Below are 144,179 nucleotides of genomic sequence, written 5' to 3' on the forward strand. Positions count from 1 at the left end.
GGACTTGGTTCTTTTTCTCCACCACATGGTTCAGGGGATCAAACTTGGGTCATTGAGATAGATATTGAGTGCCTTTACCAACTTGAACTATCTTGCCAGCCCTACTTAGGATTTTCTAAAAACTCCAGAAACAGTGAATGAAGCCACTCTACCTTTTACCATCTTGCTGACCTCTGATCTCCTTCTGGACTGCATCATAAGTTCCCAGAGGAAAGCGTTCAGGACCATCCACACCCAAGGAAGTAAGAGACTCCAGGGTCAGAAGGCCAAAGCCACACCATAAGTGCCATACATTAAGCAGCCAAACATGCTTGACTTGTTCTAATTACCCAGAAGACTGGCAGTCTGAAGGCTGCAGGCAGTGTGGTGGGGTTACGGTGTGAGTCCAGCTCGTTATAGGATCTCTGAGAAGTGATAAGTGAACTGTTGCTTCTCCCAAACACCATCTAGATAAAGTTCAGGGTTAGACCACCCAGAAGGTGTCTGTGTCTCGCCACACTCCACAAAACACATTCACCATGTGTTATTCCCAGCCTGTGATGAAGTGCTGACTCATCACATGACAGAGAACATGCCCACGACTGTGGTGTAGACAGAGAAGCTGGTATCAAGCCTTAGGCTCTCAGGGGTTGGATGGCCATTGCTCTCAAGGGCTCAGGTTTCTTGTTCTCTACAACGTAGACCTAGAGTGAGATGCCCAGAACAAGAAGAAGATCCTCAAGTCTTCTGGCTGCTACTGAAGTGGTTTCCAAGGCTTCCCATTCCCACCTGTAAGCCCCACCCCACTAGAGCTGGCTTTATCAGACTTTTTACAATTTTACCAAGTTAATGAGTATGAAATGATATGTTGATGAGATTTTAATTTGCATTTTTGTCCTTTTCAGCAGGGAAGTAAAGCATTTTCTCATGCCTATATTTAAAAGGTCTAGTCCTTAGATAGCTCCCCTGGTAAGACTGGATTCAACGGAAGAGCAGAAGAGCTTGGAATTGAGTTGCGGCTCTCAGTAACTCCTGTAACTATCCTGACCCATGAGAAAGAAACTCAGTTACCTGAACTATCTCTGCCAGTTGACTTTGTGGAGGTTGAAGGTTAAAAGGGAAGGGTCTAGTTCCACCCCACTCCACTTGGATGGCTGGAGGCAGACAGTGCCCCTGGTGGTAAACTCTGGTATGGCAAAAGTAAGAAAATTCAGGGCTAGAGAAATAAAATGGCTCAGTGGTTAAAAGCACTAGCTGCTCTTACAAAGGACCTGGGTTCAAGTCCCATGAACAAAAGGGGTGGCTTAAAACAGTCTGTAACTCTAATAACAGAGGATTCAACACCTTCTTCTGGCCTCTGGGGGTACCAGGAATAAATGTACACAGACATATATGCAAGCAAAAAACCCATACACATATAATAATAATGATGATGATAATAATAATAGGAGGAGGAGGAGGAAGAAAATTCATCTTATCCAGGCTCAGTGACACACAGCTATAATCTCAAGAATTTGGGAGGCTGAGGCAGGAGAATTACAAATTCAAAGCCAGCCTGCTCTACATAAAGAAACTCTGAAAAGAGACAGAGACAGAGGAAGGGATGGAGGGAGAGAGAGAATGAGAGGGACAGGGAGAGGGGAAGAGAAGGAAAGAATATCTTGGCTTCAATATTTTCTAAAAAAAAAATTTATTTATCTTATGTATGTGAGTACATTGTAGCTGTCTTCAGACAACAAAACGGCATCAGACCCCATTACAGATGGTTGTGAGCCACCATGTGGCTGCTGGGAATTGAACTTAAGACTTGTAGCTCTTAACCACTGAGCCATCTCTCCAGCCCCTGGTTTCCGTATTTTAACTTATCTCCTGCTAAAGGCTGGCACAGCCCTTGACTGCCAACCCTTCCCAAGCTGGCTTTACCTAGAGAAGCACAGAGTGAAACCTAAACCCAGCATGGCCTTGGAACAGCAGGCTGCTCCCAACCCCACAGCTCTCTCCTCAGCCAACCTGAGCTTCACATCAGGCTCCTATCTTTGAGGCTGACATACCAAGTGGTATTTAAAAAAAAAAAAAAAAAAAAAAAAAATCTTGTAAATCCTCATTTACTAGAAGCAGGAGCCAGAGCAATGTGGTTAGCAGGGATCACTCAACCTTGAGAAAGGCAATTGCATTGCTCCCCATGACTTGCAGGTCAGAGCTCCAGGAACTGGATCTGGGCCCGCAGGAGTGTCCACTCGCTGGAGGGCAAGCGGCACCTTCTTGGTGGCCCTCTCCATGCTTAGGGCATTGCTAGAAGACAGAATGGAGTCTCTTCTTCCTGCAGGCACACAGCACTCTGTCACTGCCAAGGCCGCCCCTCATCAGCTGTGCTCAGGCCAGAACAGAATTTGGCTTTGAGCAAGCCCTAAGAAGAGAGCCAAAGCAAACAACGACCGGACCCCTGCCCCCACCCATGCCCTCACCTCAGTACCTGATGACTCCGACCTCCCCTGGGAGCTGTCTTTGCAGGAAATGGCCTCAGAGCACAAAGGAAGAGCTGTGTGTGGATGAGTCTCAGGAAGGCCCTGGTCTCCAGGAAGGAAAAACAGAGACTGGATTTAAATCACAACATTTGACAACAGGGAGTCGCCATGGCACCAGGTACCTGGTGAGTGACATGCAGGAAGCATGGAGGGGAGGGAGCATGTGCTTGGCTGGATCTAGTCCATGGTTCCCTGGCCATGCTGGGTGGGACACTTTCTCCAGTCCGGTGTCAGGAACAAAGACAGAATTGGACCCAAGGGTCCTGTCTTCTTCTACAAAACAAGATCGTGTGGCTAATTCACCTTCTCTCAAGCACGCCACCCCAGGCTCAGGACAGAATTCCTTCAATACCACTGCCCAAGGCTAGCTTTTCAAAACTTTTTTATATATGTATGCTATGTTTTCATTATTTCTCCCCACTTCCCTCCAGTCCCTCTCATGTCTCCCCTTCTTCTCTTTCGTGGCCCCTTTCTCTTCAACTCTCATTGTTACATATATAAACAAATAAATATGTGAATGCAACCTGCTGAGTCCATTTGGTGTTGCTTTAGTGTATATGGTTTTTAGGGCTGACTGCTTGGACAATGAGGATAATGGATGGGGGAGCATCTCTGGAGACGACTGACTGTTCGTTCCTCTCTCACCAGTCAGTATTTGCCTACTTTACTTAGGGGTGGGGCCCCAAAGCTAGCGTCTTTTTGGTCTTTTAACCTTTTATTGGTTCTTTTGTGAATTTCACATCACCCTCCCCAATCCCACTCGCCTTCCCCTCCCCAGTACCCACCCTCTGCTCTTGCAAACCCCTCCCCATAGGAAAAAAAAAATCTAACTGTGGAAGCTGCAGTGTGTCACAGTGTGTCCCACGGTACACTCTTTTGTCCACACTTTTTGTTCGCAGATGTACATTTCAATGAGTCTCTATCTCCAAGACCATGGTGACGGTACTGTGTAAGGAAGTTTCTAGAAAAGTGAGGAGGATGAGCAGAGGGGAGAGGTATAGAGTTCAGACCAAGTATGCAGCCCTGGTAGTTTTCCTGGGAAAGAGGAGCTCTATTCACGTGACCAAAGAGAGATAATCTGAGGCTTCGGTGGGCCCTGGTGCCTCTTACTCATCAGGGCAGAGCCAATGTGAGGAGCAAGCAAGGCTCCCAGAACCAGCCCCTCCCTCTATGCCCTCTGCCCCACCCCACCGGGAAACTCTTGCTTAGCCAAGACCCCATCTCCCACCCATTTAGGATCCACCCTGCCCCCTTTCCCACCCCACGGAGACCAGCCTCAAGGGTTCTCTGCCTCTCCTCCAGCCTTGGCAGTCTCAAGGTCTGAATGCACTTTAAATCCAACTCTGCTCCTCAACCCTGTACTCGGGTCAATCCCACTGTTGGGGAAAGGCAATGGCTTTGCTCTGCTCCAGTGGGGCTAATGGAGGAGGGGACACAGGGCTGGCCCTCTTATTTTTGCTACCACCTCCATCAGCTGTGTGACCCTCTTCTTCCTGCCTACACAGAAGAAAAGGACCGGATTCACCTTAGCCCAGGACTTCCCCTCAGCACCCACCAAGGAGCTAACAGGGTGGAGAAGACCACAAGAGGTCCAAAAGCCAGGAACTTCCACAGGAGCACCTCAGTCCTGTTTAGGGATACCAGAGCTACACTGCACACACCACCCAGAACAGTGTTCTCTATAGCTCCAAGTCCTCTTTTGACAGAAAAAATATAAAATGCATGGGCATATGACTCTGTATCATGTTGATATAAACTCTCTAGGAAGCCAGATTCCGTCTCCCCCATTTTCACTCTATTATCGGGGGTCTCACACATACACACTGGGGTCTTCAGAGCAAAAGAGAGGCTGGGATTGTCAGCCCCCCTGCTCAGGAGCTGACTGTGGAGGAGCTGAGCGTAGCTGGGGTGCACAGGCCTGCCCTGACGTGCCATGTCAGATTGATTAACTTCATCATGGTCCTGAGCTCCCTAATGTTTTTTTCTCTGAAATGTCTCAGCTCTAAACGATCGTGACCCAAGGCAATTTACGGTTACTTCCATTTTTTTTAATGAAGTCTGATTTAATAGTCGGAATGGTTAATGGCCTCGTCTGTCACACATAATAAAACAGAGCCTAATTGTGTTTTAAAAAGGCCCTTTTGGTATGAACAGAAGCAACTTGATTGAATTGTGAGAGGGCTTCGGCGTGCACTAAGATGGCTTCCCAAGGGTTCCAGGCAAGCTCATGCCAGGTTGCCATTCCGTTCCCCCCTCACCCACCATCATCTTTTCTTCAACAGGAATTTCCAAACTCCCCAAACCAGTTCCAAGCCATGCTGTCTGCTGGCTTCCTCAGGATGCCCCATCCCGGTGCTCACAGGGGTTAGCTCAGCCTCTTCTAATTATAGTCCTTCAGACCCTCCCACGGCAGCAAATGGCCTTGTACCCATTTCATAGCTGGGAAAAACAAGCCTGGCTTGTGACCAAGTCTCCATGCTGGTGGTGAGTCAGGGCCTCGGCAGTTGGCCCTCCTGCCCAGCCAGATCCAAAAAGCCTTCTTCCCCTGTGGCTGGAGGAGGCTCATGACCAGGCAGGTGTTGACATGTGTCTTGCCCTCTCAGAATCTCTGTGGTGAGCCACAGACTCTAAAATGTGTGGGGAGACAGTAGCAAAGAGAAACCACTCACTCACTCCAGAACTCAGAGCTCATTTAAAGGGGCCTGAAATTTGTTTTGAGATTTTTGAACGAATTGGCTTCTACAAAGTACACGTGGTGCCTCCAATAAGAGAGACTAGAGAGTCACGGAGGCAGGATAGGGCTGCCTCTCTACCCTGCTCCTGCTCCTGCTCCTGATATCCAAGCACCTACTGTGTGAACCTAGCCTAGAACTTTGGCCAGGCACAGTGGTTTGTGAAGGCCAGTGGCTCAAGAGAGGTCTTGCTGAGATGGCTCTCCCTGGATAAGCACACGGTGCTCCCAGTGAAAAGTGCACAGGGTTCAGGATCCTAGGACAGGAATGGTTCCAGGTTGTTTCTTTCACCAGGCTGTCATGTGTCCTCTGGTGGTCCCTTCTCAGAGGACCACCCCTGTCTGTAAACACACCCTGATCCTTTTTGCATCAGGGGACTTCGTAAGAGTTAGAAGACCATGGGAGTATTAAATAGCATTTGTAAGTTAGGATAGCCCCTCCTCAGCCAATAGCTGTGGAGTTACCTCAGACATACCTCCAACTTCAGTGAAAATCTGACCTAGGGTGAACCAGGGGCTGGGCATTCACAGACCCAGCATGGGGCTCTATTCTACAATATCTGAAGGACAAAGGAACATGGAGGCCTTTGGCTAGAGGGGCTGGTGGCTGAGAGGGGCAACCAGGAATGACAGCAAATGCCCTCTGCACCGGGCTGGGCCAGAGACAGTCTACATCTGGGCAAGACCCCCTGGCTTCTCTAATGTGGTGATAAGTGTTGGGCAGCGGGGAGCCTTGTGGTGCCAGGCAGCAACAAGATATAGGTGTAGAGTAAGAGTGAAGCTGCATCCGTCAGAGTGGGGCTGTAGTCAGTCAGAGTGGGGCTGCAGTCAGTCAGAGTGGGGCTGCAGTCAGAGTGGGGCTGCAGTCAGTCAGAGTGGGGCTGCAGTCAGTCAGGGTGGGGCTGCAGTCAGTCAGAGTGGGGCTGCAGTCAATCAGAGTGGGGCTGTAGTCAGAGTGGGGCTGTAGTCAGTCAGAGTGGGGCTACAGTCAGAGTGGGGCTGCAGTCAGAGTGGGGCTACAGTCAGAGTGGGGCTGCAGTCAGAGTGGGGCTGCAGTCAGGGGCTGTAGAGAGAATAGGACTGTAGACAGAGTAGAGCTGTAGTCAGACATAGTAGGGCTGTAGACAGTAGGACTGCAGACAGAGTGGACAACGCAGCTTCCACGATGTGAGTAGATCCCTGTTTCTATCTGGCTGGAAGGTGTGTGACCCTATAGGATGATCTCCACCCAAGAATGTGGGTGCTGTGTAAAATCCAACAGCAAGCAGGGGCATTATTCCGCACCCCCTCCCTCTATCTCCAAGACACTTTGGGTAGCTGGAACAGAGGCTCTGCTGTAAGGATAACTACCCAGAGGCCTGGCAGGGCTCAGGCCATGGCTCAGTTGAGTAAGAGTGTGAGGGCCTGAGTCTGACTCCCTAGCTGTACAGGAGCCGTCAGGGGAGTGAGCTCCCATTATCCCGGCACTAAGGAGGCAGAGAATCACTGGTGCTTGCTGCTAACCGGCCTAGCCTAGGCTCACTGAGAGACTCTGGGAGGCCCTCAAAGGAATAAGGGGGAGAAGAATAGATCAGATCACTCAGCAGAATCCTCCAGTCTCTGCACATGCATGCCTGTGCATCATGAGACACGCATGCATGCACACATGCACACACATGCACACACATGCACACACATACACACACATGCACACACACACGCACACACATACACACACATGTACACAAACATGCACACACTCATGCACACACACTGGAGGGGAAGCTATGTCCTAGTTAGGCACAATTGTGTGTGCCTGTAGTCTCAGCTACTCAGAAAGCTGAGGCAGGAGGACTATTTGAATCTAGAAGTCCAGGACCAACCAGAGACATCACTTCAAGGCTCCAACACAAAAATAAAACAAAAACTTTTTAAAAAGAAGCCTGAAGCTTTGCCTTTTGATGCTAAAAGTTCTGACTGGACACAAGAACACATTCTCCTTGAGGACATGAGCAGGGAAATGTTTTGTTTCTGCTTGTCTCTGGCACCATCTTGTAAACGTAAAAGACTGTCTCTCAAGGTGAACCTAATATTTCACTTGCTTTCTGTCCCCTTGCTAGCTTCTGGTAAACATGCCCTTGATGTCAGTGTCCTGTTCCCCCTATCCCCTGGAACCCCCCACTGTCGTATATTACAAGGGGCCCACCACCACCATACTGTATACTCACAGAGAAAGATGGCTGAAAGACTTCCAGACAGGTGATCTTTGAAGTCAGCATTGAGCCAACAGCTCCAGAGCTTAGAGCTGGTCCACCCCTGAGCATAAAACTGTAGCTCACACAGAATGGAGAGGGGACATGGAAATCTTGAGCAGAGGCTTCTCTGGGGAGAAAACATGGCAATGTCATCGTCTCATTGTCTTCCAAGTTTTGACTGAGATCTTATTTTTGTGCAAGTCTGGCATTCAGAGTTGATGTCATTGGGCAGGTAACATAGTTTTTCCTGAGAAGGACTGCAGAATATTTTCACCCAAGAGTTGGACTCTGGAGGTGCCAGAGACATTCTCCACTTGTCTAGTCTGCTCGGTTCCCTTGCACTTCCATTGCTGTTGTGTCACACACACACACACACACACACACACACACACACACACTCTAGCCAGTTAGTGAGTCTTTTTACCCAGACTTAATAGACGTTGTCTGCACTCAGCAGCGGTTCCCCCAGGCAGCCACACACTGCTGTTCTGCTCACACTGGGACCTCATGCTCCACGATTCTCTTGCCCTTACTCCCCAGGTCAGCCTCCTGTTACCCAGCATGGCAGGCACACACCTCTGCTTTCCATGCTTTGCTGAGCCCTCTGAGAACCAGATGTGTTTCCTCAACGCCCATCTCCAGAAACCATCCCCGGTCCACCTCGTTACGCTGTACTTACTATTGCCAAAACTCCTTGGAAGTTGTTTATATCTGTCTCAGTTAGGGGTACTAGTGCTGTGACGAAACACCATGACCAAAGCAACTTGCAGGGAGAAAGGGTCTTTAATCCACATCACTTCTTATCACTGAAATGAGTCAGGGCAGCAACCCGGAGGCAGGAGCTGGTGCAGAGGCCACGGAGGGGTACTGCTTACTGGCTTACTCATCATGGCTTGCTCAGTCTGCTTTTATGCAGAACACAGACCATTAGCCCAAGGATGGTACTACCCATAACAGGCTGGGTCCTCCTCAATCAGTCACTGAGTTAGAAAAATGCCCTACAGTCTTGCCTGTAGCCCAATCTCATGGAGGCATTTTCTCAATTGAGGCTCCCCACTCTCTGATGACGTTAGCTTGTGTAAAGTTGGCATAGAACTAGCCAGCACAGTATCTGTTTTAAAACTTTTTATTGATTCTCTGAACTTCACATCATGCACCCCACCTCCACGAACACCCTCTGCCCTTGCAACCTCCCCCTCAAACAAAACAAGCAAACAAAAACATCGAAAATAATAATAAAATAAAAAAAAACAAAAGTAAAAACAAACCATCTCGCCAGGGAAGCTGCAGTGTGCCATAGTGTGTGTGTCACACGGTATACTCTTTGCCCAAACAGCTATACTTGCAAAAGTTCATTGCAATGAGACATTCATCTGGTTCAAGGTCTCTGACTTCTGCTACATGGTCAATATTAAATCCTCACCCTCACCGAGACTTCTCTTGGATATCCTGTTGTTTGCCCGGTGTCATGGAAATCCGGCAGCTTTGGGTCCGCAGGCCCCGCCCCTTCACAAGCTCCAGCAGTTCATAGGTAGGGTAGATGTTGGGGCGAGCCAACACAAAGCCTGGGTGGTAGCTGTGTTAGTCAGTCCCCCCAGCTTTCCCCCATTATGTCGCCAGGGAGAGCTCTCCCGCACTGCCCAGGAAAAGTGCAGGGCTGTTCACCCTGTGCTGTAGCCAGCTAGGGGTAGGTCCAGCTCTCTACCTCCCCAAGCTGCCCAGGCAAGGGGTGGGGCCAGATTTCACCATCTACTGAAGGCTGTGAGGGATGGGTGGGACAGGGAGGTGGGGGTCTGGGGGTGGAGGAGTAATCCCTCCCCTGCCCATCCCCCTCACAGCAGACTAGAGGATAGGGCCAGCTCTCCCACGCTCATGCCCACCGGCAGGCTCACCCCATACTCCTGCCACCGGGGCCACACTGTGCTGCCCTGGCCAGGTGCAGGGCCTGCGCTCCTAAGTGCTCCATCAGTCAAGGGTCAGGGCCAGCTCTGCGCAGCCCTCAGACATCAACATGGTTCTAGGCAGGATTCTAGACCAGGGACATCCCCATGCTCCCTAGTGATAACATGGGCCGCAGACATCAGCTCGGATCCCCACTCCTGCAGGGCCATGGACCCACCAGACATGGTCCTTGGCTGGCAGAACCATGGGCCGGGACCTCTCCATGGCCTCAGCACTGGCTGATCACATCAGGCTGTTCCTCACCACCCTCGTGTCTCCAATTCTGCCTCTCTTCATTGTGCACACACCTTTCCATTTCTCCTTCTCTTCCATCTCTCCACCACTGACTTGCTCATTTTATTCGGGCGAGGGGCTCTGAGTGTCCTCCGCCCCACCTACATCCCGGCACAATATCTTTGTTTGTTTTTGTTTTGGGTTGGGGTTTTTGAAAGAGGATTTCTCCATGTAGCCTTGGCTGTCCTGGAACTCTCTGTAGACCAGCCTGGCCTCAGAGATCCACCTGCCCCTGCCTCCCGAGTTCTGGGATTAAAGGTGAGTGTCGCTGCTGCTGCTGCTGCTGCTGCTGCGGCCACCACCACACCCAGCACAATATCTTCTTTGTGGACATTTTATTGCATATCCTACATCTTCCAAGTTTTGACTGAGATCTTATAGTCTCCATATGTCTTCATTAATCAGTTATTCCTGTTGGCTCCTCAAAACAGTGATCAAGCTGGGTATGGTGGTGCACACCTTTAATCCCAGTATTCTGAAGTCAAAAGCATGCAGATCTCTGTAAGTTTGAAGACAGTCTGGTCCACATAGTGAGTTCCAGGACAGCTAGGGCTATATAGAAAGATTCTGTTTCAAAAAGCAAGCAAGCAAACAAAAACAGTGATCAAAATTATCTTTATGTTCTTTTCTGTTAATTCTGCTATTTTAAGACTTTTGCTTGTTACCTTTTTTTCCTTTTTCTTTGCATTTCTTGTGACTTTAGATTGTACATTATGGAGGTTTTATTGCAGAGATTCTGGATTCTGTTTTCTTCTTCCGAGGAGGGTTGTTTTAGTAAACCATTAAACACCAGCAGGTCATGTTGGTCCTCTGATGGTTCGACTTTGTATTCAATGATGGCAAGTCATTTCCAATTTGGTCTTAGCTCATAGACAGGGGCGTATCCTTCAACTCTTCAGGTATGGGCTTTCTGCCATGTCAGTAGCGTCTGGGGTCCTTCCCAACCTTAGTTACAGTGGAAAGATGAAATCTTGCTCGTTTTCCTAGGTGTCACTTCCCCCAGGAAGCCTTGAGGTTTTGAGTCCTCCACTTCATATGTATCTGCACGTTAAGGAGCCAGATGAGAGTGTGGAAGAAACTCACGCTCTCGGAATCCTTCTTTCCTCATTGGGCTCCATCTTCTCTAGAAGCTTCTGTATAAGACTGCCACTTTCTGACCGAGTTTTATTCATCCACCATGCACTGCAAGGGCCAGAGGGTACTCTGGGTAGAGGAAGTTAAAGGCTCTGTCTACAAAGCTCTACCTAGTGTGGTCCCTTTCTCTCAACAGTTGATCTCCTTCAGCACATATGCTAGAAGTCACTCCATCAAGCCCCTGGAGTTCATACAGTCAGTATTAGCAGAAGGGTTAGTCTGCTGTGAGATGCTCTGTGATTACCAGAACATAGGGTTTAATCATTTGTTTTTAGATACTACTTATACTTTGACAAGTCCCCAATTTATATGCACAGTCCCAGATTCCCTCAATACACAGACTTGAATATCCAGCAGCTCCTGGAGTTTTGGGTAAGCATGGCAAACTTGGGTACGGACAGATGTGACTTACTCTGTCATCAGTTCTATGAGATTGTTCCACTTAAAGTCTCCTCCATCTGAGAAATCCGTACTGCCAATCTTTCACAGTACATTTTAAGGACGTCCTCCGCTCCTCCCTTGGAGCCTACATCCAATCTATCAGCATATTCTGAAAGCATCAGTCAGAATGCAGGGGCACATCTGAGATCTGCATGAACATTAAATGGCAGGAGAAAATGGATAGGAATAGACACAAAACAGTATGTCTGGAGCTGGCCACCATTACAGCCACACAGTGACTCCATGGCTGTGTTAGACCATTTTATCTTTATTCTTTAAATCATTTATATGTGTCCCCTATTCGTATGCTTTCGTATGTATATCAGGTCATTTCTCTCCATGCTGGTCCAAGTCAGCCATCTTGCCTGAATCATTTCAGTAGTCTCCTAACAGGATACACGGCGTCTTCATTGTCTTCCTTATATAGGTTATTCTCCAACCAGCCACCAGGTCACAGTGATCATTTTAAAATGAAGTCATATTATGTCACTCTCATCTATGAACCAACTGGTGACTTTCTAGTTTATTTTATAGTATTTCCAATTTATATAGGGGAAGCAGGAAGCTTGGTATGGTGGCTATAAAACCCTCATCCTAGCTGCCCAGAAACCTGTATTCTGCTAGCAGCCTTCAGATGAAGATGTAGAACTCTCAGCTCCTCCTGCACCATGCCTGCCTGGATGCTGCCATGCTCCCACCTTGATGATAATGGACTGACCCTCTGAACCTGTAAGCCAGCCCCAATTAAATGTTGTCCTTCTAAGAGTTGCCTTGGTCATGGTGTCTGCTCACAGCAGTAAACCCTAACTAAGACAGGCCTAGCACACCATGGGTGGTACCATCTGAGCAGGTGGTCCCTAGTTGTATAAGCAGGCTGAGTAAGCCATAAGGATCAAGTCAGTAAGCAGCACCCCTCCATGGCCTCTACACTTGTCACTTGTCCTGCCTCCAGGTTCCTGACCTGCTTGAGTTCCTGCCTTGGCTTCCCACAGTGATGAACTGTGATCGGGACACGTAAGACAAAATAAACTCCTTTCTCCCCGAATTGCCTGTGGTCATGATGTTTTATCACAGCAATGGAAACCTAAGACACTGAGCATAGTGACATAACTCTCTGTTTTTAAAAGTCAAAGAGGCAAATAACGACAAAATACCCACTACTTTTATAATAGTTTCTAAAGTTGATTGTTGCTCTTTTGCTTACAATTATTTCACAGTCTTTCAGATTTTAAGATTTGTTTTAATGTCCCACCATGCTTATAGTGGGGTTCTGTGTTTTGAAGAAGAGTCACTGAAGTGGCATCCCTTTCATACCTCATAGCAGATGGTCATACTGATTACTGCACATTGGATTGCCATATCCTTTTATGGTAAGTCTATTTCCTCCTTCTAATTCACAAATTATTTTTTCCGTTAGATAGATCCCCAACCATGTCTTCCCTACTGGTTTCGGTATTTATTCACTGATGGTTCCAGCCTGAATCAGTTCTCACAATGGCGGCTAAGTCATGATGACTCCCACATATTTATTGGCAGGCATCCTTTGTGAGAACACGCTCTTTTCTCCTGGTGGAGACCATTCTAGGGTTTAATGTTAGCTTCAACTGCTCTGCCGTCTGAAGGTACAGATTTTGGATAGAGACATTTTGGATACAATATGGGAGACACTAAGCTCAAATCTGATGATTGGAGGGACCCGGTAAATCCGAAACGAAGATGGGACAAAGTTGGAGCATTCAAGGGCAAACAAGAAAGTCAGGGAAGCTGGAACACAGCAATGCATCCAAGAGGGACTATAAGGGGGCAAGGTCAGGGAAGCAGCGTGTCTAGGTCGTGGGGAGCTTGTGGGCCAGGCTGAGGCCACTGGCTTCAACCTTAGAGCAACAGGAAAAGAATGAAGGGCATGAGATCATCTATTTTGCTTCTTTGAAAGGTTACACTTTCTCTTCCTAGGAGGAGACAACTTGGTTGAAGTAGTTTTCTAATGCCTTGGGTTAAAGAGGGCATGCTCCCTTAATCATGGCTCGTGGTAGCACACAATGACATGGCTTTTTGAAAGGCAATTCTGTAGTAACTCAAAATTGCAGACAATTTGGTCCAGCAATTCTACACGGAGAATTTCTTATTTGCATATGCAAAACGGCACAAGTACAATGTCACTCAATGAAACATAATTTATAATAGTAAAACACTGGCGACAATATGTGTTCGACAGCAGGGGACTAATTGACTATGTGATAATGCATCCATACAGTGGAGTATTATGCAGTTGGCAAAAGAAATGAGTGCGTTCTTCGCCCACTAACATAGAATAATTTCTGAGAAATAATAAATGACACAGGCTACAGAACAATCAGAGCATTTAGGGAGGGATGACTCATACAGTGGCTTCTTTGGTCACGAGCCACATCTTGGGAGGAGATGATATAAACTGATAATGCTGATTGTCTCTGAGGAGGAGTAAGAAAGACTAATGGCTACTCTCCTGCAGACTGCTCCCATTTTGTTTTCTCTAAGTTTATTCCTATTAAAAAGTAGGATGAACGTTAGAAGGTCGTCTGTCACGCAGGTGGAAAGCAGTAAAAACCAGAGATTGTTTGAGGTCCATGTCACCTGGCACAGCTGATGGAGGCAGAAGGATAAGTCTCCTGTCCTCTATGGACATCGGGGTCCCAAAGAAGCCGTCTCAATCAAATTGCCTTGGGATCCCTAAGTTTGTCAAGCCCACGGGTGGGTAGGCAGTGATGAGTGGGTGGGCAGGAAGCCTTTAGCCTCTGAGTGCCAGCCTGGTGCTGACCCAGTCCTCATTGTTATCGTTGAATCAAATCCACCCGCCTCAAATTCTCAGACCCTTTTCTGTGCTCCTGGGTTTGCAGTCTAGAATCTTCGCCCTCTGGTCCCCCTTCTTGCCTGCTGCCCAGCTTTGCCTTAGAAACAAGTTGTTCCACCCATCCACTCTCTGATCTCAATACACACACACACACACACACACACACACACACACACACACACTCACACACACACACACACACGGCAGCTCAGTTATCTCATGGAGTACCACTATAGTGTCTCTCTCATCCCAAATGACCTCCCAGGGTGACCCTAGTGATCCCCATGAACATGATCTCCCATTCACCAGCCTCAAAATGTATCTATCCCATGTCCCCATTCCTAACCCCATTGATAAGCACTCTAATTATTAAGAATAATTCTACTTCCCATCTGTGGAAGAATGTTCCTATCATCTTTGACCTGGGTAGGTAGGTAAAAGAGCTGGCGTCTCAAGCCACCCCCTTTGGGTGCTGAGTGTGGGTACTCATAACCACACTCTACCACCGTCCCTCTGGATGCTCAGATCAGGGTTCACATCCTCTGCACCGCATGCTGGTCATGTTTCCTTCTTCTCATGCCTCCTCTCACACTCGAGTGAGGAACTCAGTGAGTCCTAACCCCATGGATATCTGCAGGGAACCAGCCTTTGGGAGGCGCCAATAAGAATCATCACTATGGGATGGCTGTTTTGAAGTAGGGCACACGGGGATGTTTCTGGGACAGGCTGCCACTTAGTTTCAGTTCTGAATTCAACATGTCTCCACACTGCAAAGGAAAGTTGCAGGCCTTTGGGGCTCAAATGCAAGTTTATACCTTGGGAGACTTTCTGTGTAGAACTGGGCATGCCCCTACACTGATGCATTGACCCTGACAGTTCCCTTACACTTATGAAGTAAAACAGAGTGGACTGGATCACTGTGAGCAAGCTAGAAACCACAGACCTCGAGGTGAAAGTTACTTCCCACGTCCCCACAGGGGCATGGGCTCTCTCATATGCTGCCTTCCCTTGCCTAGTATTCTACAGAGGGCCCCACAAAGCCACGTAGGAAAGATGTATAATAAATGCCTTATTGATAACTGAATGCAAATGTTCAATGCAACTTTACAGTATGTTCACTGTGTTATTCTTCATCAAACTGCAGCTCACTGCTCTGTGCGAAGTCACATACCAAACATTACTCTGACAATATTTCCACCCAATCCTGTGTGATGCCTTGCCTCAGATAGCATACATCTTTGATTTATACTAAATAAGCCTTCTCTATAGCAAATCCTAGAAGACTCACTCTCAGGGCTCAGTCTACAAAAAACAAAAGGATTATCCACGCTTAATTTTTTTTTTTTAAAGGCAGACTCTCTTTAAGTAGTCTTGGCTGAACTAGATCATGCTATGTAGACAATGCTGGCCTTGAAGTCCCAGAGATCCTCTTACCTCCTCCCCTACCCTCCAGAACTGAGATTAAAGGCGTTTGCCACCACGCCCAGCTCATTATCCAGAATTTATAACTTTACTCCACTCACCAGCTTATGAAGCCCCTTGGAATAATTATGTGTTGCTCCTGGTCCTTCTTGCTAAGCACCTGGAGCCCAGGAAGAGGCCAAAATGACTTCAGACAGTCTCCTGGAGACGTTAAGCAATCCTAAAAGGCTAGAAGCCCTACTGACTGACGTTGCCTCTTGTTCCTTTGCACAGGATTATGAGCAGCCTCCATCTTTCACACCATTTCTTAGGTCAGAGAAGCCACCTAACTTATGAAGGCCATAGGAACTTAGCTTGAATAACTCCATGTTGGTTTGGTTTAGTGAGGTCTGAGGTCTAACTCAGTCCAAAGCAGTGGATTTTATCTGTCAGTTCTTAAAATGGTACCCAGAACATGAGCTCCACCCACATCCCACACATGCATCTAGACTTCTCTGTACAAACTGATATGAGGGTTTATTTATGAGCTGAAAAAAAAAAAAAAAAAAAAAGACGCCGTCTCATTACCTTATTTCCACTTTTATTGCCAACACCAAATGACACCTTATATGGCAACCGAGACATTTGTGACATTTGTAGCTCTTCCAGCAGTGTGCCCGTTGGCCTGGTGAAGAACACAAGGCAATACCTCACCACTCAGCAACAGCCTTACCACCATCAGGCTTGACCAGCAGGATGCCCTGCACCTGCACCATCCTGGTGAGGATCTTGGTGCTACTATGGAAACAAGCAGTCTCTGAACTTGGTAGTTTCTCTAGTTTCTCCTCCTTACTCAGTTGCTTAAAGCCTATAGCAGATGTCAGTTGGTGGAAAAATAAAAGCTATCTGTTTTCCAGGCCAGAGGCCAGCATGGGGAGGTGGAAGTTGGCTGGCTTTCTTTATTCCTTCTGTGTAGAAGCTGTGCAAAGTGGAAGGAAGTTAAGGAAACCCACGGGGGTGGAGGGGCTGCAGAGCTGCAGAGTAGCCAGACTCTATGTGCACAAGAACTCAGCAGGCAGGTCTCCCTGCCTGACCTGCACCCTCTCCCAGCACCCAGGGACCCAGAATCAGAAAGACCATTAAGCTCTCAACCCTCCCTCTCTCCCTCCCTCCCTGCCTCCCTGCCACCCCCTCCTGTGCCAGGTCTCTCAGATTCTTTCCCTCCAGGTCAGAACCTGAGACAAGAGCAGTAGCTCATCTTTGAAGAGCTTATTTGGTTGAGGCCAACATTTGCATGTGTGTAATCCTCTTTACACTGCGCTCTGCTCCACACCCTCCCACACACACCCCACACCCCTCCCCCCACCCACCCCGCTTTCCCAATTGCTGAGTGTCATCACCTCTCCTTGCCTGATGAGTAAGTTTGTAGGGACCTGCCATGATTTCTTGTCATGTATCTGTTCCTAAAGTTATTTTATAATCCCCAAGCCGAGGGGAGTCAGCTATGACTTCTTCTGACTTAGATACACTCAGATATGGAGTCCAGAGGGCTCAATGAGGAAGCTTCTCAGAGACACCTAGTTGATCCCAAAGACTATGTTCTCACAACGGCTACTGATTATACAGTCAAAACACATTTCTTTTCAGACATAAAGTCAGAGGGCTGCCCACACCATCTCAGCTGAGTGCTGTCATGGAACACCGGAGCCCAGATAAACAGGTTTCACTTTCTGGAAATTACCTTACTAGAAATGTCAAAAACAAACAAAAACAACAACAGAACCAAAACAGTGAGATTTCAAATTGCATACACAAGAGAATACCCCCCCCCCCAACAAAGCCATTTCTTTGTTCTAGAATCTTCTGAGGTTCCCCTTGCTCTAACCCTCACTGTTTTACCCCATTCCTGTCGTCCCAGTTCACCAGGGCCAGAGCCTGTGCTTCTGTGTAAGTGGGACTCTCAGTGACCCCTCCCACTATGAAAATTTTGACTGCTCTCTTGTGACCTCTGTGTTTGCAGGTCCCCCACTCTGTCTTAAAATTTGCTCTGGTAACACCAATGACAGCAGCCAAGGCTCTCCCATTGGGGAGAGTATTTCTCCCACTGGGGTCGGAGACTTACCATTCCTGAAAATGGTTAGCTGATCAACTGATCAACTAAAACATTTGATTTAAACTGAAATTAAAATATACTCATGTATCAGCGAAAGCCTTGAGTGAGCCCTCATACCTTATTATATTTGAAAATGTTTGTGTGCACATCATGTATGGGTGTGGGGGTCAGAGAAACATTTGCAGGCGCAGGTTCTCTCCTACCATTCTCGTCCTGGAGATTGAACTCCAGGGTCGCTTCCCAAGTAGGTACCTTTCGTTACCCACTGAGCCATCACACCACACCCACTTGCCACCTTGACCCGCCAGACTCTCGCACCATCTTCTAAACTTGGCATCATCTCCTTCCTATAGCATGTGTTGCAAAGCATGGTTCTCATGCCAAAACAAAGCCTATTCCAGGCTTGATTTTCTTTTTCTTTTTTTAAGGAAAACACTTTGCAGTCCGGGTTCTTTATTTCTCTTTTGTACACTAGGCCATGAATTCGTGTGGAATGGGCTCCAGCAGCTCGGGCTCTTCCATCAGTCTCACAAAGTGTGCTTCTCTGGGTGGTGCAGGCTGGCCCTTCAGCTGAACCCAGGTGCCTTCTCTTTGGCTTCCTTTTTTTTTTTTTTTTTTTTTTTTTTCCCTAATCATTCTCCTTCCCCCCGCTTCAGGAAGCTGTCTCTGCTCTTCCAGTGCTTGACGTGCTCAATCCGCACACTGATGCTCTTGGTCAGAATCTTGCCTTTAACTTGCTTGTTTACAATGATGCCCACGGCATGCTGGGTAACATTGTAGACTTCCGGTTTTGCCGAGGTAACACGGGGCATTCCTTTTGAACAGTGCCCATTCCTTTGATGTCTACAATATCACCCTTCTTGTAGACTCGCATGTATGTGGCCAAAGGAACAGCTCCATGATTCCTAAAAGGCCTGGAGAACATATACCGAGTGCCTCTCCTCTTTCCCTTTGTGTTCGTCATTTTGGCGAGTTACTGAAAGATGGCTGCCGCAGCCGAAAACCCAGTCTTGATTTTCTAAAGATAGTGATTACTAACTTCTACGTTTCTGTTGTAGTGCACACGTCCATACCCCAAGTTGTAGAGAAACATAAGGTGCTGTTAGGACTACGGTACAGGCTGGGGTGTGGCTCAATGGGAGAGTGATTGTTTAGCAGGCACAGGCTTTCATTTGTATCCCTAGCATGAGATAAAATAAACAAACAAACAAACAAACAACCGAGGGCACACGAACAAAGAAAGAGGACCAAACCGCAGTAGTTGCAGTTTTAACTGAGACCCATGTGGCCTCAGCTGCCGCTGCCAGATGTGCACTAAGACAAGATGCTGTCCCCTGGTTTTCAGGGTCAGGTTGAATACCTCCCCCCACACTAGGCTCTTCCCACTCAATGCTAATGCTGCTATAAAATAGGCTACCCATGTCTCCCCACCCCACCTCTGCTCCACACACACAGGTATTTCCCAGCTCCATAGAACCTGGAAGGGTCACTGATCAACATGGACCCTGTGGACAGAAATAAAGGAGGAGCAGGGAGACAGCCTAGCAAGCTCTGTGAGGAAAACGATGAGGACAAATGAGCTCTCTGGAAGAAAGGCATCCTGAGATAAACCAGCCGGGTCAGGTCTTCCGAGCACCCATCTGCTAGCCTATGTGGCCTTTCCCCTGCTCTGTACAAGATACACACAAGTGGATGGGGTTACAATTTAATGGTAGAGTACACGGCTCAATCTCTTTCTCTCCCCCCTCTCTCCCTCCTCACACACAAATAAATTAAGGGAAAAAAAATGAATCTAGTATCTAACCCCAAGGTTTAATGACTCAGGTAATGCTAACTAAATCTAAAGAACCCCTCCTGAGCCTCCTCTATTTCGAAACCTGCTTTGTAACATATGACAACATTCACTCTGTTGTTTCCTTTAACATATCCATCACCGCCCCTCCCCCAGGACCCACTTGGTATTATTGTGCATGCGTTCCTGCATCCCTCGAACACCCAAGCGCTATTGTCAGCTATTGCTATCAGAGGGGGCATCATTTTCAACAGAGGTGGTTATGGAAGACTTCACGTAGGAGCTGAATTTAAATTGGGTCTTAAAGATGTGAGTGAATTTGAAATGCAAAGTAAGGCCAGAAAGCTTTCCAAAGCAGAAAGCCACTTTCAAGTTAGCAATGTGGCCAGGGAGTGTCGTTATTGTGCGTGGTCACTGGCATGAACAAAAAGCCAAAGCAGGGCTGAGAAGGAGTCACAGGATCTGGGGATGATAGGAAAGGGTCATGATAGAGGTGGCATCTGAACTTTTTTTGTTTTTTTGGACAGGGTTTCCCTAAGTAGTAGCCTTGACTGTTGTGGAACTCATTCTGTGAACAAGGCTGGCCTTGAACTCCCATGCGCTGGGATTAAAGGAGTGCACCACCACCACCCAGCTATCTGAACCATCTTTGAAGAGAACAGTGTCATTTTTCCTACATCAGGAAAAAGACATTCAAGGTCCTTAAGATCCAAATAAGCAAAACCACTAGAGCCAGAAGCAAACCTAGGGGGGCCAGCACTAATGACTTTAGCATCTTTTCTTGCCTTTATCTATTCCTCACCGCACATGGCGGACATGGGAGTGCTTATCACACAACAGAGCTTTGTCATTCCCAGAGAATTTGTCTTACCACTCTGTCTTCTCTGGAATGTACTGGTGGTAGTGAGGTGCTAGGGATAGAATCCAGGGCCTTGCACATGCTACGCTAATGCTCCACCAATGAACCATTACTGACTAAATCTGACAGTTTCATAGTGTGTACAGCACACTGCTCCCATGCCTGCCCCTCCTCTCCTTTCCCACTCAGGCAGCCCCTCCCTCACCACGTCATGTTCACACATTCATATCTTCCTGCTTTATTTATAAGTCACTGATTTTAACCAGGACTATCTGTAAACACAGCTCAGGAACTAGCCACTGGAATCTGGTAGGCTCACTGTTGACCATGCAATAAAATACAACAGTCTCTTCTCTTTGGAGACAGTAGCCAATAGTTAGCAGAGAAGGGTCCAGCTCCATGAACCCTGTTCCCAATCCATGACTAGTCGTTTACAGGCTCAGGCTGGTAGAGCCTAGATGCCGGCACTATAGCTGGTATGTAGGTTGCTATGGATACCATTTGAAGCTCTTCTTCCTCTCCTCTTTACCACGTTCCCGGAGTCTTAGGGTGGTGTAAATGTCCTATGGAGGTCTAAGCACACCACCCTTCTCATCATCCCAGGCAGCAGTAAGTTTCTTCACTCAGTGCTTTTTGGTGCCTGCATCCACACAGTGTTCAAAGGCAAGCTTTGTTAAGAAAAGGGAGCCCTACACTTTAAGAAATGCATTCATACAGCAAAAACAACCTTGGCAGACTAAGCATGAGAAGAAACCTGGATAAGATATAAGGAGGCCTTTAATCCTAGCACTTGGGAGGCAGAGGCAGGCGGATTTCTGAGTTCGAGGCCAGCCTGGTCTGCAGAGCAAGTTCCAGGACAGCCAGGGCTACACAGAGAAACCCTGTCTCAAAAAACCAGAAAAAAAAAAAAAAAAAAAAAAAAAAAAAAGATATAAGGAGGCCTCTGGTTGGAGAAAAGGGGATCACTCTAAGCTAGAGAGAAAGGCTCAGAAGGGGAAAGCAGGATTAAACAAGACCACCATGATGTGTGTCCCTTCCCTCACAGTCAAGCACCCAAGGATAACTGTGGAAAATGAAGAGGTGACAGCAGTCAGAAGGGTGTCTCAGAACATAGACACAATTGGCACAAACTGGTCTCCACGGCCTTGGCTGTGAACAGCAGAGATGGGCATAGCAAAGCTGTCTGAACTTTTCCCATCTACAGCTCCAGAACCTGCATGAACCGTAGGAAATGGAGGTGGAGACCTGGAAAAGGCAAAGTGATGACTGGAATCCTACAGAAACCATGCAGAGCCAAGGGCTCAGAGCAGATCTCAGCAAACATGTCACTTGACCTCTGCTGAGCTACAGAAGAGTGTCAGGGGCTTGAAGATGGGGTTTTAGTCACAGTGTTGTCACCTTTGGAACGGTGAAGGCACACCTCAGCTATGGCCTCATGGGCCTAGATGCCAGTCAGTTTCTGTTGAGAATGTTAGCAACCACTGAGGAAACAGGAAGGACAGTGTAATGCCAAGATGAAAGGGAAATCTTAACTGTACTCACTACTCTCGTTATGAAATTTAAAAATTAGCTTTCAATTTTTTATGTGTTTGCATAGATATATTGTGTATGCTTTGGTTACTGCTCTGTTGCTGTGAAGATCCACCATGACCAAGGAAACTCTTGTGAAGAGAAAGCATTTAACTGGGAGCTTGCTTACAATCTTGGAGTCAGTCCATGATCATGGTGGGAAGCACACAGGCATGGCAGTAGAACAATAGTTGAGGGCTCTCCATCCTGATCCAGAGGCACAGAGAGGCACTAGGACTAGCATGGGCTTACGAAACCTCAAAGTTCAACCCCAGTGAGACATCTCCTCCAAGGCCATACCTCCTAATCCCTTTCAAACAGTTTCACTAAGGAGCAAGCATTCAAGCATATGAGTCTATGGAGGGCATTCTCTTTCAAACCACTATAGTCTGTGTTATCACATGCATACAGAGCCTGTGGAGGTCAGAAGATGGCATAGGATGCCTTGTGACCGGAGTTACAGAAAGTTGTGAACTGCCATGTGAGTTTCATGATAGGAATTGAATTCAGGTCCTCTGAAGATCAGCTGGTGCTCTAATTACTAAGCCATCCTTTCAAACCCTAATTTCGTACCTTTAGAAAACACCCATAAATTAATACCCTAAAAGTACTTTGAGGGTAATCACAAATTGTTTAAAAAGCGACAGATTCTGACCCAATATCTGAACTTATCAAAACTACAACTAGCAACTACCCACAAACCTTCTCATGTTATATTAAATTAGCTCAACATTATGCATGTACCTGATGGACTATGTATGCTCAGTGGGTCTGAATATTGCTGCTAGCTGAGCAAACTCTACTTCACTGAACATTTGGATTGGACACCTGCAATGGACTAGTAGAACAGGCTATGTTTTAAAAAAAAAAAAACATGCATGACACATTTCAGTTCTCAAATTTAATTCCAAACACCAAATTTAAACAGGCCAACTATCTTTTGTACTGCTTACCCCAAGGCAAAAAAACTACATTTCTACATACCTACTATGGGTTGCTGTTTGGCTTACTACATTTTTTAAAAAGTCTTCTTGTAACTGATTGGTGATTTCTATGCTTAATGGTCAGTGAGGGAAGTGCCCACCGTTTCCTGTTGTGCACATACAAACCATTAAGGCTGGAGAAAAACACATACCAAACAATAGTTCTCTCTGGCTGCTGGACTTTAGGTGAGTTTTTGTTTGTAGTGGTACTTTTGCATTTTATAAAAACGAGAGTATATTTTAAAAAGTGTGGAATCAGAAAAGAGTTGAAAACAGAATATCTCAGCCACTAGATGCCAGTTAAAGACCACAAAAATATTTTGTATTCACAGACATGTGACTGTCAAAATAACTTATGGGCTTGCAGGCAGAATGTGGGGCAGGTGGCCCATTCAATCCTACACGAAGCAATGCCCTCAGTCCTCTGAAAACCATAGTAGGCAACGCTGGGCACAATATGGGTGATCACCTTGTAAGCTCTGACTTCCTTGGCCATAGGAGCTAGATAGACTCTGGTAATACAGAACAGGATACAGGTAACTGGCCTTCCTTAATAGAGGAAGCAGGGAAAGGGAAAGGAAAGAAAGAAAAAAAAAAAGGGGGGGGGGGGGGGAAAAAAGTTAGAATGTGCCTTTAGCAGCCACACTATTGCTAAACCTCATCAATAAGTTTCCTTAAGCATTTGCAGCTCCTTCAGGAGGACAGCGCCTTTGCATGAGGACAATTCCAAGCAGGCACTGAAGTGACAGCAGTTCGCTGTGCAGAAGTGGTTTCTCTGTGTCTCTGCTTGGTCTCTTCAGTCTCTCCATCTTCCTCTTGGCTATATGGCCGCCACATAGTAACAAAGCAAGGGCCTGGCAGAGGGATTTCCAAGGCCCCAACTTCCCACATTCCTTAGGAGTGTCTCCATGCTTTCTTCAAATCAGAATGTAGCATTTTCCACCCTGGACCTGACCCATTCGCTTAGTGCTGACACGTACTAGTTAGCATGGATGGTGCTGACTTCATAGACTGTGGATTGGGCTTAGTCACTATTGCTCAGCCATGTTCACAAATGCTCTAGTGTGAAAGAGGATGAAGTACACAAGGGAAAATGCCTACCTATTGAGAGCACAGTATGGCCAGACAGGCAAGATTGTTCTAGACGCCCAGGTGAGACCAGGCTGGCCCAGAAGCAGGATGCTGCTGCATCAGTTCTACAGCCATTGCTAACCACCCCAGGAGATCTTAACTTTCTCAGAGCTTGACAGTTAAGTTTTTACACAGTGCCGACTCAGTGACTAGTTAACATCAACCCTGTGCTCTACGTTCACTGCTCAAATGCTCACATTTCATTCCTTAACCATCCTCAAAAATCATACCTCACTATGGGGAAATTCAGGAAACAAGGACATTTAAGGTGGACTGATGAAATGATTTAATCACAGGAATAAGCACAATTAGATCTCTGATCCTAAGTCTAATTTATTTCCCGTCACTCGGGAAGTGACAAGCATGGCTTGTAACTATCACAGTATTCTGCCTGACTCTCTGACAACTGAAGCAGGCAGCTGGGCTTTGTCATTGAAGACAAAGACATCATTGAAGAGTGATCATTACAGCACAATGTCCTTCAAGTTCTCCATCCTGTGCTCTCTGCTAAACCACCTTTAGATGTGGTACCTCTGCTGAGAAACACTCGGAGCACTTGCAAATCAGACAGACCCTCCCACCATGACCCATAATCTTAAAGGGCTTGTATGTTCAAAGCTTTCCAACCAGCTACTGATTGGTGAAGAACTGTTATCCTCGGTGACCATGTTGGTTTGAATAAAGGCACACAGACTGTTAAGAGTCAGACATAAACTGAAAAGCTGTGGACACAAAATACTTAAATTTAATGGTAACATCAATCTCAACTCTGGACATTTCTGTACTTAATATCAACAATTACATATTCTGATAATGAGTTTTTCTAAGGGTTTCTTTAATTACAGGGGGGTAAGAAACAGACTATAAAAGAGTGAAAGCAGGGCAGAAAATAAAACTGTGCCCTGTTATACATACCATTAGAAATTCTGAGCACCAAAAATTAGTTCTCCAAAGTTTAACTTGACTTTATCCACCTATATTTGGTTTTATTTAAATAGAATAACAGGGTGTGTTGTATGTAGAATGCTTTACTTAGAAAAATAAAATTTGACACACTTTTCAGTGATTTTCATTTTGAGAAAATGTTGTGCCTCTTGCTTCCCTTACATAGGTAGCCTATAGCCAGGTAGTGGTGCCACACAGCTTTAATCACAGCACTCGGGGAAGCAGAAGGATCTCTGTAAGTTCAAGGCCAGCTAAGGTGAAAACAGAAAAACCCTGTCTTAAAAACCAACCCTCCCTCCAACAAAACCAACCAACCAACCAACCCCTGGGTAGACTGTAATAAAAAGTCCCTCCTGTAACAACTACTGAGCACTGAGAGAAACCAATGCTCTGCAGGCCACTAATTCTGCTGCAAACGAAAGCACACACTTACTGCTCTAAAATGCCCCACACAAGAGCTTGACTAAAAATTGAGAATGAGGTTAGGCACGGTGACACACATCTTTAATCCAGCACTCAGGAACCAGAGGCAGACAGACAGAGATCTCCTGTGAGCTCTATGCCAGCACAGTCTACAAAGTTCCAGGACAGCCAGAGCTGTCGCACAGAGACGTCCTCTCTCGAAAACCAAAATAAAACAAAAGTTGAAATGAACAAATTGGGTTCTTGGGCAAAACAACTTTTTTTTCCTTTTAAACAGAAAGTGGCAAGCTAGACATTCCTATTAAAATACTTTATTCCAAGGGCCTTCACCTTTCCCCTGCAGCCCAAACACTTTTATACAAGTAACTACTTGAGTCATGTGCATGAACATGGTATTTACATGACTCAGTATGGTTAAATGCTGCTAATAACAGGCCAACAGAAACAAGATCTCCTGTGAAAACAACATACCATTTAGCAGCAGAGGGCATAAACCTCCAGCTGCTGTTCAACAAGCATGGCTTCATAGCAGACTGCTGTTAGGCAACCGGCTGAAGACTGCCAATTTGCTACCATCACACACACAGGTAGCACTAGACTCTCAGGGAGTTCTCTACCAATGTAGCCATGTAATGAAAGAAAACTAGTATCTGCACATGCAGAGGCTGCTGGTGCAAACGGAGCACACCACACTGCCATGCACCCCCTCCTCATGGGTACATTCCTGAATGCTCCCAGCAGACACCTGTGGCATTTGCCTCCAGCTACCCAGACTTTATGGTAGGTATCTCGTGGTTGTCAATCTTCTGCTTGGCACTCACAGTGGCTGCTTAGTAAGTAATGTCTGGGTTTTTTCCATGTTCACATGTACAAGGTGCACTCTAAGGCCTCCAGACCACTCCATAGTGGATGAATGCCCCCACAATGTCCTTTCTGAATCATGTGTTCAGAAGCACCTTTGCTTTCCTCTGGATCACATCTCTTTCCAATTTTAGAACTTTTAAAAGTAATTAACAGTATTATGAGGCAGAGAGGGACAAAAACAAACAAAACAAAATAACCTCAAATTCTATTCACATTGTTAACTATTATGGTAACATTCAACTCCCAAACTTCCTGGGGAAGCAAGCTTTGTCTATTACTGATTTACCCCTGAACATCTACATGAATTTGGTCTCAATGATCTTGCCTTCTGTTAGTATGTTTAAGAATGCAAACCCTGTAGTCCTAATATGTACAAAGCAGCATACACATTTTTTCATTAAGAGGATTTTTACAAATATTCACTGAAGAATTTTAGATTCCCATTTGTGAAGTTCTACATTTTAGAAAGTCTTGATTTTGATGGAAAACATTCTGTCAAAAATGAAGCTGGAGCCCATGAACTGATGGGAAGGAGGAAGACACATAACTTTTTACTATTCTGTGTATGGTTAAGTAGGCAAAGGTGGAGGTCAGAGGACAACTTTGCAACCACTTCTCTTCCTCCCTTCAGGTGGGTTCTGGGGATCAAGTTCAGGAAGGGCTTTTACCTGCTGAATCCTCTTGCCCCACTCCCACAAGTACATACCGACTGCTAATGCAGTCTTCACCCTACCTCTCGGCCACGTTTGCCACTAAAGAATGACTGCACAGGATGACGTCAGCCTGCCATCCACACTTCTGCTTCCTGTACCAAAGGAACTCAATTTACTTTGAGGAGGAAGAGTGATGTCCAGGCGTGAAGAGCTTAATGGTTTTCCATGTTCTGCCACTTCATACACACAGCAGAGAACCCATACCACAGCAGGCTGGCCAACAAACAGACGTTCCTAATGTTGGGAGACACTCCAGTCAGGTTACCTCATGGGCTGGTGCAGCAAGAACTTTAACCAGTGGTTTTTAAGACTGTTTTTTGTTTGTTTGTTTGTTTGTTTTTAATAGTTAGATGCTATAGCAATTTTAATAGTAAACCTGTTTTACTTCCAATAAAGATGTTCACCTCATTAATGTCTGGGCTGTTCGATGCTGAACAGGGTTGTGTACTTCAGCTTCCAAGGTTCTATTTCTCAGATAGGAAGTTATGGCTCAACCAGAAGCTTCTCAATTATTTCATGTTGATCATGTAACTCTAAGATTAGGTCTCTAGTACTTTTCAAGGAGGCCTTAAAAAACAACACAACACACACAGTTATGTGGTGTTAAGTATATTTACATGATAAACTTGAATTTCATTCTTTTTGTTTAAAACATAAATGTTGCCTATTATCACTAATTTGCCACAGGCAAACTGGAATTAAAGCATGTAACTACTACTGTGCAGTGTTTTGGGTAAGCAGGGCCAATTTATCTGAGAAAGGGACAGGAAAAGCTCAGGTGTATCACTTCAAATTTAAAAAAAAAGATATATCCTTAAGACTATACCCGCATACATACAAAATCCCTTTTTTTAATTCACGAGTTAGACAGTAGATACCCAAATGTAATTATCTCAGAAAGACCACCTTACACCAAAATCAAAACAAATCGGGTCCCATAATGACATGGTAAATAACTCAAATGTTTCTTTTTAATGCTTGGAATTGTGTCCACCTTCCTTCCGAGGGCGACAGGGCTGTTAACACAGAGAGCAAAGGCAGGAAGTGAATGCACAGAGACACACACAGATCTGTATAAAATGCACCAGGAATCACAGAACATGTAAGCAACATTTTCTTAGGCAGAACTATTTCTTTAATACATTAAATAGACTGAAATATATTTGGTGTGGACAGGAAATAAGTATTTCACAATTTTAACTGGAAACCAGCTGTAATAAAGCCTCAGCTCATTAATTAAAACACACACACACACACACACACACACACACACACACACACACACACACACACACCATTGTCTGACAATCACTGAGAGAAGGCTTACAAATAACACACTTAGTATCTCCATCACAGTGCATAGCATCAGCCACTGAGGACTACCGGAGAGCAGGAACAGGGTTTACGTCTGCCAAACAGCATTATGAAGTCCATGGCGTTTTAGAACAACCCTTGGCTCCTGAGCTCAGTCTAGCTGGTAAGCACCTTGAGAGTGGGATATAAGACTTGATAGCAAACGGTTCCAACTCTACAGGGACACTGATTCCTTTATCTGCTTCTGGATGACACATTTAGTAACTTTAAGACAGCATCCACCAAAAAGAAACACAGTATCACATTCTGGCTTCTTGAGAAGGACAGACTGGGAAAGAGACCAAAGCATCAAAGACCATGTTTTCCCTTGTAAGAGAAGGCATCTATCATTTCACACTGTTTCTGTTACAAGAACTCCTAAGGACACAAAATGTACTCACACCTACACAGATCACCCCTATCTTGTTGCCTCTTTTCATTACATACTCAACTCCATTGCTCCTTACTGTGTTATTGTAAATCTTAGGTTACATCCATAGTAATGAGTGATTACAGAACACACAGGTAAGTCCTAAATTTATTGACAGCCACAGGCTAACCCAACACAGTATCAACTATGACACCGTTAGTGTGACAGTAAGTCCTGAGGACACTCAGGAGCACAACTCTTCCCAGGAACCCTGGGACTCACTTTGGTTAGCACTTAGCATTGTACATCCGGGACACTTGTCTCAGGCATGGCAGGGAACTGGTCACCTTCCCTTAACATGTGCAGAGAAAAGAATTTTCAAGTACATAAGGCTCCTTAAGGACATTGGACTTTTAGCTCTTGCTAAAGGCTACTTCCTCCAAACTGGCTGAAGAGATAGAAGCCCGGAAATACCTTAAGGTTAGTTAACTGAGACCAAGTATATTTAGTGGTAGTATATAAGACTTCACTTTTGAAACTCACTTTCAGACAAGGCTTCCCAAGTCGCCTGCTCCCACCAGTTACATAGCATCTTACCGTGTATTGAGATTTTCTAAGCTAAATGAAAATTCCAGTTTTGTTTATCTTTTATATCCCATTAAATGTGAAAACCTCCAACACCAACTACTCTCACATTCTTTTTTTTATATAGAAGACAGTCAAGCTTGAGGGTATTTGCAGAAGTCCAGAGTCCCACTATTGTGTACTTTCTCCCAGGAAGGCCGGCCTTGAAGCAAGAGGCAACAGCACTCTCTGGTGCTTTCTGACTTGGCTGAAACTGCAACCAGCGAAGCTGCAGCCCCTTAGCCAATCACTGTGGATTTTCTTGGTTTAGCCCACCTAGAAAGTTCTGAATGTCACAGATCACTGCCACCAACAGGGTTAAATACCTTATATTACAGTCAATAAAAGCTGGTCTGATGCGAGCCCAACCTAAGTTCTGCATTTTACCAAGACACAGGCTGGATCAGTAAGTACACACACGGTATGGCTGTGTTCAGAGGCCAGAGGTTGGTAAATTATTCTCATGATTTAAACCAATCTCTGTAAAGTACACCTACAAGCCAATAATCCACTATCCTTCTGAGGCAAGGGACTACTGTGCACGAGCTAGGCATGGCCCTTCAATGCATGTTTCTCCTCAGCTGCAGCAGTTCACCAATGTCGACACTGATGGTGGCTGGACACTTTCTTAGAGATTCTCCCCAGGAAGACAGACTTCCATCCTCACAGACAAATGTTCCCCAAAGCCAACCCTATGCCAAAACACTGTGAAGGGCATGACTTAATAGCCTTAGAAACATACAGTTGCTTAGTGATTAACACTATAACTAGCCAGGAACCTTAAAGCCACGGAGAGGAAGGGGAATGAACGGCTGGTTTGGAAGTAGACTAATTGGAGTGTTTTCCATTACTCTAAAGTTTTATATCTGTTCTTATATTGTGTATTTGGTTGTTTAAAAATTACTTCAAGTCAGAAACAAGAAACAAATTCTTACCTTCTATCCCAAAATAGCAAACCAGCAATCATCCCTTCTCCCAAGGGATCCTACATGTCTAGCATGTGTGAAATTTAGGGTCCATTCGAAGACTCAGAAGCTAGCCAATGAACACTTAGGAGGTTGGTGTACAAAGGCCCCAAGAAGTCTTGGAAAATCATTTCTGTTATCACAGCCAAGACAGGCCTGAGCTATCTTCATTTAGGGTAGCATTAGGTGTGGGAGTCTGACCTCATGGAGGTACTTCCAGGGTCTCTTAAGTGGCAATCTCATGGGGATACACAAATGAAGAACAGACAGATTTTCAAAAGTTAACCCTGAGCACTGGGTGTACAGTTAGGGACGAGGTATATGGAAAGCTTTACTGGTGGTAACTGATTTCTTATGATTTTCACCACAGTGCCTAAAACATCAGCATACCAGCTAAATAGCCAAATTAGGACTGGTAATTTCATTTTAAATACACTGATTGTGTCATGAGAAGAAAATGTCTACAAGCAAATGTCTTTACTGAGATCTGAGATTTAAACATTGTATCTTTCATCACTGTTAAAATAACCCCACTGTTTTCTGAGGGTACATGTGTATATACATTTACACACACACAAACATACACTAAAACTAAGGTGTTTGAGGCAACGCTCATGTATAGTTATAATGTCCAAGGTAAAAGTCTCTATTCAAGAATTAACACAAACATGAGGCCAGTTCTTATCGCAAAAGTACTCATGAGATTAACTCAGCATCTTCTGGCTGCAAGTATTTAAATACATAAACTATATTCCAAGAAATAACTTGTTCCTCAATCTCCTTAGACAAAAGGTAGTCTGAACAAGTAAAATAATCCAGCAAGCTGGAAAACAGAAACGGAGCTAATGGCAGAGTTCTATCTCTGAAGACCACATACCACCATCACTCTGACTGTACTAAATCTGACACTTTACGACAGTGGTTTTCAACCTGTGGATTGCAACCCCTCAGGAAAGGGGACAAAGATATTTACATTACGATTTATAACAGTAGCAAAATTACAGTAATGAAGTAGCAACAAAATAATTGTATGATGGGGGGGGTCAGACGTCATGAGGAACTGACTAAAGGATCACAGCATTGGGAAGGTTGAGAACCACTGCTCTAGACTGTCCCCAAACTATGATGGAGATGCTGTTACCATCTAAATTATAATAAATAACATTGACAGTTTGCTACTTGTCAGTCACAAGAACATGTTAACAGGGCAAAATTCCAGAGCCACTTGTAAGATTCCAATAGGGGACCAGGAACAACCAGCACTAGCTTGCCTGTGGATAGATGGACAGCACTAAGGGAAGAATACTGAATACATACAGAGAAAATAGACCTGACGGACAGGAAAGGGGAAGGTGCAAGGAAGCCTGGGGTTTATCAAAGTGCTCACGCAAAAGTATGACAAGTGACAAGTCTGATATACCAGGACACCAAAGCCTTAAGCCACAGTGGGAGGAAAGGCCCTTAGCTGCCTGTGAAGACACACTTGAGAAAGTTGTGGAGAGGTGGAAGACACAGGCAAGCTGGAAGGGTCACCTTAGATTGTCTCCTGTTATTTTATACCCCACCACCAGACCAGCTACCCTCCAGGCTGCTCTTGGAAGAGGTAGAGAAGGCAAACAGGCATCTGCTTTCTTTGATCTCGACTAGCAAAAGCCTAATAACCTGACTGTTTCCACCTGGAGTCTTAGTCCAGATGAACTGACAACAAAGGCTCAATGAAGGTGAAATTAAAGAAACAAAGGGGGAATTCTGATGGCTTAACAGACAAATGAGCTACATTAAGCTGCATCGTTTAAGGTAAAGACACTAGATACTAAACAATCTGCATATATATACATACACATACATATATACACACATACATATGTACATACACATACATGTATGTATATGTATATATTTTTGTATATATATATATATATATATATATATATATATATATATATATATATATATATATATATGACAAAAGTATAGAATTAGAAGATTCAGCTCTAAAGGAAACACACACAAATTCCTTCTGGCCAACTGACGGGCCCTGAAAGCAACAGGAACTCTCACAGGACTAAGCCCAACTAACTTCAGGGCCAGGACATGGTCCCAGAATCACAGGAATCACAGTGGTTGGGTAAACAACAGGCAGAAACTATACTGACTGAATGTATATCAGGATGGATAGTAAGTGTAACTGGTGTGGCTCACACCCTAGCAGGAAAGATTCTTTGTGTCAGAGCCCAGTTTAGTGGCATTCCAAAGGACTGGCCTAATCCAGCTGTACATTCGAATATGGCAAAAAGGCTTTCAAATTACCACTGAGACACAATGCTAAATAATGTGGATAACTTAAATCAACACAAATCAACCAAGAGGAGGCCATAGGAATCATTTGGAACAAAAACCATTCCTGCAAAAAAGGTAAAATCAACAAAAACTAGGCCACGGTAGACAAAGTGTAGCGTCTGCAGACAGCACGTCTGTGAAAAGCAAGGTGACCACTGAATTCTTTTCATGTGAGTTTACACTTCGACAGTCCATGCTCAGTAGTGCAGCGTTTCCCAAAGAAAACACCATTTCATACTGTACAGAAAACCTACTCCTGAACCCCAATCATGGAGCTGTGTCTCACTGTTGTCACTTTAACATGTCTGATAATCTCCTGCCACTTCCAAAGGTGTCCTCTGTCCCAGAACTGTCCTGACAGCTCAAGTTTTCCAGTCTGTGGAATCTTCCAGTGAGGGGCAGTTTATGTACAGTGACAATCTCCAGAAGGCTCAACAGCAATAATGCACAGGACACTTGCTTGACCACAGGATGGGCAGAAGGGAAGCAATGCTAACCAGTATGCAGCAACAAGTCCAGAAGCCAGCAGCGGGTGTTCAGACTGGTGAGCATTTACATAAACGGAGTTGTTAAAGTAAGTGGCACTGACCTGGTGTAAGAAGGCAGTACAACAAGGTCTGAGGAATAGATTACAGTGAGATGACAGAAGCAGCCTGCACAAAGCTGTCCCACCTTCAACAGGTTCTAAACTGAACAACCATTGTCATCATCATGTGTGGGTGTGTGCACAATTACAATACCTGACAGTGAGTCTCTGAGCCTGAGCCTTTGGGTGTGATGCTGTCTCAGCAGTGTTAAACTGCCCTTGGCTCTTCACATGGCTTTCTTCTTCTAGGTCAGGTTTTAGCTTAAGCATCGATCTCCAGATGCCTTCCCAATGTCCTACCAAAAGCACCCTCTCTGCCATTCTCTAGACATACCCTGTTTACCTCCTGCGCAGACCCTTGAGTGTAAGTTAAACCAACTGCTGTCTTAGCAAACGCAGGGACTATAGCTATCTTGTTCACCTTTACCCAAAGGTTAAGGAAGTTCCTGGCACATTAACAGGTGAACAATAAATATTTGAATAAAAAGTTACTATACCAAATTTACATGGACACAACACACACACAAATATAGGAAAATGAGAAATATCAAATAGAAAACAGCTAAATGTTGAAAAGCATCAAAACTGATTACTGTACATACATGTGACTATTACTGTACATACATGTGACTATTACTGTGCATACATGTGACTATTACTGTACATACATGTGACTATGGTCTCAAAGAGTAAGTACCAAAGGTATTTGTCTGCAAAAATAGGAAAAGTTTACAAAAAGGAGATCAGGAAGTACTTTCCATTTGTGCGGAGTTGCAAACAAGGAGGGAGTCAACACTGGACATGACTGTTGTGTGCTGCAGAACGGAGGAGGGCCAACAGGACAGCTGGGGTCTCCTTCATGCAGAGCAGAAAGGGCAGTAAACCACAGACCAGGATTAGTCAAGAAGAGCTAATCCAAAGCTAACTGTGGGCTAGAAATCTTGCTAAACAGATTAGCTCACAATATTTAAAAATTTGAAACTAGGTAAAATAACATTCTATTTATAAATTACATACAATACACTTAAAAAACAGATGGCCCTATCTGCTGACGATGCCTCAGCATCTAAAACTTACAAAAGGTCTGCTCTGTAATACAACCGGGTAGTAAAGTGAAACAAGGCCCAAAGGTCGCTTGCCTTTACAGAAAGTACTTTATTATTAAGACTGGCTATGGAAGAAGGAAACATACTGAGATGATTCTAGAATAGCCCTGAAAATAATTATACTGCCACCTGTGCATGTTTGAGACGCAAGTTAATCAACAGAAGAACTGGTTATACACATCAGTTATCATCTGCTGAAGTCTGGTTATAAGACAAAAGGACTTACTGTCCATACAAACCTTTACTGGACTCAGAATTAACTAACCCAGAAGCCATCAGTGCAACTATTTACCGCAATGACATTATGCTGTCCTGCTCTGTATCAGAACAGAAATGGGATGAAGAGCCTGGAAATTTCCAGTAAGGTTTCCTTCTAATGCAACTCAGCAGAAAACGGTCACGAAAAGACAGACTGCTAGGACTCACTGGACACATTAGGGTCAAGGACTTCCAAGTTCATCCACTTGTCTTCCCCCAAGAGTTTGTTTATTTTTGGTAAAAGGCAGAAAAATTAGTTTCTACAAGGAAAATCTGCTTCTAAATGATAATTTGAAAATCTTGATATATATATATTATATATTAAAAAAGACACAAAAATAACGGAGAAGTGGGAATAACAGATTAGGTACTGTAATTTTATAAAGGCTTGCCTAGACCAAGAAGCAGCACACACACCTTTTATGCAAACTAAGAATGTATACAAACAGCATAGTACTGCAATACTGGGTCTGGACACATCACCTGTACACAACCACTACTGTTATTAATAACCTTTGGGACACTGTCTTATGCCCAACAAGACATCATCAAGTCTTTAAGTCTTCTTTTCCCCTCTGGGGAGGGCATTTCTAGACACTAATTTCCCATCTAATATTCAAATATAGGAAACAGATTCCACAAGGTGCTTTAACTGATGAGACCTCAAGTGCTGTTTTTGCTCTGGAATTTTTGGATAGCAAACAGTCCACGGGATCATACATGAACACTACGACGGAAGAGTTGTTACGTGAAGTCTCTGATGAGCTCAGCTGGTGACGGACTTTACGACATGCTTGAGCATCGCACTGACGGGGATCCCATCTGAGTTAATACTTTGTCCAACCACTGCAGAGGGCCGTTCAGATGAAGTTCAATCCAGCAGGGAGTACTTGTTACTGTCTGCCTCCTGTTTGAAAGAACACAAAAAACAATTAGGAAATTAAAGGGCTGTATATACCAAAATCTATTTTTTAGAGTAATTATTAGTTTTGCATGTAGTTAATTTTAAAATGGTTGATTTTTACTGCTAAAATGAACTAATGAGTTTTGTTGTCCTTTTTCAAAAATTTTATTTATGTGTGGTACATATGTATGTTTACAGGTGCAAGCAGAAGCCAGAAGAGAGTTGGTCTCTTCCTCAACTTTATCTTGTTTGCTCGAGTCAGGGTCACTCACTGAACTTGAAGCTCCCTATTCTTGGCAAGCTCCTAGAATCCATCTGCCTCAGGCTTAGTTCCTCAGTCCCAACACCCCCATCTCCACCCCATGCTGGTGTGGACACAGCCATGTCTGGTTCTTGTGGGTGCTAGAGCTGCACACTCAAGTCTTTGCTTTTTTTGTTTATTTTGTTTTATTTGTTTCTGTTTTTTTTTTCAGAGCAGAGGACCGAACCCAGGGCCCTTCTACCACTGACCTAAATCCCCAAGCCCACACTCAAGTCTTTATACTTGCCAATTTTTGAGTTCTACCAACTGAGCAATTCCCCCAGAATTCCATCTTTTTGAAAGATTTACAAAAGCATCCTTTTCTTATGAAGTTAAATTAGTCTACTGATACTATTATTTAACTATCACCTCAAATAGGACACCAATGAGAGAAAATTTAGGTACTACTTATAAATAATGAGGCCATAAGGAGACAAACCTAGGAAACTGACACATATGGTCACCCTACTTTTACATATATATATCAATGAACCCTAACTGGAACAAGGTTCAAATTTAAAGTCTGCTGACCTTGCTAAATCCTTGCCATACAATGTAAAGACTTGAAACTAAAATTTCTCTAAGACACACAACAAGCAACATCCTTGTCAGTAACATCCCTCAGGCTTCTAGATTAAAAAGCAAAATTAACCCCTTCTAGTGCTTTAACAGGGGGCACTGGCTATTCCCTGGATCACAGAACATTTTGTTACTTACTCTCAGGCATTGGACTTAGCTCTCTTATTTGCCACACAAAGTTAGTTAGTCAATACATTTATTTTTGCTTCTTCTAAACAATTTAGCCCAATAGCATTTAGGGACACCCAACAGGCTGATGGATCAGCAGGTAAAAGTATGCAATGCTCTTTTTAGAGGACCAAGTTTAATTACCAGGACCCACATCTGGCAACGCATAAACACCTGTAACTCCAGCTCTTGGGGATCTATAACCCTCTTCTGGATTTCACAGGCATTGCCATTCACACAAGAACACATCCACATATATATACATGATACACACATCATTAAAAGCACTGTAGGGGAAGCTTAGTGTCCAAGTATCTATGCAGAGCTCTTTATCACATGGCATCATCCCAGTAGATGCCTGGATTTTCAGTGTGCTCTAGCCAACTCCTAAGTACAGACATCTGATTCTCTACACATGAGAATTTCTGCCATGCTTGCATATGTAGCAGGCTGGGAGATAACGTATACCAACACCAGCAGACTAGGGTAATGTGAAGTGAGACCACAGATGAGGGGGACTATGCTCAGCTGTTCTCAACTGAACTGTTCAGTCTCTTTTATCCCACTTCTAATCAAAGGGCTACTCTGCTGCCAGACTGACAGTTTCCACACTCCCTTTCCTATCTCCTGAAACCCTACATGCATCTTCTAGAACCTAGATCATGTGCCATTCCATCAGGAAGCATCCCTTGAGTACAAAGTAGACACCTCTGGTTTTATAAAATGTGTGTTTACATACAATTTAGTCTTCTGTTCTATAATACTATAATTTCAAGTTTCTTATCTGCAGGCCCCAATTTTCACTATGTCTCAGCCTCATGTAATTCATGCACGGCCATGAACTCCTAGACACACAACACCTGCCTTATGTGTTTCTGAAGATGAAGTCTAGCACCTCACACAGGACACATAAGCATTACACCCACTGAGTTACATACTTAGTCCCCTTTCTTTTATTATTACATATAAAGATCAATTGAAAACAGACATAAATGAACTACAGAAGATGCAAAGAAGGGAATAAAAACCACCACAGCGTAGAGACTAGAAACTTGAGTGTGGGGTTCCTACCGGTATTCTGCTCCCCAACCCTTCACGAAACTCATTCTTATGGTGCACATCCGTGTTAGCTGATAAACGGCTTCAAAGCCCTGGTTAACAGACTGAGCCAGAAGAGCGGCAAACTCCTGGTTGTTGAAGATCTTCAGGTTACAGCCTGGAATCAAGAGACAGCAAAACATACTATTGTCACTATTAGAAAATAATTTTAAAAAGATTTATGTTTTAGAAAGAGCATGCAAACCAGCTCCTGACTCCTAGCCACTAGGACCTAGCAAAGCTAGGGAAGCAAATGACAGGAGGGTTATTTACAAGGTTGAGTCCATACCTGGTGGGATCTTACACACTGTCGCAGGGTGCCAGCCGTATCTCTGGTTACAGTTGGGGCTCTGCACAAAGATTGCACTATCACTTAGGCACTCGGCAAACACTTCCCCACCTATGTAATACAAGCGCACTCCCCTTCCTAAAACAAAGCACAGGTGGTTAGCTTTAGAACGACTGTTCTCTTCCATGTTCCTGTGCATCATCCAGAACAAATTCTAAAATATTTTCATGGCTTTTGCTCACAGCCGCCATGCTTTCTTGAACTGTAATTCCAAAATATACCACAGCATCTTTCTCAAGAATTTTTAACAATAATTTTGACTTTTTAAAGTCATGCTCCTCTTTCCACCATCTTGGTGCCTGTGGAGGCCTGCTGGGAACAGGACTTCTAAAAACAAGCATGTCTGGAAGGCTGTGGTGCAAGGCCACTTTTTCTGGCTATAAGCAAGGTCTCCGGAACCAAAGAGAGCACAAGGCTCTTCTTAAAATTGAAGGCATTTATGCCCAAGATGAAACTGAGTTCTACTTAGCAAGAGATGTGCTTATGTGTACAAAGCAAAAAATAATACAGTGACTCCTGGAGGCAAACCAAACAAAACCAGAGTGATCTGAGGGAAGGTAACTCGGGCCCATGGAAACAGTGGCATACCAAATTCCGAAGCAACCTTCCTGCAAAGGCCATTGGACACAGAATCTGTGTGATGCTGTACCCATCCCAGATTTAAACTAATGGAGAGTAAATAAATATAAATAAATAAATAAAAATAAATAGTTCAACAATAAAGTATATACTAGTGAGACGGTTTCATACAAATTACCTGTTATTTTAAAAGTCACTTAAAAATTGAGTTAATTTTGAGTAAATTAATTAATGTCTGGGCAAATTTTCTTTAAGGAGCCCACTAAGTTAAGGAAAGATTAAAAAAAAAATCGTGTCCGACTTGCTATGTAACCACCTACTTTGTAGTGCAATCACATGCTAGGTTAAGAGACCTTTCAGATGGAGCTGAAGTAGCCACACATCTGCTTCTATTATGAGGCAGAAGGAACTCCAGTCAACCAAACAGCCAGCCACAGGGAGAGGATAAACGAAGACACCGCCATCCTGCTGTCTTAGGACTACATGAGACATCAATCATGCATTTAGCTTTGAGTAAAAGGGGAGGTTCAAGTCCGAGGGCAGTGTGCTTGTGCATCTGAGTCCTGGAAACCCAGCACAGGGATGGGTGAATAGGAGACAGAGCAATTAAGTACAAAAGTAGACAATTCCCTGACCAAATCACACGAGGAACTAGCAAGTTTAAAAAAAAAAAAAGTAATAAAATTATAGTAAACTCAAATTCAGTTGGGTGGCATGAAAAGGGGCAGAGGAACCCACTAATTTTCTTTAAAATGCAAAGGTCTCATTAAAACACAAAAACATGGACAATAAAAAAAAAACCTACGTAAGTCAGGTCAGAGAGGCAGTTCACAGCCTGTATCTGCAGTGGTATCTGGATTCCTTAGCAAGATAATCCAAAGTAACAAGATTTGAGAAGCTCATACAAAGCCACCCACACATTTTTCTACCTGTTATTTACAGAATCAGCATCAATTTTTGGTTATCAACATCATTTTTCATGTGAAGAAATGGTTAATCCCAAGTAGGCAGAAGCTGAGGTTAAAGAAGTGATCACATGATGACATTTGTAGTTCTACACTTTTCGCCTTGCTGGTTAAAAAATACTAACCTTCTCAGACAATTTATGTATATGTGAATTATAATCATGGAAATTTACCACATTAGATGTGTAAATTGAGATAAAAACTTAAAACAACAAATCTATTAATGCAAATAAGGTTTATAAAAATAATCATTTCAAACTTAAACCAGGAGCAAGTAGGAGTATTTCCGTTTGACAAGTTTCTTTAATGTCTAGCACAACAGAAGACCTGAATTCTCACATCAGGTCTACACACTCATCTCTTCTAAATCCTATGCATGAAGCCTCTAGCATGCTCCATTTTCTGCCTCGGAGAAGCAGCAGGCAGCATCTCAGTATTACTGGGAAAGTAATGCCAACCTCACCAAGTGCCTGGATGCATTATGGGACTGTCAGAAGTCCCCGCATTATACTTTGAAGCCCCTAGATTTATTCTAAATTATATATAACATCACTAGGAGGAGGGGGATGAAGTCAGCTGACTGAACATGGTCTTTTTATTGTTTTTTGTCTTTGACTAAGAGACTGAGCAAGCAGGTTATTTTTACATGTATTTACCAAAGATGTCCCACTATTAAAGAGTGCCCAATACAGATGAAGTTGAAGACAAAGTTTGCAAATTAATAATCACCAAGGTCTTATCAAAGGGTTTCACAGGTGGAGACAAGGATGGGCTTTTCCATCCAAGCTTCTGCTTGAATACTATACACTACTGTCTGTAGTATGAGTAAATTGCACTTTTTTATACAAAGAAAGTAAAACCTACCTATATGCCTTCTTGTCATTTCTACAGTGGCGTTTCGGTTAACGTTGGAGAGCAAGCCTAAGCAGAACCTCTCTGAGTTGGATGGATCTGTGAAGCCGTCTACAGTGAGTGAGGGCTGTGAGGCATGGAAGGTCTCGCCAACCCTCTGGTTTAGTTCATAATACGCAATTGAACACCAGAATGCAGGTTCCGAGTAAGTGACTGGCTGCAAATCTAAAGTAGGAGAAGAGATACTGCATAAACAACAGAAGACACACTGTGCACCACAGCCAGCCAGAGGCTGACAAGTCACTGGGATATCTGTGCTAGTCTCCATAGGGCAGACCAGAGTTTCAGTGTTTTTCATATAAAACTTATTTCCATTGATCATACTAGATATACAGTTTTTTTTTAAAACTTCCCCATCTCATGAAGTTAATTTATGCTGGATTATTTATCCGTTTTAAATAATAACAACAGAGATAATAGGTTGCCCTACTGTACTTGGGTGCATATCTAAAATGCATTGTGAAGGTAATTTTGGACAGGATGAAATATATAGAGTTGAGTAAACAGAAGAGATCCTAAAATGGGAGAAAAAGCACTTCCCTGACATCTGACTATCTTCATACATGGAAGAAACACTGAAAGACAAAACTACAGCACCAAGAGATGACTTACTAACAGAAAATGAGGACTGTGCTGGTTTGAATATGGTAAGCCCAGGGAGTGGCACTATTAAAGGGTGTGGCCCTGTTGGAGTAGGTGTGTCACTGTGGGCCTAGCTGCCTGGAAGTCAGTATTCTGCTAGCAGCCTTCAGATGAAGATGTAGAACTCTCAGCTCCTCCTGCACCATGCCTGCCTGGATGCTGCCATGCTCCCACCTTGATGATAATGGACTGAACCTCTGAATCTGTAAGCCAACCCCAATTAAATGTTGTCCTTATAAGAAGAGTTCTTGGTCATGGTATCTATGCACAGCAATGAAAACCCTAAGACAAGGACCATGTGCAATTAACTTTGTTCATTTTTACTGAGTTGTATCGAAAGGAAGATCACAAGAGAAAAAAATCTGACAATTTTGTAAAATAAATTTCAAATATGTAGAAGCTGAAGAATATAAAACAGCAGGGGAAATGTGGGCCAAAAATAAGCAATACAAATGTGTGTGCACACATATATGTGACTTGTGTATGCACACATCTTTCTTGACTGCCACTGTAAAGTATATCCTAAAGAAACACCCCTCAAAAACCTGAAATTATACAACTTCATAGAGAACAGTTCTATTGACTCAAACTGTTCATAAACTCCTAACCACCAATAAAAAGCCTTTAGTATCAACTACAGTATCAACCATTCTTAAAGACACTCGTATATACCATCTGAATAATTTTATTTTCCTCATACATACAAAAAGCAATTTCCAGAGAGAACTCTCCTTAAGACAGAGAAAACAAAGGAGTCCCAGCTACTTACCCAAGCTGTGATTAACAGGAGAGAGAGTCGTAGGAGACAGTTCAGCTGGAGAGCCTGCAATGGGGGAAGAAAGCTGGCATTGACATTTCTCCAGAACTTACAATCAAGTAACAATAAAACGGTTCTGTTTCACCAATAATAAACACACAGACGTTATTTTAGTTTAACTCAGGGAGCTGCAACCCATGAGTTACAAAGGGTTAAGCATTGAATAACTTGTTTCTTTCTCATGGCATAGACTGACTTGTCTCCTTACCATCCAGGTCCCCCATCCAGAGCTCACTACTGACAGATATTTGTGTATCTTTCCAGAAGTATTACAAAATACATCAGCCAATATATTTCTATTTTTGTCACTCCATTTTCAGGACCAACAGAAATAGTTGTAAGCATCTGTATGAGTTATCTCAGTAGAAAACTTCTGTGTAGCTGTTTCTCTATTGCTATGTACCTGTATAAGCTGCAGCCTATTCGAGGTCCCTAATGACAGGTGATTGTTTAAGAACCAAGCTGCAACTGATCAGTGCCAGTTTTTACAAGGAAGTACCAGGTTTAGGGGCTGGTGCCTTTCTAGTTTTAATAGATACTGGCTAAATTATCATCCAAAAGGCGGTACCAGTACCCATTCCCATTAACACTCTCAAGGTGTAATTTGGATGCTCAAGGTATGACTGACAACAGATGAAAACATGGTCTGCACAAGTGCAGTTTTAGCTGGGATGGTGGTGCATGCCTGTAAGCCCACATCCTGGGAGGATCCACAAGATCACAAGATCAGGAGTTTACACTCAGCCTCAGCTACAGAGCAAGGTAGAGACCAGCATGGGTAACCTTTTTTGAGGCAGGGTCTCTGGCTGTCCTAGAAGTTACTATCTAGACCACGCTGGCCTTGAACTTAAGAGATCCACCTACCTCTGTCTCTGAGTGCTGGCTGGGAGTCAAGGCATGGACTACTATGGCACTAATGGTCCTGTCTTAAGAGGACATTTCCATTCACACTTCTCTGAGTTTGTAATTATGTTTTACTTCAGTTTTGTGACTAACGTCTGCTGTTTTGCTGACGCTCTTGTCCTGATCATTTAGCCATCTTTAGGTGGCTCAGAATATAGTAAAAGTTAAAGTAATTAAGTCTCTTCACAGCCAGGGTTACAGAGCATGTGGTCAGCTGTTTGGTGACTCGGTTCTAATTTTGATAACACAGCGTTTATTGGGGCTCATGTCAGTTAAACAGAACAGCTCTGACAAGAGATACACTTGTCTATATTATGCTAAGGGTTTTCCCACAGCAGGACACCTGGCTTTGAGCTGACACAGTAAATCAGAACTTCTCCAGCAATCTCAAGTAAGACTAGTAAGAATTAGTAAGCAAAGGAGGACAGATACGAGGGTCTGAGACCAGACTTGTGGTAATTTACACGGTTTATGTCATTTTCTACTCTCTAACAATTTCAGGTGTATGTTCATAGCACATTTCTTAAGAGTTTAGTAGATTCTGTGAAATTTCAGCAAACAAATCTGTGAGAATTCTCTGTGAGGTTAACTTTAGTTCTTTATTGAAATTAACTTTACAAAATTCTGTTTTCCTAGAAAAATTTCCATTTTTTCCCATTTTGTGTAAATTTTCTCAATCTAATCCTGAGAATATAAGGCATAAATACACAAAATGAGAGGGAAAGCCACAGAATCAAAATTTAAACTACATTTGCTATAAATGTTAAACACTCTTACGACAATCACAAACAGTGAGCCCTTGAGCAACGTCTTCTCCGAGGTCAGCTCCAGCTGCAACTGTATGTGGCAGCTCAAGAGACTCAAGTGCACCATTCACTACAGTAGCACAGACAACAGAATGTCCATGACACAGGTAAAGCAGCAGTCACCACAGACACAGGTGGATCAGAGAGAGAACTAGCAATCACTATTTTTTATAAAACAAGTGTATTAAACAATTAAGGTTTTGTTGTTGTTTTGTTTTTCCATTTTGAAAAACCCACTGGCAAACCACAACAGGTACAAATGGGAAATGTCAAAATATGCTTGGCAAGATGAACTGAAATTCACGGTATTTCCTGCAGCAGAGATAAACAAACTGGAGCTGGAAGAGCTAGCTGCTTTTAAGTATTTATACATCTATGAAATACTCATTAGAAGTAACCAGTAAACTTGCTGTTTATTAATCTTTAGATGTGAAAAAAGAAAGGCTTATTTTAAATTTTAAATCAAGCAAATACAATCCTTTTTAAAAACACTGTTTTAAACAACTGATAGTTGATCAAAGACTGTCCCTATTATACTTGCTGCTGAGGAGTCTGGCCTACCACAGCTTTCCATTCACAGGACAGGAAGTGCCTGTCCTCACCTAAAACATCGAGGAAATCATGTATGTTTGTAGGAGGAGTTTCTCCAAAAGAGGGCATTGTGTGTATTTGTACATGTCAAAACTCACTACCAAAATGTTTGGTTCTACTAAGAACTGACAAGCTTGTATTTTTTTTTTTTTTTTTTTTTTGCAGTATCACTGTGTGGTGACATTTGCCAAATTAACAGCCTTAAAAGAACAACTCTTTTGTAATTGTTTTTGTTTGTAAGTAGTGCATTCTTATTTTTACCCACTTTTTAATATTAATTATTGTCTTTTCTCTCACCTTTGACTTATACATTTTAAAATCTAAACAAGTTTCTAGAAATCATTTGTAAACACTTTCCCCAATTTTGGGATCTTCTTTAGTATATCTTTAAAGCTTCATTAAACTTCATTACAAAATATAAACCAAAAAAAGCTTCATTTTTTTTTTAAAAGAGTATTTTTAGGGGCACAGCATAACTGAGTATCAAGTACAGAGAAGTCTCATATCCCTGGCTCTCTGTCCATGACTCCCTACCCCAAGGGTAGACACACTACAACCAGTGAACATACTTTCATGTCTTGTTATCAAGAGTCCAAAGTTTCTAACAAGGCTTACTACTGTGTTTATTTTCTATAGGTTTTGACAAATATATAATATACTTCCTCCATGTTTCCTCTCACATAGATCAGCCTCATTGCCCTATAAACCTTCAAGTTTTACTATCTTTAGAAGGTTTGCTTTTTCAGAATGTGAGACAGCTGGGGTCGTACAGTATGTACATGGCCTTTATAGATCACCGTTATAGATCATTTAGAACATACCTAAAGTTTACTACATCCTGTCTTTGCTGACATTGTCTGGATGGACTACATACACTTTTTCAACATCTTAGCTGTGTTCAAATGTTCTAAAATTATGAATCAAGCTGCTATAGGCTCCCAAGCTAACATTTTTGTGTGGAGGATGTAAGTTCACCTGAGTAAACACCAAGGAACCAGACTCTGTATTGCATGCTAAGTGTGGAGGCTGAAAGAGCCAGTTATAAGGAGTTGTGCTGAGGGTACAGAAGAGTGGTAATGGGCTTGCCTAACAAGTATAAAACATTAGAATTTTCTGTCATCGTAATTAATAAATTGGTGAACAGAACTTTTTCAATCAGATAAAGAACATAAAGATATTCAGTTAACATCCTCCTTGACAGGGAATTATGCATGTATTTACTTTGTAATTATAAATAAATAAATGTTATTAAAAAAAAAAAACTAGCGTGCACGACTTGTGTCTTAGTGCACATGGGAGGTCAGAGGACAGCTCTGCAGCTGCTTATCTCCTGCCCCTCAAGTGGGCTCTGGTACAGAACTGGCTTATAGGAAAAAAAAATGATAGGTTATTTTCTAGTTCTTTAACTTTAAAAGTACAGCGTGGCCTGTACTGCATCCTAGCACAAGCCTATAATGCAGCAACTTGGTAGGCTCATGCAGGAGGCACCGTGAGTCTGCGACTAGTCTGCTGGGTTTCAGGTCATCCTGTGGATGAGGATGGCCCTTTGTGACTATGGCCCAGTCTCAAAGCTTTAAAAAAAAAAAAAAAAAAAAAAAAAAAAAAAGAAATTAAAAAGTAGAATACATTACCTATATAATACATAAACTATTAAATTTAAGTTATATTAGTAATGCATTCTCAAAACCTTATTGGTTTTATATTACCCAACAAATACTTATACAGCAGTACCACAAATTGAATGGCTTTAAACTATTTCCTTTCACAGGTGTCAGCAGAGCCATGCTCTCTCCCAGATTTCAGGTCATACCTGTAGTGTAGGAACATATCTCATGTTGTTCAGCCATTAAAAATGTGGTAGACATCTGAGTTGTTTCCATTTGGAAATGATACATATAATGTTTATAACACAAACATTCTTGTATAAGTTTTACATGGACCTGTTTAAATTCTCTTGGGTATAGATCTAGAAGTCAAATGATGGGACTATACAGCAATCTTATATTTAATATCTAAAGACCAACAAACTTACCTAAAATGATTATAATTACATTCTTATCGACAATATATGAACACTCCAGTATTTCCACAACCTCACTAATTGTTGTTATAATCATGCACTTAATACAGAAGTGTGAAGATTATTTCACTTGTGATGTTCACAACTTTATATACTACCCACTTTCAAGACCATGGTAATGGCTACGACAGTGCAAAAAATACTGTTCATTAACCAATACTGAAAGTCAAAGGGACTTAACTGCAAAGCCAAGTATCATGTGTATTAACATATGTAACATGCTATTTCAATGATCATTAGATTACCATCTTTCTGTCTGTAACTCTTACAGCCAGACATTAATATTGGCCACAGCAAAGGCATCTAACATAGGAAGGAGTCAAATAATAGAACCGATGTAAAGCCCTCCCCTCCCCTTTAATGGCAACCCAGTTAACAATAACTTAGATAGGCTAGAGGTGGTGGCTCAGACTCATGGCAAGTGGATCTGAGTTAGAGGGCAGTCTGGGCCTCATACAGAGTTTCAGGCCAGTTTGGAATACTGTGATGGTTTGAGTAGCTGGGTCCCCCCACAGGCTCAAATATTTGAATGCTTAGTCTTGAGTAGCCTTATAGGAGATTTCCCCTGTCTCTGCCTACGGATGAGCTATTGCTCCAGCACCTGTCTGCATGCTGCCATGCTGCCATGCTCCCGCTCCACTGCGATGACAAAAGACTAAACCTGGCTTACAAAGGCTGTAAGCAAGACCTCAACTAAATGCTTTCTTTTTTAAGAGTTGCCTTGGTTGTGATTTCTCTTCAGAGCAATAAAACAGTGACTGAGACACTAACTAATCCTTAAGGTTGAACAGGTTGAATAAATCACACTACACGGTGGTATCAAAGCATTCACATGGGTACCCTTACTTGGTTTCCTTGGGTTATAGAATTTATTAACAAATAGCATAAAGCTCTGAGGTATATATTATTATTATAATATGCTGAACTTTCCTAACACTGGATATAATAGCTAATTATCAGAAACTTATCAAAATTAGATCAGGAACAAGGTATTTTATGTAAATAGTTTACTATAATTCAGACTTCACTATTAAGTTAAAGACACACAGAAATGCAGGTCCCCCTATCCTATTCTCAATTCCTTTTTACAAACCTGTTACTAGGGTGATCGTGGTCTTTCATGGGTTAATTAAAACTTTAAACAGCAGCATAGAATACTTGAAAAAAAAAAAAAAGCCTTGAGAACTTTCAGGTTTTCACTTAACTCTAATAAGAGAAACATCTACCAACTGGGCAAAGTCATACACATTCATAATGACAACACAGCCTCAACTGATAGTTCAGTGCCAAGATGGGGGGTTTGCATCTGGGTACATTTCTCAACTTCTCTAAATTCAGGATGCCAACAAACATCACTCTTGATGCAATAGTGCTCTTCCTCACACTGTGATGGGTAGCTGTTATGTGGGCATGTGCCTGCCACAGTGCATGTGTGGTGGTCAAGAGACAACTTACAGGAGCTGATTCTCTCCTTCTGCTTTGTGGGATCTGAGGACCAAACTCAGGTTGTCATAGTTACAAGCATCTTTAGCCACTGAGCCCCCACACTCAAGTTTTATCCTCACATATTCTTGATGTGCAGCTGGTGAAATCTAGTGGCGTACTCTGAGATCACAGAAGACCAAATCAATAGCTAATTACTGAGAAGTTCGTACTTACCTGTGTCCATACTTTGGTTCAACTGTTGGTCACTTGTTTCTCCATCTTCACTAATATAGCCAGGTGGTGGTGTTTCTAGAAAAGTTTAGAACAAGTCAAGTATAGTTGATTTGATTTCTGCTTTTTCTCCTAGCTACCAAATACAAGCAATGAATCACTTGGAAAACCAAAAAAAGTATGTAACATCATAAAAACCAAAACTGAGTTTGCAATTGAAGCTCTAATTCACATCTTGCAAGTGAATCGATAACTCGGCTTATAACATAATCCAGCTTTCTTGGCATAATTTTTTAGACATTATTTACCACCTGATTCATGTGTATATATTCTGGGACAACAGCCAAACACCTAACTTCATAGATGCCTCTCATATGATTCAAAGACATTGGTATTCTCATTAAAAACAAAACAAAAAAACCTACTGGACATCAGGCATGGATGGACACACAGCTCTGATTTCAGACTACACTGATTGTATCCAGGTTATAGTAACAGGACTCAGGACTGAGCTAGCCTGGATTCTACCTGAAAAAGCTCCCACCTCCCCTGCTCAACTTCCTAACTGCTTAACAATTCTAAATACTTAAAGCAGAAAATAGACATAAAGTAATTACTGAAAAATTAGGATTCTAACATTATTTCCAAACATTTTCTGAATAAAATGTATATACTCAAGAGGCATCTGTATAGCTGAGTAAATTTCAAAGATAATAATAAAAGCGTACATACAATTTCATCATTTGTGATTTTACGGGAAAAAAGTACCAAAGACTTTTAATAGTGTACCATTTTCAATTTTTAACAGTAACTAAATAATGCAGGCACATGACATACAAAAAAAATTCTGACATCAGTCAACAGGGAGAAGGGCACCTTAAACCCCAGCATTTGGAAAGCAGAGGCAGGAGGGTCTCTGTAAGTGCAAGGGTAGCCTGGTCAATATAGTAAGAACCTGTCTTTTTGGTTTTTTTGTTTTTGTTTTTTTGAGACAGGGTTTCTCTGTATAGTTCTGGCTGTCCTGGAACTTACTTTGTAGACCAGGCTGGCCTCAAACTCAGAAATCTGCCTGCCTCTGCCTCCCAAGTGCTGAAATTAAAGGTGTGCACCACCACTGCCCAGCTAAGAACCTGTCTTAAAAAAACAAATGAACAAACAAGCAGTCTGCCCCTAAATTCTCATTAGAAGTCAATGTAGCAATATGACTAATGCTAAAATTTTTAAAGTTATTTTAATATAACTAAACAATAAAAAATAAAAATAATTCACATCATCACATACTATTTTAAAGATTAAAACTAAGAAAATTTAAAAAGCTGAGGTCTGCCAGTCTAAACATCAGTGTTTCAAAGTTCTAAGATGAAGAAAGCTCAACTTTTTAAGACACTTTATCTTATTTTATCTCTTCATCATCCTCCATAATTTACCTATGAATTGATAATAAACTATTAGCACTTAAAAAACTGTTTTAACAGTTCTTTCAAGGGGCTAGAGGAATATCAGAGTTAAGAGAGCAGGTATTATTCTTACAAAGAACCAGAATTCAGTTCCTAGCACCCACATCAAGGAACTCAGCTGCAGGGAATCCAATGCCCTCTTCTGAACTCTGTGGGCACCTGCACTCACACGCACATGGACACATAAATATATGTATAATTCTAAATAATAAAAATAAAAATTTTTGAAGAAACTTATTTTGAAATGGAGCAAAAGTAAATTCTTTGGTTTTGCTGTCAACTGGCAGCTGACAGTGTCCAGAAAAACAATTGGAATATTTTATTTCTAATTTGCTACTTTATAAAACACTAAATAGTTTAAAAAAAAAAAAGTAAGTCCAAACCTACTAATATGTGAAGACTAAGCATTCTGAATAATGCTGTTGAAATTCTCTAGTGTGGTCTCAGTGTACTCACACTTTAATTGTTAGCATTATGGAGTGACAACAGGTGCCACATGAAAGACTTAAATCCTCCACTTTATAAAAGAGGCCCAATTCTCCTAAAAAAGGAAACATTTCATCTTATGATTCTCCTCTTCCTTCATCTCACTCCACCGTACTAGGATGCTCTCATCTCCTCTTCCTTGCAAATGTCACAAAAATGTTCTATACACCATCACCTGGGGCTAGAGGGGGAGGCATAGGACAGAGATGCCCTTAAATCTAGTCTCTTGGCCTGTTGCAATAGTGCATGCCTTTAATCCCAGGACTTGAGAGGTAAAGGCAGGTAGATCTTCGAGTCTGAGGCCAGCCTGGTCTATAGATATACAGATGAAGTTCCAGGACAAGCAGGGCTACACAGAAGAACCCTTGTCTCAAAACAAACAAACAAACAAAGCAAAATAACAAAATCCTACTATTTAAAATAAAAGGAGATGAGGCAGGCAGAGACTTAGAGACACTAAAAATCCAGAGTACAATTAATTCCTAAACTAGTTTCTCCTAGTGGGAACGCAACGAAATGGTAAGTAACAGAACAGTAGTTGTTTTTCCTAAAAAATAGTAAGAACTACAGAGTTGGTACTGAATTGTGAACTATTACTAGGCCACAGAAAACAAGAGACTAGAGCAGAAGGTGAGAGCCGTGAGCTGGGGCAGTGGGCAGTGTCCCCTCACAGCATGGCCACCTGAGTTCAACCCCTGCCTTCTTCGTGCAAGGATGGGAGGGGATAACTGAACCCACAAAACTCTCCGACTCCTTCCACATGTGCACACATATTCCAAACACTCTGCAAACAAAATTTTTACAAAATTTGAGAACTATGTAGTTGAATTTGGCCATTTTTCATTAGAAGACCCAGGAGAAACATTAATTAAACATCTTCTATTTTTTCAATATGTTATCTATAAAACTAAAATGTTATATGTGCTAAATATTCAATTACCTTAAGCATTACCAAATTACCCACGAAAAATTGATTACTTAGGTGTCTGTTTATATTTGTTCCAGGGATGTCTTTCTTTTTTCTTCTCCTTTTGTTTTGTCGAGACAGGGTTTCTCTGTGTAGCCCTGGCTGTCCTGGAACTCAGTCTTTAGAGTAGGCTGGCCTCGAACTCAGATCTGGATCCACCTACCTCTGCACCCCCCACCCACAACACAGGATTACAGGCTTGCACCTCTACTGCCTGGCCAGAGATGCTTTTCTTAAACCATATACTATTACGCCTACACTCTGCACTTGTCTCTATCTCAGTAGCTATAATAACTTTACAAGGGCCTTTTTCTACTTCTCATAGCACTTTGTTTAAAGCCACCACAAAAATAAAAGGTAAACCTTTATAATAAAAATAGTATACAGTTTAATTTTATAAAACATTTTAATATAATAAAAATATTTTTATGTAATAAAAATAAAAACAAGCCATTTAATGTACTGAAAGCAAAATAACCACCCCACAAATCAGACTTTTCTATCCAAAGTCAAGAGCGCCCTGAAAATGAAACCACATTACTAACACTTGGGCATTTGTTACAAGATTGCTATGTACCTAGAGACTCTCAAGGCAAAAGTACCTGGGATGTAATTACTCTGTGGCTCAATTCCTGCTGGGAAATTTGTGTTTTCTGGAATGGAGTGGGTGTAGTCATCCAAAGGCGGCAGTTCTGTTAGAATCTCTGTGTGCCGAGGCACTAAGACTGGAGGCAAGACTGTAAGAGTTAAAGAGATCTGAGTTAGTGGCAAAGGGGGTAAGTGGAGGGGCCTTTCCTCAAAGCTCTCATAAGGGAGAAGGCAGAAGCTCACTTTTCAGTCTGGGCACACCTATCTAGTATTATGACACTTAAGAACTGATAAATCTGATCATGGAGTTGATTTACATAATTTACCATTTAATTCTCCAAATTCATGTTTATTTATTTTGGGGAACGGTGTGACCCTATCAATACTATATTACCATAAGAATTTATAACATTCCATTAGAAATGGTGAGGGAGCCGAGGGGTGGTAGCACAAGCCTTTAATCCCAGCACTGGGAGGCAGGCAGATTTCTGAGTTCAAGCCCAACCAGGTCTACAGAGAGAGTTCTAGACAGCCAAGGCTACACAGAGGAACCCTGTCTGAAAGGAACTGGTAAGGGAAAATGGGAAAATGTCTTCACAAAAGTGGGACTTAATTTTTTTTTCTAATAGTATGATTTTTTTTTTTTTTTGGTTTTAAGTCTATTAGTTCACTAAACCAATAGTCCTACTACAAGGTTCACTAAATTACTTGTATAAAAATGCTGTCATTCAAGTGCTTCTGAAAGCACTTAAAGAGTAAAATGTTGGAAGCAGGTTGTGTTACAGAAACATGGATAGCTCTCAGAACAGCAAATCTGAGGGAGTTCCTAGACATATACCTGCTGTCTAACAAGTATGCTCCCAAGATACTTCTCCCTTTTCCAAGATACAATTTTTTCATAAAAGTTTAAAAACTAAAAGAACATTTAAAACTCCTACCAAATAATATGCTCAATTTAATGTAGCTTATTAGAATTTTATATTAAAACTTCCCTGAGACACAAGGAATACTAGCCTTCAGTCAACCTTTTAGTTTAAAAACAGAAAAACAAAACCAAAAACCATCTACAGTTTTCCTACCTGGTGTCTCAACTCTCTGGTAGTGGTAAGGATTTACACATACTTCATCTTTTTTCAGACTAAAAGCATATTCACAGTTTTCGATTGCCTTGAGCTCATGATGACTGTGAAGGTCCGGCCAGCGCCATAGCCGGCAATATATAACATGTGGCAACCCTTTCCGATGTGAAACCTGTAGACGGCCATCAAGAGACCTATTTGGAAGCAAGGGGAAAAAGGAGGGCACTTTTACAAGGAGTGACTAGGTGTCATCAACAGGGCTAAGTTAACACTAAGAGGATATGAAGGAGAACACAGCCATGAGTCAGTTTTAGTGATACCCAGGAGGACACAACCTGGTGTGGCTTGAGCAAGCAGCGGCACTTGTGCCTGTCCCCTATCGGTGTACATATAACAACTCGCATGCATTGCAATGCAAGGGTAGCCTTATATGGCAAGTGATCCACACAGTGTTACGTGGTTATACTTGAGAACTTCATCAACGTCCATTGATAAAAAGCTAAACTCTTTCAAAGGCATTAATTCTGAAGGCAACTGGTTGTCAAAAAAAGGAAGTAGTATGAGAATGGCAAATATCAACAATGATGTGACAGGAACTTACTCAGACTAATGTAACTTGTCATTTAAGTGTGACTCTTGATATCTGGGGTTTATTTATGAGGCTCACACAGAAATGCAGATGGTGATGAAATGGAATGGACAAATACCAATATGCTTAAGAGAGAATGAAGTGATTTTAAAAAAACATGACAGAAATACAAGTTAGCCTACTGTTAACTGTGATGTAAGAGGTTCATCAAATACATACTAGTGTAAAGATGAGCTTTAGATATGATAACAAGAAATTTAGAAAAAACTAGTTATGTATCTACTTAAAAATTAGGCCAGTAACAAATTTATCTAATATTGGACTACAATGAGTATATAGTTATAAGAAGGTTTTATTCTTTATGGGACACAATAATTTAATGATTCAAAACTAAAATTGCATTGATCAAAACATCAGCTGAAACATTAACATACTTTAATACTGGCACGCAGGTACTTTACATGCTATGCCTTACTCACAGTGCGTTAACATCCTAGGCAGAAGTTACACTAAACAACCCAGTCGAGATCTTCCACAGCACACCCTCCCACACAGTCTCTAGGGTCCCATGGAGGGCAGAATATTCACCTGGTTTGTTCAGAGAAGCTGTAAAGGCCTGTTGTGTCCCACTGATCTACCGTATTTGCTGTACTCAGTCCCCAAATTTCAGAGCAAGTGCTGTGCATAAATTGAAAAACAAAAAGTTGATGTGAACATGGAAGCATGGTTATTCAAAATACCATGATGCAAAGCATGGAGAATGTACAGAATACTTCCTTCACCCAGAAAATATACATAGCTTCACCCATAACGGGTCAGTACTGGCCACTATATTTTCTATATGAAGGAAGCCAATAAATGGAACATGTGACTCCAGATAAGTTATGATTATGTTTTTTATATGTGAACACCAATGCTTGCTACCTAATGAAATCATACCTATAAACGTCCTTGCCAGTTTCTATTCAAGAGTTCATCCTATGACATCAACCTCATTAATGGGGCTTCATTTCATTATTCAGTTTAAAAAACAAAAATCACTTCAATTAACAACTGTCAACTGGTACTTTTCATATAGAAAAAGTCTAGCTAAAAGCAACACTTATCATCTGGGTGTGATAGCACACACCTGTAATCCCAGCATGTAGAGGGTGGAGACAGGAGGATTAGTTCACTGCTTGCCTAAATTAACCCAGTAAATTCAAGGCCAGCCTGGTCTATGAGATCCTGTCTCAAAATAAGTAACTAAACAAACCAGACACATCCACAGTTAATATTTCCAGGTTATCTGTTTGTAATACTCAAATTCCATTTATTGAAAGTTGTAATTGCTTTCGTGCCACTATTTATAAAGGGCAAAATAACAAAGTTATTTTAATATAATACATCTTAATTTTTTTTCACATCTCTTTCTAGAACATAGTCAGATCAAAAGCAATTCACTCTATTTCCCCTGAACTACAATCTCATTTCAAAGTAATAACTGGCCTGAGGGTAAAGTAAAGACTTTAAAACGAACCTTCAGAATGGCCCTTCTGATTGCCTTGTCTCTTGGCTATGAAACTGTACTTTTTAAATCAGTCAAATAAAATTTTGAGACTCAATTTTACTTCTCACATATTACCAAAGTCAATAAAATTTGAGGAAAAACAGAACATTTCTAATAACTTTTAAGAATAAACAACTGATTAAATTTCACATTTGCTCACCATTCTTAAGCGAGGTGGATCAATAAAGAGCAAGAGGAAAGCAAGTACAGGTTAAATACTGTCTACTGCAGCGGCTCTCACCTTCCCAATGCTGCAGCCCTCGGATAAGTTCCTTCCTCATGTTGTGCTGACCCCAACCACAACATTATTTTCACTACTACTTCATAACTGTAAGTTTGCTACTATTATGAATCGTACTGTAAATACCAGTATTTTCTAGTGGTTTTAGGTGACCTCTATGAAAGGATAGTTTGAGGACTTCCTCAAAGGGGTTGTAACCCACAAATTGAGAGCAGCTGTCTAGCCTGATTCAGGACTCTTAAACAGCTAGTCAGCTGCAGGGCACTCCTGATTTTTAGAGTACACAGTGACTGGAATTGAGCAGTTCCTGGAAAGGAGAGAGAAAGAAAGAAGAGTGGGGCAGAGGGAGAGGAAGAAAAGGGCTAGGAAAGTGAAAAGGGCACACTGGACATTTTCCTGAGCTGCCCCATGTTTTACACAGTCTCACTAAGAAAGAAAAGAAAAGAAAAGAAAAGAAAAGAAAAGAAAAGAAAAGAAAAGAAAAGAAGAAAAGAAAAGAGGAAAGAAAGAAAGAAAGAAAGAAAGAAAGAAAGAAAGAAAGAAAGAAAGAAAAGAAAAGAAAAGAAGGAAGAAAGAAAGGTAAGGAAGGAAGGAAGAAAGAGGGAGGGAGGGAGGGAGGGAGGGAGGGAGGGAGGGAGGGAGGGAGGGAGGGAAGGGAGGTTGGTTGAAAGGTTGATTTACTTATTTTTTCTATGTGACTACACTGCGGCTCTCTTCAGACACACAAGAAGGCCTCAGATCCCTTTATAGATGGTTGGGAGCCACCACATGGTTGCTGGGAATTGAACTCAAGACCTCTGGAAGAGCAGTCAGAGCTCTTAACTGCCATCTCTCCAGCCCCCAAGACGGTCTCACTTTTTAATAACATATCACCATACTATGAAAAGCAAAACAGGCCAAGAAATGAGGGTAATTTATACCTTCCTCTTGTGACTCTGAACTGAGTTGTGGCTGATTCTTTCTTTGAGAACAATGTAAGAAAAATAACAACAGGTAATTGGAGGCTACTCTGTCATAGTATTAGAAAAAACATTCCCTCAGGTTCCTCTGAGAACAGGAGAACCAGAATCTAGGGCACAAAGCGTGTAAGCTGTACTCCCCTGGGCCTGAAATAAACTCAGGAATAAAGAACAATGGTGGGAAAGGGAATGATCCAGACGAAATGATGCAGACCTTACCCTGGCCACCATCATGTCACCATGCAGCTCAGCTTTCACTTGCTACAGTCCTCAAACTGGAAAGACTGTTTACAAATATTAATTCTAGCTACTAAAACGTTTGCTTATTTGTTTTATATGTAGCTCAGGCTGGCTTGAAACACAAAATGCTGCTTCAGCCTCCCAAGTGCTGGATTATGTTTATGCATCACCACCTCCCGCCAGAACACTTTAAAAACAGATCTACTTTGTAACAGCACCTACTAAACAACTAGTAAGTATGTGTAATTACTAAAGAAACAACTGTAACAAAACTAAACACAAAGCACAAGAAGAGAAACGTGCCCCTAATTCATAGATTTTATGATCTAGACAAGATTCTCTAAGTATATAACACATAAGAGCCACAGGAGAGACTGATCCTACCAGATTGAGAAGTACCATCACAAATCCGCCTGAGTTCACAAGCACACAGACACAAGAACATACTAATTCAAAGCAAACTGCTTCCAGTAAGGTCCAGGAGCTTCAATTAGGTCAGTTTTCCTCAAATCACAGCTCTGACCAATCAACTATTAAAGTATTTAAAGATAAATAGAAAGAAGCATGCAATGTGAAAGTGTCCACTTGCAGATGAGTAATGCCACACTGGATGAGAGCTCTATTCTAACACTTTTTACTTGAGGGCAGTCCCCAGCCTCAGGGATTCAGGACAAGTGGAACACATGCATACAATTGTAGTTTAACTGTAAATAAAAGAGCCACAGGGGAGAAATCGTCAAACAACAATGACCTCTGCCCAAATCCTTGATATGTGGATCGGCTGTGGGGGTTGATGAAACCAGCACTTGGAAAGTGCAAAGATCTGAGAGCAGCAGAGCAGCCTCTGCAACAGCAGAAGTCAAGCCTAGACCGGGAACTACTTGACTCCTGCTAAAACAAAACTCACACTTCAGAGGGTGGGCAATGCTATTTCACATAACTAGTAAACAACTAAAAGCCATACAATTAAAAAGTAACAGAAACAATTGGATGAGAGCTTTAAAGTAATTATTGTATGTTCCTGAAATTAATGAACAAATCAGGAATCTCAACAAATGTAAACTACAGAAATGCTAAAACTGAAAATTACAAACTCTGAAATAAAGAGCCCAATGGCCAAAGAATATATCAGTAAATTTATACATTAGCAGAAATGAGCTAACCAAGAAGAATAAAAAACTCTCAACAAAATGAAGCTGTAGTTATGTGTGCAGTTGTATAATAAAGAGAAAAAAATAGAAAAAAAAACTGAAATAAATTACTGGCTGGGGAAAATGGCCGGAACATTTTCAAGCCTTAAAACATTCCAACTTAATAAAAAACTAAGCTGAAACACCCAAGAGGCCTGGTGAACACCAAAGAATTTAAACTACCTAACGAGTTATGACAGGCACTGTCTTCTCTTAGAATCTTTTGGTACAAATCTTTTCCAACTCTCTCGAGCGCCTGTAAAGACCCTCAGGCAGACAATTCTTCTGAAGGCCCCACCCCTACTCCAGAAAAAAAAAAAAAAAAAACAGTCCCTGCGTTGAGTAAGTACCAAGTTAGCACATGGAGGAGCCTACTTGTACTGACACCAGTGGCTCTTCTATTATTCCCCTGTCCCCCCTGCCTGGGGTCCCTATTTTTCTTCCTTTAATGCTCAGTCATCTCAAGACAAAACTGAAACCACACCTTCCCTCTCTGTGGAAACTACAAACTAACAGCTATTCTTACTGCCTTTACAACCTTGTCTGCTTTATTTTGGCAGCAGTCTAGGAAGAACAAACCATTACATGCAGAGACAGAAGCACAATATCCCTTAAGAAACAATGAAAGCTGGAAGACAATGGAACATCTTTATGCAAGGAAAAGAAAAGAACTTTTAACTCACAAGCCCATAAACAAGCAAAATAGCCTTTGCAAAGTCAAGACTATGTTTTGAGGACCAAAAACTCAACCAACTTGTTTCTAGCAGACTCTGCAGAAAATATTGCAAAAAAAAAAAAAAAAAAAAAAAAAAAAAAAAAAAAAAAAAAAAAAAAAACTTCAAGATAAATATATATACATATACATATATATATCTCAGAAGAAAATTCAGTATCATGAAAAAAAATTAAAAGCTAAAAATGTTAATAGGTAAGTAAATATAAAAGGTGGTATTTTATTTTTTTATAATTTCTAAAAAAAGGGGGTGTAGAAAAATTTGCAACCTAAAGAACATATGAATGTAAGTTTTAGACAACGGTACATAAACAGAATTGTAAAAGCAGCTCCTTGATTACAACACTAAGGATGCTGGTATAATCTAAAGAGTAGCCAGAATTAAGATAACTAACGCCAAAAGGAAGACCAAAAATTTAAAAAAAACAAAAAAAACACCTCCAAAGAGACATGACAGAAGAAACACAAAGAGCCACATATAGTACTAGACAACCAAGCCCGAATGATATTTAAATCCAGCCACAGCAACAGGAATTAACATCAATATACCACTTCCAAGGAAAGATAGAGTTGTCATATAAAAAACAAACAAGCCATACAAAAATGTTGTATTTTAAATAAAGAACAGTTGTGACGAACTGTGCCTACACAGCAGTGGTTAGTGAAGGAAATGGTAGTGTACTATCAGAAACAAGGGTTGGCAGAACATAGGAACGGTGCAGGCAGTTTGGGAATGAGGACCAGATTTTTGCCCTTGGCCAGGAAGCTGGAAATATCCTTGGTCTTGTCCTGGCTGGAAGCCAAAAATGGTATAAGTATTTGGGGATTTACACTGATCCCTGGTCTAGTTTCTAAATAATTTTGAAACTCAATTTTTGAGGGGGAACATTACAAGGATTAACAGCTTTGGGAGACACTGAGGATGGGACATTCTTCCTCAACCTCCCATTTTCCTGTAACACTACAAAGGCAAACATTAACTGCATCTCCTTAACACCCCCTGAGACCTCGGTCAAATGAATGGAGTATATGTATCCCTGTATAACAACATGGCATTCCAATCTACGTCAAAGATTAGACAGTACATACTATTGGCTTTTCTTTTAAGAGTTAATCCAGTTGGGTTTGTCAATCACCTGGCTGGAAGTCCACTTGAGAAAAGCTGATTTATCTGAGGACATGACAGATAAAAAAGGGACTGGAGAGATACAGCGCAGTGATTAGTACTTATTGCTATTACAGAATGCTTAGGTTCCATTTCTGGCACCCATACAGTGGCTTACAATCAATCACCTCTAAATCAAGCTCCAGGGGATCAGACACCATCTTTCTAACTCTGTGGGCGCACACATGGTACAAATACATGCAAGAAAAACACTCATATACATAATACACACACACACACACACACACACACACGCACACGCACACGCACACGCACACGCACACGCACACACACGTTTGTCATCCCAGGAAACCCTTCTTCCATGAAGCCACTTACAAAGCTTCCACCCTGTGACTTGCGCTCTTTCCTATTACCCAGGAAAGTATAACTTTCCCTTTTTTCCATCTCCTTTTTCTTTCAGATAATGGCCAAAGCATGAGCATGCTTTCCTGAGATGCTTAGGGCTTTTTCACTTTCTCTGAAGCCCTTCCCCTCTTCTGCCTCCATGTGGTTGCTTGCCAAAACCCATTGCTTTCTTCAGTCCTATATAAGGGGATCTTTTCCCCCACCCTCTCCCTGGCAATTACCAGGACAGTTTTCCTGTCTCTGAAATCCTAATAAGTGTCCTTGAGCCTCCTTCCAAGTCTATAAGTTCCTTACTGACAAAACTTAGAATCCAAGAGATAGCCTCCAAATTCCATAACAATATTATTTAAGACTAAAGATAAAATATTTAAGACAAAGATAAAAAAAAAGACATAAGACACTAACAGTCCTAAAAATATCTAAAGTCAGATATGTTGGCTGGGGATATAGCTGAGGGCAGGGTGCTCTATCCTGCAGGAGGCCAGTGTTCTACTCCTACCAGGTACCATAGGAAGAAAATGGGGTAACAAAACAGGAAGCAAAACCTGACAGATCAGTAAGAAATCAATATGGGAACAATCTCAGTAACTCTTAAAATAGACAGTACAAATACACCCTACTCACCTGCAAGTCACAGAAGACCTGTACAATGTTAACAAATTCAAGTATATACAAAGTATTTAGACACACACACACACACACACACACACACACATGCTGGGGCCATAAAAACTCAATGAACTATAGAATAACCAAGTGATTCTAAGGAAAGAAAAAAAATCACAAAATACATTTTATAATATTTTAAATGATAATGATACCACAATATAAAAATTTTGGAGAGGTGGGTGGGCAGTACACCTTAAAACACTTTAAAACAAGCAATTTTGAACCAGGCTTGGTAGGTAGTGCAGGCCTGTAATACCAGTTACTGAGGAGTCTGAGGCAGGAGGATTCCAAGTTGAATACCTACCATGTCAATTTTGTGAGAATTAAGAGGAAGGTTGGGACACAGCTTAGTGGTAGAGGTGCTTGCTTGAATGAGGGAGGGAGCTGGTCATGGGCTCAATCCCCAGTACTCAAAAAGGAAGACCCTGGGTTCAATTCCCACTCATTTAAAAAAAAAAAAATCAAATTGATGTTTTAAAATTTTACAGAAAATGATGTGAGACCGGCATTGGATAGCAGGTCCTACTTGGTATAACAAAGAAAAGAAAAATTAAAAACAAAAACTATAGAAAAGGAAGAAATATTAACTGCTTTATTGGGACCAACACCTACACTTTATACAGACATCCTAGGGTATCTATGAAGAGCTTGTACAACATACTGGCGAACTGAGCAATGTTGTAGGATATAAAAAGCAAATGATAAAATCCACTGATTCCCAATATCTCTGTCATAAATTAAGTATAAAAAGGTAAAGCACATAGAAAAAGATTCACCAAGACACATAAGACTTCTTTATTTCTTTAGCACCAGCCAAAAAGACAGAAACATTTTTAAAAGCTGTAAATAAATATACACTGCTCTCTCAGATACAATGACTCCGTATCATGATGCCTACTTCTCTTTAACATGGTCCATGTCTTTCATGTATTCCCAATTTATTACAGCCATTATCTTTGCAAAACATTTCTGTGACACTGCAGTTGATGAAATTATTCCAAAGTATATGAAAGTGGATAGAATTCCAACTCGAGGCTGTGTGGTGAGACTGAACCCAGGGTCCTGTCTGCTAACCACAATGTACTAGTGCACTAGCAAGCACTCTGCCTCTCTGCCACCCGACCCTAGCTCTCCAAGGAGTCTGAATACCAGTAAGAGCGATATACTGATGATCTCAGAAGTAAATATTCTGTTGACAGAAAGAAGCTCATCAGTTAAGATTAGCTATTGAACGGATTCAATTACATGAAGTTCTACAAGGGGCAACACACTGAAGTCAGTTCAAACACTGCTTAGCAGCAGACTCACCAGGAAGAACGGTCCAGGTAATGACAGTTCATATGGCTCAATGGTGCAATCACCTGACAAACCTAATTTGTCTGAACACATGATACTCATACTTCAAGATATGAACATTTTATAAGGTTAAAAAATAAGCCAGAAATGATGGCCTATGTCTAGAATCTAAGCACCTGAGACACAAATCTAAGACAAAGCCTAGATCCAGTTCAAGCCAGGCTGGTCTATATAGTAGGTTTACTATATAGTAGGTTTACTCTCAAAAACAGAAGCAGGAACATCCCTTACACTAAATTTCACTTCCATACACTTAAGTGATATTACAGGAAATCAAAGAACCTGGTGTACAATAACAAGGGGTTTGCAACTACTACAGATAGCAAAAAGAATGTATGAAAAAGACTTGCAGTGTGAAAATAAAGTATCCTAAACTGGTTTTGTTGTTGTTGTTTCTATTTTGTGGTACTGCAAGATTGAAAGTTTTGTCATCTCTTAACAATGATAACAATACCCTAAACACATTAACTCTACATTCACTGTTTGACTGCCTAACTTCAGGACATTTGTAAAACAGCTTAGCTTCTAAAAATTATACCAGAAGAAATGGTCTACTGACTTCTAACTAAATTTAACGCTGCATATTAATGCAATTTAGAAAGAATACTGCAATATGTTGAAATAAGATATCCTTGAATCACTATGAAGTCAGATGAGCAAGCGCCATTGTGTTTGCATCTAATGCAAAGCCACACAAGATCTCTGTATGGAAGAGTTTCTCTAGAACAAATTATCACATATGAATTATATAGCTTTTTGCTTCTATATTCACCATGAGGAAAAAAAAAAGGTATCGAGAAAAGAAATGGAACATCTATTAACATCCTAAGGACACAAACATGACAACCATCATATGTACATACTAATTATCACTGCACGCATAACATTATTTAACAATAAACTCGAAAGAAGTCCTTATCAAATTTCCCTATTAATCGCATTTACAGGAAGTACTCTAACTAGCACATTTATGTTTTTCCTAGGTCTACATAATGGCTCAGTAGGAGAAGTACTTGCCATAAAAATAAAAGCCTAACCGGGGCAGTGGTGGCTCATGCCTTTAATCTTAGCATTTGGGAGGCAGAGGCAGGTGGATTTCTGAGTTCAAGGCCAGCCTGGTCTACAGAGTGAGTTCCAGGACAGCCAGAGCTACACAGAGAAACCCTGTCTCCAATAAATGAATGAATGAATATAAATAAAAGCCTGAGGACCTGAGTTCAATCCCTACATGCACAGGTGTCCAGTTACGTAATCCTGCTAAGGTGAGATGGGAGGTAGAGACTGAAAAATCTCCTGGAAAGTCCCAAACTGCAGGTCAGGTAGCCTGGAACATGCAGCGCGGTACAGTAAGTAGACCCTGCTTCAACCAGGTGGAAGGAAAGAACTAACTCTTGAAAGTTGTCAGACATTCACACTGTGGCATCTGTGCTCACAGCACATCCACACCCACCCACCAAACAAACAAAAAAACATTAAAAGTTTTTTATTCATCCAACACCATAAGCTTACATTTGAAGCTCAATTTAAAATTCAAATCTAGCACAATTTATAAGATGTATCCTAGAAGACATATTCTGTACACTAACATTTTGTACTTTATTTCAAATATCTACAAACATGTTTATATTCATATACTTTTAATTTCTGCATATACATATTATTGAAAACTAAAAAGCAACTGTTAGAACTCAGTTCAAGAAGTACTCACTTGGCTCTGGACCTCTGTATACAAGCTTGCTATACTAACATTGAAAGCCAGCAGGGAAAGTCTCAGGTTTCAGGCCAGCCTAGGCTACATAGCAAATTCAAAGCAAGCCTGAGCTACAAACAAAGGTCTTCTTCCAAAACTCTAAGGGCTAAGGATATAGCCCAGTTGTAGCATGTTTACCTAGCATGTGTAAAGATCTTGGGCTTAATTTCCAGTACTAGATATAAACAGAAAAGACCACGACAGGAGAGAAGTAGTCAAGCCTTTTATCCAGCACTCAAAAAGCAGATGCAGGCAGATCTGAGCTCAAAGTTGGGGAGGAAGTCCGGGAGAGAGACGACAAAAAGAAAAGATAAACGAACACCAACTCTGGACAAAAGACGACACAATCCCCAGAACTCAATAAATCTTTAAACTATTTTTACTATTCATGTTATCTGCATGGTAGATAACAGTAAACAACTGTTGTTTGACTTACTTGTTTTTTATTGGCTAAGAATATAGGATATGCCATAGAAAAATTAAAGTAGGTTGAAAACTGAGCAAATTAAGTGGGTTAATCAATTAGAGAAAACAAGCTTCACTTGAGACTCTAGCTCTTGATAAGTGATCTACTCACACAATATGGATTAATAGGAAAGATCTGTAACTAAGAAGCCATAATTATTTCTACTGATGACAAGCCAATCCTTTTGCTTTTAAGTATATAAAAGCTTGTATTTTGGGTAACTGAGGAATCAAAGATGATCACAGTAACAAAAAGCTTCCAAACTGAATATTCTACCTGCCACCACACTACACAAACAGCAAGGAAGACATTGAGAGACATCAATACTTTGGGGTGGGGTTTGCAGGAGAGAGAGAGAGAGAGAGAGAGAGAGAGAGAGAGAGAGAGAGAGAGAGAGAGAGAGAGAGAGAGAGAGACAGAGAGACAGAGAACACGAGAACGAACACATGACTGCAAGCCAACACACAGATACAGGCCAGAAGACAGCCTTGGGAGTTGTTTTCCCTGAGCTATATTGTAACACCTGCTGACACCAAAGGACAATCGGCGTTAGTCCTCTCCACTTTCTTTTTTTTTTTTTTTTTCCTTTTTTCTTTTTTGCAACAAGACAAACAGATCTCGCCACTAGCTTCTGGAGATTCTCCTGCCTCCACCTCCCACTTCCTAATGAGGCTATCTTGAGATAGCAGACTCTGTTGCTACTGCATTGGTTTTTTTTTGTTGTTGTTTGTTTTTTTGTTTTTTGTTTTTTTTTTTTACATGACTTCTAGGGATCTGAACTCAGGTCATCAGGCTTGAGCAACCTGAGCCATCTCCACAGCCAAATTCACCTTATGTTTATGACAGGGTCTCTCACTGGCTTAGAATTCACCTAGCTAAATTCTAGCCTACCTGTCTAGGCTGGCTGTCACTTGAGTCCCAGGGTTTTAGCTTTCTGCCTTCCCCCAAAAAGTGCTGAGGTGATCTCAAGTCCTTGTGCTTGCTTATGCCTTCTTCCCAGTCCCCTCCATAGACTTTTCATGGTCCTTCTATGGCACCAAGAAAGAGGCTTTGGAATCTTTATCTTAACAAACTAGCAAAAGATACAGGTAAACAATGAGTAAAAAACACTAACAAAGACCAAATCTATTGCTTTAAAAAATTATCATATGCCATTTTATAGCTGGAGAAGCTACAATGTAAGCTGGACATTTAGCCCCAGCATGGGGAGGCAGAGGCAGCTGAATCTTTCACTGTGTGCTGATTCAGTCTTGGGAACTGAGCTCACCCTGTTGAATCTCAGGCCTGGTGGCAAGCACTTTACCCACTAAACTACTTCCTCAGTCCCCAGACATGTTTCAGTCTATTTTACAACACTTATTTCTTCTTATGCCAACACCACATTGAAGTATTAAAAGCCCATTAACCAATACTACTGAGTGCTTCAACTAAGAAACATTGATTTATCTGTCTATTTATCATCTGGTAGCTTCAACATCTAAGGTGTGTCTTGTTTGGCCACTCCACAAGAAATAGAGACAAGTTTTCTTTCCCTGAAGTTCAGTTATTCAGGGTTGCAAGCTGGACCTGTGGTGTCTGTGATGATTCTAAGTTTAGTCACACTCTTCCACCATCAATCTGTTTTGGCTGGAATCAAATGGCACTCTGAGCAAGTCAAATCACTCCCTACCCTTCTTTTAAAAGACCTGTTTCTTAAATTTTCAGCAGGCTGCTATAAAGTCTGCCTCACATACGTGGTCAGCCAATCATCTTCAACACCATTTAAAGATATGTTGAGTTCCCCTGAGTAGTTCACTCCTTGCTGGGACTCTGGTCTCACTTTTCAGTACTGTGTTTGTCCAAAGCTCTGGCTTGTGGTACTTCAGGCCAGAGACAGTGGGTTCTGCACTGGAACTTTAGCTACCTTGCATAAAAGCAAAACCTACCAGACCACTCACTGTCTTCTTCCACCTGGCAAATGCTATCTAAATGTGTCTGCTCTCCTTTCTCCACCACCTTATGTGGCTGTAGCTCCATGCAGGTCATTAAATGTCACAAGATCAGTCTGAAAGAAGACATACCCAGGCTATGCTGAATAAAAACCCTGCATTTTCCTTTGATTTCTCCTAGCAAAGCTTTAGACTGTCAGATGAAGATCTTCTATCTTTTAAGAAAACTGTATTCCTAGGTATTTTAGTTTTACAGATGCAATTATTTTCTTATCACTTCCATTTGTCTGAGCTGGTATTTATAAAAATACTACTGGCTTCAGACAGACAACGAGTCTGTAAAGACAGCCTCACTGAATTTACTCACTTACTTTTTCCTGTGTCAATCATGCCACGGAAAGAATGGTGTTCCACTCCATCTTCCTTTTCATTAACTCACTGAACTGATCAGTTCCTCCACTGAAATAATGAACTGAGACAGAAGAATAGATATTTTTGTCTAGTTGCTGATCTTAGAGAAATTAAGGTCTTCTGTAATTAAATGTATGAATGCCATCTCTTTTCTTCAATGTCCTTAATCAGATAGACTCCAATCTGCTGGAAGTCTAAACAGACTATGAATTTTGTTAAGATGCTTTTGACCTTAACCTTTAAGTTTCTCTGTTGTTAAACCAGTGAGTTGCAATGATTAAATTTTGAAAGCTACACACTAATTTTAACTGTGAGTATAATATAGGTTATACTCAAACACCTGGTCCCTTCTTTGGTTTGGCACAGCCCTTCTTTGATGTTGAAAGACTCAAAAGGGCACATGTCCCCAGCATTTCTCATGTCTAACTTTAAGTGTTATCATAATGCTGAGATCCTCATGGATGTTCCCTGACTTTGAAAACTAACAACGGGACTTCCACAAACATACAACATCCTTGGCCATGGAAATGATCTAATATCAAGTCTAAAAATGGTTTCTGGGATTATTTCAAGCCCTTTGAAAACTATGAACTTTTACTTAAAAACAATATAGCTAATGTTGAAAAGGGTACAAAGACTTTAACTTTAATAATACAGCATATGGATTTTCTAATTTAATTTCCACATAGTCTTTAATAGTTCAAAAAATAGTATCCCAGATTGAAAAAAAAATTCCTAATAAAAATGCATCACTTTTATCTTTCAAATTAGATGCAGAAAAATCTGAAATATACACCAGACATAAGACAGGGACCACAATAAAGAATGGATTCTTGTAAAAGTCAAAGCACACATTTTTGCAATGCTTTAATTTGGTTTTAAAGAAATGCTTTTATGGACCTGGGAGATGGCTCATTGAAGAAACCAGCATCAGGTCAAGCCAGATGACCTGAGGATCAAACCCTAGGATCTACACAGTAGAAAGAGAATAAACTTCTATAAACTGTCCTCTGACTTCTACATACCTACTCTCCTACAAATATGTGTTTTATAATATAACAAGTGTTCTAAAATCAGCATATCACCACACAGAAATCAGCTCTCACTTATATTGCAAGGGTTTCCACACAGAGATCAAAATGTTTAGGTAGAGTACCTATCATCTACATCTGTTAATGTAAATGCCATAAACCACCATATACAGGCAATAAGGAAAAAGCTTTCTAGTTATTTGAGATGTTTCACTACATAGCTCTGGCTGGCCTGTACTAACTATGTAGACTAGGTTGGTTTCCAACTCAGAGATTCACCTGCCTCAACCTTTGGAATGCCGGGATTAAAGACATGAACCATCATGCTTGGTTTAGGGAACCTCTTTTATGTTACTTTTTCAATATACGACAATATACTAAAAGATAGCTTTAAAAGAAAAAGGCCAAGATGAATGATTCAACCAGTATCTCCTAACATGTTTCAAGTCTCATTTCAGGATCAATTTCTCAAGAGTATCAAAATGACACTTCCTATAATATGTCCTGCAACAACCCCAAAGCAGAGCTGTTGAATAAAGATTAAACCAGGGCTGAGAAGTGCCTCAGTTGGTGAAGTGCTTGCCACTCAAACATGACAGACTTGTGTTTAGACCCTAGCACCCACAAACCAAGCACATCAGCAGACACCTAGAAAGACAGACAGGTCATTCTGCAACTTACTGACTGGCCAAGTCTTGCTGAATCAGTGATCTCCAATTCAGTGAAATCTGTCTCAAAAATAAGGTAGACAGTGATTCAGGAAGACATCCACTGTCACTTCTGTCTTCCCTATACCTGAAAACACAAATGTTTACACACGTGTGCACACACACTACAGCAGAATGATGGTAATAGAAGGGAATCCCAATTAAAGATGGTATATGATAAAATAGGCTTTTAACAGATACTTCTATAGTCAAATAGTTTAAGTTGCAAAATGACACAGGTGCCTAAAGATGCTTGTGATGTCCCTCCAACCTGCATTATTTCCCTTTGTCCCCAGCTATCAACCTGAACTCTCAGTTCCAAAAGTAGACAACACATGTAACACACTGGCCCTGACTGAGAGGCCCCCTATTGCCCAGTACTATTCACCAACAAGCTCTGGTCAAGCTGCTGTATTTCCTAAAGCTATCATGAGGTTTGTAGTCATGTCCAAACACGCACACGTGACAAGTAACTTTAGAAATCAAATTTTCTGCCTGCTCTAAATAAAAAATTTGTTCCACATTTAATTGTACTCTGCCTTCCTCAGGACAGTTCAGATGTCACTTTTACAGCCTGCAAGCTCAGGACTAACAAACAGAAAGGGCTCTGATTGACAAGGTGAGGCGAGACCTTGCAGAAGGCAAGCACCCAAATGCTGACTTAGTGGCTCAGGGACTAACCTCTCAGGCTGCTCTGCCTAGACTATGCAGACCTAAAGTTGGGGTCTCTATCTTGCTATCTATCTAGTCCTTTGGAGGACTCTTGCACCTTTGACCCATCATATCCAAAAAGGCAGGCCACTCTCCTCATGACCTTTCTTTACTACAATACTACAAAGGACAGTTCTGGCTAGTCTCTCACTTTTTAGGCTTCTCCAAGAAGTCAGGTACTAGTTTTTTACACATCTCTCAAACCTCAGCAGACACCTAACAAATTGAGAAGCCATTCTAAAGACCTTCAGTTTGAAGGGAAGGAGGCGTACGATCATAGATCCTACTCTCTCTCCAAGCAAGTTCTCATGCTGGGATTCTCTTCCTGAACCTGTCTCACACAGTCTACACATGAGGGACAAGTTTAAGTATAGTAACCCTTAAGCCATCAAAATGGCTCGGTGGGATGGGTAAAGGTGGCTTGTTATCAAGCCTGATAACCTAAGCTTAACACCTGGGTCTCCTCATGGTTACAGGAAAAGGCAAACTCCTCCAAGTTGTCCTGACAGTGGACACAGAAGTCTCTAAGTACTCTCCTACAAACAGGAAGAGAAACAGTACTCGTAGATGATACCTTGAATAATAATGATCTTCCCAAAATGCAGTTAGCCATACAGGAATGATGTGGGCAAACTGAAATGGTTCCAGTTAAAACTGGAAACAGATTAAGGATGTTAGGAAAACAAAAGGGTTGTCACTACTACTTTAGCTAGAATAAGTATATCACTGAAGCCAACACAATAAATTATGGCACAAGAAGAATCATGCTTTTTGCCCTAGATGTTAAAAATTAGTATTATAGGGGCTATTTAATCTGGGAATAATTCACTAATTTTTACAAATCAACAAAGGTCCTAAGGCAGGTGTGTTTTCTCTGATGAAGTAATGATTTAAAAAAAAAAAAAAAGTCCTGTATGGGCTGGGACAATGGCTCAGTGGGCTATAGCACTTATTGTAAAAAACAAAACAAAAACAAACAAACAAACAAACAAACAACCCATGAGGGCCTGAGTTAGAATCCTCAGAACTCACATAAAATCCAGATACAACACAAGGATCTAATTCCAGAGCTCCTAAGGAGAGATGGAAGGCACTTGTGGACCCAGCTAGCCTGGCATACACAATGGAAAAAATAAGAAGTCATATCTCATACATGGTGGAAGGCAAGGGTGCCACTTGAAGTTGTCCTCTAACCTCCAAGCAAATGCTGTGGCATTTAGCTGGTGCACACACACATGCACATGCTTGCACACATACATACAGAGACAGACAAACAGACACACACACACACAGAGTTCTATGCCTGAATGTATTATATTTATAAAGGACTTTGTATTGTAACAGGAGACCCCTTACAAAACCTAAAAACCATAAATGCAGGTATCTGGAAACCATCGAGAGTCTCAAAAGTGCCCTTCAAAGTACTTTACAGGATCTTTAACCACAACCCAAGCACTTTCACAATTTATAAACAGAACATATAAAAACTATAATTGCATGTTAAGGCTGATAAAAGGTATCATTACTCACAACCTCAAAGTTCTACTTTTGAATTTATAGTTTCATTCATCTCATTGGTTTTACAAATAAACTACATATTTGAATTAAGTTAAATTATATGCAATACAATGTTGACTACCAAAACAATGGGTAATACAATTTAATTCATATTCTCTTGAAAAACATAAAAGAAAAAGTAAAGACATGGAATACGTGTGAATGTTTAAAATAAATCTTATTCATGGCCAGTGCCATATAGCTTACAACTCTCACACTAATTCCAATAGGCCAGAAACTGGACTGAGAAAGTCCTCACACCACAACACCATCTTTCCCAAGCAAGGAAGCAATAAAATAGAATAGCAATACCCACTGCACTGCAATCCACTTCTCAGTACTAAGTAAGCTAATTCAAAGCCTGGCAATCTAAAGCAAATGCAGAAATCCCCAATCAGAACCACACTTACCCCATCCCCATGCATAGATGGGGACTTCTCTTCTGACATGTTTAAGGAAAATACAAGAATACCACAGTTTGAGTTCCAAATGACTTCTCTGTGACCATTCCAGTTTGCCCAGACAAGTTAAAGGCATACGAATAGGAAGCCAAAGAAAGTTGACAATCTAAACAAAGTTTTATTTTCTCTGTTTAAAGTTTAAAAAATACAAAAATAAAACCAGCCAAACAAACAAAAAACAAAAAACTACCAAATATCAATCAATGACCACACTAAAAAGTTGAAGGGACAAAAGCCTAACAAGCAATTAAAACTTCACTTGAGTGGAAAACTAGGTGACAGAGAAGAGTGTGTGAGGCTTTCCCCCAACAGTATATTCTAGGCTGACTTTCAATCATGTACACAAATTATATCCATGGTTCTAAGTAACACTCTCTTAGATCTTCTGGAGGCACAACGTATGTATGTACGTGTGTGTGTGTGTGTGTGTGTGTTGCATGTAAAAGAATCCTAAGAAAACAGACTTGTCTTTTTTTTTTTTTTTAATTAGATTTTGTTTTCTTTTTCCTGAAATAGGGTCTTGCTGTGTTATAACCCAGACTTTTGTGGCATTCATGAGCCTCTCCTACCAGGTCCAGTTCAAATCGCCCTTTAACAGAAAAATTGACTTCAAAGAACACCAAAAAACCATGCTACCTTCAGCAGCACCTGAACTACAAACTATGATGATACAGAGAAAAATATACTGTACACTGTAGCCACACCAGAAGAAGGCATGGGATCCTGTTACAGATGGTTGTGAGACACCATGTGGTTGCTGGGAATTGAACTCAGGACCTCTGGAAGAGCAGTCAGTGCTCTTAACTGCTGAGCCATCTCTCCAGCCGGAACAAGAGGTTTATTAAAGAGACAAATACTAAATTGCCCTAAATCCTATTTAAACATTTAACTGTATTAACTCTAAGAGTAAAGTACACTTTTACATATAATATTAGGAAAAGATTATAGAGCATTTTTTCCATCCATAAATAACTACCACTAAAAATTTGGTATACCTCTCTTTTAAAAGTTTCATAATCATTTAAACCTAACATTTTAAATACACTCTTCATCAAACTATGAATATACTTATTTTTAGTTTCTCCAGTATAAACAGTGAGTCTAATAGAAAGTTTTCTTGATTCATCAAAATGATGCCTAAGTCCTTCTTAAACCTAAGCATGTGCTGTGTGTAAAGAGACTTCCATCATAGGGCACCTTTTAGTGTGTGATAAACTTCACCTCGTCCTGCAGAAATTATCTGGATTTTGTTGAATAAACCAATGAACTGTAGCTAGCATTTGTAACTCTGCATTTGTTTACGAGTGAGATCAATAGAGCTGTCTGTTTTGCCATCCTTGTTTAACTGTGGCATAAAACAAGTTGGGTAGTTTTCTTTATTATCAGAGTTTAAGAAACTGAGGATTTCAAACTTTTCTTGCCTATAGTAAAAAACATTGTAAGAATATGAGAAATGTTTCACTGTTCCCTTAGAATGAAAGACAAAAAAAAAAAAAAAAAAAAAAAAAAAAAAATTACATGATCAAAGCCCTTCCACCTCAAGCTTGGAAAAGTGAATTCTGTGTTCCTACACACGTACGCACAACAGCTACAGCCACTATGACATTGCAATGTTAGGTCTCACAGTAACGTTCTGTGAGTATTGTATAGCTCAGAGGTTTTAATTTTGCTTTATTTCATTGTAGCTAAAATATACTAAAAGTTTTTTTTTTTTTTTTCCCGAGTCAATTCCCATTCTGATTTTATGACCAAGTTTTCTCCTCTTCCCAGATCTTAAAAATGAAGATGAGGTATTTCCTGCAACTGGACTGTCTGGCCTAGGCTTCGAGGTCCAGTTCTAACACCAGCTGCTCGGAGCCACCTGTGCTACTACATGTCATGCAGACAGGCAGCTAGTGCTGTTAATGGTGCAGTTTCCACACCTCTGACAAAAGCAGCTAGAGGTGGAGGAGCAGAAGGACAGAAAACCAGGACTGCCCCAGGCAATTTTAATCCTGTTCTACTATTAGTGGGGCAAAGGATACAAAGGGGAAAGTGTTTCAAGCCAACAAAACAGGTATTTTAGCTGTAAACACTTGCTATATTTTAAGCCAGCATGTTTTCCACCAATTGACCTTGTGGTTTTAGGCTTGTTAAAAAAAAAAAAAAAAAAAAAAAAAAAAAAAAAAAAAAAAAAAAAAAAAAAATCAAAGAAATTTACTTTATTAACACCTTACTTGCGATTTTAAGTGAATGTGGTTAAATACATTTTATATGACATTTTAGATAACTGTTTAAATTGGGCTTAGATTACCTACAAAATTCTTTTTCAACTCTCACCTCTCATCTTCATATTTACAATAAATAAGGTGACTGAATTTCAATTAAATTTATTGTTTAAAAATATTTAATAGTTAAGAAATAACTAATAATTGACTTAGTTTTTCTACTTCTACTAAAAAGTTTTAAAATATGCAACATCAAAGTACAATGTAAGAACTATAGTCTTTCTTTTTTTGACCAACAACAATTCATACAAACAAATCTACGTTTTAAAACAGCACACTATGGTCGCAGGACATGGCGAATTAGGCTGGAATGACCAGGAAGCTTCTTTCCTGCTTCTAATACTAACTTTCATAGTACTAGAAAGCTAGAGGAACCACAATAATGACAGACAGGACAAGACATGCCCATGGATGGGTGTAGTAGTAGCATGAATGTGGTTAGACAACCAAGAGTTTTCTGGTCTGTTCCACAGAAGAAACACATAGCTGCTACTGTGACTCTGGCCAAGCCCTATGGCTGGGAAGCTCACAGGCTCCAGGGGTGAACTCATTACAACTGTCCTACTAAATGGACATAGTATCAAACTGCCCTCAACGTCTCTACATCAACACCCACACCACTCTCAACCCTCATCAGAGACTTTGTGTGTGCAGTTGACATTGGTTAACTTACAACTAACTGATCAATGTGTAAAGAATGAGTGTCCAGCCATGAAAGGAAGACTAGTATCACACCCACCCCAAAGCTCAGGGCCTGCTGTAGAGGAGGGAGTGGAAATAGGTTAAGAGTCAGGGATCGGGAAGGACTGGATTAAAAGTGTCTTCTAACACGACAAGACTACTATACTTATGAACTCACACAACTTAAATACCCACACAGGATTTCTACAAGATCAAGGCAGCTAACACTCTAGCAGAGAGGGGGAGGTGGGAGGGGCTCACAAGTCCCCACCCCTACAGATGTCTTCTGGAAGATGGAGAGCCCATTTTTTTTTAAGGTATGGTCCCTTGTGGGTCAAGCATGCTTAAGTGGATGGCCCACACCCATGCTCATATGAACAGCACAAACTGGAATCAGTGGGGTTTTTTGTTTTGTTTTGTTTTGTTTTGTTGTTTTTAAGAGCACAAAGTTGGAAGCCAGTGAGAAGGGTATAGGGGTAGGTCTGGAAAGATTTGAGGAGAAATGGAAGGTGAAACAATCAAAATAATTGCATAAATTTCTCAAAAAATAAATATATATATATATATTTTTTAAAAAGCATGGTAAATCAAATAAGCTTCTAAACTTCAAATAAATTTTGACAGTAAAACCAAGGTAATATTTAATTGGGTAAGAAAGTACATTTCAAGCAAAATACAAAAGCAGGGAAGCCATTACTATGGTGACCTCCCATGTAACACAGCCCATGGATCACTTGTAACCACTAAGCACTGCTACCTGCTGCTCACCAGTTCCACTCTGGCTCACTCATTCCAACAGCAGTGGAGACTTGGATCCTACTCCTGTTCCAGACAACCTCACGACCTACCTCCTCCCAGAGACCGCAAGCTCCAGGGACAGCAAGAGACTGTCAAAAACTACTAAGGAAAAGTAATCAGAAAAGACATTTCAATGTCAGCCTCAGGCCCCTATGTGTCCACAGGGGTAATAAGCTCACAAGCAGCACTTACACTGCCAAGCTGGTGTAACATACCTTCTACAACCCTAACATTCTGGAGAGGCTGAAGCAGGAAGGTCCCAAGTTCAAGGTCATCCAGGGAGGGACAGGGAGAAAGATCTAGGGATATAACTCAGTGATAAGAGTACTTGGCTAACATGCACAGGCCCCAATTTGTTTATCTCTAGCACCATAAAAACAAAAAACGAACAAACACCCCTGCAGAGATAAACAAAATTAAGCTGCCTTCTGGGTCTTCTGATTTTAATTAAGACTTTTCAACAATCCCATCTTTCCAAGTCACATTCAGGCAGTCTCAAGTCTGCACAGCATGCTGTGGGTCCTTGCTACTTCAGTCACCCTTACCATTACTAGTTCGTCAGTTTATGCCCAAAAGACATCTGGCTACAGGGAATGAACTCACCAATGCTTCTGTTTCCAACTTCTACCATCTCCATTCCACAGTGGTTTCTCCTGACTAATTTCTATGCTTTACCAAATTTCTAGTCTCTACTAATTTCTAGTCTTCACCAAAGAGACCCCTAAGAGGCTTCCCACGGCTTCCTCTGGAGAGAGCCCCTGGACATGGTTCTTTCCTACTAAGTATTACACTTGGAAAATTATTTAAGTCTCCCCCTCTTTTGTAGCAAGCAATTCCAGTGCTTATCAGCCAAGCAGTGGACACATAAATATTTACAAACAAAAACACAACCAAACACACAATGAAAAACCAACAACTAAAGCTTGACTTCATCTTACCAACCTGCCAGAGTCCTGTGAGCTCCACTTGCAAACAGGTCAAATGCAGTCTGAGTACCAGTCCATCAGTCCAATCTTGCTCATCTTGCACTAGACTGTGACAGCATTACAACTGATTTTCACATTTCTATTCACCTAAATACACTCCCTTACATGCACACAGCACCACTTCTTCCTCCTCCTCACTTGTCTACTGCCCAAGATATCTTGTTAAGATAATCTTTTTTAAATGCAGTTTTAAAAAAACAATCCTTATTTGATCCTTTGTTATTTAGTCAAACATTTAAACTTCTCCAGCTCCCTAAAATGCTAAGGGCACTCCTTCTCCCTTCGTTATTCTCCCTCCCTGTGAGTCCTTCAATGCAGGAAGGCACTCACTACAGTGGAATCTTGACACTGGCCCTCTCCTCCAGCTATAAGACTCTATTACAGTGAGTTGCTGCTCCCTAGAGATCAGCTCAAACCTTACCACGCCAAAGCAGTGTCTTTAACCTTTAACCTTGCCACTCTCTATCCCATTGCTGCATTTGTCTTCTTTTGAGTTCATTACTATTTCAAATTATGTTCACATCTTTAATGGGTAAATCTCCCTCAGGAACTTCATATTTGCTCACCACTACACCCCCATTTGTCTAGGAAACAATAGGGTACACACACCAAGCACTTCAGCATCATATGTAAAGACAAACCAAGACAGTAACTTACTTAAGATATACATGAAACAAAGTAAAAAAAAAAAAATGGCTTCAAACAAGGCAGAAAACAAACTACTATATTGCCAAGCAGAAAGTCTGTTGTTCCTGGGCCCCACTATCTACAGGCATCAGGTGTGCACTTCTCAAAGCTCACTAGAAACAAGCAGAACCAGCCCTCACCTAAGGCACTGCCACCACTAAAGAAATTCTGTCTTCTGGACAGACACATGCAGCTATAATATACAAAGAAAACACTGGAACATACTTTCAAAACACCTGTCACAATCCTTGTAACCACTGTACTCACCTATAGAAGGATTACAATTATACTAAAACTTTCAACCTCTTAAGAACAGGTCCTTCCAGTGTAAGGCGCCAGCCTGTGAAATGACTTCCAACTACCATGCAAGTTGAGACTCTGTCTCACCTACTGTCCTTTCTTAAAAATGTGTCTCACTGGGAGTTAGCAGCCTTTCTAACTATTTACTGATTGGCCAAGGCAGGAGGAAACTACTAGACAGCACTTGTTAGCTGTAGTTTTGAGTATCTGTTTAACTTCCATTCAGTGAATATTGTTTTCATTCAGAGATGAGAATAGCATGCAGCTTTAAGTAACAGAGATAAAACAATGTAGTCTCAGTATTGCTTAAAATTCACTACTCAAGAAAATAATCCCTAAAATACTCAAGGCTTAACAGAACAAAACAGTTTCCTTTTCTAATCACTCTGTACAGATGACGTGGAGTGTTGCAGGCCCCTCACCCAGCACAGTGCCCGCCCACTTACCTGGGTATGGTGACACACTTAGTATTGCAATTCTGAGTGCTGATGGCTTTCTCAAGCTCATCCAATCGGCCTGTTTTCTTTAGCTTTTTCACCAGACTTTTCACTGCTTTTTCACACCACTTTTCTTCCTGTCCATTCTGTTCTCCACCACCTGCTCCTCCAGACCCACCAGCTGATTTTTTCCATCCCAGAAGTCTCTTCACCACTGGCGGAGTGAATGGCAAGATGGACGACATTTTCTTACCAAGGATAACAATCCACACTCAGAAACAGCCTGGTAAATCTACCCTAGAAAAGACATTGAAACATTATTTTTAAAGCTAACTTAAAATAGTGATTTTAATGTTACTGAATGCAAACCGTGGCACACAACAGAAATTTAAACTCTTATGTGAAGTTCTTACTATACTGATGAAGATGCAGTCTTCACTACTTTAAATGTACTGTGGCAACAAATTCTTCTGAAAATCAACAGGACTCAAATCTTGGGCAAATACAGTTTTGCAAACAAAATCTTTGTCAATGCTCTGAACAACTAACTCATTTTACTAAGGCCACTTGATGAAGATTAAGATATTTTCACAAACACCAAGTTTTTCACATTTTTAGGACCAGTCTAGTCTCAAAAGATTTAGCAAAAACACAGTCTTGGAGAATATATAGTTAAGTGGTAGTATGCTTGCCTAACATAAATAGGCTCTGGGCTTAACCCCTCAAACCCCAACAGTAAGGAGTGAAAGACACTTAAAAAAATTTTTTTGTAAGAAAAAGTCTACCAGTTTGCTTTAAGAAATCCCTTTAATCCCATCTATTTAGTACCCTTTTCATCTTTATCTAATGATGTACACAGTAAAATTAAGCATAGTTTTTTCCTATATCAAAGTGCCGCTGTGTAATATCTTTTATTTTATGTACAGTAACATGTTGGCTTGTAAGAGAACTCTTCCAAGCATCAACCTCAGGAGTCAGCTACTGATTCCCTAAGGAAATGATGGGCATTTCCTTATGTTGCCACTTATTTTCCTCACTATGAAAACCATCTGTAGCTATAAGAATTATGTGTATATTATCTGATGAGATTAGCAGCAAGTTGCTGAAGCACATTTTTTATACCTTTTTGTACTTACCAGAATTGTCTTTTCATTTGCTTATTTTTATGCACTTAGCACCAAATTTTCTTATTCTATACCAGTCTCTCAATTAAAATGTCAATCAACTTGACTGTTTAATTCTGCACACAGCCTCACATCCTAGAGTGTAGTATCCTCCCGCTCTGACCTGAAGCATTACTACTGTCCTAGGAACCCCCTTAACCTCTCTGTAAGCTAAAGTTGCTATTTTCTTAATACCATGTCTCTATCATCCTGATCTACTTCATCTATTGTTTCATGGAGTATTTCCAAGAAAGAGATAAAGATGCCAGTGAGACTGGGTTGGAACACAATTTTATACACTACTATTTACTTTTATAAGTAGCAATATTGCCACTTGTTGCAATGATTAAGACATGGTACCTTAATTTTCCTTAAACAACAATAAAAAAAAATCTCAGATAGTTATTTTAACCCTCTAACTTAGTATCCATAAGGAAAGGACAGAGATCCTCTTCTTGATCCTTATCAGAGCTGGAATCATCTATTACCCACCATTTGCCTGGATGGTTCAAAAGAAAATTTCATGTTATGTTTTTTTTAAGTCCAGGTGCAAAACAGACACTGCAACTGATTTGGACAGCTTGCCTCCTGAGTTGTTTTAAATCTACAACAATTCCTACCCTCTGCTTTTCTTTTTCTTCATAAAACTGATTCAGGAAGTAACATATAGTCTCTATGTGAGTTTACATTCTTTAACTGTTTTCTTTGTGGTGTCACTATTCTTCTATTTATACAACAGGAGGTTAGCTATACACACTTTATATTTCAACCTACAAGACACCGTATGTTCTACCTGTTGTGACAGCTAGTGACAAACTGTACCAGTCTGTAGGCTAAGAACATCTTTCATCATCCTTCATGCAATGTGATCTCCTTTTAATGACAGATCTATTAGGATTGTTTTCTCATTCTAATCCATCCATTATTAAATTTAATTCTTTAAAAAGAACTTTTCCTCATCAACTAGGACCCTCTGTTTATCCTAAACCACATTTACTTTATTTAAGCTAAGCCAGGTTCAATGGTTAAGTATTTTATTTCAATGTCCATTATGTTTGGTTTCCTGAGGCTGCTGTCATAAATCACCACAAACACTTATAAGGGCATTTGCCACAGGGTTTAGGGCCCATCAAGAAAATTCAGAACAATCTCATCTCCAGATCCATAAGTGCATCTTTTAAAACCTTTTTATCCAAATAAATTCAAATTCACAGTTGTGTGTTCGGGGGAGAGTTTGTGTCCATTAGTGAACTGTAACTCTGATTTTACTCGTTTCCCTGTCTCTAATACTGAAAATCTTGGTTTGAAGAAATACATAGTCACTTGTATTACCTTACCATATATGGAAAAAGCTCGAAATAATACCAACCAGTCAATGTAAGTTCTAGAACTAGAATTACTAGGCAAAGTTTAAGATTTCCTTGTAGCTCTATCTACTGAGGGAAAAAAACAAACAAACAAACAAACAAACCACCCCAAACCTGCCTTGAAAGTCACCTAAAATAACCATTTTCTCCAGAGGTATTAGCAACCTGATAGAATTACGAGTCACTTCTGTGACTTAAGTTTTACACTCAGCACATCCATGTTTACACTTAACAAGTGTCTGCTCACCCTTCCTCTAGCTTCCTCCAGTCTGTGCTGCTTACAGCAGACAGGCAGATACCTGCACCCACTCTCACACCATGCTTACATGACCTACTCTGTAACTAAGTATCTGCACCAACTTTACTTCCTGAAACCATTCTGTATCCATTTATACAGTAAACTGGAAGACAGGCCAAATTAAAGTATCCAAACTGAACCACAAATGTGTGTGCAGGGTGGAGATCCCAGAACATTCTAGAAGAAATGTTAATTATGCTTATTTACTGTCTAGTCTACCAGTTTGCAATGTCTCAGCAGGTGGAGCTGCAGGCAGTGAAGTTCAGTGAGTGGTGCCTGCAGAGCATGAGTGAAGCTGGGTTTTCCCACCAGCAGTGCAAAAGACTCACATGGAAACAAAGATGGAGAATGAATGGTCAAACCAACTGAGAATGAAAGAGGAAACTAAATGACCTACATTGCCTTATTTCAAGACAAAAAAAAAAAAAAAAAAAAAAAAAAAAAAAAAAACCTAAACTAAATAAAAAATCTAAAAGCCTTAGTAATTATAGAGTGGGCACAAAGGGAAAGCTTACAATTCTAGACGTAACAAGATGTCCAGGAAGAGCCTACTGTTTACAGCCTACTTTCCACTAAAGGTACCAAGTCAGTCTCCTATTCAACAACTTTTCAGCCTGTAAATGATAAGCATCTACCACTTCCTCATATCATTCTTCATGGCTAGGCAGAATCTTAAGCTCTTGGAGGATAGTATTTTTATAACCTTAAAAATGTAAAAAAGCACCAACCATAAATTCCTATAAAGTAAACCATCAAAGCTAAATAAAACTCATATAAAAGTTACCCTGAAGGGTAAGCAAACAAGCTACAAACTGGGGGAAACTTTACAACACACACCTGACAAATAACTATAGTTTAGAATGTATAAAACTGAAAAGAAAAAAAAAAAAAACCGAAGAAATATAGTTAGCTAAATAAAAGGAAAAAATTACAAACATTTAATTAAAGAGAGTAAAAGAGCATACTAGGGGGTGCTTAGTACTACCAACTATCAGAAAAATGCAAATTAAAACCCAGATGAAATACTGTTTCACATCACTTAGGACAGTACTAAATGTTTCGGACAGCACCAGATGTTGGTAAGAACAGGGCTACCTTAGTAGCCTACTGCTGCTGTACCAAATCCCCCACACTCATTGTCTCAAACCGGCACAAATGGACTAAATCAAGGTGTCAGTCAGGCTGGGTCCTTCTGCATGCCTTTTCTTCCTCACTTGTAAGGACAACACTCTGAGCTCGCATCTGCCACCTCCTTTTTGTCATGAAACCTCCCACTCATGTCTAATAAAAATACCATAACTGTATTTAGGGTTTATCCAGTTCATCTAAACAAAAGACCCCATCTCAAGTTCTTAACTTTTTATATGTATAAAGTCCCTTTTGCCATATAAAGGAACATTCACAGGTTCTGTTCACTGTAGCCTATACATCTGTGGGGAGCATTTGGCCTGCCTTGGAAGACTGACACTCCCCTGCACTGTGAAACACTGCTGATACAAGCATAAAATGACACAGTGCCTTCCTAAAGACTCATGCATCTCCCCACAATCCCATTATACTCCCAGAGACATATTCAAGAAAAAGGAAAAGAGAGGCCTATAAGCTGAGTTCCATCCCCAGAAACCATACAATGGAAGGAGAAAACCACTCCTTCAAGTTGTTCTCCTATATGCACTCACAGCATATGCTCCCTGCCCCCAAATAATAAATGTAAACCAAATTCTTCAAAGAAAAATAATACCATGCCCACACACCAAAAAAAGACTTGTACAAATGGAGAATATAGTGATACAGGCCTGTAATATCAGCCCTCAGGTAACTGAGATTCAAGGGTAAGTTCAGTGAAACTCACTGGTGGACAGGGACTGGAAGTATAATGGTATTGTGGAGAGCACTGACAGCTTCCACAATTTATAGACACCAAAAGGGGTGGGGGTGGGGGGCAAACGTTGCAAATAAGATTCTGGAACTTTCCTTAGCAATGTAGCAGACACAGAGTGGGCAGGTAAGTTTTGCTCAGCTGGGGAGTTGTAAGGCAATAGAGAAAACAATCAGAACTTGACAGGAGCTGTTAAAACTGTCAACAGGGGCTGACTAACAAAACATAAGCAAGCACCACAATGCACCAAGCTCCATTTGACAAAAAGGCAGACATATAAATAACCCCCATCAGATACATGATAACCTTCATACCCCTAGCAGGAAGCAAAGGGTACTTTTGGCCCTGTTGTGTTCCTTCTGTACCATAAAGTATGCTCTAAGGAATCCAACTGTGTAATGCCATGTGACACAGTTTTCCTAGCACAGAGAACATGATCAATTCAACCTTTGGAAGGGAGAGGTACTACAGAAGTGACGCCAGAACAGAAGTCTCAAACATACAGCCCACAGACTAAGAGTTCACCACGTCTTCTTAAGTCACCAGTATCAGAGCTAATCACTAGTGTGGGTACTGGAAGCATGGACAGAACATGAGTGCCCTTAAAGTCAAGTTGCTTTGTGCTTATCAAAAAGACTGTTAAATTAGTAATTTCAGGAACAATTTAATGTCCAACTGGACGTAGGCATTTATGATTCCAAGGCTCTGCTTCCTAGTGTGGCAGGCAGATGCACAGGTGCATTCAGGACGGCCAGGGACTCCAGGGGGCAGCGTTCCAGAGTCAGGTCCCAGGATCAGTTCATACACGCTGTTAGACTAGATGTGCCAGTCACACAGCTAGGGCCACAAAAATACAGTAGAGCCAAAGAGGCCAGAAAGGGCACATGGACAGGTGGACCAAGCTTACCAGACACAACTGCAGGCCAGTCAACCCCAAGACCTGCCTCGAGGCCATCAGCCTGTTGTGCTACTGAGAATTTAATTTTTCAGAATAATCCTTCTGGGTTAGTGATTGATCTGTGTGCCTGTGAAAAATTGTTAGAAAAAGAAAAGTTCTAAGACTTTACCTTAAAAGTTTCTATACTTTGTGAAGTGGAAAATTCTAGTTTCTTTGGAAAGTTATGTCAAGTGATGTTTTGCTGAGGCACACAGGTGAAAGGCTGTCTTGCTAAAGCAGACACATGAAAGACCGTTTTCCTGAAGCAGTCACAAGTGAAAGAATATTCTGATATAACAAACACATGAAAAGACCCAGGATGAAGGAGTATAATATGACCCCACAGATAGTGGGAGAAAAGCACTTTTTGGTTTGGTTGCTATTCTTTGCTAACAACATACATATATTGGTTCACCTTAAATAGCATTCTGAGCTCAACTTGTGATAAAGCAGTCACTTAGAGATACTTGCCCAAGAACTGCTCACAACGTTCCTGTGGCAGCTTGCTGCTTCTGCCACCTCTCCTCAGGCAGGTTGGTGGGCCTAGCAGCTTCTTCATGATCCAATTACAGCTGCCGGTTCGTGCCCAGTGTCTGCCTGCCTAGAGGACTGGTCTGCAGCTGCTGAGTCATATCTGGTGTTTGCTACAGGACAGAACTGCAGCGAAATACAGGAGCAGCCCAAGAAGATCGAGCTTGCCCCTAAAGAACTAACCACTTCCCCCACATCCTAATAACTTTCCTCTTCCACTACCTCTGCTGGGTAGTGGGATAGAGGACAAGTTGAACCGTTATTAAAAATAGGTTGCAAAAAATCTGTACCTACAACTTTAGGTTCAAATATCCCAGTCACAAAAATTTAGCCAAAAAAACAAATGAAAATTAAACTTCTTGACCATCAGCAAAAACTCAAGAGATTCATTCTCCTTAATATCAGAAAAATCCCAGCAGATTCTCACTATTAGGGGTGAAGATATGACATGAAAACAACTTAAATTTAAAACTGTTTTGGGTTATCTGAATCACATGACCTGTGTGGTCATCTATTAGTCTTCCTCATCGTACCAAATCAAGTATAACTAATCTAGAACCAAGGAAACAGTTAAGTTACCAGCAGTAACTTTCCCTATCACGGTGACCAGGCTGGTTGACCCTCTCCGGATGATTTTTATATTATATCATAACATTTTCAGCAATACTAAACACAAATTACTAATATTAGATGGTCATTATTATACTTTAAAAAAAAGGACTTAGCTATTCCTTGAAATGCAAATGCATTAAAAATAAAATGACAAGACATGGCAATTTGTTCCAAGTTAAATACAAATGGAACAAAAATAAAACTCAAGTTCTAATCATACCACAGAAACGTGAATATGTCATTTACAGAAAAGAAAGGTTTTCTTCAATAGTGTGGTAGCAAGCTCCCTGACATGGAGGGTTTTTTTAAATTTTGTTTGCTAACATCTTCAAGAACTAAGTTCAGATACTACCTATTTCTATTCTAATTCTTGCAATAAATGATACTTATATAATGCAGGTTTTTAAAGAACAGAAAGACAGCCTTGATGCCAAAGACATTTAAAAACTATCTTAGTAAAACTAAGAGTCTAAGATTACTCACTGGAAAGTTTCAATTAGATAAGGTCTGACTATCCTGAGTTTCTAGCAAAGTCTTCAAATTATTAATAATTCCCTCTTACTTTAGCAAACAACATTATCTACACACTTTACTGAACCACAATTCCTCTTTTATATAGTATTCAACTGTTATTTTTTTAAACCACTTTTGATGTAGATGATACTAGAGAATACACATTTTTAAAAAAACAAAACCCTCCCCAAATGACTAGGGTAGTTTTTTGTGCTCTGATGTTATCTTCTGGAATGTACAAGTTCCATATAAAAAACCCTACAAAAGATCAATGAGAAGTGCAGTGACTTTGTGAAGAATGCATCTGTATATGAAAATATAGTACTTGCAGTTATTTTGAACTGGATAGTCATCAACATGTCATTCAAATGTTTCCCACAAAGATCTCATACATTTTGCTGAATTTACTTATTCGTCCAAGCATCATTATTATTGAGATGAATGCTTTTAAAAAAAACCAAAAACAGCTAAGGTTCTGAGAACCTGTCACTGTAGGCAGAGCAGGTGTATCACGTGCAAGCTGCCCTAGGTTCCATTCCCAGAACACACACTTCATATTAAATACTATCCTTGACCCATAGGCAATGTTAGGATTGTGCAATAATCAAATATAAAGCATGCCAAATACAGTTAACAAGCTCTACACATCTTTCTAATCCCATCCCCCCAGGTACTTCTCAGGAAGAGCTACCCTGTCTGCCACTGTTCTGTCAGAGCACATAACCAAAGCTGTGTACACTCTAGAAGCTTATCTTGAACCTCACACTCAGCTCAACCGGCTTTCTTCACTCAATGTTGCAACTATCTGTGCTAACCTATACAGACGCACTAGTGATTCTCCTCTTTGCAGCGGCTTGAGTTCCAGTTTCCCACTTTCAGTCCTGCGGACAGTCTGATACACATGCTTCTCTACACTGTATGAACATGGTCCTGCAGCAAGCACTTTAAAACTTTAACCAAGAGTCCATGGCAAACACACTTCACTCTGCAACCTAATGTGCATCCATGCGCATAACTCTTGAGACATTTCCCTGTCTGCTGTACTCTGCTGTTTCTCTAAAGAACGATGACTGAGTAGAAGAACCTAGGTAACAGAGATCCTAAGACCTACCAATGTTAAAAATCAAAAGGAAAAAGGTAACACGTGTTGATTCTAAGTTTGTAATATTTTAAAAACATAATAAAGCCATCACCTTAAAATATACCATCTGCAAGGAGAAATGGTACAGAGAACACACGTGTCCATTTTTACCAAGTACTACCAAAGTACTTACACCAATTGCCAATCCTACAGAAATTAATTTAATTAATACAGAAAATAATTTTTCAATTATTACTAATACATGACATACTGGACCTTCTAATTTTAGTTGTCAGACAGGTTTCATATACAGGGGTTGTGATAAGGACTTTGGGGACATCTGCCACTGCTGACTATTCAGGATTCTATTCCTAGCAACCCTTGGTTCATAGTCACTATCTTTTCTCTTAACTCATAGCAATCACATATCTACTCAATTACATAATCTTTATATGCCTCCAGTCAGCAAGTGATTTTCTGAAGGTCTTTTGTATACTTTAATATTTCACACCAATGTGTTCAGATGTATCAGCCCACTACTTTAAGAGTTATTTAGTGAATATATATATATAATATTATATGTGTGTATATACATATATCGCACTTCTACCTTTAAGGTCATCTCATGTGGTTTACCTTGTATTTGTCTTAACACATTTAACATTTCAGCCCTAGTAGCCTATTTGAAACAGATTTATACATATAGTGTCCTCCTCGACACAGTTTTTCTGACTCTTTGGTTTTCCTTTGGTAGCATATACCTGAGGCAAATACCACTGTACCTTAACCACTAAAGCTACATGCTATACCCAGGTATCTGCTTCCTAGTTGCCTCTCAAGATGCCTCAGCTACTGCTTCAGCCATCGTGGCTGCCTGTGGCCACTGACCCACTCCATCCAATGATGGAGACTTGCTCTTTCTGGATCCATAAACCCTTCTGACTCATCAGAAGTCCTTCCTTCTGTAAGTTGCCTCGATCACAGTATTTTATCACAGCAACAGAAAAGTAACTAATACAATACAAGCTTATAGACATTTTATTTTATATTTTCTACTTTCTATATATTTATTCACATTTTTCTCATCCCTCCCTATGAGCAATTTTTCTTCATTTCTACCTACTTACATGAAAATACATGAAAACTCCCCAAAAGTATTAGCAAAAAGAGCAGAAAGATAAGGAAACAGGAGGGGCTGAGGCCCAAGGTCCAAATAGGAGCTCCAGAAATACAACAGAGGTGATGGAGAGGAAGGGCCAAAGATACCAAGAAAACTGCCTGAAACTAGACAGATGCTTCCACATAGAAGACCCACCAACTGGCAGTACAGCAAATGGTCAAAACCCACCTGACCCACAGCTGGTGACAAGGAAAAGTCACAATGCTGAGGACAAAGCATGAAGTTAAGGGGGGAAAAAAGCCATACAGATAAAGAGACTCTAAAGGCTCTGGTTTTCTCAAGGCAGCAGCACTAAGTTAACTGAACAATTACTGCCAACCTGAATTTCTCTTCTCCGAGCAATAAAGTGGCTTTTACTGGTTTGCTTTAGTGGTGATCAGTGCTGTTGAGTGTATTTTCAAACGCCTCTGCCCATTTGTGCATCTTCAGAGGATGGTCCATTTGAGTCCTTTACCCATCTTTTAGGGGTTTTTTTGTTCTAAAATTCTTTAAATACTCCTAATTAAGAAATCTTTGTAAGATATACATTTCCAACTATAATCTCATTTTGAGAATTATCTTACACTTTCTTTTATTTGATGCACAAACCCTTTTAACTTGCATAAAGTCCAACTTACCTTTTCCACTCATGCACATGCCTGTGGTGTCATTCACAAAACCATGGTGATATAAAGTGAGCTCAGCTCTGCTTTGGCCACTCTTTCCCTTCATCACTTGTGCTTTTGGAAGTATGTCTTTGCAATTATTGTGATCGTTTGGAGTGTTAGAAATACTGAGACAGTCTACATTTATGTTTGGTGCCTATATCCTCAGAGTCCTCACAGTCCATCACAATTCAGATTAACCATTGTAAGAGCTGCCAAGCCACACATGGCTAAAGGCTATCATACCAGACTGAAGAGCTCCAAAATAGGAAGAAACTAGTAATAATAGCGACACTTCTGGAAAGTAAAACTGATGGTAGGAGGTAAGGGGGAAACTGCTTTGTACTTCAATTTCCTATTTTGTTGCTTTTGAATTTTGTACTATATGCATAACTATTACCTATGCAAAAAGATAATTAAATTACCTTTCCTTAAGATAGATATTCTTGACCTACTACTCTAAATCTAAGATATAGCTGTACAGGTACTCAATGAAGTACACAGATATCATCTGCTGCAGCACTACTTCTAATATCCCAAGATTCAAATAACTTAAATGTCCACCAACAAGAATATCATGCACTCTCAGGGTAAAGGCACATGCCACCAAGCCTGATGACCTGAGTTAATCCTTAAAACTCCTATGTAGAAGGAGAACCAACTTCTCTAAGTTGTCCTGTGACATCCAGAAGCATATAACATACATGTGCAGGGACAAGTGTAAATTGTGAATATACTTACAATGACCAAATGTTGATATAACTAAAAACAGAATTATTAACTAACATAAAGCAACCTACAAGATGAACTTTCAAGTACACTAGCTGGCCATATCTGCTAAAAGGGAGTTCTTGTCCAAGTGTGCTAGGAGGGAACTCTTTGCCTTTCCAAAGGCAAGTTGAGTGGCAAGAACTTATTATGTAGCATCTGATTTTCAAGACAAACACTCTTACTTACATGTACACCATGCCACATTTAACTATGGTTGTACTTTCTTTTTACATTTATTCTGCTTCACCTTCTTGTGATATTAAAATCCAGCTGAAAACTAGTGTTTCCTAGTTCCTCTATAGGCAGGCTATCTCCCAGAAGCAGATTATTCCAGAACACCAGAAGAAGCTTTACTTTTAACTTACCTTTTCTACCTTCTCTTCCTTTCTCAACTAACATGAAAAACTACATAGTCTATTTTATCTGACATGTCTGTTTGCAGTGGGCAAAATGGACCTAACCCGTGTCTGTTCTGGCAATTTATGTCATCAAAAGAAAGCTAGATTAGCTATGACCGCACATACTTTTAATCAGAGCACTAAAAGGCTGAGTCAGGAAGATCTCAAGTTTCTATCTTAGGCTACACAGGGAGACTGTCTGGGAAAAGTAAACAAGCAAACAGCATTTGAATAAAGTAGTTCATTCAGGCCAACAGCCATAAAAACAGCACAGCCAGATAAGAAAATACCTCAAAACTTGACATTTCATCTTAGAGAATAGGAGAAATCTGGCAAGAAAAATACTTGGCAAAAATTGAAATAGAGGAGAAGCTGGTGGTAAATACAGGGCTGGAGAGATGTTTCAATGGTAGAGCCTTTGTCTAGCATGTAAGAAGCTCTAGGTACAGTCCCAGGTACAGAGAAGAGAGAAACCACCGGGCAGTGGTGGCGCACGCCTTTAATCCCAGCACTTGGGAGGCAGAGGGATTTCTCAGTTTGAGGCCAGCCTGGTCTACAGAGTGAGTCCCAGGACAGCCAGGGCTATACAGAGAAACTCTGTCTCGAAAAACGAACGAGAGAGAGAGAGAGAGACAGAGACAGAGACACAGACAGGCCAAATACAAATTAAAGCTACAAAAGGAAAAGAAATTTCAAATATCTTTAAATGGCAGTCCCTAACACATACATGAATTTTTACTTCAGTAGACTCTGGAGCTGGAGAGATGGCTCAGTGGGTAGAAGCCCTTGCAGCACAAGCATGAGGACCTGAGTCTGAATCACCAGCACCCATGTAAAAAGGTATGAACCAGCTGCGGAGGCTGTAAAACAGGAAGTTCCAGGTTCAACAGAGGAAATACGAGAGAGATGGGTTGAGGAAGACACCTAACATGTCCTTGAAGCTCTGGTCTGTGCATGGGTGCACACACACTAACATGCACACCAAATAAAAAAACTAAACTGAGGAGGGCTGCTGATGCAAGCTAAATGGCCTTATCTCTTCCTACAGAATCAACAAAAAGGTGGACAAGAGCCAATTCCAGAGCCAATCATGTGCTCTGATGGCCTCGTGAGCACCTCAGCACACACCATACATACAACAATAAATAACAATGCTTAAGAGAAACTTAAAGGTAAAAAATATGTCAACTACAACCCCCCCAAAAAGTGAAAAGACAATGAATGCCTTATAGAATACCAAAAGCACCAATGGAAATACTATAAAAATCACTATTTTAGACTGTTAGCAATGTATGTTCAAACACAGCACACTAAGCACAGTAAAACATCACCAATGATCTGAAATTTCCTGTGTTAGTCAAAGAAATCACTGGTAATAAAGGCAATAATAAGGATTTTAAAAATTAAAACGTAAAGCTCAGTGGGGGTGTTTGCTTAGTAGATTCAATCACTACCACTAACCCCCATCCATTAAAATATGTATTTTAAAAGGTTGAAAACCAGATTTTTCTCAATTCTCTCAGTAATAAGGTTCTTTCCAAAGTTTTAAATTAGTAAAGGACAATGCCAAATGAAAATCCAAGTCAGTCCCATGGAGGATGGTGGGTAATACGCCCTTTAACCAAGCAGAAAACACTTACATGTGCATTTTAATGGACTGTTACAACTAAATGTGGGTCTTGTAGTTAGTTCAGTGACTATCCACCTCACTTGAGGGGTGAGCTCTGTGTAGACAAGCTGTTGCATTTAATTCAGCAAACAGCCCCCTGACACAGGGAGCACCATGTAGACAACTTCTTTCATACTGGCCAAATTCACACCTTTAATAGGCTGCACGGAAGCTGCGTCTCTATCATCAGCTCATAAGAATTCAACTTCCCCAGATCATAAATGTGTGCTAACACAAGACTGCACAGGCCCAAATGCAAGTCAGCAGAGTACCATGCATTCTTAATGGCCTCCCCAGTTCCCAGGTTGGTCCTGTCTTACTCCTGAAGCATTACCTAGTACCACATCAAACATGTGGTAAGGGCTTGTAGGCTGCAAATTCAACTAAGCATATCTAAAGCAGTTGGTACCAACAGAACTTCCTACAATGGTGAAAATGGTCTTTACTTGTGATGCTTTGTACAGCAGCTGATACTTGTAACATGGCCAACTAAAGTTAGATTAAAGTTAACTAAAATAATGTAAAATTTAACTTCAGTTCCTCAGCCTCATCATCTGTATTTCAAGTGCTAAACAGGCACCATAGTTGGCTGCTACCTGACAGATACAGATACACAAGCTTTATTTTGAATCTTTTCACAGAATATTCTTCCTTCCTGAGTACATCAAACCTACAACTACCCCACCCGAAAAAGGAAAAGAAGCTGGGCTTTGCAGATAACACAAAGAAACGCAGACCTTCCTTCAGAGGCAGCTTCTCCTTACTATTGCTTTATAGACTCAGCCAGTAAAATCCTAGAGTCTCAAAAAAAAAGTCAATCTAGAAAAATCAGTAACAATTTCACATTGTTTTAAATTTTAACAACAAATTGAGAATTTGTTCAGGATATTGTCATGGGTAAAACCATAAAGACAGAGTGTCTACAGAGGCCAGGAAGCCAGAGAGGAAATGGAGGGGATGAGGAGGTGGTGGAGAGGATTGAGAGAGCTAACGATGTATAAACAGGTCCTATGGAAGCCTACTATTTTATAAGCCAATTTACCTTTCTATGAGTTGTTATCAGGGAGATCCCAAACCCTTGCAAAACAAAAAAACAAGCTATTGCCATTTGTCTTGGTTGACCACCAGAATTAGATGATTATTGCCAAAGACATCACACAATTTATTTCAGCACATAAAGATACCAAGCTATAAACTGAGCTAGAAGCTTCCCCCTGCCAGATAGTTTTTATAGTACTGAAAGGAAAAGTCACCAACTGTTTGACCTAGCTATAAGACTTTTTTTTTTTTTTTTTAAAGTCTTAAAACCTAACAACCTGCCAGGCAAGATGTACCCACAGGTGCAACTGTGGCAAGACCATTTTGGGGATAACCAACTGATTCCTGGTACTGTAAACGTGGTCAAAAGCTCATGACTACAGGTCACAGGCCATGAAGAAGAACCTACTACTTGTGTTTTGCTAAATGGGCAAGGTATCAAATTGTCATCAAATTCTTAACAACTAGCTTCTACAGTGAGTCGGAGTGATGGTTAATGCAGAGATCATAACCTGTCCAAGTGCTCAGAACAAGGGATCTGCTGAGTACTCAGCCCTAAACAGGACATCTGTTCCACTTTCTTCCAAGGCTCAGACATCAACGGAAGAGAGAGAGAAAAAACAAGAGAGCCAGAAGATGGAAGGAGTGCTGTAGATAAGGGGTTTGGTAGGAGGTGACGGGAGTGAGAAAGGAAAACTGGAGGGTATTTTCAAAGAACACTATACTTGTATAAACTGTAAAAGAATTATTTTTTTAAAACAAATATAAAAGCACACCAAATCACTAGGCAACTGTCCTAAGAGAAGGTTCAATTTCAACTAAACAAAGCCAACTGAGCTACAGAAAGAGCCACTCACACTGTAGGGTGTGAGGCAAGTGTGTAGATCACAGAACCGCTCTAACATGTCTAGCTATGTGGCCAAACTAGAGGCAGTGTCTAAATACAACTGACTCAGTAAAATTCTATTTTTTATATCAAATTACTGAAGTGACTTAGAACCATGTTTAATGACATAAATCTAGAATCATAACTGAAGGCATCACCACAACATGTAGAGAAATAGCCAAAATTGATCAGGGACAGTAAAACTAGTTTAATACAGCTAAACCAGACAAGGCTGGCTTCCTTATTAGAAGGTCACCAACAATTATCTGATAGAGACTTTGAAAATAATACTGAGGTAGAAAAGAGGACCCAAATAAATAATCAAAGTCATCGGGCATAGTGGCTTACACTTGTAATCTTAGCATTTGGTAGTCTAAATCACTGAGTTCAAGGCTATGCTGATCTACACAGAAAGTTTGATCTCAGTTTTTTTTCAAAATCAAAGCTAGTAACATGAAGAAACAAGAAACCCTGACCAGAGTTGAGTGAATTGTTCATATTGCTCTATCGAGGAAACTTCTAGCATACTGTCTCTTAACACCTAAGTGAAATCTTTTACCTGATAGCAGCAGGCTAACAAAGCGGATGGCCTCCTGTCAAGTGTGACCCAGCACTGTATCTTTAAGGTCACCTTTCTTGAGTGTGAGCTAGCAGAAAGACTTTTCAGTCTGAAATCAGAGCTCTCTTATACAAGATACTGTGAGTCTTTCACGAACTCCTTGGCTACAGCACAATGCTCTATAACCCATTTGTCAACCATCCTAAATAATCATCCAAGTATATTATGTAGATAGTAAGGTCTTAAAAAGGCTTTCCCAAACCAAATTTAAGCTAACGATTGAACATTTACTGCTAGGTTCTCAGGTCTGTTCCTGCTCTGAATGGCCAGACCATGCAGCTAGTCAAGCTATGGGTGCCTGTCTTGTGTTGTGAAAATGATCTCTATTACCCTCCTCTCCAGGCTGTTATCTGCTTTCTCTTAACAAAGGACAGAACACTTACAGTTCCCCCACCATCTATCTCCTCCTCACCACACCCTGTTAAGCCTCCCACACTACCCATAATCTACTAGTTTCAAGCTACTGTGGACTTAGATGGCAGATTAAATACCATGAGGTTCTAAGGATCCCCCTATGCTTTAAGGTAAAGACTTGGACAATTAAACTAAAGGCCTGGTTGCTCGATGGTCATTTCTCACTGCCATTTATAAGAGGTCAGGATGGTGCTGGCAAGTCATCTGCATTAAGAAGAGACCGGATAACTAACTAAAGAGCAAGAGCTTTAACTTGAGAATCTGTCTCAAAGAATGATCTCAATCTTCTAACTTACCTTTTATAAACCTTAAGAGGTAAAAGCTACTTTTCCCACTTTTAGAAAGAAAAAAAAAAAAAACCACACAAAAAACAAAAACCTAAGACATGGAAGTTTAATTTACCCAATTCCAGAACCAAGAAACCAAGTATCAGCCTAGGGCTTTGATCCCAAACTCCATTACAAGACTTGCTCCCCAGTCTGTGCTCTTGGCTTGACTATTTCATACAATACTCCTTTCACTGGAACCCAAATGACTCAAGTTCCTTTTCTTTCCTTAAGCACTCTCTCTAACTGCAGGGCAATGGTTAATCAGACTGAGACCAAATTCAGCTCAGCAACCATGCATCTGCTCACCAAGCGTGCCTCTGAAAGGTTAGCTGCTGTATCTTCAGTCTGAATGACCTGCAGAAGTGGCAGACAGCACCCCACCCCAACAGAGATCATTCTTAGTGACATAGGAGCTAACACAGCCCACCTTCCTAGTACCATCCTTTACACGTGATAGAGAGCAATGCACGTATACTTCAGGAAGTGACTAGGTGAAGTTTTACTGAATGCCCAAGCTCAACATAATTAACTTTCTTACTTTGGGGCCTTGGCCACAAGACATGGAGTTCTAATTTTCCTAATTCCACTGAGGAGTAGTGGTGTGAGTAGCCACACAAAGTTTGCTGTGTGAGTGTTACTTGTCCAATTAAGTGACTCTGAATTCTTTAGTCAGTTTCTGATACACCTTTGCAATACTTAGTAGGAAACTTCTTTGCACTTAAGAGAAACCAAGGGCCTAAAAATGTCTCTTCTGCCTTTACCCAGACAAAGCATCTAAAAAGATATGCCTCTCTCCACCCTCTAAAAAGGATTCTTGTCCCAAGAATATGAATAAACCTCCATCTGCCAGACTACACTATATACAGCTCCTGTATGCATTACAAAAGCACCTGTATAAAAAGGCTGCTGTGAACATGGTTTCTGGAGTACAAAGCATTAAACCAACGGCATCCAAACCAAGCACGAAGGGAAACGGTTAGGCCCAAAACTCAAATCTAAAAACTGAAAAGGTCCTTAACCACCAGTTCATGCAGCTAAACTAGTTAGGTTTGCTTGTCTGTTCAGTTTCCCTGTCTATATGTATCAAATGAAAGGAGACCTCCTGCGCTACCTACTGAATTAGTTAACTCTTCTGTTCACATGAAGGAAAGAGCTATATTGAAAACCATCCCCAATATTCCTAACGAGAGTTAAATCACACAACCAAGCCTAACAGGAAATTACTCTGCAGTTTCTCTCAACACTTACTTTATGAGCCATACAGATTACACAGCTATTTAGTGACAAGTATCTCAGGATCCTAAAGATCAAACTTTTCTGAACACCTACAACATGACATCGCTTTAGGTGTAGCTATAAAATAGGAATCAACAGTACCTAAGAGCAGTGTCTTGCTAAGGAACACAAGGGATGTTTGCAATCCCATCACAGTCATTACACCTGGACAGCGAGGCCCCTTAAACTTAATTAAGTCAACTGGATTTTAACACTAAGCATGCACCTGGGCACTCAGTTTAAAAATGTGCAAAAAACACAATTTTCTTATCACCACAGGTAAGTTTATGCAAAAACAAAGGAATTTTTAAAATAGCATCAATGTTACTTTATGAATTTAACACAAACATTTGCCAAATGATTTAATAGAGAGGAAAAAAAAACTATAGAGCTGTTTTATAGCTAAATGGGAGAGGGGAAAAAAAAACTTAAAACCATAATACATTTTGCTTCTCCCATGTCTGGATTCCATCTGCCTCACTAACTCATGGATTGAAACTACTCCAACTTCGTTTTAACTACTTAACACTTCTCTGCAAAGGGGGGAATTGCTTTTTTACAGGAACCAAAGTAAACTAATAGGAAAGATATTTACAGCATGGCAGCAAATGTATTCTTGTGTTTGGTTCAAGAGAAAAAAAAAAATCCTTTCTATCAGTGTTATGGGGTTAAGTCATGAGATCAGAAACAAGAGATTTTTGGAAACTGACATTCCAGGGTGCCATTTTTGTAAAGATAATCTTCAGGTAAATTTGCCTGATGATTCATTTATTTACATATGTCATTTCATTAGTTAAAAACATCGCCATTTAGAACATCCCAACAAGGCATGACAAAAGGATGAAATGCAGCTGCTGCCGCTGATGAATTATTTTCACCTGGGCATGTTTTGGTTTTTGTTTTGTATTGGTGTGACAACAAACAGGTAGTGTTTGCCTTTAAGTGTAAAAGAAACAAATAACAAAATCAACCTCGATTTTTGTTTTTCTTTTGTTTAGGCTCACAAGGAAACCATAACACGCAAGGGTAAGAGGACAAAAGTACCTGGCCCAAGGACAGTATCTCTAGAAGAAAATAATCCAAGCACCGATTGTGAAAACCAAGTCTGAAATAAGTGCACTCAATTAGCATGCTTCCAAAAGGCGTGTGATTAGAAACTAATAGGCTGTACCCACGGAGCAACTTTCCCAAGTGCGTGGAGGATGAGCCAGGCAGCCTCAGCCACGAGCGTGTTTCTGAGTGCACACAGTGATTGGAAACCCGCGACTGTTACGGTTAACAAAGGCCACAGGAAAGAAAAAAAAAAAAAAAAAGGAAAAAGTAGAAGCAAAGTACCACACGCCCCTAACTCGGCTCCAGGGCATTCTGCAACGCCAAAAAGCAGAGCGGCCGCGCGCCGGGACCGAAGCGGGCCGCAGCCAGGCTGGGCGGGGCGGGGGCTCGCGGCCCTGCCCACGGCGCCGACCCCGGCCCGCGCTCCACGGCCCGCCGCCACACCCCACACGGGCGGCCACGTGACCCGGCCCAGCACACCCCTGCCCGGTCCCCCGGGCGCCCCGGCTTTACCTACACCCAACGCCTGGTCCCGGCCCGTCCGAGCCGGGCCCCGGACCTTTTGTTCCTTCCTCTTCCGACGGGCTCCGCGCTGCCGGAGGAGTGGGCGCGCGCAGGCGGAACTGCGCCGCGGGCCCCCGCCCCCAGGCCCGCGCTCGCCGCGGCCGGCGGCCGGCGGCCGGCTGGGGAGGGCGCCGCCTGCTCCGCTCGGCGCGGCCCCGCGCCCCGGCACTGCCTGCACCCCGCGCCGCCGCCCTCCGCCCCGGCCGCCGCGGACCTACCTTCGGGCCGCTCGCTCAGCGCTCGCGAGCTGCAGGCTGGCGAGCTGCTCCTCCGCCGCCGCGCGCGGTAGCCCCGCCTCCCTCCCGAGCCGCGGGCCCCGCCGATTCGCCGGCACAGTCCCGGGCTGGCACCCTGCCGCCCGCTGATTGGCGCCCGCGGCCGCCCGTTAGGCGTGAGGCACGCCGGCCGAGCGGGCGCGCACGGAAGACGGAGGGAGCACGGCAGGGACGGAAGGAGGCCGGGCGCCGCGGGCAGGGCCGGGGGCCGAGCGGGGCGCGGGCAGGCGCGGGCCGCCGCCTCCCGCCTCCGGCCCGACCGGCGGCACGCGCAGCCAATCAGCGAACGGGGAGCCCGGGGTGTGAGCACCGCGTCGGGGGCCTGGAATCGGAAGGGAAACGTCGCTCGCTGATTGGTTCCGCCTTCCCCGTCGAGCGTGAGGCGAGGCGAGGCCGGGTGGGGTGGCACGCCCGCGGTTGCGCTTCAGTTCGTGTCCGGCGCGCTCCCACTGGGCTCGTGGAGAATCGCGGAAGGCCGCGCGGTGTGCCACGCCCGCAGCCCCCCGCCCTGGCGCTTCTGGGTGGAGCGCCGCGACTAAGCCCTCGCCCACCTCCGTCGTGAGGCCGAAATGGACACGTGCTCCGGCCCGGGCCAGCCCCCAGCCGGCTCAGAGCCGCTGGGCTGGCAGAGCTCTGAAGAAGCCTGGGTGCTGGTCGCTGAGGGGCGCGCCCTATGCAAATAAGTGGGCGGGGCCTCGCTCTGGGGGGCGGGGCGGGTGTGGAAAACCGCGAAGCTGGGGTTGTTGTCTGTGCTGTTGGTGTTAGGGTTGGGCAGCTCCTAGGCGTGTTTCTCCAACCCGAGCCTTGAGTTCTTAAGTAGAAGTATTAGTGATACATATTTCGAATGCTCAATGTGAAGTGTGAGCACCAATCAGTGTGCTCCTTGATTTGCTGGCTTCTCCCTAGCTCATTTTTCCTTCACTGTGCCCCCCCTATTCCTAGACCCGTACTTCTCACCAAGTTCCCAAATTTAAGAGTACCCATAGTGGCGTGACCAGGTTGATTTTAACTCAACCCCGGCAGATGAAAGACTGTGTTAGGATAATAAACCTAAATTTGAAATGTCTCTTTCAGGTTGCTAGAAAATACCAGAACACAGTTTCCTTGTCTGTTGGTCATGCCGGCCTACTCCTACCTACCTCTTCATAGGATTCCTGGGAGAGGCGAGTTAGTCCAGCAAGCCTCAGTAGCACTACAGAGCAGTACTAACAGAATCAGTGTTCGAAGCAGTTAAGAGTGGAGCATGCTCTCTCCTCAGACGTGAGGGCATCCCAGAACAGGCCTTTATGTGGACCTTGAGTTATTTGTTCTTCCCTCCAGACTTACAGGTTTTCAAAATCTCCACCACTATTCTCACGGGAAAGATGTGGCTCATCCCAGATGTAAGGCAGTTACAGGTTTGGATGCAGCTCTACTCCAAACCCAAGGCTTTTGACAGAGTGGTACTCACTTGCGATCATAATACCAACTTACATACTATAAATGAAAACTTAAATGTTATAGACTTTCATAGTTACAAAAGAAATCGTGAACGCAAACATGAACAGGACTTTGAAATTAAAGGAAAGATAAAGACCATTAAGTTCCCTTTGCTTATGAACAAATGTTTATACTAACGTGAGCTTAGCAGAAAGTCACTCTCAAAGGGTGGTTTCTTCTGTTAACAGTTTTACAGGAAGGTCACATAACCCCAATGTTAATGGGCAGAGGATGTTCTTCACTGGGAGAGCACATGTCTGGCCCACCCTAGGCCCTGATTTTAACTCCAGCACCACCAAAATAAAAGTTAAGTTTGAGGGCCATCAGTTAAGGAGCTTTCTTGCCTCAGCCTTCCAAAGCCACCTGGGAATGTGGTTAAGGCAAATGATGCTCAAATTGGAAGAAGGAATACTGGTTCTGACTTGCAGCTGTTCCTAATTCTGATAGAAATCAGCAGCTTTAATACAGAATACCCTGTTAAAAGTGGTCTTGAATCATACAAAAAAAAAGTGTGATTCATAGGTGGACTGGGGTGTCCACATAAGGAGTTGGTGTGGGGAGGGGAAAGCAAGGCTGGATAGATTCTTTAAATATATATATATGCTTCTTCAGTTAAACCATCTCTCCAAAGTGTCAGACTTTGAGATCATAACTTCTCCATTTACACAGCCTTCCAAGGAGAGCGATGGTTTCTCAACCTTCCTAATGCCACGACCCTAATATAGTTGTTCATGTTGTGACAACCCCCCAAACATAAGATCATTTGCATTGCTACTTCATAACTATAATTTTGCTACTCTTATGAATTGTAACATAACTATATTTTTGGAGTTAGAGGGTTGTTGGAGGGATCACGACCCACAGGTTGAGAACCACTATGCTATAAGTTCTAAACGACTGGAGAAGGGAATAGGGGATGGCCTGGCTACTAATGCAGTCTCCAGGGGCATTGAAATGGGAGCATGCCTGCTATCCCCTTGGTTACAAATGCATCTAAAACCAAAGTGGGTCAAGACAAGCTGAAGGCACATGGAGCAAGGGTTGCCATGGCAACAATCGGCTTGGAAATCCACTAGGGTACCTGAAGATCTATAAGTAGGTCCCTATTGTATAAGTTATATTGAATGTGTCTGGTTTTTTTTTTTTTTTTTCATATGAATGGACAGCAAGTTTAACCCTTCATTACCTATGCTACTCCAAAATCAATTAAACCTAAACGAACTGAGGGTGCATTTAAATGTCATAAGAAAAATGACAGCTATTTCTGGGAAAAGCCTGAGAGTCAATGAGAAAAAAAAAATCTCATTGTCAATTTTTCTATAGTTTAGTGTTTTTAAAAAAATAATTTATGCTTTAGTTTTTCTGAAGACTCAACTCATGTGCATCTCCTGTCAATCTATAAATCTCTTCCGGTCTACTCAGACCAAAGTTACATTATTACCTGTGTACTCTGTTAATGCTGATTCCCACACAGAGCGTGACTTTACCCAGACTAATGTTTTGACCAATGGCTTGCTTGTACAGTAATGGGAGTTTCTTCACTTCTCATATGTGCTTTCTTTGTCTGCACATCCAGACTGTGAACTCCTGAATATCAAAACAGCTACTTCCCAGTTTCCTCCTCACACCCTTACCTACAAGCATAAACGACCAAGGTCAAATACAGTGTTTCTGTGGCAGGAATGTGCCTGTGAGTCTTAGGACTTCATCCTATCTCACTCTTTGTAGTTCTCTATGTAACTGTTGGGCTCTTCTCAAGACTTATGTTCACTTAGCCCAGTGAAACTAAGTAGCAGTGACCATTATCATATAAGAAAGGATAGTTATTTGAAACTGAAACAATATTGACTGAATGAGATAACCTGAGCAAAAGTTATGAACAACAATTGTATGTGGTTGCTTTTACTAAAAATTATGAGTATATTCAACATCAGCTAGATTTGTGTATCAATACAAGGAATCTTCATGCTTTAAATGAATTTGTACTGGTGTTTACACCTAACCTACACACACCAGAGAGAGGTTAAATTCAACCAACAGGTGGTCATCAGGCATTTGTTATGCACCTGGCATAAAAACATTGGTTGAATATTCTCATTCTTTTTGACAAACTCCCTCTTTGAGGGGTAGGGGACCGAGGTAGAGTTTTTGAAAATTAGAGGTTATAAGACATATTGACTTGTTGAAATGAGAAAGCTGGTACCCACCTAGAGCCTTCACCTCTGCAGGCTAATGTTCTTGGTTCTGGAAGCTACTCTGCATTCTACCAAAGCAGAAATACAGGCACCACCCCATCTAGAAACCCTTTGATCTACAACACCTGCAAGGTGTGCTAGTGCACTGGTGGCACAAAGCCTGTGGGGGTGACCAAACAATAGCTGATTTACTTAAGACCCACTCCACAAGATGGAGCCCATCTCCAACAGTGACCCTGGGTGACCAAGAATCTGAGACTAGATAACCCAGGGACTTAGGAGAGAACAAATACTACAGTTCTGCTAAAGGATGTAGTAATAACATGACTCCCAATGACCTGCGGTGCTCAGATCAGTGCCTTGCTCAGCCATCATCAGAGAAGCTTCCTCAAAGATTCCTCCTGCAGCAGATGGGAACAAATAGCCATAGTCAGAAAATATGCAGAGTGAGAGAAACAGTCATCCCTAAACAAGATATTTCTATCAAATCCCTCCCCCCCCCCCCAGGCTCAACCCTGAGGGAGGGAGGCAAAGAGAGTGTCAGAGCCAGAGGAGACAGATGACACCAAGGAACCAAGAGCTTCTAAGTACAGCAGGATTGACACATAGGAACTCACAGATGCCCAGGCAGCATGCACAGGTCTGCACCAGATGTGCTCCTATAGATGACACATGGGCTCGCAGATGCCCAGGCAGCATGCGCTGCCCCTGCACAGGTCTGCACCAGATATGGTCCTAGAGCTAAAAGCAGAAGTGGTCACGTGCCCCACTTGCAAATGAAAATATTGTTTTCTCCAAGGGAGTCTCACTGGGAAAACAACTCGTAAGGGTAGGCTGTATAGCCAGCAGCGGATGGCCAACAGGAAGCAAATTCAGTGGCATCTTTGGAGGTCTCCTTGTCTCCTGTCATGTCAGGGATAGGTTTTTTTTTTTTTTTTTAAATCTCTTATTTCATCTCTCTTCCTCTCTCTTCCTCCTCTCTCTTCCTTCCCTCCCTCTCTCTTTCCCTCCCTTCCTACAGGTATCTTGTGTATATACTATGGCTTCTAGTTTTGTGGTTTTCTGGGATTCCTAAGTGTGTGAACTCGTGTTTCACTTTGTATCTGATTTGCACCTTTCCTTGGGCTCCTCCCCTTCTGTACATTTGTTTTGTCCTATTCCAGTTGTTTTTTGTTTGATCTATTTTATTATTACCCTTAGAAGCCTGTTTGTTTTCTTCTAATGAGGGACAGTAAGGGGGTAGATCCAGATGGAGAGGAGCTGGGAGAAGCAGAGGGAGGAGAGGCCATAATCTGGCTATATTTATGTGAGAAAAATATTTTTTCAATAAAAGGAAAAGAGTGAGCTATAGAGGCAAGTCTTTTGAGAATTCAAGATTATAAGGCAAATTGACTTTGGTTGAGAGAAAAAATTATGATAAAACAAGCTGTAGTTCTCATTCTTATTTACATATTCAAATCCACAAACGATTATTAGATTAATTGGTCATTAGATAACTCATAAATGGTTGTTGAAATGTTACTTGGAAAATTGCAGTAGAGTTTCAGTACATTGACCATTCCTGTCAAGGCATTTGAACATTATCAAATATCTACATGTTTGAAAGAAGCTAACAAAAGCCAATGTCTAAACACTGGGAGAACAATATACAGATTGTTTAAAGTTCTTTGTGAAGGAAAATAATATGCTAGTCAGATGTCAACAATAGGGCCTTATGCCTCAATTACAATCATCTGTGTGACCATATTGGCTGAGCCAGGCTGCTCTTAGGCAGGATAAGTGTATGAAGGTATAATACTCACGGGGAGTCAGTCATCTTGGTCTAATTGCTCTGATGAAGCCGGTTGACTGTAGCTGACAATACATAGGCAATCAGTGTCCTGATGACTGAATTAATGAGCTTCAATTGTCCTTATAGTAAACAGTCCTTAGCTATGACAAAGACACTTTGCTGGAGGAGCTGATGGAGGGCCAAACTGATAATTTTTTTTACACTAACTATGTGTATCTTAGATCCATTACCTAGGAAACAGAACATGAGACAAGGCATAAGTCCTGGTGCTTTGTTTAGGAGGTATGAGTCCAAGACATCAGTAGTGAGTTGAGAAGCTAAGGAAGACTGATGAACAGTGCATTGTGATACAGTTTTGTACTGATAAAGATCCAGGACCAGTCTTGAAGAAATTACAACTTTCCTTTCCAAACATGGAACAGCCCACCCATATAGGACACATCTCCAAGTAACTGGGCTGGAGAAGTCAAGCTTTAGGACATCAAAGAAAGAAGGGACTTTATACCCAGTTGGCCAAAGTTTATCCCATTATGAGTTAACTTCCCCTTAGGTCGCAGCTGGGCTAACCAAGTTTTTCAAGAGCAGCTTAGGAGCCCAGGTCCCATGCCCTAGCATCTAGAAGTAGCAGAGAGAAACTAAGTGCATAAAGCTGGTTGGTCTCAGTAACTGAAGCATAAAAGACTTAACTAAGTCTTGTGTTGGCATATGGGATGGAGCAAAATATCAAGTCCTAAAAGATCTGAGAATGTATCAAACTGATACTGACAGACAGTCACTGGTGCTGCAGCAAAGGCAGGCCAGCTTCGCTTTGTCTGGCCAGGCCCGACCACAACAAGCACTGTCAAGTAGGCAAATGCATAGACATCACCACTCACCGTATGTAGAATGAAATCCTTACAGTCATCTGTGAGCTGCCTCCTACATGTCACAATAAAAGCACCACTGCCTTAGTGTCTCTCAGACCCAGTACCTCATCTCCAGGCTTTGGTCCCCGCTGTCACCACAGAGTAGAAATACTACTGTAGCTCCTGAACCTCCTGACACTAATATTACTCCGGTCCAATCTCACTCCTGCCACCAGGCTTTCTAAAAGAGTAGTGTACTGTCTAAACATAAAGCTGATGGTACTATCTCATTCCAGGACAACAACTCTTCATCATAGTCTCGAAGATCTCTTATAGTGTGTAAGCAGACCCGCTAGAAGGGCCAACTGTGGGCTGTAGAGTGTACTCTGCTTCACAGGAAGGGTTGAGAAGGTAAGGAGCTGACATTTAGGGACTTCTGTTTTGTAATTGGGATTTGCTTCTCTCTAGCGTTTTTGTTGTTGTTTGTTTTGTTTTGTTTTGTTTTGTTGGAACTCAACATAGAAAAGAAATACAGTCAAGTACTAGGGAACATGTGAGTGAGAGTCTACCATGTCAGCTTTTCATCCAGGTCGCAAACTGCCTCAGAAAGTCAGCCAAGGAGGAAAGATTTGTTTCTGTTAACGATGCCTGAGTTTTTAGTCCATGTCAGTTGGTCCCATTCTGAGTTTGTGGTGAGACAGAGCTTCAAATGGGGGATCACATGAAGTAAAGCTGTTCACAGCATGACAGGCAGAAAGCAAAGAAAGAGGGAGCAACTAGATATAGAAGAGGTAGGGACAAGACCTCACCTTCATGAGTACACCTTCAAGGAGTAGTGACCTTCATCCAGCGAGGCCCTAGTCTTCATCTTCTCAGTGGTCTCCATCTACACCTCAAACTACACCTGAAGTGCCCATCATCCAGACATTCCATTATTTATGACCACATCATTGCATTAATCCACTGGAATAAGAGCTGCCGTGACAAATCTCTTCTCCCATAAAAGCCCCACCTCCAAATATGGCTGCCGCTGCACCAGGGACACAGAGCCTTGCAACACATAAGCTTTGGGCCAGCATCATAGACCCAGTGCACAGCTTCCAGCTTGTTCTCAGATGCACTCAGCAAGTAAGCTGGACATCCTTCGGTGCCAGGTTGTGTTTGAGGTACGAAGGATACAAAAAGAATATGTCATACTCACTGGCATGGCTGGGAACACAAAGATAGAAAATCACAAGTGTTATCAAGGACGTGGAGAAACTGGAACCCTCATATACTGTTGCTGAAAATGTGAAATAGTGTAGTCACCATTGAAAGAAATCTGGCAGTTGCCTGATGGTTAAACAAAATTAATGTGAAACCCAGAAGTTTTATTTCTAGGCAAACTGTAATGCATGTCCACAGAGAAACCTGAACAGTGTTTACAAAGGCAATATTCTAAGAGTAAGTAAACACACATGACTTATCCACTAAAAGGAATGAAGTATTTGAAACATGTCATAATGGGAATGGGTCTTGAAACTTGTGGAGGTTTGAATATGCTTGGTCCATGATAAGTAGCACTTTTAGGAGATGTGACCTTGTTGGAATAGATGTGGTCTTGTTGGAGGAAGTGTGTCACTGTGTAGGCAGGCTTTGGAATCTCTGGGTGCAAGCTCTGCCCAGTGTGGAAGAAACCCTCATCCTGGCTCCCTTTGGATGAAGGAATAGAATTCTCAGCCCCTGCAGCACCATGTCTGCCTGCACGCTGCCATGATGATAATGGACTGAACCTCTAAAACTGTAAGCCAACCCCAATTAAATATTTGCCTTTCTAAGAGTTGCCTTGGTCCTAGTGTCTCTTCATGAGAGTAAACCAGAGGACAAAGTCTGTGCTGGGCTTTTCTGAGACTTCCTTTGTCAATGTGATTAATCTGAATCTCTTCACCTCAGCCTCAGGCATATTCTTCAGACAAGAGCAAAAAGCAGCCACATTCTTCACCAAAACATCCTAAGAATGGTCTCTAGGCAACATACTAAAATTCTCCGTCTCTGAAAACTCTTGAGCCAGGCCCTCAGAGTTCAAATCAACCTCAGCAAATCCTACTGACATGTGCCAACAGTCCCCTGAGAATTCAACACCTTGATCTAAAGGTAGCCAGGAGGAGACTGTCTTCTCAAGGGTCTCTTCCACACTTGGTGGAGCTTGGGCATGGAAATCTAAAAGCCTGCCTCCACAGTGACACACTTCCTCCAACAAGGCCACACCTTGTGATAGTGCTACTTCCCATGTGCCAAGCATATTCAAACCACCACAAAACCTGAAACCTTGTTCTAATTGGAAGAAGCAAGTCACAAAGGCATCATACTGTGTGATTCCATTTACGTTCATCATTCAAATCATGTAAATCTACACACACAGTAAATTACACTGCAAGATCTGGAATGGCAGGAGCAGGAGAGACCTTGACTATTTCTGGTTACCAGATTTCTTTGAAAATGAAATTAATTAGATTGTGATTGTTATAGTTTGGACCTAAAATGTACCCCACAGACTCATGTATTTCAGCACTTGGTCACCAGCTAGTAGCACTGCTTAGAAGGCCGTAGAACCTTTTGGACATGGAGCCTAGCTGTTAGGACGTAGGGGAGACCTTGAGTTTTGCAGGCAAGCCTCCCTTTTGAGTTGGCTTTCTGTTTCTGGACCTGCCGAGATGTAATAAGCCACACCACAGGCTTGCACCACTATGTACACTACCAGCTGTTATGTTCTCTGTGTCACTGTGGACTGTGTCTCCCAAACTGTGAGCCAAAGCAAACCTCTCCTCCCTTAAGTTTCTTCTTTTTTGGGTATTCGATCACTGAAAATTATTGTCACAGTTACAGGGAAAAAAAATCATCACCCCTCGCCTTGGCCCCTGCTCTTTGCTACTTTGTGGCTTCTTCTTTTTACCACCCTTTATCTCCACCCCATTATCCCCTTTCACACCCTACCACTAGATAGGAGAGAAAAAAAGATAGAGGACATAGAAACAGACAGACAGACAGACAGACAGACACTCGAGCACATGCACATACACACGCAGAGAGAGACAGAGAGAGAGAGAGAAATCCAGTGGTTGTGGCTACGTCCTTGGTGACTGCATTATGGACTTGTATAGTGGCAGAGTGTATGTGTGCAGGCAGTGAAATACTGACATGCGAACAACACAGTTCCAGCTTCCTCTCCCGCTCCTTTCCTATTCCTCCAGATGGCTGAGGACCCTTCCTCCTGTCATAGTCCTCTTTATCCATGTGTGTTTCTTTTCATCCCTCCTTCATCTTTCCTTCAAGAGTGAGAGCTTTGAGATGGAGTGAACTTTGCTTCACCAGGCTTAGGAGCAGAGCCTGGCGCACAGTAGGTGGGCAATGGCTGGAATGTGAACAAAGACAGAACTGGAACCTCATCCCGAGCACCAGCCAAGACTCTGCCCATCACGTGCATCTACTACGATGCTGAAGATGTAGGCTTCCTACTTGGGGAAGCGAGCCAAAGAGAAGTGGTACCAAACACACCTCGTCTCTCAAGTGTGCTTTCCTCATTGTCCGTGTTCTCTACTGAACTCTTGCTGTCTTAATTGCACTACATCCTTTGATCCCTCTCTCCACTCACCTCATTTGCAGCTTTCTCCCAAGTTCATCACTTTTATCGGCGTCTTCAGCATCCTTTAATACTGACATCTTGGCTGTTGTTGGCATCGTCTGGGGCTTTCTATTCTGTTTATACAAGGTTCCCAAGACCCAGGCTTTAGAGATATAGTTTATCAATTACTAGTAAGCACAAATTAAAATTCTCTCAAAATATGTTCCACAGCAGGTCTTTTGCCACAAATGATCTCTACTGTTTTTGTTTTGTATGGAGAGCTGAAGAAGCCTTGAAAGGATGAGGGTCTGAATAGGTGTGTGAGTGACATGGTGCAACCACATCAAGGACTCTAAAACCTCTGATCAATGAGAAAATGGCAAAGCCCCCGTACCCCAGAATAAGGGTCAGAGGGATGGCAGAGCCTTCCTCTGATCTGCTTGCAGATGTAAATACGTGTACACAAATGTCCACTAGAGCCTTCTCCTGCCGGATGTTTACAGCCGGAAGACTGGTCCCCTACAGAGCCTGCTCCTACTGAAATTAGCTAGATCTGCTTCCTTGATCCAGCTCTGCGCCATAAGCCCCGCCTCCTTGTTCAGCTGTGTGCAATAATCCGCCTTTCTGTTTAACTGCATACAATAAACACCCTGAGCTTCCAGGGTTCGGGGATTTCTCCATTAGAGAGCTAGTCCACCTGATCCCAGCTTCTCCATTCATGTGTCTGTCTATCTTTCCATTCATGTGTCTGTGTGTCTGTCTTTTCTTCATTTCCTCACCACCCCCAGGCAGGCTAATCACTGAAGCCAGGCAAAGGACACAGCGGCTTTGGTTTGGTTTGCTTTAGGTGAAGCGGGGTCTTCTAGTATAAGTCAGGCCATTCTCCTGAAGGCATCAGCCTGCTGTTTCCTGGGATTACAGATGTCTACCATATGCCTAGCTTCTACAGCGGTTTTGGAGGGTGGAGGTTGTTTGTTTTTTTGTTTGTTTTTGTTAAAACAGCTTTATTGATATTTATTTTACTTGACGTAAACTCAGTCATTAAAAATGTCTATTTCTCTGATTTCTCATGTATCACAGAGCTATCCCCTCCCTTCACAATTTTATATTTTCATTAAACCCATACTGTGAACGTTGAGTCCTCAACTATCCGCTTTTTAAATTTTTACAAAATGATCTATTCTGATGAGTTATATAAATGGGGTCACAGTATGAAGGTAGGTGGATGTGTATGGCCTCTTTCACTTGGTATAGTATTTTCAAGGTCCATTCTTCTTACAGGACTACATTCTTTTCATAACCACATAGTATTTGATTACAAAGACACCGAATTTTACAGACCCATCATGACTTTCGGGACTTTTCCGCTTTCTGTTTCTTATGAAAAATGCTGCCGTGAGCATTCATGTATGTTCCCTGCTGCCTTTTTATTTTCAGTATTAAAGATCAAATTTAAGGCTCTTGCTAAACAAACGCCATACTTCAGAGCTATGTTTCCAATCTCCTGCCACTTTTAAAGTAGTAATGTTGCTAGGAGATGCCCCCACTCTAACGATTCTCTTAAGTATGATGCCCACAACACCGCCATTATTTTATCACCATCTTCACCATCATCATCATTATTGTAATAGACTGGGTATGGAGATCAGTAGTTACATACACACACTGGTGTATGTAATTAATGTCTGGTTATATTCACCAAGCAATTGGCTGGTTAATGGCATTTCAATGACTTGGATTAAAAGATGCCAAGGAGCCATGCTGTCCTCCTGAGCTTATGTTGCTAATGTTGTTGACATTGAATGCCTGCTCTGTGTCAGGCTGTGCACTCTCTGGGGAAGTCAAAGAGCAGGACACGGTCTTTGTCGCTCGAGGGAGTGTCATTCTGCTTGAAGAGACAGTTCACCTGGTCTTGGCGGTCAGGGCAGGAAACTGCAGCTCAAAAACACTAAAGTTAGCCAAGGAAAGAGCCAGATAAACACAAACACAAGGGTCCAGACATGATAGGAGGAGAGAGTGTAAAGGGGAAGCTGAACAGAGAGGGGTTAACACTGTTAAGGGGTTGCCTGCCCTTTTGGAAAATTTCTCTGCTTACTGCAGGATTAGAGTCAAAGTCTTCATATCAGAATCAAGTCTGTTTGTCTCTTAACCATAGCTTTCATTTGGTCCTAACTTACTTCGGTTTTTGGCTTTTTTGAGACAGGGTTCCTCTGTGTAGCCCTGGCTGTCCTGGAACTTACTCTGTAGACCAGGCTGGTCTTGAATGCATGTATATCTGCCTGCCTTTACCTCCCCAGTGCTGGGACTAAAGACATGTGCCACCACACTCAACAACTTACTATGTTTTCTTTTCTTTTTTAAAATTATTTTTATTTTATGTGCATTAGTATTTTGCCTGCCGGCATGTCTGTGTGAAAGTGCCAGATCCCCCTGGAACTGGAGCTGCAGTCATGAGCTGTCATATGGATGCTGGGAATCGAACCTGGGTCCTCTGTAAGAGCAACCCTTAACCACTGAGCCATCTCTCCAGTCCCTTAATGATTTAATTTTATTATTGAACAAATAGATGAGTGAAAATCTTTTGGTCTCTGAGGCCACAGAATGCTATTCGTGCTTAGTTTTTCACTAGCAAGGATTAAATAGTAAAGTTGGTGAGATATAGACAAAGGAAAAAAATTAATATTTTATATATGACAGGTTTATATGAATTATTTGTTCCAAAGAATAGGTACCAAAAACATAACCTGAAGTCTCAATCCTGGTGTCTGTCATTAGCATGCTACTCTATATATGATGTATGTACTATGTCTATACCTCATGATGTGGATACTGTAGCTCTATATACTTTTAAAACAATGCTGTTTTACCACATATATAATACATACACTTTAGAACTATATAATGTCTCTGTACTATGTATATTTTTACCATATACAGGTTTTTTGCGATGCTAGGGATCAAACCAAGGGCCTCTTGTAGTCTACCTAAGCACTCTCCCATTGAGCTAGCCTCCAGCCCTTACCACTATATTGATTAAGAGGGCTAACCCAAGGACACTTCAGCCAAGATGGTCCTTAACTGCTTTTGCTTTGGAAATCTTTCTGTCTTCTCCTTGAACTCAGGAAAGAACCATAGAAGTATGAAAAATAAGGTTCTGTGGGGCTAGGGAGAAGGCTTATTGGGTAAGAGTGCTTGCTGTGGATGCATGAAGACCTGAGTTCAAATCCAAGCACCACATATAAACCTGAGTGTGGCCACGTGTGCCTGAAACCCCAACACTGGGAGGCTGAGACCAGTGTCCCCGAAGCTTGCTGGCCAAGTAGCCAAGTAGCGTAAACAAAGTGGTAAGTTTCAGGTTGGGTGAGAGATCCTGTTTCAAGGGAATAGGGGAGAGAGAGTGAGGGAAAGAGGGAGGGAGAGAGGGAGAGAGAAAGCAGAGATTGATACTGAGTGTGTGTGGATACATGCACCCACATTTACAAAGTGTTCCACGTGATAAGCAATGTGCCATGCAATAAGTAATGAAGAATACAAAGCAGAGTAAGGAACTGTGCCCTTGTTGAGCTTCCAGCTCTACTGGTAACATAGGAAGTGTCAGAGAGGAAGGCTGAAAGACAAAGATGGCCACCCTCTGTCACCTGCTGTTAATGTTCAAGATTCATTCCTATATGCACTTGTGTTGGAGATTGGTTCTAATGCTTTCATTCCATTGGGAATCTGCATATCCAGACACTGAAAGTCCTTGTCCTCAGTTGGTTTTTGATCAATCAATAAGGATGCCATTGGCCAATGGCAGGGCACGGGGCTGGACATTTAGAAGGTCCAGAGGAACAAGAATGTCTCCATGACTTGGGGAAGAAATATGGGATGCAATAGCGGCAGGAGATAAAGCCAACCAGTCATGTGAGATTCAAGTAAGTGGCCACTGGCCACTTCCCTGATTGGGCCTGGGCTAGCAGGGGAAGGTTTAGGAGAGCCCAGTCTTTGAGGTAGCCAAGGCATTTAAAAATAAGCTAAAAAATGGGTGTGTGTTTCATCTAAAGATAGTTCCTGGGGGGGGGGGGGGGAGGGTTGCTTCTGGGATCGGCCTCCTTCGGGAGCCAAAGGGGTGTAGCCAAAGGTCACTGCCACACATTTGCCAAAAGTTCTTTTTAAAATTTCTACGTATCACCTTACTTTGTGAACATGTTACAATTTGTTTATTTGCCCATTGATCAATGTGAAAATTGTCCCCTCTCCTTTTTTTTTTTTTTTTTCAAATAAAGCAGCTATGAACATTTACAAGGACAAAGGTGCCTCCACATAAGTGATCGTATTGGGCCTCCAGCTGGCCTTGACATCTCCAGTACCAATTTATGTTAGTTTCTTATGTCAATCTGCCATTTTCAACCTGAGAGTTTCCTGTTGGCCTGCAGTCACGGCATGGATACATATTTTTACATGGGTTATATGTTTTCAATCTCAAATAAACGCAATATAGAACTTTGATGGGCCCAAGACACTCAAAGCTCATTTGTTGTGTTTAATTTTCTAAAAGTCCCACAAAGAAGCTATTTTTCTCCTGAACCACAAAAGTCCACAGAGAGGGCAAACAATTTGCCCAAGATCAGCAAACATTTCTGATGAGAGTGGAGACAGACATACACACCAAGTGCAGACATGTGAGCAGCCACCCGGTTCAGCTAAGCAGCAGTGGGTCAGAGCCTCTGACACCTGACTTTTAGGGCAGGCCTTTTCTGCACATCCCCTGTGGCTCTGCAGAAGCTGATGCAAATCACTGCTGAGACCAAAGCTATGGTTGGAGTCATCCGGACACTTCTTCACTCACACGGCAAGTGGGAGATGCTACCTGTAGGCCAGCACCTCTATACATAGTCTTCCAATGTCATCTTGTAAGAGAACGGAGATAGGGAAATGGGACAGTTCAGTGAAGGGAAATAATGCAATAAATAAGATTAGTTTGTTCAGTGTGTGTGTGTGTGTGTGTGTGTGTGTGTGTGTGTGTGTGTTTTCATCCCTGCATGGATATTCATCTTGTGCACAGAGGACATACACAGGTAGTTTTATCTGAGGAAATACAGCACATCCGTGGTGTTAAATTTTCTTGCCAGAAAAATCTAAAAACTGGAAGGGTCATTTTTTTCATCTGCAACAACAATAAAATGACCAATAAGGAAGTCTACTTCTCACCCTGTGGTCCAAGTGATCTAATGCAAGGTTCAGACACGAGGCTCTCTCAGATGCAAAGAAATCGTGAAGTACTGAGAGAGTCAAAGAACATCTCCTTAAGATGAATGCCTGAGTTTATCTGAACTCTGCCCTTTGCCAGCTGGTGGGCACTGTGTCTGAAGGCTTCCTCAGGAGGACCTCCTGTTCTCTCCTGGCTCACTGGTGGCAAAGATGCTGAAAGCATCATCCATGAAAAGACAAGGAAGTGCTCAGCTGTAAGGACCTGAGAAGGCAGAGAGTGCACGGGACATTAGATGTTCAGATACACTGGTGAGAAACATGGACCCTCTCTTCTTGAAGCATTTATTGGCTCTTTGAAAGGAGCAAGAGGCATAGATATGAGATGGAGGTTTGCAAGTTTGACAAGAGATGAGGGAACATGAAATTGATTTAACTAAAAAAAAAAAAAAAAAAACTTTACTTAGATTCAGGAGACAGTGGTGGACGTTTTAATGAGAGACTAGTGAGAAGGTTGGGATCTCCCTCCAGCTAGTCACTCAGCCCAGGCAGAGATTATGCTCAACAAGACTGGGCCTTTACTAGGACAAAGGTGCCACTGCAAAACTGATCATACCAGCCATCCATAGCTCAGCTCGCCCCTTAGATTTCCAATACCAATACATGCTAGTTTCTTAGACCAACTTGCAATTTCCAATACCAATGCATGTTGGTTTCTTGTATCAACCTGCAGTTTTCAACCCAATCTGCACCCAGTGTAGATTGGAAGCCCTGGGAGCTGAATGCCCTAGAGGAACCTTCAGCAGTGATAGGTGGAACGCTCTATGTGTATACAGTTTGGTGTTCCCTTCCTTCCCTGGATGCCTATGCCTCCTGGGAACACACACACACACACACACACACACACACACACCCCTCAAACCTTTGTCTCAAGGCCAACTGTGGGGCAACCAAACCAGGACAGTGATGGACCACAGCTTCTAACCAAGGCAAGGAGAAGATGAAGTTCATGATGTGCTAGTGAAAAGCACCAGGACCTGTGGATCGGGGCACACGGAACAGCCTAAGAATGTGTAGTTAGGTGCTGGGAGTAGTGACTAGGACTCTATCTACTGGATATGCTACTATTGTTGAAGTACTGTGGAGTGACCATAGGGCTTAGCAACAGAGAATAGAATCAGTACAGGTGAGGACCAAGGAACAGAGTCAACGGACAAACCTGCCATTAGAAGGATTGTTACATTGTTACAACCCAATCCACTGAAGAAGGCCTTTTTTCTCTTACACCATCTGTGTTGTCCCATAGAGGGAAAGCAGGTACAGAACACAAAGTCAGAGGTGAAGACAAGAAAAGAAGAGAACCCCGGAGGCTTGAAACCTCCAACAGCCAGGGGCGTCTCCACAGCCAGATTTCTACTTTCTCCGCAACTGTTCGATTTGGTTTTATTTGTTTGTTTGTTTGTTCTGTTTTGGTTTTTTAGATAAAGTAATTTGTTAATCCACCCCCATCCCCCAGCTGGTTTGAATTGCATTCCTGTTGTCAATAACGGCAATAAAATGACTAATAAGGAAATCCACCTCTCACCCTGTAGTCCCAGGAATCTTACACAAGGTTCAGACATGAGGCTCTCTCAGATGCAAAAAAGGATGGATTTCTAAGAGAGTTAAGGAACATCTCCTTAAGATGAATGCCAGAATTTACCTGAACTCTGCCCTTTGCCAGCTGGTGGGCATTGTGTCTGGGGGCTTCGTCAAAAGGACCTCTGACTGTCACCTGTCACTGAGGGTAAAGGTGCTGAAGCCATCTTCCACCTCACCTCCCTTTGCCCCCTGCTGAGACATCGCTGGTGCTCAGAGAACTGTACTGTAGGATGTCCTGCCCCCACCCCAAACTGACTTCTTGGCTTAGTGGTTAAGAGGATGCACTGCTCTTGCAGAAGATTTGAGTTTGTTTCCCAGCACTTACATTGGGGGACTCACAATAGCCTGTAATCTCAGTTCCAGAGATCCAGCACTTTCTTTGGATCTTCACTGGCCCACGTGGGTGCACACAATTAAAAATGAAATCTTTTGGGGGGATAAAAAAATGTTTACTCATCTTAAAGAAGTGGGAGGAATTTTCTTTGTGAGAAGAAAGAACCATAGCCAATCATTTATTCACTCTGGTTGCCTAGAAGCTCATAGGCAAACATAGAGGCCAGACCTCAGTTTGCTTTATCATCGACTTGACACAACTTAGCCCTTGAGAAGAGGAAACATCAACTGAAGAATTGCCTCAATCAGATTGAGCAGTTCTCAACGTGTGCGTCACAACCCCCTAGGGAGGGTTGCCTATCAGATATGCTGCAAAGCAGATATTTGCCTTATGATTCATAACAGGAGCAAAATTGCATTTATGAAGTAGCAACAAAATAATTTTACGGTCAGAGGTCACCCACATTAGGAAGGTTGAGAAATCACTGGAAGAGGATTTGTGTTGGCTAATGATTAAGTAGGAAGGCCTAGCCCACTTTGGGTGGCACCAATCCTAGGCAGATGGTTTTGGGACTGAATAAGAAAGCAAACTGAGAAAAAAGGAGGAAGCTGGTGAATAAGGAGAGTTCCTTAATGGGTTCTGTTTCAATTCCTGCCTCCAGGTCACTGCTTGGAGTTCCTGTCCTGGATTTCTTTAATGTTGGGGGTATGACCTGAAAGTCAAAAGCTGAAATAAAACCTTTTCTCCCTGTGTTGCTTTTGGTCACAGTTTTTATCACAGCAACAGAAAAGCCAACAAGCACAGACCAACATATGAAATCTTGTACCCTACACTGTGCATACAGGAATATGGAACTCTATATTGTTCAGATTCTAATAGTTATATTTTACCATTTAATACCTTACTTATATCTTACTGTTTTATTACATGTTTTCTAACAGTCTTTATTTATATAATATAGTGAAGTATACATACTGGTATTCAATCTGAGGAACATCTCTCTGGAACATCATCCTTCACTATAAAAATATGGAATTAAAATTTTTGCTTTGTCTGAGGCTTGGTGAGACAGAGGGTAAGGTCAGTGGAGGTGAGGGGTCAAGGGCCTGAGACACCAAAGTCAAGTGTAAACCTAGTACTGGAAGAGGGATCAGTATTTCCCAAGGGTTAGCTAAAGAGAAGGGTCCTTCTTCGTCCTTTGATCAGTAGATGCAGAGTGAAGTGATCCAGTGACCAGTGGATCAATGGGTGAAGAAAGGCCTTTTCTCTTTGGCGACAGCTTGAGGTCCTTTACAGCCACCTGTGTTGTCCCACAGAGAGAACTCAGTTAGGGAACACAGAGTTGGGGGTGAAGCTGAGAAAGGAAGAGAATCCTGATGTGTGAGGCTTCCTCCAGGGGAGATAGTAAGTTCTGAAGCACTGCCTTTATCTTAAAGCGCTATAGTGGACGATGACAAAATGAAATCAACCTAGCTTCAAAAGCAAAATCAAAAGCTCCCTGACCCAGAAACAGAACACAAAGCTCAAGTGTAAATAGGGCAATAGCCATGGCTGCCTGGGTTCCTGGATTCCAGGCGGCACCTATCGTGATTTTAGCTCCTGCAGGGTAACGGGACCAAATGGCCCCATGTTGGGTGATGTGTTAAGGCACGAATACTTTAGCTGAATGTGAAAGAATGCTTAGAAAGAAATTGTTGTTGACTTAGGTGTAAGATTGCTGATTTGATAAAAGCAGAGGGGGAAACTGAGGAAGATAAGAGCTGGGAGCACAGCCAATCGTCAAGAACTACAGGACCCCGCTGGCCCTCGCCCTCCACCTGAAGCACCTTAAGCATGCTTAGACCTCAGCAGGAATGCTGATTCCATGGGAGAGAAATTCACAAACCTGCTGAGCAGTAAAAAGAGATAACCCAAAAGCTAAATTAACAAATATCTCTCAAAATGGGCTTACGAACGAAAATGACCGTAAGACATTTTGAAGAAAGCAGCACTAACCCAAAGGACCACTGTCAAGATCAGGAAATGAAACATAAAGTTGCTTCATTAGGAAGGCACTGCAGAGCCAGGGTGGGAAAGACCGAAGAGCGAAGAGCGCATGTCAGAACAGGAAGCTCTTATCTGCAGTGCGTGATGGGCCCTCCGCTCTACTTTGTACCTCTACGCTAGCCCCCAGCTCTACCTTTTACTCTGTATTTTGGAAGAGGGTCTCACTAAGTTGTCCAAATTCACTTTAAAGTTATGAGCTTCCTCCTTCAGCCCTCCCAAGTAAGGCCTAAGGCTACAGGGCCCAGCTTAAAATCTATTTTAAAAGACAATTTTCAAAACAAATTCTGTATAGTCAGAAGTGAGAACCATATGCATGGCAAACATTTATTTAAAATATGGCAGTAAAAACGCAAAAGTTGATAATAAATATTTAGTATGTCATAACCAGAGACTGTTGCGAGAACTGGATCATACCATCACTGTCATTCAGAATACAGTACAAAATGCATTTAAAAAATTTTAAAGAATGAAGAAAGGTGAAGATTATGAATATGTGAGATTAATTGAGGCCATGTAACTCATAAAAGTTCCTGAAGAAAATATCAAGTAAATATAATAGTAACTAATTGAAACGGTAACTGAAAGTTTCCACAACTAAACACGCTACAAGACCATGGTTTGAAAGGGCATTCCAAGTGTTACATAGGAAAAAAAAAAAAAAAAAAAAAAAAACAGATAAAATCTGCACTCACTTTTCAGTAAAAGAATTGCTGGAGAAGAGACACATCACTTAAAATGAGCGGCAACAAAAGCCAAAGGAAACTGACTCACAAGAGATAAACGGACACATTTACTATCACCATATGAAACATTTACCTACCTGCTATTTGTTTGTTTGTTTACTTTTGTTTTTTCTCTGCATAGCCCTGGAATCCTGAAACTCTCAGAGATCTGCCTATCTTTGCCTCTCAAGAACTAGGATTAGCGGTGTCTGCCACCGTCGCCTGGCTTACCTGCATCTTTTAGAAACTGCTGTGTAGATCAGCCACAGAATGGATATAGAAAATTTGAATAACAGCCCAAGCAAGGAATGTGGAATTCACAGGCTCGTAGGGGACATTGGAGCAAAAATCCAAATGCTTTGAGTTTTGAGGTACTTCGACAGCTAAGCCCAAACCTTCCGAGTTCTGAATTCAAAAACGGGAGCCTAGAGATGCCCATCATAAGGCAAGATTCACTAGAGAAGGGACAGTTCAAAATAAAGTCCCCAGATGAACTGAGCCACGTTAAGCACGTTGAATTGGCTTCACTGCACTTCAGGGATTCCTGCAGGGTCTCGTATTGAGGAGTCAGCTGATGTCCAGAAGGAACCTAACCAAGAACATGGCATGTAACACTTCTTGTTCTGTGCAAAGCATGATAGATGTAGAAGTTACAAAGACAATGGCGTAGAGCCTGCCTTCAAAGTGGCAAGATGGTGGCTCCTGTTAACACCAGTTCTCCAGGGAGTGCTTCATTCCATAGCCACGTAAGCACCTGATTTTGTAAGCACATGCTTTGGAATCAGAAATACATGAACCTCAACTCCAACTATGTTATTTTCTTTCTTTCTTTCTTTTTTTTTTTTTTAAATTTTCCTTTGCTTTATTAAACTAGGGTAATGCTGGGCCTTTATCAAGTGAGGTTGCTGAGAGAAATAACTGGGATGGCACATTAAACATGCTGTGGCACTTGTGAGAACATTCAGGAAATCGGTAAGAAGAAAAAGATAGCATAAGGCAGGTGTGGAGGTGCACGTGCACGTGCACGTCTTCAATCCCAGTTCTCAGGAGGCAGAGGCAGGCCGAGTTCTAAGACTCCAAGGCCAGTCTGGTCTACACAGCAAGTTCCAGGCCAACCAAGGCTTCATCGTGAGATCCTGCCTAAAGTCAAATACAAATAAGTAAGAATTTATTTCTGGCGAAATAATCTGATCAGGAAACGTATTCTTGTATACCCAAGTTCACGGCGAGAGCAGGGAAACTCTGCTTGATTAGTAGGAAACATTAGTCTCCCTCTAGGGTCACATCTTTCATGCGATCTGGGATCGTTTAATTCAGTAACTCCTGGTTTAATCCCGCCACAACAATGGCCGAAACACCATTCCATTTTCTGACAACAGACGGCTGATGGAGGCCTGAAGTCAGTAGCTAGGGGTCCCATTCAGAGTGAACGACCCATAGGAAGCACCTGTCCTTTTCTGATAGTGAAAGTCATGTTATTGAACAAAGTCTAAGGTCAGCCTCCATATTCTGATACGGTTCATTGTAGTTCCGACATTACAAATTCATTCATTCGTTTTACTCTCTGGGTTTCACAATGCCTTTGTGGGCTCTATAATGTTTGCTATTTTGACATATCTATTATGTTTGATTTCGGAAGAGTGGATGAAAATAAAGGGTTGAAATATGCAACCTAAGGTATCCATCTAGTTAGCAGTGGGGTTGTGATTTGCCTGTCTAAACTCATTAAGCTAGGTCTCTTCCCAGTACTAATAGCACTGGTCAAAGAATCTTACATGAATGGTACAGATGTCTAGAAATGCAAGCCAATCAACCCCATCAGGCTAACTACTTAATGAACCTGTGTAACCTTGTACCTGTTTGTGAAAAGTGCAATGCTGTTCAAATTTACCTCTGCTCTGAGAATGTACAAAACCTGCATTGTCAGGGCTGGAGAGATGGCTCAGCAGTTAAGAGCACTGACTGCTCTTCCAGAGGTCCTGAGTTCAATTCCCAGAAACCACATGGTTGGCTCACAACCATCTGTAATGGGATCTGGTGCCCTCTTCTGGTGTGTCTGAAGACAACTACAGTGTACACATATACATACACATATACATATATAATAAAGAAATCTAAAAAAAAAAAAAAACAAACAAACAAACAAACAAACCAAAACCAAAACAAACCCAAGTTGTTACCCTATCAGCGTTTCAGTTTACCTAGAAGACGATCAAAAGCGAGAAATTCTTCTGTAGTTAAAAGAAAACGAACATCCGACTCCCTAAGCAGGAAGTGAAATGTTCAAGTAGCAGTTTGCTTGCTTAGCACATCCGGTTTCTGGTCCTGGCTCCTTTCTAAAACGTAGGGATTCTGAAGAGATGCTAATATTCTTAAGTAGTCTTCACTTACAGGTGTTTGATCTAGGGGTGGGATCCTTGCCCAACCTGGGCAAATCTAAATGTCCCAGCCCAAGTCCACCCAATGAAACTTTTGTGTAACTTAGAAAATGGGCCCTTTCTCATTAGGCCAGTCCGTGGGGCGATTGTTGACTATTTAGTTTGTAGTACCAATGGTGTCCTGGATTTTGAGAAGTCAGTGTAACAGCCGGGCTTTTAAAGTGTACATTAGAACCAGTGGAACAAGTAGTGACTCTAGAATTGAGTACAATTCACTTGAGGATAGACACCTACTCTGACTGGAAAGGGCAGGTCTGCATCGAGACAGATGTAAGACACTATGTGGGAAGAAACGAAAATTGGGAGCCAAAGCTCTGACCATCCTGGCGAGCCGACAGTCTCTCTGACTCTCCCGTTATTTAGATGTTCAACTCCGTTTTTGCCCACAAGCTGAAATATCCCTGTTTTTGGCTTATGCAAAAATCACATAGCATGGTTTTCTCTTTCTTTCTTTCTTTCTTTCTTTCTTTCTTTCTTTCTTTCTTTCTTCACAGCTAACACAGCTGTGAATTTAATTTCACTAATTTCTGCATCCCCCAATTTTACAAGCAAACAGGGGAGGGCACATTACCTTTAATCTTAACTTGATCAAGTATGGTTTTCACACAAAGGGAAACAGTTCTGTTCCTCTCCTTTCCAACGCAGTAAGTCACTTCTTATTCTCTGTCCGTGCCTAAAACGAAAATTACACGTTGGGTGCCCACTTTAATTGTTTGTAATCACTGAAATTTGCAGTCCCATCCTGTGGTGTGTTCTGAGACCTCTCCCTATGGGGCACCATTGAGTGTGTATTGTTGGCAGTAGCTATGGCAATTAGGAAATTGGGGGATGTATAAAATCCAGGGGGATATCCATTTTGGTATTTCTTTCCTTTAGTTGGTGTTGTTAGAAGTGTGTGGGGCTTAAGGAAAAAAATTCAACAGAACCATGGGCTCTGCTCCTGACATACAGTGTCCAATAGTGTCCAGTCTGTTCCCAATACCATTTGCTATCTTCACTGATGACAACAGCTCTCGGAACACCAGGATCCAATGCTCATCTTCCTGGAGGCAGCGAGGAAGAGTCCTTCTTGTCTATGCTCAGAGGCCAGAGTCTTTCCAAGGTTATCTTCTTCCCAAATACTCAAGGCTTTTTCTTATCCCTCTCTTCATGGTTCCAGTCATAAACGCAGAGCAGAAAAGCAGAACCTCCTTTGTGTGTGTGCATGAATCCTGTCCCTGCTCTCAAACATAACTGTTAGAAGACTAACTTAAGTGAACACATAGAACAGAGACCCAGCTTATCCCCCACTGTCAGCATGCTTCCAAGTGTATTTCTCCTTTGGAAGCAGGAAGCAGCCATTTGAATCACATTACCTGGGAAAAGGGGTGTAATCAAGCTGCAGGATGTAATTTGGGGTCCAAAAGAGCGCTATTAACTTGTAAGACTGGTTTCCTATGTGGCCCAAAAGCTGTCTCCAAAAAAAAACGATCTCCAAAGGAGCTTAACGAAGAACTTTCCAGCAATGGAAGCATCCTTAGGTTCATTGCCAGTCTTCCAAAGCCATCACTCAGAAGGGAGACCACTCTGTAGACGTGAGGGGATAGTGTCCTTGCCAGTCAGGAAAAGTGCAAAGCCACCCAGTGTCCTTACATGTGGCGATAGATTCATTTCTCCACAGGCATCAAGGATTCTGGGAAAGTACTACTCCAAAACTAATCAAGCCTGACTTTTACCACCCTTAATATTCTAAAATAAATCCCTAGTATCTGAAGGGGAAAAAGGTAAATCCAAAAGCTATAGTGATATCAAAATGTGATAGAAAAGATGACACACATATGTAATAGCCTTGGAGTTTATCTTCCAAGTACGAAAGAAATTGTATTGTAAGAATGGGCTATGTGCATAAAACACAGCCTAAGAATAAAAACATTTACAGAAGAAAGTACGGTAAGTCTGGCTGTGGTGGTGCATGCCTTTAGTCCCAGCACTTGGCGGGCAGAAGCAGGAGGATCTCTGTGAGTTTGAGGCCAGCCTGGTTTACAGATTCAATTCCAGGACAGCCAGGGCTGTTGCACAGAGAAACCCTGTCTTGAAAAACCAAACAATCAAGAAACACACAAACAAAAAAGATATGTCTCATGCAAAGAGTAGATACCCTTCCTGCATACAGAGCTACTGCAGATCAGCAAGGAACTGTGGCATATAAGCATGAGGCATGGTGTAGAACTGTTCATTCTTACTGATTGCTCCCCTACAAATATGCAGAATAGGTCCTATAACTAGACTGATACTGAGTTTTTGTTCTGTGTGTTGGCTTTACCTTTACCTGCCTATGGAATTAGAGAGGAGTTGGTGGTATGGGGGAGCTGACAGACAGGACAGATAAGACATTTTACTGTAATCAAAAGAAAGAGCCCATAATTTGCTTTTGATATCCACAATAGGGCTTTATAGCATGGGAAAAGACTGGAGAGACAGATTTAATCAGGCAAAGGGCCTGGTCCAGGATGACTCAGAGACTGCGGTCCCTCGCTCTGTGGAAGTGGCTCTGTCTATGGTAGTGGAACTATGGGGACCACCAACCCAAGAGGGAGGTGTTACAGCAGCAGTGGAGAACCCAGAGTAGACCTACTGTGTTGTCATGGGAAACAATTGAGTAGGGCAAGAAAGTCAGTGACAGGAGCCCACTTTTCTACCATCATAGGCCAGGAAAGACTTTCAGCATTCAGAGAAGTTGGTGGGGAAGCATAGTGGGACCAGAGATCACTTTCCTGGATACACAGTAGGAGAAACCCTACTTTGGGGGTGCTTTGAGCCCAAAGGAGGCTGAGGCAGGTTTGGCAGAAGCCGGACCATTGTATGGGTCATGAGCTGGACCATTGTATAGGTCATGTGCTTCTGGTTCTCTTTGGTTCCCCTGTACCTAGCAAAAACTCCACATAAGCCAAGTGTCCAGAGGAAATATAGGTCAGGAGCCCAGCACAAGCAGCTGTGCTAACCTGGCGAGCGCAGAAAGCTCAGCAATGATCACCAACACAGCCAGTCTGAAAAGGCCAGGTGCCCTCCAAATGGGCTAGGTTTAGATTGGGTTCTCATGGAGTCAACAGTGTGTGTGTGTGTGTGTGTGTGTGTGTGTGTGTGTGTGTGTGTGTGCTGATTAGCACTTATAGGGAAGGAGAGAGAGGTACTGTCTACAGGGAAGTACCAGGCCTCGAGACTGTCCAATCTGAAAGGGCTCCTGAGGATATGTTGATGGAATATCCATATTTAATCAGCTCAATACTAAGCCTCCATGATACATTTTCTTAATATAGCAAAGTGCAATTGAATAGTTTGAAACCTTACTGACAGACTCTCCTCCCCTCTGCCTCCCTTCTTCCCCCCACTTGCCATCCCCCTGCCTCAGGATCCCAGTGCTCAGATTAACCCAGCTCTTCTTCCCCTTTCTCTTTTGTTTTTTACTTTTTTACTTTTTTTTTTTTTTGAGATAAGAGTCGTCACATCCATAGCTTGCCTTCAAACTTGTGATCCTCCTGTCTCAGCTTTCAAAGTCCTGTTATTACATGTGTGTACCACCACATCTGGCATCTCATATATCTTTCTTTTGTTATTATACTGTCTTGTGTTTTCCATTTAAAAAGGTATATAAAATTACCTGTGCATAAAAGCATGCATTGCCTTTGCAATAAAAGACACAATAAATAGTTTTATTAGGTAAGATCAGAAGGATTAGCATCGTGGTTAAACTTATTTTCCGTAAAATGAAGTGTACCATAAAAATTCCAGACATGTATATTTCATCATTTTAAAACACAAAAACCAGTCATCTCCTGCACGGATTTCAATTATCTGTGCGTGGACGTCCAACACACCCCTGCCTAATTAAGCATATGCTGACTGGGATTAGCGCCACTGAGATTTACGGCCCTGCGTGGCTCTCCCCTGTCCCTGGCGCCATCTGTGCATGTGCAGTGAGTGGATCCTGTGAGTCACTGGAACCCAGGGAAGAGGCTGGCGAGGCTCCCGCAACAAACAGGATATGGTGATTCTCGCGAGGCTTCGCCCACCTCTGCTCTGGGTTCCCTGACACATTCTCTGGTTCCCCTGCCAGCCTTCAGTGGGTTTATTGCTTCATGGTGGTTGTGCATACATGAACACCCTGGTCAAGCAGAAAGAAAACAGTGAGTGTGTGAGCGAGTTGCTTCTCCGTGAGGCTCGAGGTTCGTTGAAGGGAGAAACGCCGGTTCTTGCCTAAGATCATGGCTAGCTGATAGCACAATGAGAACGAAACCCAGCATCAGAACTGCTTACCCGCAGTTCTAGAACATTCGAGGAAAACACAACCCCCATAATAGAACAGCACTCGTTACCCACCAACAGTTATTATGACCCCACTTTCATCTCTTTATAACCCACTTGCTAATCTAATCTCCTTTGGGATTCACCGCAAACTATTTCTAAACTGGAGCAGGGTTGAGTTACGCTTAAATGAAAGTTTTCTTCTCCAGGAGACTCCCAGAGGCATTTTAGGGCCTCCATGCACCAGCCCTTACTGGGGGTTTTCAGTAAGGCAGATAGGTTTATCATCAACATCACCACCACCATCACCATCTTGCCAGATAATGCAAACACATTACATGAAAATTGTGTGTGTGTGTGTGTGTGTGTGTTCGCACGCGCGTGCACATGCAGCAAAAAATTAAAGCAAAAGAGGTTGTGAATTTAAAAGAGAGCAAGGCATGGGGAACCCCTACAAAACAAGTAATTCTCACACACTCGAACACTCAGTTTCCATTCCCAGAAAAAGGTAATTTTTTGATAACCTTCTGGGGTAATTTCATGAATGTACAAATACATATAATTATATGAATATATGTCATTTTGAAAAATGGGTGGCTCATGCTACTATATTATATACGATACTGTATGCTATACACTATACTGTATACTATATACTAAACTCTATACTGTACTACACTGTCCCCCTGGCTTTAAATGCCTTCTTGACATCCGTTTGTATGTCATGGGGATACAAGGTGCCTTAGTCCATTCTGTGCTGTTGTCTTGACATGACAGATGGAGCAATTGATAAGCGATAGAGATTTATTCAGTTACTGATTCTGAGAAGTCCAGGAGCATGGTACCAGCATTTGTTTGGCTTCTGGTAAGGGCCTTCTGGCTGCAACATACTAATGGCTGGCCCAAGGTTTCCCATGGCTGAAAGAGACAGAAAGGTGGAATTTGTGGCCTCAAGTCCTGTAATAATGGTGCTAACCTTTCCATGAAGGCTCCACCCTCGTGACCTAGACCCCTCCCATTAAGCTCCACCCCACCTAAACCCCTCCCATTAAGCCCCACCTCCCAGCACAGTTGCGTTGTGGATAGTTTGCAGCATATGCTTTAGGTTAGGAGGAGACATGTTCAAACCATAAAAATAATATTCCGATAATGAAGCAGAATTCCATCTCCATGGCATGTTCCCTTCCTTTACCACATCCTAGTCTTTTCCAGGACAGCCAATGGTTCCATTCAGCCTGTAAAGTGAAGACTTAGGCGTCAAACTCCAGAAGACCAAGGAGCAATTGCAGATTGGCAACTCAGAAGTAACAAAAATAAGTAACACGGAGGTTGGATGCCACCCTGAAGTGAGACATGACTGAAGCTGGGGAATCCTGCAGTCTGTGGCTTAACCAACGGCATTGTGCCAGTGCTAACTGTCTGGGTTGGATCAGGTACTGTGGTTATGCAGAGGGTTTGGGTAAGGCTGGCGGATGATGCGCCAAGCCGTCTTCGTCCCTCACACATCTACAGGCTGCTGCTGCTGCTGTTTCTGCTGCTGCTTCTGCTGCCTCCTCCTCTTCCTCCTCCTCCTCCTCCTCCTCCTCCTCCTCCTCCTCCTCCTCCTCCTCCCATTCCCTCTCCCTCCCCCTCTTCTTCCTGTTCTTTCTTCTTGTTCTTTTTTAAAAAAAGACTCATTTATTTATTTTATGCATATGAACACACCACCATTGCTGTCTTCAGACACACCAGAAAGAGGGCACCAGACCCCATTACAGATGGTTGTAAGCCACTATGTGGTTGCTGGGAATTTAACTCAGGACCTCTGGCAGAGCAGTCAGTGTTCTTAACTGCTGAGCCATCTCTCCAGCTGCTACTGCAGCTCCTCTTCCTCTTCCTCCTCCTCCTCCTCCTCCCCCTCCTCCTTCCCCTCCTCCTCCTTTCTTCTCTCCTCCCCCTCATCTTGTTTTTCTTGTTCTTCTTGTTTTCCTCCTCCCTCCTCTCCCCCTCTTCTTTCCTTCTCCCTGTTATTATTGTTGTTTTTGTTCCTCCTCCTCCTCTTCTTCTTCTTTTTCTTTTCTTCTTTTCTTCTTGTTCTTCTTCCTCTTCTTCTTCTTGTTCTTCTTGTTCTTGTTGGGTTTTGTTGTTGTTGTTGTTTTGTTTTGTTTTTTCGAGACAGGGTTTCTCTGTGTAGCCCTGGCTGCCCTGGAAATTACTCTGTAGACCAGGCTGGCCTCGAACTCAGAAATCCGCCTGCCTCTGCCTCCCAAGTGCTGGGATTAAAGGCGTGTGCAACCACTGCTCGGCTTGTTGTTGTTGTTGTTGTTGTTGTTGTTCTTCTTCTTCTTCTTCTTCTTCTTCTTCTCCTCCTCCTCCTCCTCCTCCTCCTTCTCTTCCTCCTCTTCCTCCTCCTCCTTCTACTTCTTCTTCTTTTCTTCTTCTTGTTTTTCTTCATCTTTCAGCCAGCTCACCCTTCACAGCATGTACCAGATGCTCCCCTGCGTCACGGTTCAGTGCATTTCCCTACTGCGTTTCAGATGCAACCCGAAGCCCCTTTTGAGCTCCCAGGACCAGCAGTCTCCCCACTTTCTGTTTTGTGACCCCCCTCATCAGCTCACGAGGATGGGCAGCTGTGGCTTGTCAAACATGACAAGCCTTTCTGCTTCAGGATTTTGGGCTTTTGTTTTCTTTAAATGGAACACCCTCTCCTGACTCTTCTCATCTTTGAAGGCTTGACTTAAGTACTACATCCTTAGAGAACCCTCTTTTGGAACTATCTGAAATGATCTTCAACCCCACCCACCACCTCCAGTCTTTCCTTAAAAAATGCCTGCATTGTGATGTCATCCACTACCACTCAACTCACCTACCGGTAGTGTGTGAGAGCAGTGCCGTTCGTCTTATCCACGGAGTGATGAGGCATCACCATGATCAATGCTAGAAGTTTTTATCCTGTTCATTAGTGATCATTCCCATGCCTCCGTCAGCCCTTGAATGGACCTAGATAACTAATCACCAGTCAACATTCTATCTCTATATATTTGACTGTTCTTCTATTCTGTATAAATTGAATCCCACAATATAGAACATTACAGCCAAACTTCCTTCACTTAGTGGGCCCTCAAGGTGTGTCCACATTGTAGCTTGCATCATTACTTCATTCCTTTTAATGGCCAAGTAATATTCCATCATATGGGTATACTATATTTTACTTATCTACTCATCAGTCAATGGGAAACAGGCTTTTGTACATAGGGCTTTTGTACATATAGTTCTTTATTTTTGGGGTGTTTGTTTGTTTGTTTGTTTTTTGAGACAGGGTTTCTCTGTATAGCCCTGGCTGTCCTAGAACTCACTCTGTAGACCAGGCTGGCCTCGAACTCAGAAATCCGCCTGCCTCTGCCTCCCAAGTGCTGGGATTAAAGGTGCCACCACTGCCCGGCTGTACATATAGTTCTTGTATGGATACTTTTTGTATAGATACATTTCATCTTCATACTGGAAGCAGAGAGAACAGGAATGGGGTCAGGCTATAAAGCTCTACCAAGTGATGTACTTCCTCCAGCATGGCGCCGCCTCCTAGCCGATTCATAACCTTCCCAAACACTGCCACTGGCTGCAGATCCATTGTTTAAATACACGAGCTTATGGAAGGCATTTCTCATCATTCGTTAAGAAGCAAGTGACCCTAGCTGTGCGAGGTTATGTCTGAGTCTTCTACTCTGTGCTATATCCATCTATGTGTCTGCTTTGTGTCAATGCCTGCTGTGTTCATTACTATGACTCTGTAGTGTAACTTAAAATCGTGGTGCAGAAGAGATGGCTAGACATTTATGCAATGCAAGTATGAGGACCTGAGTTCAAATCCCTAGCACTCACATAAAAAACCTCACTGGTGTGGCTGGAGAGATGGCTCAGAAGTCAATAGCACAAACTGTTCTTTACTCACCACCTACATGGAAGGTCAAAACCATCTGTAACTCCAGTCTCAGGGGATCCAACACCCTCTTCTGGCCTCCACAGATACATACAGAGTACACAGATAGACATGCAGGCAACGCCCATAGGCATAAAATGAAACAAACTCGCTTGGTGTCCGGGATGGAAACAGGTGGAAAGTGAGCCTGGGGTGGGGGTAAAGGTGGGGTGGGAGAGGGTATGGGTTGGGAAAGGTGGGGAGGTAGAAGAGGGTGAGAAGTTGGGAGTGGGCTTCAGGTTCAGTGAGAATAAGGGAATGAGACAGAAAGTGCTAGAGGAAGAAACCTGATGTGCCCCCCATGAACAAGCACACTGACACACACACACACACACACACACACACACACACACCTACACAACTCACGAAACCCGTGCTGCACACCAGAAGGCGGCATCAGATCTCATTATAGACAGTTGTGAGGTCATGTGTGTGTGGGGACTTGAACTCAGGACCACTGGAAAAGCAGCCAGTGCTCTTAACTGCTGAGTCATCTCTCCAGCCCAGGAAAATGAATGGTTTTTTTAAGATGAAATTACTCACTAACATACTTCAAAGACAACTATGCACCTATTCAACAAAGGTTGAAAAAAAAAGACAGAGTTTCCATTTTAAATGTCTGCTTTTATCAATTTTTTTTTTTAAACTCAAAATTTAAAAAAATTCAAATGTATTTCTAAAGTAAATACAATACAAGCTCCCGGCCAGGAAACAGGCATATTAGAACACACAGTAGGCGGTCAGGTGGCATGGGCCAGGAGTTTATTTTTGAGCTTGGTTCTGGCTCTTGGTTCTATCTACTGCTATGTTCTCACCGCTGGTGAGAATGAACCCAGGGACTATGGTCCCCGAGGCCTTTACCATATGCCTGACCCAACAGTGAAAAAACATCCACCACAGACTTCCGGTAGCTTTCGCAGGAAATGGAGTGACATACAAACCATTTTTATTTTATCCCAGCTCAAAGTGTCCCTAGGCTGCTTGTGCCCAGAGGCAGGCACATGTGTGTCCGCTCTGCTCGACACTGTTTAGTCACTCCTGTGCTGCCTGTGTAGACAAAGGAGGTCATAACGTGTTCCTTATTTCGTGATGCCCTGGAACATTCGAGAGCACCACAATGAGCCTTTTTCTTGAACAAAATCATCCACAAAACTCTCCAGACACAAAGCTTTGACAATTTTCTCATTCCATTTATCTCGTTGCTTTTATTCTTGCTGCGGCTAATTTGAATTTGCCTTCTTTTTTTTTTTTTAAATATAATTTTGAATAATTTGTGGTTTCTTAGAAAACCAGACTCTAATGTGACTACTCAAACTGCCTAATTTGAGTTAGAAGCTGTCGTCCGTTCAGTTTCTTCTTGTTCTTGCTTGAAACGGGGTCTCGTGTAAACCAGGCTGGCCCTGAGATCTCCGTGGAGCTGAGGATGTCCTGGAATTCCTGATCCTCCTGCCTCAGTCTCCCAAGGGCTGGGATTGCAGCTGCATACTGCCCCTGTCCGCTACTCTTGCTGGAACTTACGTGGGTTTTCAGGATGATGAATTTAGCAAGGGTTCTCCAAATGTTTCAGGCAGGATACCTAGGAATTGAGATGCTATGCAGATAGGGCTGAAGTTCAGAGCTACTACTAGCTGGTGAACGTGAGAAAAATCACTTGATGCCACTGTATATCACATGGAAATGATATTGCTGGTTTCAAGTGGCTGCCACATACAAAACAGTAAAGTGTGTCTGGTACATGGTGGATATTCAATAGATTCAATTATTATTATTATTATCATCCTATGCTGTTATTTTTATTTTTGGACATGTCTTGTAATTGTGTATGTGTTCAACTTTACAGAATTTTATCCAAATATATCTCTGGTTTCTGAAGCTAAGTCTCTTAGGGATTGCTTTACCTGACACACTCCTCCAGTCCTGTTTTCTATCCTGAGCCGCTCTCCCTCCTCTTCCCGCTCCCTTTTCCTCTTCCCCTCCGTCTTCTTCTCCCTCCCCCTCTTCCTCTCCCTCAGCTGTTTTAAAATGTGCATTGAGTTCAAAGGTGAGTTACTAACATAGTAGCATGAGCGTGGAGGAGCTGTGGGTAGGGGCAGCCCTGGGAAGCAGAAACATTTGTCCATAGCCTCTTCCCACGCTGCCTCTCATTCTATGCAAAAAGAGTTCTCTTGGCTTGGTGGTACACCACCTTGAGAGCACCAGGACATCCTCGGGGTTCATCCAACTGAAGAAACCAGAGTGAAATAAAAAGAAGACATCTCCAGAGTCCTCCTCCAAGTCATTCTTTGTCATGAAAATGGGGCCCCAGATGATGGAGCCTCTGAGGATGAAGCCTCTGATGATGGAGCCCCAGCCTCAGCTGCCTTTTCCTTCAGTGTTCCTCCCATAGTCTCTTCCTCCATATCTATGGAAAGGGTCCCCATAACCCAAGAGAGGATTGGTCCACTAGACCACACTACAGTCAAAGGTTTGAGTGTTCCTAGTTCTCCCACAGTTATACCCGCAGTTATGAGTTATTACATATAGAGGACACAGGTTAAAGTCAACCAGCAGCTGCACCCGAGGCCCTGGGCAGGAAGTTCCCAGCACCGAGCTCTGCTTGTGTTGGGGGTTGGGGACAGCGCTGCTTCCCCAGCAGCAATGCCTGATGCATACACAGGTTCTGGACAGCCAGAGAAGCTTGCCCCAGGTTCAGTGTACAGCCTTTATTAGAACCCTGTCGGTGAATGGACACGACTGATTTCATGGCTGGCCCTAGTTTCCAGTCCTTCTGGATGTGGAGCTGATACCACATGACCCAAATCCTTAGCTCCTGCTATCTGGAGTGGCCAGGGCTCCCAGACAAACAAAAACATTCCTATCAGGCCTGGCATTCCAAGGCCTTTAGAGCTTCCCTCCCACTAGTGGACCAGCCCTTTCTTAGGCTGGGTTAAATTATTCACTACGGAGGCCCTATTAACAGTAAGTCACATTTCTGACCCTCCTAGCAACCAGAGGAAATGACATTAGACCCTAGAACTCCTCTTCCTTTGGGCTCAGTTTTCTTTCTAGCTGACAGCCAGAGCTCCCGGGATTTAGAATAATGCTAGCTTCTAGCAGGCACCCAGCATGTATGTCGGGTGATGTATGCACACATGTATAGATGGATGAATGAATGAGGTGGTTTTCTTGTTGTTGTTGTTTTACTGTATGGTGTAAGACAGTGGCCATTTCCTGTGATGTTGAAGTTGACAATTTACTTTGTCCTGGTGGGTTTCAGCTATTAGAGATGCCATTTGGGGGAGGGGGGAGACATCCATCTTGGCTTACAGACAAAGAAGGAAACTCAGGAAGATCGAGTCAACTGTCCACCAGGGATGGACAGACAGAAATAGGCTCAGAACATAGGTTTCCCAAGTTATGCAACTTCTTTCAGCCACATGCCTTGGTTCTCCTCTCCTTGCCAAAAATGACAAGCAAATGACACTTATTAATGAATTTGTACTGAACAGTGAGTGGCCCTTATCGGAGACAGTGTGGCAGCCTGCCTGTGGTAACATGGTAAGAGAAAAATCCATCAGCTTCAAAGATGGAATAGAACAGAGAACAGAACAGTGGGGAGGATATGAGGATCCACGGAGGAGGGTACCCCTGGATGTCCCCCAGATGGACACCACTCCTCTCTGACAGTAGAGACTTTCTCAGTGCATGTATTGCCTTGGCACACAGCCTGTCCAAGTGATGCCCCCAGGGTGTTCTGGACACAACAGCTTCAAAGAAAAGTTTCTGTCAGGGTGCATAGAGGTTAATTACTCAAAGAAGTACTTTTTAACTGTTATGGTGGTGTACATCATAATCTCAGTGCTCTAAAAGGCTGAGTGAGGCAGGAGGGTTTGTGGTTGAAGGCCAGGCTGGGCTACACAGGAAGGCTCTGTCTAAAAATAAATAAATACTCAGTATAGGTGTTGGGTGACTGGATAACTATGATAAAGAAATGAAACCAGCTTGTTCAGGGGGTCCAGAAGGGATGGTGTAACACAGCATCAAATACATGGGTTGCTCACCCAAAACCTCTGGTGTTTGAGGCTCCCCCGACATTTGCAACCCAAGAATAACCTTGAGATTAACACCCACTCAGCACTTGCTATGCACTGGGCCATCTAGGTGTGTGACAGACAACAAAGCATTTATTCTCCACTCTGCCTCGTGATGTACTGTGGGTAAGCTAACAACACTGAGAAATTAGGTGACTTATCTATGGTCACTTTGTTAGTTACTAACCCTTTGATACAAACAACAGCAATTGAGTTTGAGTCCAATAGATACATTGACTTCCTCCCACTATGCCCAGTTGTGACTAAAAAATTTAAATCACTGAACTTTGAAGAGGAGTCATTGTAACTCTCTGTTTCTTTCTTTTTGTGTGTGTTTGAGTGAGAAAGGTATGTTGGTTCAGGATCCCATTCTGTAGCCCAGGCTGTCCTGGAATTTCCTGTGGAGCTCAGGCTATCCTCAAACTCTCAGCAATTCTACTTCTGTCTTCTAAGTCCTGAAATTATCTACAACGCCATATCAGTTTTTCCCCCTGCTTTCTTTTCCCTCCTTTTGTGTGAAAGATTTTTCTTGTGTAGACACAATACACATGTCCAAATTACCTCAGATAGGTAGCCCACCACGGAGCAAAGTATGGATAACACTGAAGTCCTACTTGGTGAACCATTATTATTGGGGTTACCTACAGGAATATAGGTGAGGGGTTACTTACAGGAGCAGAAATGACTCAAAGACAGCTCCATCACCAAAGTCCATTCAAGAATGGGCGACAGCTCACAGAGCTGATAACCTGGAGCGCACTGTACAGCCTGCAGGCAGCTCAGCAGGCAGGAGACTGTCCTTTCCAGGCGACTCTGTTGATCTAACCTCTTCTAGATGGCTTGACTGACTTTTGTTTCTTCTACATAGTTTCACAGTCTTAACTGCTTTCTCTTGGAGATGGAGGGGCTAGTGAATCTAGTCAGTTTCAGGGACTTTCTGAAGCTACTTTGAATTTGTTCAGTTCCTGTCTTAAGGAGCTTTTTCTGCTGAGTTTCATCTTCCCCTTAGACCACCCTGTCTTATCATCTTTCTGAAAACATCCTGTTTTAAGAAGTCTCTCTCTAAAATGGAAGATTTTAATCTCTCTCTCTCTCTCTCTCTCTCTCTCTCTCTCCCCCTCCCTCCCTCCCTCTGTGTGTGTGTGTGTGTGTGTGTGTGTGTGTGTGTGTGTGTGTGTGTTTATGTGTGTGTACAGGGGGTGATGACTGGGATAACAGCTACACAAACCTTCCTTCCTTCTTTTCTTTTTCCTTCCTTCCTTCCTTCCTTTCTTCCTTTCTTCCTTTCTTCCTTCCTTCCTTCCTCTCTACCCCCCGCCCCCTTTTTATTCGGGACAGAGAGATGGGAACCTAGGGACAAAATCCAAGTGCTTGTGCATGCTAAATGCTATACTTCTTTTTTTTCTTTGATAAGAGACTGACACAACACAGTGGCTTTGTACACACGAACCAATTATAGGTGGGAGGGTTGATTGTACCAGATGTCAGTAGACTCAGTCTATCATGTAAAGGGCTAGCTAGCTCCAACCCTCCCCTCCAGGTATCACCAGCTAGAGACCAGTCAGATAACCCAGGTTTCCATGTCACCCCCAAGCTTAGCCTTGGCTATTGGAAGAATTCAGCATCTTGTGGTTGTAGATCTGAGAACCTAGATGTCCCAAGGGCTACCCACTGTCCTCTGCTGTGTGGCCCTATTATGGCAGCAGCTTTCCCAGGGCCAACAGTGGATGATCCTGCTAAAAGATCTCCCAAGAGAGTTTGCTTAGTGTCTCTTGACATCAAGCTCACATCTGCAAAATCTTTTCATCTCTGCCTGTATCTGAGCCACACACTCACAGAGCATAGACCTGGCAAGGATCTTCAGGGCCATACTTGTTTAATACTGCCTTGGAAAATATCTGTAAAGGGTTAGAATGGGGGAGGGAGAGTTTCCACTCTCTTTCCTATGCAGAAGCAGGTAGAAGCTTCCTCACCCTACCACCTCCCTATGACCACCAAGAGCCACCCAGGCATGCTGGGTAGTCTTATATTTAGAAACCCTTCACATGCACCCATCCCCCATCCCAGGCCCTCAGGTTCCGACCCACTGTGACTACATCTCAAGTCCCATGTCCTTCTTAATCACTTAGGGATGGTGCCAAGGAGGTAAAGATGTCACTGAGACCTTCCTAAGGTCTGTGAGTGAAGAGGCTAGCGGCTATGTCAGGAGGAAGTGATCGTGTTTGTGTCACCTCTGTCCTCTCCGGCATTCTGTGTGGTGGGTAGTAGCTCTGGCCCCTCAGCGTGACACTGCCCTCGCTCAGATCCAAAGCCTCAGAGTTTTGCCCTGATGTGTCTCTCTCACTGTCCTGCTTCCCGCTGCTCATCACTGAGCTAACCACACATCATCACTGCGAGCCTGGTGTCACAGCAATGCCTGTGCTAGGGAAAAAAGTCACAGGCCAGTTCTTTCCTGCGGTGGGGGCAGGGCTAAGGCTGTGTTTGCTCAAGAGATAAGGATCCCTTGTGTTGTTTGATAAGACTGATGCTAGGGAGAAAAGCAGGGAGTCTCACCATCCCAGCAATCACAAGGGATGGAAAATTCCTCACGGTGAAGCAGTATGAGTGGAGGCGTGGTAGGGTTGGCTAATGGTTAGGGTCAGGCAAGCATCCCTGACCTTTAAAGGCCCTCCCTCTGCAACCTTCCAGCAGCCAGCCTTGCCCTGTGCCTCTGGGCTCCCAGCACACAGCTTCTCTCACACTTGGCCACACAGAGAGTGGGCTTTAGACTCGAGGGGTAGAGGGAGGTTTTGAATCCCTCTCGGGTCTTCACCCTTTCATACATCCAACTAATATTTATTTAAAGCTGGAAAAAAAAGAGATTGTTTCTGTCTTGGGGACACTAACAATATCCAAAGTATTCCACATGTAGTATGGTGCATAAGACAGATAGCAAATGAACGACAAATGACAGCATATATAACACAGGGTAGAGAAATGGGCTAGAAAGCAGGGGTGGGGGTGCAGTGGGGGTTAGTTCACTGTTGCCTGTCATTCATTTCTGGAAGGCCTGGTCTCCCTGAACCCCACCCTGCAACTGCTCCCTACTGCCAGGCCTGGTAGGGCGTGTATGAGGTGGACAAGCTTGTACCTCTAAGCCCTTGGCAAATCTGCTGCAAAGGGAGTGAACCCTTGTTGCCCTCACTGTGGGAAGGGACGAATTTTATTTATTTATTTTTTTCACATCAAAAGTAAAAACCCAGGGCTTGTGCGTGGAGGCTGGCTCTTTAACCACTGAGATACAACCTCAGTCTAAAGTATCTTACTTTGTAATCCACGTTATAAAAAGCAAAAGAAAAAGAAAAGAACATACAAGTGGTAACTTACAGACAGCCTGTAAAGAAAGATCTCTGGCCATAGGCTTGTACTAAAAGGTCATTCAATCCCTGGAGTGCAAGTCCAGTGTGTCACCATGGCCACTGTATCTGCACAGGCCTCCTTTAAGTCAAAAGTTACATCTCACATCTCCCTGGAAATTCAGAAATAAATAGTTCTTAAGTGGGGGCTAGCCCTCAAGGAAGACATACTGTTTTTAGTGTCATCTCAAAAGCCAAGACTTTGCTCGCCCTCCCAGAACAGAGACTCAGGCCAAGTTACCGCTCAGTGTGCTTGTTGAGTTCACGATCTACAACACAGCCTTCCTGGACATCTCTGTCCCTTTCCAGGCAAGCGTTCTGACCCCGAACCACACGGCAGCTCATCTCCCTTCCCCTTGACTGAAGGCCGCGCTTTCTGGGTTCAGCTCAGTGTGTATTTCTCTGCTTTCTGTCCTTACTATGGGGATTTCTAGGTAGAAGAATAAATAGATGGGAAAAGGAGGGGGGGAAGCTGAACAGCAGGGAGATTTGTGTAAAGACGAAAACATTTGATTCCATTCCTTACTGAAACCCCATTAGCGTGCCAGTAAAGGGATTTTTAAAGGCACAAACCCACATCAGTAGGGAAAATTGGAGAGGAGAAAACGGCAGTAAAACTGGAAACCCTCGATGCAACCAGATAAGGGGTAATTTACTACACAGACCCAGAAAATGGAGAGAAAATTGGATCCTAAGCCAATAGTACAGAATGTGGGAAACCAGCTCAATTTGTAAGCCAGAATCCCCAGAAGACTCGAGAGTTGGCAGTTCCAAGCTCTTCTAGACGTGGAGGTGAGCCTAGGAGATAGAATCAGAAGGACTGGTTGAAGGCTTGTGTGCAAAGCAGTCTCCATATTCCTCCTCTACTTCTGTGGCAGGATGGTTATTTGCTGTGGCAGCACCAAAGATCTGGGAACCTGAGAGAGGCAGGTACTCCAGAAAACAGGGAGATACTGAGGTCCCCAGCACCACTTCTCTCGTCCTCTAGCATCTGTTAGTCAGACTGCTACTCACTAGGTAGGAACTTGGTACAGTTCCCTCTGATAAGATGGTGGCTCCAAAAGAAAGATTTAAAGACACTTTTCTACCAGGAAAAGGGCCAGACTCACTGAGGTGAGACAAGCCAATACAGCGCTGAGCCTGCTATGAGTTTCTTTGTCTCCTGTACTTAAATAACATGTATATTATTTACACCCTCCTAGAGTGTGTGATAACATTGCTGCTCTACAGCCTTAGTACGGGATGTTTTTTTTGTTTTGTTTTGTTTTGTTTTCATCACACCTGTAAAGTGAAGAACACCAGGAGCACTAACTAGGTGCACATTAGGAGGTAACAGGTTTTGCTGTTGGTAGATAAGTAGGGCTGGTGAGGTAGCTAAGTCAGTAAATAACTTTATCCCAAGTGTGAGGACCTTAGTTCAATCTTCAGCAGCCATGTAAAAATATGTTGGGGAGGCAGAGGCAGGAGGATACCTGGGGCTTACTGGCTAGACAGTCTAGCCTGATTGTTGAGAGAGACTCTGTCTCAAAGAAAAGTAGGCCAAATTCCTGCAGGTGACATCAATCCCACACGTGCACACACATGTGCACATTGCACTCCTGTCATGAACATAAGTGTGCCTGTGCACGCACACATACGCATCTAAAAATTTCAAAGATAAACAGACAAGATTTATCAGACACCTATGAACTACATGAACTAGAGAGACCAAAACTAACAGAAAATGGACTTTTCCAAGGACTTTGTTACTTAGAACAAGAAACATCACCACCCTAAACCCATAATCTATGCTAACATAGCTAGAGACATGGAAATACATAGTATTGCGTTAAAGATGTGTTTATGTGTACATACATACACACATATACATACATACATACATACATACATACATACATACATACTTCTTGGCATTTAAAATTGAGAGAATAGATACCGTGGGCCCTGCTGACCCTCACGCCTGGTGCATCATAAAGAAGCAAGTAAGCGGTGGAGAGACGGGAACCATGCCCAGTTCTTTGTACACTATGAAGAGAGGCAGAACGGAGATGCTTGTGGTGAGGAACCTTGAGCAGCCACCTGAAGCCATGGTGATGCCCGGGCCCCGTTGCTGGCTCCACGATCCTGTGGCTGCCGGGGTCTGTGTTGATGTCAGTGGTGCGTTTTCACTGAAACCTACGAAGATGCCGGGGATCTGTACTGCAGCCAGAAGTTGATGTCTGAGGGCCACGCTGAGCTGGCTCTGATCCACACCAGCCACCACACATTGGTGCCAACAGTGATGTGGGTGAGGAAGAGCTGGCCCAGATTTAATGGGTGTGGGAGAGGTGACTCCAGAGTCATGGGGAGAGGAGAGTAGCTGGAGAGCTGGTTCCACCCCTCATCTGGCCCGCGGAAGAGTCCGCCCTGGTGGTGTGGGTGCAGAAAAGCAGACAGGCTGACAAACTCAATACCACCCAGACCTAGATCCAGGGCTTTGAGCTGGTTCACCCCAACATCTTCCCCATTTATTAACTCCTGGAGTGTGTGAAAAGGCTAGACCTGTATATCCATAGCCACAATATGCTCACCACTCAGGACAGTAGCAGAATGTTCGAGAGTCTTTTTGAAGGTCCAGTTTTTATGTTGCAGCAGAAACTAGAGGCCTTAAACTAGCCTAATGACTCATGACAATGAAAATTTGCAAGTAAAGCATCTTGGGCCTTTTGGGCGAAAGGGTATACTGCATGCATCGCACACTCCAACCTCCAATGAATATGTGACAGAGACACGAGAAAGACAGAGGAGCCGAGTGGTGCATGCGCAGAACCACGTGACTGATAGACTGACTTCTTTTCTATTTGACTTTATTTTTATTTCTTTATTTAGTTTTGGGAGGAGGCTACAAGGATGGAAGGTGAATATGGAAGTGTTCTAGAGATTACTTTAATCCCAGCCAGAGGTTTCTACCCCACCTTAGTTAAAGTTAATTAAGTTCCCGGATGAAAGACCCGCACAGCCTTTGTATTTACAATAAGCCTTAAGCAGCACAAGGGCTGGGCAGACACCTAGCCTCCACGCTATTAAAATTTTCTTTCCTATCGAGAACCCTGAATTATTACTACTTACTGTGTTTCATCTGGGCTGCTCTTAACTCCAATTGGCCAGCCCCCAGGGCCAGGTTTCCTTTACTTCTAACCCAAGGCGGCTTCTCCTTCCTCTTCTAACCCAAGGTGGCTTCTCCTCTGACCCCAAGCCCAGGAACCTCAGCCCCCCCCCCATGTATCTTCTGCCCAGAAGAGCATATTGGCTGTTGGCATCTTTATTTACCAATCAGAAATTACTTGGGGGCTATGTGTGGACTCTCTAGGGCAACCAGTCTTGGGGCCCCCAAATTAGCGTTAGAATACAAGCAGCATCAGGCCAAGCTACTACATGGAGGGACTGGGAAAAGAACATTAGATTCAAGTAGATCTTGTCATTACCGGGGTGGGGGTGGGGGGAATCAGATACACTGTGATGGAGAATCGGGAAGGCAGGAGACTACCCGACAGCAGTACTGGAAGTAAGAGGTCAAGACATTCAGAATTGTAGAGGAGAATATTTTCCAGACATTGCACAGCTACGCAACTAACCTTTATATTCTTTTATAATCAAAGCCCAAAAGGCTTATCCCTCCTGCAAGACTTTCTGAGGGATATGCTTCACCAAAATGAGGGGGTAAACCCAGGAGAGGACACTGGGAAGGTAGGAACCCAAGCCACAGACCGAAATGTGTGGAGAGAGCAGGGGACCAGATAATATTGGAGAAAGCAGCCAAGAATAATGGTGGGCCTGTGGCAGAACAGAACCAGTTCAACCTGGGGGAGGTCAGGGGGTCTCTGGAAGGCCTTCTTACAAAGATTAAATTGTTAATAAAACTGTGATCTTGAGAGAAGACAGACAGCCTCGAAGAAAATTGGGGTTGGATGATGGAGAGATGGATAATCACATAGAAAAAGAAAACAAGATAGCAATTCTAGTGAGAACAAAAAGGAGAGGAGTGTGAAAGCAGACACAACGCGGAGAACATTCACCTCACACTGATGATGAGGAGCTTCCCACCCCCACCCCCACCCCCACCCCCACCCCCAACCCCAACCCCAACCCCACCCCCACTCCCACCCCCACCCCCACTCCCACCCCCCACCCCCAACCCCCACCCCCAACCCCACCCCCACCCCCACCCCCCAGCGGAGGGATGGGCCTCGGCAGGGGCACGAGCTGGAGAGGATGCAGAGGCTCACCCACTACAGGAAATCATCAGTTACACATGATGGGGATGTTACCCAAAGACAAATACATAAACACAGAATCAATCAGTAACTAAAAGGGGTTATCAAAAAGAGAAATTTGAGGTAGTGGACAGTGGGCTGCTTGTTAGCCAGAAGAAAACTGGAAATAGTTGGTTTTACAAGAAAAAATAAATGTGATTTATATAATAATAACAAGTGTGTGTGAATATTGTAAATTGCATATATGCATGTAAATTTGAATAAAAACAACTTGAAAGAATTAATTTTGTCAATTTGATTAGATCAGAGAGCACCCAGGACAGCAGTTAAACACTTCCTTAAGTGTGTCTATTGGAGGGTTTCCAGACAGAGAAGCAGCTGACTCCTAAATGTGGGCACTATCGTACAAGCTGGGGTGCCAGGCAAGAAGAGAAGGTAGAGGTTTGAGAAATGGTTCAGACGTTAAATTCTGCTCTTACAGACAACCTAAGTTCAGTTTCCAGCACTCACTCTGGGTTTCTCCCAACAGCCTGTAACTCCAGCTCTGGGAGATGCAACATGCTCTTCTGACCTCTGCAGGCACTAGCTATGCTCACAGGCTCAAATCCATACATAAATTAAAAGAAAAATAATAATAATAAAAAAGAGGGACTTGGGGGATGGCTCAGTGGGTCATGGACTTACTGCATAACGACCCTAGTCTAGATCCTGGCTCTCACATAAGAGTCCAGGTGCAATGGAGTTTGCCTGCAATGTCAGTGCTGAGGACGCCAGGGTAGGTGGATTGCAGGGATGGGTAGGCAAGCCAAGCTCCAAAACCAGGAGCTCACGGTTCAGTGGGAGGTCCTGTCTGAAAATCTAAGGTGGAGAAGATGGAGGTAGACACTGGCCATCCACCTCTGGCCTCCACATGTGCACACATGGACAAGCACACTCAAATGCATATGCACACATGCATGTACACACACACGCACACACACACACACATACATGGGGGACAGAGGAGAAGGCTGATTGAGAGTCGCTTTCCTCTTTTTCTGTTTTACAATCCACCTAGGTGTTAGCAAGCAGTTTCCCTCTGCCAGATAGAAAGTTTCACACCATGATGGACTCTGCCCCCTCAACTGTGAGCCGCAACAAACATTTACTTTCTCAACTTGCTTTTTGTCAGATATATAATCACAGAAACAAAGATAAGCGACTAATACAAGCACAAAACAGGCCCTTTCCCGTTTCTTTTCCTTAATTGCCAGGCAGAAGGGAACACCCTGTGGGCCATGAGCTGTGTTGGCTCTACACAGCTGCCATTTGTTTTATTAAAGCCAGTGCCCTATGTGTGGCCTTTTAGGCTCTGCCATAAGCAATAACCAAGATTTCCCCTGGTTAGCATGGTGGAGGAAAGCTACCCTCACCACACTGGATGCCGTGTGTATCATCTGGGGAAAGCTATGGTCAGGCACTCAACCCAAAGGTCAGAAGCCCCAAAACTGTTGTTCTTATGAATCTATGGATGTTTTCCACTGCCCCCAACCTTGCCTTGTCTTGTCCCCTGCCCCTTTGCATTTGGTCTCTGAATAAGGTGTGTCCCTGCACGGGAAGGATGTGCATCCTCTTCCTTCCCTTCCTGACTTAGGCACCGGTACCTGCAGCGGGAAACCAGTCTAAAGCTCACCCAAGGGCCCCTGGATGCTTCTGGAAAGGCACCAATGGCACAGCTCCTCTCTTGAGTCCCTGTAGCTCTTTTACCACCAACTTCACAACTTTACACACATGGACACTGTATCAAGAGAGCAGCCCTGGTTTTGTTTTGCACGTGTGTGCCTCCACTGTGCTTCAGGCTTATTGCCTTTCAGTGAATGGAAAGTTATCAAAAGCACAGGGCCATGCCCCTACTGCTGAGCTGGATATGTGGGTCTGGATCAGCGACAACATTGTAAAGGATTCCAAAGGTACCTTTGGAGGTAGAGACACTTGCTACTAACCTTGCTTCTGCGTGTTTGTTTTTCCCTCCTTTATGTCACCAGCATCCAAATAAGTGGTTCTCAACCTGAGGGTCATAACCCCAGACCCTTTCAAGAGGTTGCATATCAGATAACCTGCATATCAGATATTTACATTACAATTCATAACAGTAGCAGAATTACAGTTAGGAAGTAGCAATGAAATGATTTTGTGGGTTGGGGGGGGGGGCATCACCACAACACGAGGGACTGTGCTAACGGGTTGCAGCATTAGGAAGGGTAAGAACCGCTGATTCAGATGGTTCTCAATTTTTGCTGGATGAATGAAAGCACTTAAATAAAGGCAGGAAGGGGATTTGATGGCTAGAAACAGCGACACGTTTGAAAGCCCAGAGAAGGAGCTGTTGTTGCCTTTCACTCCCAGTGAGGGGCTGGAAAAGCCTCTTCCTCATCCTTGTTAGAAGTCTCCGTGGTCAGTGTAAACAGTACAATGTCCTGAGATCATGGCTTACCTACATATTTAAAGTCTTACAAGTCTGCATCACCAACATCTTCTATCCTCAAGAGCCTTTCCCTAAAGATGCACAGCAGTGTAAGTGCAAGGTAACGACCAAGAACTTTACTGAACCCTTTTTACTTTTTAAAAGAGTGTTGTCTCCTTATCCAGACTGACCCTGAGCTCATGATGTCCCTGCTTCTGCTTCCCAAATACCGGGCTGTTGTCCATTATAACAGAAAAACTGAAAACAAGCACCTTACGTGTTTGATTCTAAGGTACCGGGCCCCGGGAAAATACTTGCTCAGCGTTGCTTCATAAGAAAGGGAAGACAAAATCTTTTGTCATATGAAACTATTTAGGTATGCGCAGATAGATTGCATGCACATATACATGTAACCCGTGCATAGTAAGATGCTGGGAGGATATACAAAGAGTGATAGTGGGAAGAATTAAAAGTTTAATGTTTGGGGCTGGAACATGGCAGTTACAGGCCATCTCTGTTAAAAGCACTTGCTGCTCTTGCAGAGGATCTGAGCTCGGCTCCCAGCACTCACAATTGCCTGCAACTCCAGCTCTAGGGGATCCGATGCTCCCCTTCAACCTCTGGCAGGTAGATACACGTAGATGCACATAATGAAAAATAAAAAGAAGTCTTTCACTTTTCCCCTGCGCACTTTTCTGCATTTTTAGTGTTTGTATTCGCTTTGTATTTAGAAGGAAGATCTCTTTGTTCCTTTGAATGACATCATGACCACACCTGCTACCCCTGAAATATGAGCAAATATTTTCCCTGGGCCCGGCACCTTAGAATCAAATACGTGTAAGGTACTTGTTTCCAGTCTTTCTATTATAATGGATAACAGCCCAGTATTTGGGAGGCAGAAGCAGGGACATCATGAGTTCAGGGTCAGTCTGGACTACATAGGGAGACAAGACTCTTTAAAAAAGTAAAAAGGTTTCAGTATTGTAGACAATGACATTGTGAACACACTTGAAGAACACTTGAAGAACAGGAACTCATACTGGCCACGCCCTCTACGAGGTAAGCAGAGGAGCTCACGCTGGCCACGCCCATTGAGGGTAAGTGGAGCTATATTCTGGGTGTACTTAAAAAGGGCAAGTGTGATGCGGAATGATGCTCCAATTAACTTTGGTGTGTAACTTGTCCATGGGGAATATCAATGTTAAAAGCGATGGGTGGAAAACCAAGTGCGAGTTTAGGAAAAGAGGTTGTTTTTAATGGTTGGGGGATGGGACCGGAGCAGGGGCTGCAAGAAGAAGGAGCAAATTGAAAACCCAAGCGCTGTGGAGTCAGACATATCATTAAACTTTTACCAAGGCCCACTCTATGGCAGGTGCTCTGAGAGGGATTAGAGACGCAAAAGACAGTTTACAGTCTAATTGGAAAGGCAAGCCTAGCACTTATAAAGCCATTAAAGACAAGGGCCAGACTGGGTTCTTTATAATTAGCATCAAAGAGTGCGATTCAGATGAGCGCTCTGGTAATAGTCTCGATTTTTAAATATTTTAAGATGCTCTTAAGATAAATATTTGCATATCTATGTATATGTGTGTTTATATGTGTACCTTTAAAAAGCGAACTTTTATTGAGTTTAACGGGTTAAAAGTTAGTAAGGATTTGACATTGGTATAAGATTATGAATATTGGTGTGTATATTATTTTTGCAATTGACTCTCCATAGCCACAGGTTCTATATATCTACTGATCAACCAACCATGGGTCAAAAATATTGAGGAGAAAAAAAAAAGGCCCCTAGAAGAGAACAATGCAGCAATAAAAATTAATGCAAATAAAATGCAACTCCTTTTATAGAATATTAACATTGTATTAGGTATTATCTCTAAAACTAGATGTGGCTTAACGTGTCTGGGAGAACACATGCAGGTTACTTGTAAACACCACAAGAAGAGGTCTGAATGTTCATGGAGTTTTGGTACTGGTGAGGTCACACAACCCATTCCCGTCTATACCAAGGGGTGGGCTAGATATATAACCTCTTAGTAAGGATGTTCAAGAGCTCCCTGACCGAGACAGGAGAGATCAGCAGACAATGGAGATGAGGCCTCTTTTCTCCCAGGACAGGTCTGATGGACAGGCAAAATCTATAAGGCCTGGGGCTTCAAGGTTCCAATGCAGTTAGTTGATGGAAAGGGAGGGAGAAAAAGAGGGTGGGGGGACTGGAGCTTCATGGAGATTAGACACGGCAGACATTGATGCATCTTCTGAGTGCATAGGTTGAGTTGCTGCAGTCTGGGCTCTTGGACCTGGGAACCGTGGTACAGTGAGTTCATTCCTGTCTAGGGTCCCTCCCTGTCTCCAGACTGTACATAGACCGGATCTGACAACAAGACCACTGATTGCACAGGATTGTGTGGATTAGGATTTTCTCCCAGGATACCAAAACAACACTGTTCCCAAGATAGCAAATCCACAGTCTGAGGAGGAAATAAAAATCACCCGTACGGTTTCCTTACTGCAAGGGTTGACAGGTTGAACAAAGAAAACTAGAATGCAGCCTCTAGGGGGTCGGCGGAGTAAGCACTGCTTCCTGATTGTCTGACACTGGCTCCCGGGCTGACTGTATCTTATCTAGCAGGCCTACCTTCAGGGCATCACTGCAGTCCACTTCAGTTCTCTAACCCTGACTGTCCTCTCCTTTATTATTGGGTTCTGTGCCTCAAATCAAACACTGTTCTAGGCTTTTTACATTATACTTTTCTCCAGGCTCCTGGCTGAGCTTGGGCAGGGGTAGGGAGAGGTGTGGCGAGGGTGGCCCACGAAGGAGGGGGCGCCTTGCAACAGCTCCCATCTCCTTGAGAGACAGGGTTTGTTGTAGACACTGCCTTTGTTCAGACACCTGACAAAGTGCATTTCGGATATATGCGACAGCCCCAACAGGTCTCTACTTCCAGGCCCACTCACTCCCTGAAGTGATCTGAATTTACTCAGACAGAAACATCCCCTTCTTCCCCCCCCCCCGCCCCCACCTGTATCTGATTCAGTTCTCTCTTCCTGGGCCTCAGCCTTTAACAGGCTGTCAGAGCGATTCCCAGTTCTGTGACTGTCAATGTGACCAGTCCTCATACCGCCCAACCCGTGAGAGTTCGAGGAGAAGCCCAGCAAAAGTTGCCTAGGAAAAAAAACAAAAACAAAAACAACAAAAAAAAAGTTGCCTAGGCCCTGGACACTGCGGCTCCCCGGCCTTGTCTTCCGTCATTGTCCTGGTGTCTCTCCGGTCTCCCGCATATCTCCTTCACTCCAATTTCTGTAGCCCAGGGTCCTTTGTGGCCTCCTCTTGGTA

The 144,179-nt window shown here is 42.5% G+C and overlaps 2 protein-coding genes and 1 pseudogene across 10 annotated transcripts in view; 1 reads left to right on the plus strand and 2 right to left on the minus strand.

The window, feature by feature from the left end:
- LOC143434265 (uncharacterized) overlaps positions 1-2,603 on the minus strand; it is a 38,934-nt gene extending 36,331 nt beyond the window's left edge. For 2 of the 5 annotated variants that reach the window (XR_013103610.1, XR_013103609.1), the window contains exon 1: positions 2,453-2,603. Coding sequence is in view for 2 of the 5 variants with exons in the window: in XM_076912438.1 (XP_076768553.1) it covers positions 2,134-2,163 (30 nt within the window). In the remaining 3 variants the exon portion in view is untranslated. Of the gene's footprint in view, positions 1-2,133; positions 2,321-2,444 lie in introns of those variants that run through there. The other 3 variants (XR_013103611.1, XM_076912438.1, XM_076912439.1) reach the window with 3 other exon arrangements.
- A 25,240-nt stretch (positions 2,604-27,843) lies between these two features.
- Smad2 (SMAD family member 2) lies at positions 27,844-96,732 on the minus strand. 5 transcript variants are annotated; one of them, XM_076912442.1, is made up of 11 exons: positions 96,714-96,732; positions 76,676-76,963; positions 53,609-53,698; positions 52,432-52,625; positions 51,367-51,501; positions 47,858-47,932; positions 41,771-41,824; positions 40,312-40,524; positions 37,844-37,981; positions 37,528-37,672; positions 27,844-35,411 (listed from the first exon to the last, which is right to left on the minus strand). In XM_076912442.1, the coding sequence occupies exons 2-11, from the start codon at positions 76,909-76,911 to the stop codon at positions 35,288-35,290; spliced, it is 1,404 nt and encodes a 467-aa protein (XP_076768557.1). In that variant the 5' UTR covers positions 76,912-76,963; positions 96,714-96,732; the 3' UTR covers positions 27,844-35,287. The 5 variants fall into 5 exon arrangements, with proteins under 5 accessions (XP_076768557.1, XP_076768558.1, XP_034373851.1 ...); XM_076912443.1 differs by lacking the exon at positions 96,714-96,732 and adding an exon at positions 96,106-96,697 and having other exon boundaries at positions 76,676-76,958; XM_034517960.2 differs by lacking the exon at positions 96,714-96,732 and adding an exon at positions 96,106-96,697.
- On the plus strand, positions 38,243-38,567 carry LOC117719726 (large ribosomal subunit protein eL33 pseudogene; annotated as a pseudogene).
- Positions 96,733-144,179: the final 47,447 nt, after the last annotated feature.

The sequence above is a fragment of the Arvicanthis niloticus genome, chromosome 14 (assembly GCF_011762505.2).
Source record: "Arvicanthis niloticus isolate mArvNil1 chromosome 14, mArvNil1.pat.X, whole genome shotgun sequence".
NCBI lineage: Eukaryota > Metazoa > Chordata > Mammalia > Rodentia > Muridae > Arvicanthis > Arvicanthis niloticus.

Bases quoted from the DNA above. Each gene is read 5' to 3' on its own strand.
- Smad2 (XM_076912442.1), bottom strand. From the start codon at position 76,911: ATGTCGTCCATCTTGCCATTCACTCCGCCAGTGGTGAAGAGACTTCTG. The intron at 41,825-47,857 runs GTAAGTACGAAC...CCCCCATTGCAG, and splicing joins GAACCAAAGTATGGACACAG to GCTCTCCAGCTGAACTGTCT. The intron at 35,412-37,527 runs GTAGGAACCCCA...TCTTTCAAACAG, and splicing joins GGTTGGGGAGCAGAATACCG to GAGGCAGACAGTAACAAGTA.